At 38.5% G+C, this 144,179-nt stretch overlaps 8 protein-coding genes, 1 long non-coding RNA gene and 1 pseudogene across 11 annotated transcripts in view; 3 read left to right on the top strand and 7 right to left on the bottom strand.

Annotated features, from left to right (window-relative positions):
- Positions 1-594, bottom strand: part of LOC126608675 (uncharacterized) — a 3,314-nt gene extending 2,720 nt beyond the window's left edge. The window contains exon 1 of one of the 2 annotated variants that reach the window (XM_050276643.1): positions 161-594. In XM_050276643.1, the coding sequence (XP_050132600.1) occupies positions 161-443 (283 nt within the window). In that variant the 5' untranslated portion in view covers positions 444-594. The remainder of the gene's footprint in view (positions 1-160) is intronic. The other variant, XM_050276642.1, reaches the window with a different exon arrangement.
- A 6,784-nt stretch (positions 595-7,378) lies between these two features.
- LOC126607717 (adagio protein 1) lies at positions 7,379-13,974 on the bottom strand. The gene is made up of 2 exons (XM_050275434.1): positions 13,432-13,974; positions 7,379-9,857 (listed from the first exon to the last, which is right to left on the bottom strand). The coding sequence occupies exons 1-2, from the start codon at positions 13,689-13,691 to the stop codon at positions 8,246-8,248; spliced, it is 1,872 nt and encodes a 623-aa protein (XP_050131391.1). The 5' UTR covers positions 13,692-13,974; the 3' UTR covers positions 7,379-8,245.
- Positions 13,975-54,349: 40,375 nt separating this feature from the next.
- LOC126608413 (pentatricopeptide repeat-containing protein At2g18940, chloroplastic-like) lies at positions 54,350-57,404 on the bottom strand. The gene has a single exon (XM_050276286.1). It carries the CDS (start codon positions 57,123-57,125, stop codon positions 54,600-54,602), a length of 2,526 nt encoding a protein of 841 aa, XP_050132243.1. The 5' UTR covers positions 57,126-57,404; the 3' UTR covers positions 54,350-54,599.
- Positions 57,405-65,109: 7,705 nt separating this feature from the next.
- LOC126609255 (uncharacterized) lies at positions 65,110-66,217 on the bottom strand (annotated as a pseudogene).
- A 5,822-nt stretch (positions 66,218-72,039) lies between these two features.
- LOC126609004 (uncharacterized) lies at positions 72,040-81,655 on the bottom strand. The gene is made up of 3 exons (XM_050277021.1): positions 80,524-81,655; positions 77,825-80,421; positions 72,040-77,127 (listed from the first exon to the last, which is right to left on the bottom strand). Exons 1-3 carry the CDS (start codon positions 81,080-81,082, stop codon positions 77,083-77,085), a joined length of 3,201 nt encoding a protein of 1,066 aa, XP_050132978.1. The 5' UTR covers positions 81,083-81,655; the 3' UTR covers positions 72,040-77,082.
- Positions 81,656-86,873: 5,218 nt separating this feature from the next.
- Positions 86,874-93,444, top strand: LOC126607906 (homogentisate phytyltransferase 1, chloroplastic-like). 2 transcript variants are annotated; one of them, XM_050275613.1, is made up of 13 exons: positions 86,875-87,032; positions 87,845-87,892; positions 88,922-89,208; positions 89,390-89,473; positions 89,566-89,640; positions 89,996-90,079; positions 90,631-90,720; positions 90,946-91,047; positions 91,411-91,506; positions 91,639-91,710; positions 91,846-91,941; positions 92,547-92,651; positions 93,113-93,444. In XM_050275613.1, exons 1-13 carry the CDS (start codon positions 86,990-86,992, stop codon positions 93,152-93,154), a joined length of 1,224 nt encoding a protein of 407 aa, XP_050131570.1. In that variant the 5' UTR covers positions 86,875-86,989; the 3' UTR covers positions 93,155-93,444. The 2 variants fall into 2 exon arrangements, with proteins under 2 accessions (XP_050131568.1, XP_050131570.1); XM_050275611.1 differs by lacking the exon at positions 93,113-93,444 and having other exon boundaries at positions 86,874-87,032; positions 92,547-93,088.
- A 12,358-nt stretch (positions 93,445-105,802) lies between these two features.
- Positions 105,803-108,013, bottom strand: LOC126607907 (uncharacterized). Its single transcript, XR_007617729.1, has 3 exons — positions 107,823-108,013; positions 107,633-107,729; positions 105,803-106,152 (listed from the first exon to the last, which is right to left on the bottom strand). It is a non-coding gene; the product is annotated as an uncharacterized LOC126607907 (long non-coding RNA).
- Positions 108,014-110,387: 2,374 nt separating this feature from the next.
- LOC126608172 (lysine--tRNA ligase, cytoplasmic-like) lies at positions 110,388-117,143 on the top strand. Its single transcript, XM_050275990.1, has 17 exons — positions 110,388-110,563; positions 110,762-110,837; positions 111,375-111,443; positions 111,553-111,715; positions 111,806-111,908; positions 112,920-113,005; positions 113,883-114,001; positions 114,079-114,141; positions 114,654-114,779; positions 114,901-115,183; positions 115,284-115,380; positions 115,469-115,628; positions 116,052-116,195; positions 116,290-116,358; positions 116,440-116,583; positions 116,684-116,735; positions 116,858-117,143. The coding sequence occupies exons 1-17, from the start codon at positions 110,487-110,489 to the stop codon at positions 116,863-116,865; spliced, it is 1,839 nt and encodes a 612-aa protein (XP_050131947.1). The 5' UTR covers positions 110,388-110,486; the 3' UTR covers positions 116,866-117,143.
- Positions 117,144-118,477: 1,334 nt separating this feature from the next.
- LOC126608021 (probable pre-mRNA-splicing factor ATP-dependent RNA helicase DEAH5) lies at positions 118,478-122,530 on the top strand. The gene is made up of 2 exons (XM_050275766.1): positions 118,478-121,562; positions 122,113-122,530. Exon 1 carries the CDS (start codon positions 118,547-118,549, stop codon positions 121,412-121,414), a length of 2,868 nt encoding a protein of 955 aa, XP_050131723.1. The 5' UTR covers positions 118,478-118,546; the 3' UTR covers positions 121,415-121,562; positions 122,113-122,530.
- A 2,035-nt stretch (positions 122,531-124,565) lies between these two features.
- Positions 124,566-125,435, bottom strand: LOC126609254 (uncharacterized mitochondrial protein AtMg00810-like). The gene has a single exon (XM_050277221.1). It carries the CDS (start codon positions 125,433-125,435, stop codon positions 124,566-124,568), a length of 870 nt encoding a protein of 289 aa, XP_050133178.1.
- Between the last annotated feature and the right edge of the window lie 18,744 nt (positions 125,436-144,179).

Raw genomic sequence — 144,179 nt, 5'->3', positions numbered from 1 at the left:
AAAATATTAAAACATCAAATCTAATGGTAATTTAATCTTCCTAACAAATAAAAATTATTTACACCATTTACTCAACAATTCACAACAAAATTTCATCTGGGCTTTCTTTCATTTCATTAATTTCATGTCAAAATCATAAGTAAACAAAAACATGCATTACCCTTCTGCACTTTGGTGACAGCATTCTTAAAAATACCCAACACCGACCCATCGGCCGAGGAATCCGATGATACGGCAATGGGCTTCACCAATTGCTGAGGCGGCGGCTGAACCGGAGGCGGGGCCACCTTCTTGGGGGACTCAAAGACCGGCGCGGCCACCTTCCGGGGAGATTCAAAGACCGGTTCAGGCGGCTTAGGGGTGGAGGGCGGAGTCATGAACACAGTGTAGGGCCCAATCTTGCCGATCATTGGAGGGGGAGTGGAGTCCCTGTTGATGGCCATCTGGGTTGTGTTTGGTTTGGAGGAAAATGAGAGAGAAAGTGAGGGATCTTTGTGGGTTTTGGGTGAGGAGGGGAGTGGAGTTGCTTTAAGTGAGAGAGAGAGTGAAACTTGTGAGTAGGTGGATAGAAGAAGTAGTCCTGTCGACTGCACGCAAACCCAACTGGTCAGATCTCTGTCTTTGTGAGTTTGTTTATTTTTTTATTTTTTATTTTTTATTTTTTAATAATAGTAATTTTTCTAGAGATTTGGATCCTCTTCGGGACAATTGGTCGGGATCCTCTTGACCGGTGTCTGTAGACCGTTAGATTTTATCCAACGATTATAAACAAGAGACTTTCTAAAAGTTATAATAATTGTAGCCGTTGGATAAAAATTCAACGACCCACAAACACCGATCAGGAAGATCCCGACCAATTGCCTCGAAGAGGATCCAAATCTTTTTTCTAGTTGCTAGTTGGTGGTAGCTAGTATCGTAGTTGCGGAAGAATAATATTTGGCTACTCAAATGATGAGTGTGAGTTTTTATTCAAAAAATTTAGTTTCAAATTCATAAATCTTCATGTTTATAATGTAGTATAATATAGTTACCAAAAATGGTATGGACAGTAGGAGGAAAAATGAGACTATATTCTTCTAATTACAATGTTTATTTATAATCTTAGTTTTTTTTTTTTTTGGCCATAAGGTAAATTTTATTACCAATACACAACTGGATGCCTAAATTTACAGAAACCACATAACAAACCTCCAAGACACCAACAAAAGAAGAGCCCAACTCGAAAGTTGAGCCCAAAATAGAAAAATACACACATGAACCTAAATGACGTAAACTTTTTCCGCAGAAGCACACTTCGCCGACCACAAACCAGGCCCCTTACAAATGCCGAAGATCAATCCTAGCCATGCCCACAGGACGAAACCAGAAACAAATTGCATCATCCATAAACAATACCCCACTGATCGAGTCTGCAGCCACCAAGAGAAAGAAGCCAGTGGGAAAGAAACTCCCACAGGCAACAGTGCCAAAACCTACACACAAACGAAGGGTGGTGGTGTGACCACCCGAGCCGAAGCTCTACACATATTCCTTGAAAGCCATGAAACACAATAGTACGAAAAGGTTACAGATCCAAACGATTGCGGAATGAAGATCGGACGAAGCCAAACGGGAGAGAAAGAAAATGGGTTGAGTAAATGTATAGAGTGGAAAGATTATTGGGAGGATAAGAAAGGAGAGATCGAAAAAAGGAGACTTTCCGATCTGGGTCAAAGGCCAATTAAATCAGAAACGCAAAGAGGTGGATAACAGAAGAAAAGCGGGTCAGAATAACAAAGAATAGCAGACAAGAAGAAGAAAAAGAAAAGAGGTTGCCATCAACCCTAACCATTGCTAGCCCCGGCGGCTGATCGATTCACCAGAATTGGAAGCACTAACTCACAGAAAGTGAGAAGACCTCTCACATGTAGAGAAAGACTCTCACACAAAGAGAGAAAAAAATTATATGCTTAGGATTTATGCAAAATTGCTTAGAGACAACTTTTGGGCCACATTTCACTGAGGGACAACAACTTTTCCACATACCAAAACTATTCCTAAGAAAGCTTCCAAAAGCTTCTGGACAATGGTTATTGGTTAAGATGTTCCAACTTTTCCAACTCAACACCTAACAAAAGAAAAAGTAAATTCTACCGCAACAGTTTCTTTTTTGCAAAAACAATACTACCACTACTAAAAGTGGCATGTGTGGATAATTTTAAGTCTTTTTCACTAAAGCATTTTTGTCTTGAAGACAAACTCAATTAGACCTGGCAATTTCGGGTCAACACGATAACTAATCGGATCGTTATCAAGTTACATGATAAGAACCCGTTAATAACAAGTGTTTAACATGTTTACACAAGGGTGACACGCAAATAACACGTTTCGACACATTAAGAAAAAAAGTTATTTTGATGATTTTAATTTTTTTTAAACTACTAAAAAAACTTACTAAGAAATACAATAGTTATATTGTATATGTATATATTGTATATTAAATATTAAATATGTATTATTGTATTTTTATTCTATATAAATTTAAAATTTAAAATTTTAATTTATTTATTTATTTATTTATTTTTATAGTATGCTATAGGCAAAGAGTGAGACTAAAAAATTATAAAACACATTAAATATAAAAATATCAAGTAATTTAAAAATACCAAACACATTAAATAATTATAATAATTAATTTACAAGTGCAAAAAATGTGAGAAAAAATATGCAAATACTCGTGATCGCGCATACTCTACGCTTTGAGGATTGGCACATCATCGTTTTAGTTTATAAAACCACATAAACTCTCACGAATAGTATTTTTAAGGGAGTTCAAAATAAATAAAATTTGGTATTTTGCATATCCTTGAATATTTGGTATTTTGTAATACTTGAAAGACAAATGTTTTTTCTATGTTTTGAAGTAATTTTTATGTGACAATGTGGTATGCATATACTAATTTAGTATTATGTTTTCCATTTTTTGGGTCCAATTATGTTTTTCATTTTCATTATTTATTGATTTAAAACATATTTTCTTTAACAGGTAACGGATAGGGTCATATTACCTAATAATATTAATGGGTCGATTTTGTGTCGGGTCATATTACTCGTTTACTTTAACTGGTGTTACACGACACGACCCATTAAGATATCGGGTATGCCACGAAAACAACATGAACATGGAAAATATCTCTCTTGTAAACACTTTCTATGTAAACTCTTGTATATTAGTAAAGTTCAAGTGTACATATTCAAGCTTAAGTAAGTGCTCTCTCTTTTCTTTTTGTGTGTTTGAGCACTCTTTTATAGTTGAATGTTTGTTATACAAATGTTTGACATTAATCAGAGTACCTCGGAGTTCTTAATATATATGAGTTTAGCCCTTGCATGTGACAAATAACACGTATAAAAAATAAGGTAATTTAGCCAAAGATCAATAAAAATTTGACTATTTAACCATATATGAGTGACATATTTTTGTTGTGGACTTAATCAATGATATATTTTTATTAATTAGGTATAGGTCAATGATAAATGCTACATGGGCTTTAAGGTATTATCAATAGTTAGAATTTTACCCGTCTCTCCTTCTCTCTCATTTAAAAAAAAAAAATTGCAATTACATGCTACCCAACCTTTTTCTTCCACCCCACAACCAATCGCCAACTTGATCTATGAAATATGCAGTCAAGTCGTCCACATGCGCTCCTTCTTCCCCTGCAAGGACACCACATCGATCTCTCTCAACCTTCTCCCACTCCCAATCCAGCAACCTGTTCTTAGCAGAACTCGTCGACAATACCACACTACCACCACCCGCAAGAGAAAAAAGACTCAAAACCAGACCCAAAAAGCTCTAATTTCAATACACATGCCTATTTGCTGCCATCTTTCACCAACAAAGCCTTTTCGTTTAGCCCAAAACGGGTAAAGCCGTGATGAGGATCTGCAGGGTTGAATTTTATGGGTTTTGATATTTTCTTCTTTTGGGTTTGAAATCTTTTTGCATTTTGATTAATTTGATAGGTTCTATTTCCTTTTATTCTATGATATGAAGTTTATAGTTTTTTTTAAGAAGTAATTTTATGGGTCAAGAGAGACTCTATGAAATGTGGAAATGATGATGGGAAGAAGAAGAGAACCAAGAAATAGACGCTACAATACAGCGTCTAAATAGAAATGTAAAAACAGAACAAGAAACAAACATTGCATTACAGTGTTTGAATCAAAATGCAAAAGAGCAAAAAAAAAAAAAAAAAAAAAAAAAAACAGAACTAGGAAACGGACACTATATTGCAGGGTCTGAATCAAAATGTAAAAAAGAAAAAAGAAAAAATAGAACTGGGTAACAAACACTGCATTGTAGTTTTTGAATCAAAATGTAAAAAAGAAAAACAAAACAAGGAAACGGACACTGCATTTCAGTGTCTTAATCTAAACATAAAAATAAATAGTTGCTCGAAGAATGAAAACAGACATTGCGTTGCAATGTCTGATCCGTATTGACCTATTCCAAAATATGAAAAATATGAGAAAATGGGTGTCAGTTGAAGTAGGTGCCAGCTGTAATAGCAGATTCTATAATTTTTGTTTATTTTAAATGCATTTAAGTGTCACAATACATGATTAACCTATTTATAATTAACATAAATATTGTTGATCTATTGTCAATATGGTAACTTTGTATTGATTTTATCACTCTTAAATATTTAATGTGGTCAATTTATTTATTGACATGAAATTTACACATAATTTACCACATTAGATATACCGAATGTGGTTTAAAAATGTAATATTCCGAGTATTTTACATTTGATACTATTTCGTTTTTTAAACTAAAATATGAAGGAAAATGTTACGGCATACCACATTGTATCACATCTCTAATAAATATGAGATCTACTTGTATTGGTGTACTATACCTCTGTCAGAGAGGCACTACAATGTAGTTTACCAAGCTATGCTCTCTCTAGAAAGTAGGAGGAATGAGAGTGTGTATTATTCTCTTTATAATGCCTATTTATAGGCTTAGGGTTTACTTGGAGTTGGACACAGAGCAAGTCCCCCTACTTACATGCCAAAGTGGACAGCTACATAACTGACAATATTTACAACGCTTCCACATGAATGTCCACCGATCAATGGTAGTTGCATCATAAAAATCTTACTTGAAAACCTAATGAGATAAAACTAAAGAAAATGAAATATAGTACAACCATTTGTGAATTCTTGATAAGGGGTTGGACGCGATCAATAATGTCTCGCTAAAATCTCGCTAGGAAAAACCTAATGGGATAAAAGACTGGTTGAGAAAAAAAAAAAAAAAAAAAAGATGAAGAAGGAAGAGCGTGGTGCACTTATATCTGGAATAGCATATTGTCAAACACTCCTTGACGAAAATCTCCTTAGATGAATTGCTCCCCTGAAAGTAAACATTAATGCAATTGTCGTTATTATGTTGAGTTTGAAATAGTCAAAATCAATCTCCAAGGAATTAAAATTTAGTTTAACGTGTTCTTTGGAAGCACGAGAGTTTATTGGAAATGAAAGACAACAGCTCTTCACTTCCAAATCCAAGTCCCTCTCAATACACTGCTCCAAACTTCAACCAGTTATGCCTCTTGAAATTGAGTTTTGGATTATTTCCTTCAAACCAGTTATGTAAAATCGAGTCGTTCTTTAGAAACCGTTCGATGTCAATGAAAGATTCATTGGACTATGTTTAAGTGAGACATTTCAAAATTATGGGATTGGAAGCCATATATAAGGAACATGAAAATGTTGGATAGGAAAAATGTGCACCATGGAGCATTACAAGGGCATATAAAGAGGTATTTGCAAAGGACAACTTCTAAAGAGCTTGAAAATCTCTCATCCAAACATAGCCTTAGCCTTAGCCATAACTTTGATGTCATCATTCTGTTTGGGCCTAAAATACTAGATCTGGGCCGAAGGTGGATGGTTTGGGTTGATTCTCGGCCCAGTAGTGATTCCTTTGGTTAGATTATATTCATCCCATAAAAGAATTCGGTTGAGTCGTAATAGAACTAGGATTCTTAAGGGGTCAGATTGAGTAATGACTCGGCCGAGTCCTGATTAAATTGAAATTACCAAGGATCACAATAAGATTTGATAAGATTCAAATTATTCTAAGAATCGGGACTTGCGATTGGTCAAATAAGAAGTTAATTAAACACATAAAAGGACTAGGTTCATAATCCTAGTCCAGATCAAAGCGACCAAAACCATGTGCGGATTAGTGAAAGGATAATGTCGTGGATATTCTGAAAAGCATCGAAGAAGTATAGTTCTATCAGGAGTCTACTGTGGCATGCTTGGCCATCAAGAAACTCACCCTTAAAAATAGAAGTGGAGAAGAGGACCTCCAACTCAACACGCAAATGCTCTGCACAAAACCTCATTTTACGTGAATCTTTCTCACACTCTGAGAGATTACTGTTTATTCCAACTGCTCCATCAATAGCACTGTGTTGACAGCCGACAACATCTTCAATTTGGATTAATAACACTAGAGCTATAGAATTAGGCATTAGACAAGTATCTTCATTTTGGACTAACAACACTACTACATGTTCGGCTGGTTATCCATCCAAGTCTCTAACAGCTAGGAGTCTTTGACTCTCTCACTAAAAGAGGTGTTCTCATTAGCCTTGTCGGTGAAGTGAGATGCTACCAGGTTACGTAGTGTTCAGCACATTGAAAGCCAAACCTTTATTCAACTTTGCTATGACTAAAAACCTTGTCTTTAAGTTCTAGAACCCAAGGCCAAGACGTTTTCCTTCCTTGGCAGTAATCGCTCGAATACAGGAGTTAGCAACGCATTCGACACTACCACCACATTTACCTTACTTGCCGATCAAGCTCGAATGCGAGCTGGCATGCCGCATTCACCAAAAGGATGTAGTTAGCTCTTAATTACTCGGCATGCACGTCACGTAGGCTTGATAATTTTTAGGGTCAGCACGTTCAAGAACCAGAGACCATCTAGTACATAGGTAGTCCTTTAGAAATCACACCCTAAACCTAAAGATTAGTTCCAAGTCCCTGGATATTGGATGTTGTACCCCAAACATCGACTTTCGTATAACTTATCATAGGATCAGTTACATTTTGCAGCGTTATAATTTCCCAGTACTCGGATGGATCTACTGCTTCATGAAGAAGCCAAGATTATAGTTTTCCTTCCATACCATCAATGATCATCAAACATACACGAGTAACTTTGATGGTAAAATATGCGAAACATAAAGGCCCAAGGGGAAAAAGCAATCAAATGAAAGAAGATTATTCTAAAGGAATCAAATCGTCCTTGTCCTCTTCTATATTCTCTTCCCTTTTTAGCTCACAAAACACAAGTAGTGATATGCCAACTCAATGAAACAAACAGATGCCATATTCCTATTCCTTCCAATCAATCCTTTACCATTACACAAACCGAGCAAGTGTGTACAAACGAGAGCAACAGTTACACAGCCGCAGTCAAATTTACATAACAAATATATCTGGCCAAAGGTAAGGAGGAAAATGAAAGACAACACGGAATCAAAGAGAACTAAAGAGCAGATTCAGGGCAGCAAACCGAAGAAGCCACATTCCTTTGAGACTGAAAATTCTTGAATCTTGGTCACAAAACTTGATCTGCACCCAAAAATGGCACACCCTTGCTCTGCAGAGTTGAATGCTGACTTCTACAGAAAATCTGCCACACAATCTTATCTTGTATATCTTTTAAGCTGGATGACAAGTTTTAAACGAAAGAAGGATAGCTGAACAAGGATTCATTACATATAGAGGAGAGGACCAGCAATACGTTACTATAAACATAGCATCATTTTCACGTTTTGCTCAAATTACAGAACGTAAAATTAAAACACATAGGCATAATAAGACTAAGCCTACATATATAAAACCTACCTATCCACTATGTACTCCTAACCTGCCAAAGGAAGAATTATTCATTGTCCATACTGAAGGGCAGTCTCAAACAAACCTCACAAAAAACAAACATGGTTCAAGTCGCTCGTGAAATTATTGAAACTTCATCTCGAGCCAGGAGAATTCCATATAAGAAATGTGCACTATCACTAACACCCAAAACATGTCCCGACTAAAGTAACTTTTGTCAAGAGCTATTAGTGACTGAAGCAGCAATCTCTGCCTAGCTGATTCAGAATCAGAATGATCCCCAATCTTGCACTTGAAGGCTAATGTGGTTACAGCGTGTTCCCATATACACACTCAATCAGATTACAGAGTTTGCCAACGAAAGCTCATGGAGTTCACTTAACATCCACTCTTCTCCAGTTTGACCACCAAGGACAATTGCCCTTGTCCCTCCAACAACACAAGTACTATGTCCCCAGGCGAATCTTGGGGGCTGCCCAGGTACATTCAATATCCTCCATGTAGGTTTTTCATCTGTTGGATCCAAGAGATAAAGTTGTGATGCAGAGTGAAGACCAGCAACAGAACCACCAAAGATCAGTATTCTCCCACCTGGAAGGCTCACAGCTACGTGATCAAGTCTAGGAGGAGGAGCCATACCCCCTGGATTTCCAGAACCTGGCATTCCACTCCCCGTAACACACCTCCAACACGGTTCATCCTCACTCAGATCCATTGTGAACACATCGCTGGAACGAAAACGAAGTGGACCACTTTTGGCCAGGCCCCCAAACATCAAAATTTTTCTACCACCATATACGGACAGGGTGTGGCCCAATCTTGAAGGGGGCTTCCATGCTACTGGTATCTCTCTCCAGACAGGTTTCTCCATTGAGAGATCAAGCAAGAAAGTATCACTCAGGAGTACTCCAGAATCTGCACAACCACCTGAAACTATCAACTTGGTGCCATCAAGAGTGCAGGAACTGTGCCATGATCTTGGTAGCGGAGGAGCCAACCCAGATATTTCACGCCAAGTTGGAGGCTTTGCATCCAAATCCAGTACAAAAACATCATTCAGCAAGCCCTGCCTTCCACAGCCTCCAAATACCACCAAATGGGACCCATTCACACAAGATAGTGTATGGCCCCAACGACCAGGAGGAGGAGAGCTGACTTGGACATGCTGCCACTCTGGGTTACTGGCGTTTAGATCCAATACGAAGGTGTCATTCATCGGTTGCATATTAACCCCTTCACCACCAAAAAGGACAACACGATTTCCAACTGCACAAGCACTAAAATTACAGCGCGAGGGTTCAACAGAACCTCCAACAGTCACCTTTCTCCATGTCGCTGCTTCAAGAGTAGTCAGTTCCCGTGCCAACCTACCCCAACCAAGCCTCTTTGCACCAGGCACGGCCTCTAAAACCCGAGTTGTTTCACTACCCCATGCATTTTGGCAGACCATTCTCCAAAGGTCTTCATTCTTCGAAAGCTCATACAGCCGCCTACAGACTGAACCAATAGATGCAATGTCTCTAGGTGCCAATTTTGATAGAATCTTGAGAGCAAGTACCTCATCACTCAATTGCAACATCCCACAAACTCCACGACATATATTTCGCTCCCCCAGGAGGACAGAAGGACGGAAAGCAGAAAGACAAGAACGAAACCGATCAGAAGATTTCACAGACTCCTTGATTGAAGTGCCAGGCACTGGACCTAGATCAATTTCTGCCTCTGTGAAGAACTGAATCCCGATGACGTGGGTTATGATATCATCATCCCCATATATCGGTGTCAGGCGCAATCTATTCATCATTGGAGATCCATCCTTCCTAAAGTTTAATAACTCGCCTTGGAATTCAATACCCTCCTCCAGACATCTTTTAATTTCTGCAACTACTGCAGAGTCAACTAGTGGATGCCTTCTTTTTGCAAATGGCCCTCTATATTGCAAAAACCGGCTGTGAAAAAAGCACCAACATCAGAACAAAACAGAGAAGGGAACAGAAAGAAAGATGCATTATTTCTTTATGCTAACATCCAATTCCAACAAAAGAGAGCCCTCAAATAAAAAGAAACACAAAAACTATTTGATTTGTCTCCAACGTCCCAACATTAAAAAAAATTAAAAATAATAATAATAATAATAATATATATATATATACACACACTGTATTATATAGCAGCAAAATATCGAATTTTTATTAATGCTTTTCCTTGAATAAGGTCAATTTTAATCACAATAAAACCAAATGTCAAAGATGTAGCAAAGTTTATACTGACCTCCCCAACAAATCAGGAAATCTTATAGCAGTCCCCTTAAACTTTGTAATAATTTGCATGTAGCAGCTTTGCTATTGTAATTTTGACTCAATTACTGTCATTGTTAACTTAATCTCAATTTTCCAATACTATATATTGAAAAGGAACAATTTTATGAGATATATAAATAATAACAAAAGTTTAAAGCTGTCAAAAGTACTAAAAATTATGAAACTTCAATCTTTTGCTTCCCCTCAAGGTAGCTACTCAGATAATGAAATCAATCTTTTCTCCCATGGTTGAAACTTGGAGCACACACTCCATCTGATCCTTAAGGCCCATGATGGATCAAGACTAGGAATCACAAGGGCAAATAATGTTATTGTTGTCATGACACATGGCCAATCAATATTACTTATCCTAAGCTAAGGGCAAAAGCTAGGTGAGGTCATTGATACAGTGACCATAATTTCAATGATTCAACTCAGATTCAACTGAATGCTAGTTGCATCCAGTGCCTGTCATATGGCCATAATGTCACATGACATATGCGCATTGATTCAACTCAGGTCATTGATACAGTGCCCATAATGTCAACATATTCAACTCAGAATCTATTGAATGTTCTAGTAGTTGGTTTCTTGATTTTAGTTGTTCTTTTCACATATCCAAGTCTGGTTCACTGTAGATGGACAACCTTATAAAATAGCTAGTAGATAAACAATTATACATGTCTAGTACTACTAATTACAACAACAACAAAGCCGTATCCCACTAAGTGGGGTCGGATGTATGAATCCTACAATGCCCCTGCGCTCGTTTTTGTGCCAAGTCTTCCGTTAGATCCTAGTAAAGAGACCAAAATAGGAAAAATAAACACGCATTTAGCAATAAAACTTGAAACACCATCCTCAACAAATGCTACAAATAACCAAACAATAACCCTAGTACACAATTTTCCTTTATTACAAAATACACACACACACGTGTACATACATACATACATATAGTTCCCTTCCTAAGAGGGATCCCTTTCGATAAGAACCAAAAGGGATTCCATTGGAAGGACCACCCAGCAATGCGGCTCAATCATCCAAATTGAGTAATTTTTAGATCTCTTTATAAGTTTCCCATTTAAATTATTTTGCTGATTTTTTGCATGGATACTTCTTAAATGGAAATCCAAATTAGACACTTTGCATCATTGGACCGTAGTGTAAAATGGGACCCAAAAATACCATCCCTTTTACATCAGGTTTTTTATACTTGTAAGGGTCCAATACACACCAACCCATTCTTGATTATGATCCTGGTAGCTTCGTTACACTTAAATCTGATGATCAAAAATTCTAAGACTGGATTAGATCATTTCTTGAGCTTGTTCAATATCTTCATAACTCAGTTAAGCCACAAACACCAAGAATCTCACAAACAGAAACATTAGCAAATTTCAGAATGAAGATTCAAATAATTGTCTGTAAAGTATAAGAAAAACTAAAGAGTGTTGCTCTAAACGATTGCATCATAGTATTGGCTCGTGTAAGTCACAAATATAAGTGTTGACTACTAAGAAGCTGGGCATAAACAGCTCAGCTTCAGTGACTAACACCTTATGATATGTATAAGATTGCACTATTCTAAGGTATGTAAAATGAATAAAACCAATAAAAAAAGATCACATGGTTATGCAAATTGTTTTTTTGTAAAACAACTGTTTCTAGTATATCTACTTTGTTAAAACCCTGAGGGAAACTTTACTTCAAAACTTAAACTTTGGTGTAGAGTTTAAGTAATCCTTCCTACTGACACCATCTCTACGCTCAAACAGGTTTATCAAATGACAATTAATTCGAGGGAGAATATTGAGCACAAACATCTCGCCGATTGGAGGGGACATCATAATATTATACAAGAAGGCGGCGAACATTTAAGCTTTATCCTACTTTAAAGTCACCAATTATGGTACCTATAATTTCATAAGAGACTCATGCTCTTTCTTCTTTATTTGCTTCTAATCACGAAAAATCTAAACACTTTTGTGCGACCTTAGGCATTTAGCTACTCAACTAGATAGGACAATGATAGAAAAATAGATGGACCATATTAGGTACCATCTAGCATATGAATCTTAAAAAAATAACTTGATGCTTGCAATCAGATGTATTTATTTTATGACATTTACTCATGATGCTACAACCAGGAGACAAAACCATAAAAAACATGAACCACTTACATAAAATATTTCAACTATTAGGTAAAGCACCCAAAAAAATACCTACAATGTAATCTTTAATATTATGACTAATAGAAAGAAAATAAAAGCATTGATTTCAATAGTATTATAGATTTTAGCTAAACAAAGCTATGATACAACTCGTGTTAATGAACCTACTAATGGATTTCAAGCATTATAGTAGCAACTATCAAATTCACCAAGCTTATACCCCAGATTAGATGTGGAGAAGACTTTGTGTTAAAATAAATTTTAAAATACATAAATTCAAGGTATAAAACAAAATTTTGAAGATACAGAAGGCAATTAGAGTTTTCATTTGGGACATCCATAGAGTTTTGGCCCCCTTGAACACTGTAGAGATGTTCTAATTAGTGTGATTCATCAACTACAGTGGAGTTCTGTATCGAGTGTGGCTTGTTTTATTCCTTTTATGTAGTGTTTTCTAATTGGGATACCTAGAAGGACCACTTGTCCATCCCATTTTCCATTATTTTCTTCCTCAAAATTTTCACTTCTTAAAAAAAATTAAAATTAAAACTTTGATAAGAATAGAGCGATAGGATGACAAGGCAACACCCAAACCTATAGAAACCTTTCGCATCAAATTTCGTAGTAATTGTATCCTAATTTGCTTTGACAACTACAGAATGAGAAATTTGTATTGCTCCTACAAGAAGTAACACTCGACACAACATGCCTGAGCGTTCAAGACCACAAAGAATCAACAAAACAACCATTTGCAGCTCCAATTTGCTTAATTTTCATCCAATTCCCGAGCCCAAACAAAACCCTAGACAGCTCACAAACCCCAGCAGCCCAATACCAACCACAATCACCACAGAGAAAACAATTCAATCCAAAACACTCATTACGCAGCACCTCTAACAAAGCAAAATACAATTTCCCCACGGTTTCCGCAACCAAAATTAAACATTTCCAAAAAAACCCAATTCAATCCCCCACCGAAAACCAAACACGCAACCCTAAAACCCCCAATTCAAAACCCTAATATCAAAATCCGACGAAAGGAAACTGACCAATTGCGACCAAGAACCTCCTCGGCACGGTACCCCGAGACCAGTTCAAACACAGTGTTCACGTAGATGATAGGGTGGTCAGGGTCAAGAGCGTCCGTGACAACGAAACCACACGGGGCCGTTTGGAGCAAATTCTCGACTGGGAACGGAAGCGGACCAGGTCCGGGGCCCGAAACGTCATCGTCGTCGGGGAAAATCAAGCTCCCTTCCTCGTCCTCCTCCTCCTCGGTGCTCAGATCCGAATTGCTATCCCACTCCATTAATACTGCTTTCAATCGCCCGGAAGAATTTGAATCGTCGCGGTCCTCCTTGATCGAAGGCGAACGGAGGAGGTGGGAGGTGTGTGTAAAGGTTGAGAGATACTAGTGGTGGGAAGTGTTTGGGGAATTTAGCTAAAAGCCCAACGGGTGGTCGGCTAAACTTTTTAACTGCTTTGATCGTATTTTCGCACCCAAAATATTATACATAGTATAAATATGTGGAGTAAAAATGGAAACTCTGTGGACCGGCTGGAGTTCGCTGGGGAAAAATCTAAAGAGCCGGGTCGGGCTTTCCACCAGTGGGCGCCGTTTGATACGAATCAGAAGAAACGAGCAGACCAGCGTCTTAATACTCGCACGCGTGGTTAAGCAGACAACTGATAGGTACCATTCAACAGGTGCAAACATTGTTGATGTTTGTAAGTTGTAAACCCTTATAAGAGGTTGTTTGGGCCTTAAATAACAGTTTGGGTCGAGCAGACCAGTAATGATCATTTAAGCCAATATGGGCTTTCAGCCCAAGAAATTGTTGACTAGATCGAGTTCTCATGGAAGTGGATTGTGAAAGGATTAAGTTCAGATATGGCTTAGCTGAGTTCTAAGTAAAATAAAATTACCATGGATCAGGATGGCTTTGGTAGGGGTGGGCATAAAAATTGTGGAACCGCATAACCAAATCGAACTGCGACAAAGTAAACCTTAAAAAACTATGTTGACAAAAAAAATCAACGCAAGTACAAGAACCGAAAGAACCATTCATAACGGTTTCAGTGGCTTTCATGTTAGTAGAACCGAACCGAACTGTAAATATATATAATTAATTAAATTTAATAATTCTATACATGTATCACAGCCCATCCCGAGAATTAATTATCGTGGTTGTGAAAAGACGGATTTACCCTTGAGCGTTGGATGTGTCTGTGTTTGGGTTAAGGAATTGGGTTAATTAGTTCTATTCCTAACTAATTGGACCCAATTAGAACAAAAGGATTATACAAATGTGTTTGGTGTGTATTTTTGGACCACACACACATCCATACCCTTTTCTCTCTCTTCTCTCCCGTGCTACCTCTCTATCTCTCATACTTTCTCCCTCTCCCTCTCGGCATTGTGTACGGACAACACTAAAACCCATTCAAACTTTGTAGATTGAGGACATTGAAGGTACCATCGTGTTCCTTGCAAGCTCAGGAACACATCTAGACCATTTTCAGGCAAGGACAACTTTGTTTTCACGTTGAAACTGTAACCCCGATTTGGGGTACTGTTCATGCAAACGTTAAATCTTGTGTTTTTGGAAATTTCAAGCTCACAAAAAGCTTAAGGAGGTCCTCACGAGTCTCGGGGTACTTCGTTGGAAGGAAATGGACGTCGGAGGGCCGAGATCGAAGTTATCCTAGGTAAGCCGATCTATCGAGCTTTCCCTAGGAAAATGTAGCAGTTTTTAGGTCTTAAAACTACTATAATGTGATTGTAGATGTCCCTAGCTTCATTTTGGTACAAATTTCATGAAAAATGGTTCCGGCGTCTGGAGGTTGAAGGTGATGTGCGTGAGGCTGTGCCCTCCCTAGCGCGTGGGGGCGCGTGAGCCACAGAAAAATTTATCTAAGAATATCACGATGTTCGTGAGGTTATGTAGATCACTGTGGTATATTTGTTGATGCACAAAATCAGTAAGGACTTTGGTACAACAGAAAGTGTTAAGTTTGTGACCTTCGCTAGATTGCTCCGGTCACTAGTGTGGATAAGTAAGTAAATGGATAGGGACAAGGAAGCAAACACAAGATGTATGTGGTTCACCCAGATTGGCTACGTCCACGGAGTAGAGGAGTTCTCATTAATTGTGAAGGGTTACACAAGTACATAGGTTCAAGCTCTCTTTTAATGAGTACTAGTGAATGATGTAGTACAAATGACATTAGAAAATATTGTGAGAGAATGATCTTTATTTATAGAAGAGAATTTCTAGTTTCATTCTGACATTGACATGTGTCGTGTTGTGATTGGGTTCTGATGTTGACACGTGTCGTGTTGTGATTGGCTTCTGATGTTGACACATGTCGCGCTATGATTGGCTTCTGATGTTGACACGTGTCGCGCTGTGATTGGCCTCCTGGTTTGAGGGAAACTCTTCTGGGTCCTTGACGGTATAATGTTGACCGGTGCTCAGTAGTTTCAGGATTGGTCAAGTATGGTACAAACTGTGCTCCCCTAAACTCCCGAGTGAGGGAAGCTCCTCAGTTGGGGACTTGCAAGATCTAAGCCATTGAGTAATCACGAAACTTCTAAGTACCGAAGTGTGGTATCATTTTCACTTGCCTTATCTGTCTCATACATAAATGTGTCATCTTATCTGGAAGTAATTTTCCTCCATCCAGGGGTGGTACCTTTAGCCGATGAAGATGCATAAGGTAATGTATCAATTTCACTTGAAGCTTACTTGTAGTTTCGGGCTTGGTCAAGTGCGATACAAAACCCTATAGTAGAAGTCCCCCAAGTCGCCGAGCTAGGAGATTTACCGAAAAAGGTCACAGACAAGGTAAGCAATCAGACTTCCAAGCAAGCAACCTGGATCGGAGGTTCAACTTCGGCTTCCAGTTGATTGTTCTCATTCTCTTTGTGTCGTAAACAGCAACAAGGATAAGGAGAAGCAAATGGAGAAGAGATGATATGAGATACTTTTGCTCTTGAAGAAGTAACTTTCCACAGGCTTATTCTTGAACTGGGCTGGAGGGTTTTCTGGTTTCTTCCAGAGTATAAGGCCGACTCAAGAATTTGAGGGTCAAAACAAGTCCATCAAATTAAGAATGCTTTCGATCTTGATGATATGAGATACTTTGTTGTTGACGAAGTAGTGGATGAATCGGCATGTGTTCTGTTGCGCTTGTCTCCACATGCTTCCTTGTATCCTTCTCACTTGCCCTATCTGTTCCTCAAGCAGATGTGGTATCTTTTCTGGAAGCATAAGATGTTGAAGATGAGTACTTGAGAGCAATGCCAAGTAAGTAGTCAGGCAAGGGGTTCCAGGCAGTCAGTTCCTAACTAGAAGCTTGATTCCAAGTGCTGACTGATTGTTCTCTTTCTCCTTGTCTTGCATGTAAGAACAAGGGCAAAGGAAAAGATAGGGAAAAAGCATGATATGGGATACTTTTGCTTTTGACCTTGATGATATTAGATACTCTTGCTCTGGTGTGGCTAGTTTGCATAGGTATTATTGGGGGGAAGAAAGCTGAGTATTTCGAGAGGCTTCGTTAAGAGTGCCCTCTCAGATATGAGGAAGGGTTGAGCATTTCAGCAGGATGGATGTCGACATATATAGGAGTCTCCCTAACAACAAGTAGTAATGCTATTCCTTTACCATTCTTGGTTGTAGCAATGTAGTGGGAGCTGCAAGCTTCATGTGTTTTAACTTTGTCAGAGCACTTTGAAAAAGTGGTATGTGGTATCTAGAAAGCTGATGTTGCGTGTGAAGATTGCAGACAAGCTTTATCCAAGGAAATATGGCTCTCGAAGTTCAGAGACCGATGCCTCTTCGGTTTTCAAACAAGCAATCCGGTCGAGCATCTGGCTCTCGAGATTCGGAGAACGGTGCCTCTTCGATTTTTTATAAAGCAATCCTGTTGGGAGTCTGGCTCTTGAGATTCAAATAGCAGTACCTCTTCGATTTTTGAGAAAGTAATCTTGTTGGGAGTCTAGCTCTCGAGATTTGGAGGGCGGTGCCTCTTCGAATTTTGAGCAAGTAATAATGTTATTCATTTACTCTTCTTGGTCATAGCAATGTAGTGGAAGCTACAAGCCTCACATGTTTTAACTTTGTCATAACGCTTTGAAAAAGTGATCTGTGGTATCTGAAAAGCTGATGTTGCGTGTGAAGATTGCAGACAAGCTTTATCCAAGGAAATCTGGCTCTCGAAGTTCGGAGAGCGGTGCCTCTTCGATTTTCGAACAAGCAATCATGTCGGGGATCTGGCTCTCAAGATTCAGAGAATGGTGCCTCTTCGATTTTTGAGAAAGCAATCCTGTTGGGAGTCTGACTCTTGAGATTCGAAGAGCAGTGTCTTTTCGATTTTTGAGAAAGTAATCATGTTGGGAGTCTGGCTCTCGCGATTCAGAGAACGGTGCATCTTCGATTTTTGAGAAAGCAATCCTGTTGGGAGTGTTTTCTCGAATGTGAGTAAAGGTTAGGCATTTTTACGAGTCTGCCTTGCCACGGAGCACGGAGGTTGACACACATTGGGACTTTCTAGTTATCAAGCAGTGTTGCTGTTTTTTTACCCTTGTGGGTAATAGGGTAGCTGGGTCTTCAAAATTTATGTGTCTAAACTTTGTCAGAGATCTTTGGCAAAGTTATCTGTGGTACTCGATGAGCTAATATTGCGTGTGGAAAATGATGCCTCTTCGAAATCCGGAGAGTGGTGCCTCTTCGATTTTTGAACCAACGGCCCTGTTGCCTTTTCTTTTATAAGGGCACCAATTGTGTGCAAGAAGTACATTCAGAGAGTTATTGCTTGTAGGAATTTTCCCCTTACTTAAGAGATTTATTGCACCTCATTTATCCTTCATCATTTCTGAGAATGTCTGGCCCATCCGACCGTCGTTTTGACTTGAACTTTGGTGAATAGGCAGCCATGTCTTCTCAAGACAACATATGGCACCCATCCTTCTTATCCCCTACTGGTCCTCTTACCGTTGGGGACTCTGTGATGAAGAATGATATGACCGCTGCGGTGGTGGCTAGGAACCTTCTCACTCCCAAAGATAACAGACTACTTTCCAAACGGTCTGATAAGTTGGCTGTTAAGGATTTTATGGCTCTTAATGTTCAGTGTGCAGGTTTTGTGTCTAATATGGCCCAACGCCTATTTGCTCGAACCCGCCAAGTTGAATCATTGGCGGCTGAAGTGATAAGTCTTAAACAGGAGATCAGAGGGCTCAAGCATGAGAATAAACAGTTGCATAGGCTCGCACATGACTATGCTACAAACATGAAGAGGAAGCTCGACCAGCTGCAGGAATCTGATGGTCAGATTTTACTTGATCATCAGAGGTTTGTTGGTTTGTTCCGAAGGCATTTATTGCCTTCATCTTCTGGGGCTGTACCGCGTAATGAAGCTTCAAATGATCAACCTTCGGTGCCTCCTCCTTCTGGGGTTTTGCCTAGTACTGAGGCTCCGAATAATCACCCTCTGGTGCCTCCTCTTTCTGGGGCTCTGCCGACTGCTGAGACTTCTCCTTAGCAACCTTTGTGAAGGCTCCCTCTTGTTTGTTTATTTTGATTCATGTATATGTACATATTTGTAACTTATCGGAGATATCAATAAACAAGCTTTGCTTCATTTCAACGTATTGTGTTAAATACACCAAGGCATTCTTCACTAAGTTCTTTGAATTTTTCCTTTTGTTGAAACTTGTATGTTGAAGCTTTGTGAGTAAAGCATGTAGGTTGAGGTAGTGCTCCCTTAATTTCCCGAGTGAGGAAAACTTCTCATTTGGAGACTTGAAGAATCCAAGTCACTGAGTGGTCGTGAGACTTCCGAGTATCAAGGTGCAGTAACATATGGTAGGAGTCCCCCAAGTCTCCGGTCGAGGGAGTTGACGAATGAGGCATTTCATTTCTAAGTGGTAGCCCAAAACTCCTTCTTCATATATATTTGTTATGAAAGTTGTTAGGCCCAAAGAAGATGAGGCCTAGGCAATTTTTTTTTTTTCGAATTTTTTTTTTCGAATTTTTGAATTTTTGAATTTTTGAATTTTTGAATTTTTGAATTTTTGAATTTTTGAATTTTCGAATTTTAGAATTTTTGAATTTGGGAAAAAAAAAATTATATATATATATATATATTTTAAAGCTTTGGTGTTAAAGCTTTGTAGGTGAAGCTTTGAGGTTGAAGCTTTGTTGGGCACTATAAATTAATTTTGCTTCACACTATCTTGATCAAGATAGTGTGAAGCTTTTGTAGGTGAAGCTTTTGTGTTGAAGTGTTGTAGGTGAAGCTTTTGTAGGTGAAGCTTTTGTGGGTCAAGCTTTTGTGGGTGAAGCTTTTATGGGTCAAGCTTTTGTAGGTGAAGCTTTTGTGGGTCAAGCTTTTGTAGGTGAAGCTTTTGTGGGTCAAGCTTTTATGGGTCAAGCTTTTATGGGTGAAGCTTTTGTAGGTCAAGCTTTGTTGGGCACCATGAATTGATTTTGCTTCACACTATCTTGATCAAGATAGTGTGAAGCTTTTGTAGGTGAAGCTTTTGTGTTGAAGTTTTGTAGGTGAAGCTTTTGTGGGTGAAGTTTTGTGGGTCAAGCTTTTGTGGGTCAAGCTTTTGTAGGTGAAGCTTTTGTGGGTCAAGCTTTTATAGGTCAAGCTTTGGAGTTGAAGCTTTGTAAGTGAAGCTTTGGAGTTGAAGCTTTTGTTGGGTACTATGAATTGATTTTGCTTCACACTATCTTGATCAAGATAGTGTGAAGCTTTTGAGAATTTGTAGTTGTCCTTCATTGATGAAGCTTTTGTGTTGAAGCTTTTGTGGGTGAAGCTTTTGTGTTGAAGCTTTGTAAGTAAAGCTTTGGAGTTGAAGATTTTGTTGGGTACCATGAACTGATTTTGCTTCACACTATCTTGATCAAGATAGTGTGAAACTTTTGAGAATTTGTGGTTGAACTCCTTTGATGAAGCTTTTGTTGGTACCATAAATTGGTTTTGCTTCACATTGTCTTGATCAAGAGTGTGTAAAGCTTTTGAGAATTGTGGTTACCCTCCATTGATGAAGCTTTTGTTGGCATCATAAATGAAGGATGATTTTGTGAAAACATGTTCATTTGAATAACATCTATAGCATGCAATTAACAATTAAAAGGCGGAATCATGCTTGCATGCATTCAAAAACAAAACATTACCCATGAAATTCAAAGCCTAGTAGATTGGTGAACCAAGACTCAACTCAAAATCAAAGTGAGTGGAAATTTACCTTTGTAGATTCCTCTTTGCATAAGCAAAGGCTAATCACCCAAAGAGATGGCCTTCATTCCTTGCATCTAAAATCTATGGATTTGGATGGATGAAAAGGTTTCTCCAAGTTCCCAAAATTGAGAACCTCTAAGTCTCCACACCAAGGAGAGATTGGAGAAGAAATGAGTGACCTTGGAGTAGTGGGATTGCTAGATGCACCCTCTAAGGGGGCCGGCCTCCTAGAGAGAAAATGAGAGACATGTTCTCTCCAATTTTCTCCAAAAGAACCCTTAATGAATTTAGGCTATAAAGTCCTTTATATAGTCACTTCAAATAAGTGACCTAAAGAACCAAAAGGCCATTCTCTCTAACATGGCCGGCCATATAGGGAATTTGGGCTTTTGGGCCTTTGTGAATCTTTATTCATTAAATTGTCATACAACTTAAGTCAATGGGCTTGACGTTCGAAGCCCATTGGGCTTTAAGGTCCAAAACTATCCCGAGGTTTTTAACGAACTTATTCGTTTGATTAATTAACATATTAATTAATCTTTGCCATAAATAATTAAACCATTTAATTATTCTTACTCATCTCCATTGTTTCTTCAATCTTCACCTTACACGGTGTACGATCCATTAGGTTCCTTTTAGCGAGGCAGTGGGCGATTAAAACCATTTCACATCGATTGTGAATTGAAACTTACTTTCAATTCTCCCTTTAGTGATTATACACGTTTAGGGCTTCCACAAACCATGAGTGACACCTAGCAGCATATCATGGTTACCCAAGCTAATCAGAAGAGGTGGAGAACCTATTCAGTTTAGGATTACAAATGCAATACGGTCTTTCTCTAATACAATACTCTTGACCACATTGTTTGGTTTGATAGTTTATTTATTCATGTCTACTATCCAATGTGATTCGTGTGCTTATATGATTACCTTGAATGTGATTTGGAACGACTTCCTAAATCTCATTCATACTCTGGCTAGAGATTCCAAATCATATCATAGAGTATTCTCCCTCAAACGGTTTGAAGGTTAGAGATCCCTTGTTGCACATTCACTTGTCTCCATGGCTAAGTGGCTTAACCCCAACGATGCCGTGGACACCCTCCAAATGGAGTGACTTTGACATAATCAAAGATCAAGGACTTAACCACAAGACAACTGTGATGCCTCAGGTCAAAGGACTACTTTGCATTATCCCAACCATGAGTTCTCATGTGACATGAATATGAGAACTCTTCGTTGATCGTGTTCAGTGAACTCATTCTCTATTGAGCATCTACGTACTTGTCTTGATGTCACACACATCAATGACTCGAGATTAGTCACTCTCCCTGAGAGAAGACACATCACGTACTGATCTTAACGGACTGTCAATGCCCAATTGGCAATCCTATGATCAGGAACGTTTAGGATGTGTCCACGAAAGAATGGTCTCATGAATCTAACTTCTTTAGATTGCATTCTCCCAATCACATATTCATTGGACTTTATCGTTTAAGCATATAACATTTATATGAGACGGCTCAAACAATAATCTTTGCCCTTTATATTTAAACTAGATTAGTTTAACATGTGAAATGTCCGTAAAGTATCATCATATGATTGGTTTTAGGGCACATTTCCAACAATCTCCCACTTGCACTAGAGCCAATCAGCTTGGTCATCTGTTATGATACCTCTTCTGTAGTCATTTCATAAATGGCTGAGTAGTAGGCCTAGACAATGGATATCTATATGTTATCCATAGAAGCAACCTTGAGAATAACGACGTCACCATTATACATGATTCTCAATCATGTGGTTCAGTTTCTCATTTGAGTTCGGACCTTGATGAGACCTTGATTCCCTGGCTTGAGCTATCTCCCCATTAGTGTCATAGTGTCAGTACACTAGATACACTTTCTGGTTGGAACCGAATAGAGAGTTCATAAATGAACTTTCCCATCCAAACAACATTGTTGTAAGCTTTTATATGGTAATATATTTTGCATTCATAATGGAACACACTAAAGTCATTACTTTTAATGTTTCCATCCAAATATCTCTTTAGTCATAATAAAGAGATATCTGTTTATCTCTTCATTCATAATGAAGAAACATCCAATGATGGATTAGATTCACAATCTAATACATTTACTCTTCCATTACATTACTCTAATTCTTCCTCATTTCTTTGAGGAATCTATCCTTTAGTATTTCTTAAATACTTAAGGATTCACTTGACAGTTGCCATGGTTCTGATCCTGGGCTTTTACTGATATCGTCTTGTACCGTTCTAGGTACAACTCATATCAATGTTTTTCATACAATATGAAATACATAAATCACCTTTCTGCTTACGCATAAAGGATTCTATTTACGCATTATTTCTTTGGGAGTCAAAGGGTACGTTCCCTTTGAGAAGGGCAACTTGCTAGTCTCACTAGAATCGTCCTTCTAATTGAAGTTTATCATTATATGAGAAACTTCCTAGCATCTCTTGTCTAATCCAATTATATCCTAAAATCTATCATTATAGATTTACATCCCATGTATATAGACTATGTCTCCCATATACATTCTATCTTCATATAATGTTTTAAAGTCATAACTTTAACGAAGAAGTAATCTTTTCATTTCCAAAATTAATATATCATATATATTTAAATTTTAGGAACATGATTAACTCCCATATACATTCTATCTTCATATAATGTTTTAAAATCATAACTTTAACGAAGAAGTATTCTTTTCATTTCCAAAATTAATATATCATATATATTTAAATTTTAGGAACATGATTAACTCCCACTAACCTTTTGTAAACCTAGTAAACAAAAGATTCATTTACATCTTTATGAGAAATCAAACGATTTGATTCTTTTCTCATAAGATGCTTATAGCTCCCACTAGCTTGCTAAGATTCATGATGGTTGGATCTCTACAACTTATATGTCTTGTGATTTATAGTTTTAGACATATATTATCAAGACTATCTTAATAATGGTTTCGGAAACCCATATCATGTCCAAACATTGAATCACCATTTAGTTGTAGCTAGCTATCTTCGAATTAATTGAAACCAAGACTACGTCAAAAATGGTTTCTTCAAAGTCAACCATCCTTTTGATTGTAGTTACCTTAAGCTACCAATTAGCTTATGAAGGTTTCATTATTTCAGGTCAAATGGTACTTTACCATTTCCTTGAGTATATATCGTATATACATTCAATGTAGTCATAAGGATTTTTCATTCTTATTTCTTTCGAATTAAGAGGTGCAACTCTATGACATAGTCATAAAGTTCAAACCATTCAACTGAGACGGTTTATAAATCCTTCTTGACTACCTGGAGCTTTTGGTATAGGAACTAGGTTGTTATATTTGTTGATTATTATCTTGTCTCTCAAAGAACCCATTCTTTGAGTTCTATCTTTCGTCCATTTGCGTTTAGGCAAATCATATTGTAGAATTACAATGAACTACCCAACAAAACAACATCTGTTAGTTGGTATATAGAAGCGATATCCAAAAGTTAATTTAAGGATATCCCATAAGATTGTTATCAAACAAATATTGCTTATTAGCACACAACCCCAAATCTTAACATGCTTAAGATTTGTCTTTCTTTCCAACTACATCTTATGGAGTCATGAAAAATTTGGAAGATCTTCTAATTGACAATCATATTGTTTTTAGAAGTATATATCCTATATATGGGTAATAGATAACATCTAACGAACTAAATCTTATTCGAGTTCGTTCTTCTCCTTAATGGAGAAATTTATTATCTTATGATGCTTCTTTCCTTGATATGTTTCAAGGAAACTGTTCTAAAGTGTTACCTTATCTTGGATCAAATCTAAGGAGGTAAATACTTTAGACGTTTTACTCATCAACTTACATTACTTGAATTCTTTGAAACATTTTGCAAAGTATTCGGATTTGTGTTTATTCAAAATAAACTATAGTCCAACCGAGAGTGATCTTCGGTGAATGTCATACAACATGAGTAGTTTTATGTTGTGGACAAGTGCCACTAACATCTAAGTGAATTAACCTCAACAACTTTGTGATTCTTTCTTCTTTCCAAAAGAATAAAGATTCGAACATTTTGCCTCTATACAATTTTAACAAGAAGGTATTGGATCCGGATCAAACGATCCAAAGCACCCATCTATCACCAACTCGTAACTTATGTTTTAGAGGTATCACAACTTAGTTGGGATTAGTCACTACCTTGCAACCTTTATGGGTTTTAAGCATCATTTTATTCTAAACAGTTAGCACCACCATATTATCTCTACTATAGAGACAATCAATTAGATTACCATGATCCAATCATTGATTAATAAAGAACAATGTTTTGTCAAACAAAACATTCATCCATCTCTACTATAGTGACGGAATTAAATTCCTTAAAATTGGAATGTAAAGACAATATTTGGTTTTTCCAATTTCTTTCGTAATTCATATGAGGAAGTAAGTACTATCTGCCTTCGCAGAGATCTATATTTTATTCACGTTCCGAATGTGACGTACCTTTTCTTCTCTCATATATCTTCTACTTCTTATTAGTCACACTTTTACAACGATTGTAAAACATAGTTACTAATACGGAATCAAGCATTCAAGTAGAAGAACCAACTGTTTTGAACTATTCAAGAACAATTTACAACACCTTCGAAAGGTGTGTTCTTGACACTTGCAAGACAATTCTTGCAAATACCCCTTCCAATGTCCATCCTTTCATAAAGAAAGTTTGTTCCCTTGGAGTTATTTTTATCTTCTTCATTTGACTTCCACCTTTGACTACATTTAGTCATAGTCCCTAAACTCCCACTATCTCTCTTGAAACTTATTTCAATTGTGTTATACACATCAAACATTTTGGGGAGTATGTGTTTATTGTTCACCACACAGTTTACAATAAACTTAGTGAACCATTAGGATAGGGACATAAAGGTGAAGTCCTTGCCTAGTTTCCGTCTCGTTAAGTGGTTTATCACTTCAACACTCAATGATTCAAAATCATCATAAGTCCATGTTGATGGACTATTTTTGTCAACCAACCATTATGTTCTAAACATAATTACAAACTTTCAAGAGTTGTACAAGGCAACTCTCATTTCTTCATACAATTATTTGTAAGTGAAGAATCATGGCACATTAAGTGTCCATGCCTTTGTGCTTTCTTCTAAAGTTCCTTGTTCATGTAACAAAGAAACAAGCACTAATGTTTGCATTGATTAAGGGTTGTTCAAAGCAACTCTTATTTCTTCATACAACAAATTGTAATTGAAGAATTATGACATTAAAAGTGTTGTCCTCTTTATGATAGACTTTATCTAACATGTTCTTCCAATGATACATTATCAATAGGAAGATTATGAGGATGAGACTACTTAGGTACTTCTACAATGCATTTAAGACAATCTTTGGGATTGTTGTACCAAGTCCGGAAACTAAAGCATTCGGCTTTTATTTGTCAAGTGTTGGATAGCGTTTGCAAATATATTGGTAAACAAATACATAACGAATATAAATTGATTGATTTTAAGCCATTTGATCCGGGTCTTTAAATCAAATAGCACCACCCACTATTTTTGGCAAATTCCATATCCCTCATTGGAATTCGAGAGTTTTGGAGGAAACTCTTAGTAGGGTATGGGAGACTCACTACTACCAAGCCCACCTCAGAAGAAAATCATATTGGCTAGCGTTAATAATAATGAGAGAGTACGCTTACTCATTTGCATCTCTTGCAAATACCCATCTAGTTTGGCCTCTAGAGAATGATTCCTCAGAGGAATATCATATTGGCACATTGCACTTAGTTAAGTCATTCCCACCATGCTAGTTCAAGTAGGGGTTCAAGAATGGCCTCAGAAGAATATCATATTGATCACACTCGTTGCCTACCTTCACTTCATCATATGTGTATAGGCTTCTCCTGAATGTAAGCACATACTTTGCAACCCCAGAACTGGACGAATACGGTGTATGAGTCACAAACGATTGAAGCCTACCACGGTGGAAGGCCACGAAAGAGTGTTCAAAGCACTCTCACGCTTATCAACTTAATAATGGTTTGGTTGAGGGTTTTAGGTCTCATCACATATAAACATACATTTTAATCTTATTAAAACAATTTTGGTCCTATTACAACTATTGGTCCATATGATTGTTTTTAGTTGTATATAATACTCCCACTATGCTTATAAAACGGTTTTTAAAGCAAGAGTATATGATACTACTAACATAACCTTTGCATTCATTTGATGGACTATATAGTTGCCTTAGGGCCTTAGGATGACTATGAACCTTTGTTTAGATTCAACACGAGCCTTGTGTTGAATCTCGGTCTAGGGATGGTGATTGATTTTAGTTACGCGTTTAATCACATTAAGGCGTGTTGTCTTAGGGGCGTTGGACCCAACTACTTCATTTTCATGCATATCAAATAAAGCAAGAAAGAAGTACTTCAAAGTAAAGGTGAGCTTATGCTCATTACAACATTTGCATAAAACAAATTACTTTAAAGTAAAGAAGGGCTTATGCCCTTTTACAACATTTGATCAAATCAAATTAAAACCAAAATCTAATCTACACATTCCCATGGTTCAAACAAATTTGAAACAGCCTTTCACATAGCTCAATTATATTAGGCTTAGGTTCATAATCACCCTTTAATTAATTAACACTTTAACTAATTAAATTGAATGCAACATTTTCATTTGGTTTTTGTATCCATAAAATTGATTTAAATGGAGCTAAATGAAATGAAAATCCAATTCTCATTTAAAGAGACAAAACAATTTTGTTCTCAACCTAATTTGGGCCAAAATGCAATTACCACAACCTTTGGGCAATATTGCAAAAACATAAACTTTTGGGGTCACTTTGTAAGAACATAAAAGTCCACTACTTCATGTAATTACACTAGAACCCAAAATTTAAATAATGCAAAAACTTCATTAAAGGAGCAAAACAATTTATCCTTTAGCGTTTTTGGACCTAAATGTAAAAACGTAAACTTTTGGGTCAAAGTGCAAATACACAAAAGTATCAAAACTTTATGTAATTGCATAAAAGCCCCAAAAGTACTCCCACTTGAGGGAGGGCCGGTTTTGGAGAGCAAATGGAGTGATGTGTGTGTTGATTTGTGAGTTTTGACATAAAGCATGCAAGTGGTGCAAGTGGTGTGTGTGAAAGGGAATTAATCCTTTCACACCCACCATAATATCTCTTACATCTCTTACACCATTTAAACAAATATCTAAAACATTTAAACATTTGAAAAACATAAAACATAAACTTTATGAAATAAATCAAAACTTTGAATCAAAACACAAAACTTTTTGTTCTTGGCAAAAATGTCAAGAACAATGAAGAACATTCATGAAAAAATCAAAAAATTTCCATGAACATTTTTCACCCAAAACCATTCAAACTTTAGGGAAATAACATATAACCAAACTAGGGTACATAGGGGTTCCAAAAGTCACTTGAAAACACTTTTAACAAGTCAAACAAGAACCCAAAAAATCACCCTTTGGATTTGGCCGAAAATTCCCAAAAACATGGCACCAAATTTTAGCTCCAATATTCATGCTCATAAGAACTACATCTACAACATTTGAGATGGCAAATTTTCTAACAAAATTTACATTCAAAGAAACAAGAATAAAGCTTGTAACATATTACAACTTTTAAATCATAAACTATGAACTACAAAACCCAAAAGGATTCACCAACTACTAGACCTAGGCTCTGATACCACTTGAAGGATGATTTTGTGAAAACATGTTCATTTGAATAACATCTATAGCATGCAATTAACAATTAAAAGGCGGAATCATGCTTGCATGCATTCAAAAACAAAACATTACCCATGAAATTCAAAGCCTAGTAGATTGGTGAACCAAGACTCAACTCAAAATCAAAGTGAGTGGAAATTTACCTTTGTAGATTCCTCTTTGCATAAGCAAAGGCTAATCACCCAAAGAGAGGGCCTTCATTCCTTGCATCTAAAATCTATGGATTTGGATGGATGAAAAGGTTTCTCCAAGTTCCCAAAATTGAGAACCTCTAAGTCTCCACACCAAGGAGAGATTGGAGAAGAAATGAGTGACCTTGGAGTAGTGGGATTGCTAGATGCACCCTCCAAGGGGGCTGGCCTCCTAGAGAGAAAAGGAGAGACATGTTCTCTCCAATTTTCTCCAAAAGAACCCTTAATGAATTTAGGCTATAAAGTCATTTATATAGTCACTTCAAATAAGTGACCTAAAGAACCAAAAGGCCATTCTCTCTAACATGGCCGGCCATATAGGGAATTTGGGCTTTTGGGCATTTGTGAATCTTTATTCATTAAATTGTCATACAACTTAAGTCAATGGGCTTGACGTTCGAAGCCCATTGGGCTTTAAGGTCCAAAACTATCTCGAGGTCTTTAACGAACTTATTCGTTTGATTAATTAACATATTAATTAATCCTTGCCATAAATAATTAAACCATTTAATTATTCTTACTCGTCTCCATTGTTTCTTCAATCTTCACCTTACACGGTGTACGATCCATTAGGTTCCTTTTAGCGAGGCAGTGGGCGATTAAAACCATTTCACATCGATTGTGAATTGAAACTTACTTTCAATTCTCCCTTTAGTGATTATACACGTTTAGGGCTTCCACAAACCATGAGTGACACCTAGCAGCATATCATGGTTACCCAAGCTAATCAGAAGAGGTGGAGAACCTATTCAGTTTAGGATTACAAATGCAATACGGTCTTTCTCTAATACAATACTCTTGACCACATTGTTTGGTTTGATAGTTTATTTATTCATGTCTACTATCCAATGTGATTCGTGTGCTTATATGATTACCTTGAATGTGATTTGGAACGACTTCCTAAATCTCATTCATACTCTGGCCGGAGATTCCAAATCATATCATAGAGTATTCTCCCTCAAACGGTTTGAAGGTTAGAGATCCCTTGTTGCACATTCACTTGTCTCCATGGCTAAGTGGCTTAACCCCAACGATGCCGTGGACACCCTCCAAATGGAGTGACTTTGACATAATCAAAGATCAAGGACTTAACCACAAGACAATTGTGATGCCTCAGGTTAAAGGACTACTTTGCATTATCCCAACCATGAGTTCTCATGTGACATGAATATGAGAACTCTTCGTTGATCGTGTTCAGTGAACTCATTCTCTATTGAGCACCTACGTACTTGTCTTGATGTCACACACACCAATGACTCGAGATTAGTCACTCTCCCTGAGAGAAGACACAGCACGTACTGATCTTAACGGACTGTCAATGCCCAATTGTCAATCCTATGATCAGGAACGTTTAGGATGTGTCTACGAAAGAATGGTCTCATGAATCTAACTTCTTTAGATTGCATTCTCCCAATCACATATTCCTTGGACTTTATCATTTAAGCATATAACATTTATATGAGATGGCTCAAACAATAATCTTTGCCCTTTATATTTAAACTAGATTAGTTTAACATGTGAAATGTCCGTAAAGTATCATCATATGATTGGTTTTAGGGCACATTTCCAACAATAAATTGGTTTTGCTTCACACTGTCTTGATCAAGAGTGTGTGAAGCTTTGAGAATTGTGGTTGCCCTCCATTAATGAAGCTTTTGTTGGCACCATAAATTGGTTTTACTTCACACTGTCTTGATCAAGAGTGTGTGAAGCTTTTGAGAATTGTGGTTGCCCTTCATTGATGAAGCTTTTGTTGGCACCATAAATTGGTTTTGCTTCACACTGTCTTGATCAAGAGTGTGTGAAACTTTTGAGAATTGTGGTTGCCCTCCATTGATGAAGCTCTTGTTGGCACCATAAATTGATTTTGCTTCACACTGTCTTGATCAAGAGTGTGTGAAGCTTTTGAGAATTATGGTTGCCCTCCATTGACGAAGCTTTTGTTGGCACCATAAATTGATTTTGCTTCACACTGTCTTGATCAAGAGTGTGTGAAGCTTTTGAGAATTGTGGTTGCCCTCCTTTGATGAAGCTCTTATTGGCACCATAAATTGGTTTTGCTTCACACTGTCTTGATCAAGAGTGTGAAGCTTTTGAGAATTGTGGTTGCCCTCCATTGATGAAGCTCTTGTTGGCACCATAAATTGATTTTGCTTCACACTGTCTTGATTAAGAGTGTGTGAAGCTTTCTACGAGTTGTAGTGTTTGCATTGTTACAGTGGGGAAATGTTTGAAGCAGATGCAAGAGGGCTGAATAGCTTGATCTTCGTATGCCATGCATTGAAGTTGTTGTTGGCTTGCAATAAGGCTTTGTTGGTGACTATAACTCTTGTTGGGCATAAGTGCTCCCCTAGTTGAGTTGTCAAGCTTGAGGATTTTTGATTATTTGTGAATGCTAGGAGTTCACATGTACAAGTTGTACCACTCGTCTTCTAGTAGGTGGAATGAATGGTGAGTTTCTTTCATCACTTGGTTGGTGGTACGAAGGTGAGTTCCTTCATCACCTTTCATCACATTTCATCACCTGGTTGGTGGCACGAGGATGAGTTCCTTCTTCCCCTAGTTTGTGGCATGAATGGCAAGTTGCCAAATGATATTAGAGTACGAGTTGTACATTTCATCACCTGGTTGGTGGCATGAGGAAGAGTACAGGTTGTACATTTCATCACCTAGTCCGTGGCATGAGTGGCAAGTTGTCAAATGATATTAGAGTACGAGTTGTACATTTCATCACCTGGTTGGTGGCATGAAGATGAGTTCCTTCTTCACTTGGTTGGTGGCATGAATGGCAAGTTGCCAAATGATATTAGAGTACGGGTTATACATTTCATCACCTGATTGGTGGCATGAATGAGAGTACGGGTTGTACATGTCATCACCTGGTTGGTGGCATGAATGGCAAGTTGCCAAATGATATTAGAGTATAGGCTATACATTTCATCACCTGGTTTGTGGCATGAGTGGCAAGTTGCCAAATGATATTATAGTACGGGTTGTACATTTCATCACTTAGTTGGTGGCATGAATGAGAGTACGGGTTGTACATTTCATCACCTGGTTGGTGGCATGAAGATGAGTTCCTTCTTCACCTGGTTGGTGGCATGAAGGAAAGTATGGGTTGTACATTTCATCACCTGGTTAATGGCATGAAAATGAGTTCCTTCTTCACATTTCATCACCTGGTTGGTGAGAATAAGGGCAAGGTGTCTAGGCACATTGTAGCAAGTGTCGAATGACACAAAGTATGTTGAACATTTTCAAAGCACAGTTGGCTTATGTACGAATGTGTTGAAATGTATGATTAAACGAATATACTGTGAAGTTGTTCGTTTATTTGTATAGTCTTGTTGACATATACTTAGAATTTGTTTCATGTTGGAAGCATTCATGTTGAAGCTTTGAACCCAAGTGTTTCATTGCTAAGAATGTAAGAGGATTAGGACCGAGTTGTCTAAATCACCTCTTTATTGAATTCATGCCAAATAGTCTTCGTTACATAGGATGCCGAACGGCTAAAGCTTAACACTTGTAAAATGTGAGTTTACTTGTAATAGTACTTCAAGTGATCAGCGTTCCATGGATGGCCAATGGTCTTGCCATCGGAGCTTCTAAGCTTGTAGGAGCAGGGCGACTGATGCCAACAACTTCAAACGGTCCATCCCAGTTTGGACTAAGTGTTCCTTCACTCGGGACTCTGTTGCAGAGTAATCTTTTCTTCAATACCCAGTCCCCCACTTTGAAAGAACGAAGTTTGACTCCTGAGTCATAGTAGTTGGAGATGCGCTGCTTGTAGGCGACATTTCTCAAGTAAGTCTGGTTTCTGTGTTCCTCGACTAGATCTAAGTTGAGGGTAAGTTGTTTGTCATTTTCCCTTTGCACATAGTTCTGGACTCTGAACATTGCTTGCTCAAGCTCAACTGGGACAACTGCCTTTGTACCAAAAGCAAGTGAGAATGGGGTTTCTCCTGTTGATGTTCGATACGAAGTGCGGTATGACCAAAGAACTTGGGGTACAAATTCTGGCCAACAACCTTTAGCCTTGTCCAAGCGGGTTTTCAAAGTTCGCTTGATTATTTTATTGATGGCTTCAACTTGTCCATTAGACTGAGGATGAGCTGGGGAGGCAAAACATAAGTTGAGGTTGAACTTAGAGCAGAACATCCTGAACTTATTGTTGTCAAACTGTCGCCTGTTGTCAGTGACTATCGAATTGGGAATGTCGAATCTGCAAATGATGTTCATCCATACGAAGTCTTCTATTTTTACCTCAGTAATGGTTGCCAAAGGTTCTACTTCAGCCCACTTTGTGAAGTAGTCAACTGCAACAATTACATAGCAAACCTTGCCCTTCCCTGCAAGCATTGGGCCGATCAAATCAAGTCCCCATTGGGCGAAGGGCCAAGGGCTGATCATAGAAGTGAGCGGCTCGGAAGGGGAGTGAGGAATAGTTGTGTAGCGTTGACACTTATCACATAAGCAGGATATTCTGATGGCATCTTAGTGGAGTGTCGACCAGTAATATCCTTGGCAAAAAGCCTTGTGTGCTAGGGCGATCCAGCATGATCCCCGCAGACTCCTTCATGTATTTCCCGAATGACAGTTTTCGCCTCTGCGGGCGTAAGGCATCTTAGGTATGGTAGGTTAAAACCTCGCTTGTAGAGTTGGTCATCAATGATTAAGTAATGGGTAGCCTTGTATCGAATCTTCTTAGCTTGGACTTTGTCATTTGGAAGGGTGCCATGAGCAAGGAATTTATAAATCGGGGTAATTCAATTATCCCCCTATTGTAAGTTGCACACTTCCGCAGCCATGGTGTTTGGTGCTGCCAACAATTTGACCTGAATTTTTCTCCCAATCTTGTATTCCACCGCTGAGGCGAGGCGAGCCAAAGCATCTGCATGACTGTTTGCCGCTCGAGGAATTTGGGTGATCTGGTAGTGGAAGTGCTTAAGCAACAATTGTGTTTGTGCCAGATATGCAGCCATGGAGCTATCTTTAGCGTCAAAGTTATTGGTGACCTAGTAACCACCAATTGAGAGTCACTGAAGATATCAATTCGTTTAACCCCAAGGTGTTTGGACAAACATAGGCCTGCTAGGAAGGCTTCATATTCGGCCTCATTGTTCGACGCCTTGAATTTGAAACGAAGAGCATACTCCATCACCACTTTGTCAGAGGTCGTAAGGACTAGTCCTGCTCCACAACCCTGTTGGTTGAACGAGCCATCAACATATAGACTCCATGCTGAGGCTGTTGGTTCTATTTTTTGAGCTTCCGAGGGTAATGAAACCATTTTTTTAGGTGTAGAAACAATGTCAACAGGATATGTGAATTCGGCGATGAAGTCTGCCACTGCTTGGCCCTTCTCAGCTGGCTTTGGTTGGTAGGAGATGTCAAACTCACCCAATGTTATCGCCTATTTGATCATTTGCCCATAAGTGTCAGGACTTTGGAGTATCTGTCGAAGAGGATGATTGGTAAGCACGATGATGAAGTGTGCTTGGAAGTAAGGGCAAAGTTTTCGAGTAAACATGACCAATGCTAGAGCCAATTTCTCAATGTTAGAGTATCGTGTCTCCGCATCTTGTAAGGCCTTGCTAGCGTAGTAGACAGGTCGTTCGACATTACCATCATTTCGAATGAGAACAGAACTTACTGCTGAAGTCGATACCGACAAATAGATAATGAGAGTGTCACCAACCTTAGGTTTGGAGAGCAAATGGGCTTTACTCATGTAGTCGTTAAGGTTCTTGAATGCCTCAGCATATTCATCAATCCATGTAATGTACTTCTTACTTCCTTTAAGTGCTTTGAAGAAAATAGCACATCTGTCTGTGGCCTTCGAGATGAACTTAGTTAAGGCTGTCACCTTGCCAGTAAGGCTCTGGATGTCTTTTGAAGTTACCGGTTCCTTCGTATCGAGGATTGCTTGGATCTTCTCGGGATTAGCCTCAATGCCTCGTTGGCTTATCATGAAGCCTAAGAATTTGCCAGAGCCTACGCCAAAGTCACATTTGTTGGGGTTCAACCTCATTCGATACCTCTTCAGAATGGTGAAAGTTTCAGATAGGTTGGTGATATGTTGGTCAGCATGTTTGCTTTTGACTAGCATATCATCAACGTAAACTTCCATGCTCTTCCCAATTTGTTTGGCGAACATTGAATTGACTAGTCTCTGATAAGTTGCTCATGCATTCTTTAGGTCGAAGGGCATGACTTTATAGCAATATAGTCCCCTGTCAGTAGTGAAGGCTGTGTATTCTTAGTCCGGAGGGTTCATGAGGATTTGGTTGTATCCTGAGTAAGCATCCATGAAGCTCAGAAGTTCACACTCTGCCGTAGAGTCTATAAGTCTGTCTATGAAAAGAAGAAGAAAGCTATCATTCGGGCATCCTTTGTTTAGGTCGGTGTAATCGACACACATTCTCCATATGACCTTTTAGAGCATGAGACTTTCTTTGGTCAGATTCTTCTTAATAAGGACAACATTTCCTACCCACTTTGGATAATTGACTTCACGGACAAAGCCTATGCCTTTGAGTTTTTCAACTTCTGCCTTCATTGCCTCGTACCGTTTAGTGTCATAAGATCTTCGCTTCTGTCTCACTGGCTTGGTCTTGGGGTCAATACTTAAGCGATGACAGATGATATCAGGAGAGATGCCTAGCATGTCCTCGTATGACCAAGCGAAGACCTTAGTGTTCTCTTGCAAAAAAAAGATCAATGCCAATCGAATGGGTGGTGACAAGGTGGTGCCAATCTTCACCATGCGATCCGGATAATCTTTTAAGATAGAGACCTTCTCCAACTCTTCAACAGGTTGTGCTTGCTGGGTGAAAGAGTCATCTCGAGGATCATCGGGTTGACTGTTGCCACCATGAAGATCCAAGTTGGCTTTGTCTGGGCTGGTCTTTATGACTTGGTCATGTATAGAAACGGTTTCCTTGGGCACACGCATGTGTTGTTGCTTGACCGAAGTGTTGTAACATGATCGTGCACTAAATTGATCTCCTTTGATGTAACCATTGCCATAGGGGGTTGGAAATTTCATCAACAACATATGTGTGGATACCATGGCCTTGAGATCATTGATGCCTGTGCGTTCCAAGATGACATTGTATGCCGTTGGGCAATCAACCACCAGGAAGTTAGTGGTAATGGTAGTTGTGCAAAGGCCTGTACCAATGGTGAAAGGTAAGTGTATGCTCCCTAAAGGTTGCACGATATCACCGGAGAAGCTTATCAGAGGGGAAATCGAGCGATCGAGCAAGTGTTCAGCTACATTAAGTGCTCTGAAAGCTTCAACAAACATGATCTTGACCGAAGCCCCCGTGTCTACCAGGATTCGTCGTACTTCAAAGTTGGCTATGTGAGCTTCCACGATCAATGGGTCGTTGTGAGGGTAGATGATACCTCTTTCTTCTTCAGGGTAGAAACATATTGGATCCCAGTTAAGCTTTTGATACTTACCTCCCCTGATGTCTTCCACGTGAAACACTTTGTGGCCAGACCTTAAAGCTCGTTCATTATTTTTCATGGCCCTGTTAGAAGATTTAGATATGGGTGTGCCACCACTTATGGAATATATCACATTCACCTAACGTTGGTTACGGTTACCCCTTAGAGGGTGAAGGGAGAATTGATCAATTTTTCCTTCATGTGCCAAAGCTTCAACATGATCACGAAAGGGTGATACACTTCTCGCCATCATAGCTGTTATGTTTGTGGTAGCAGCAAAACGTGCCTGTGTTCTTCGTAGGCTTGTAATATGGGTGCCTCAACTTTGGCTTCAATATCAAGTATGCTATGCTGGGGTAAATGGCCACGCATGTGGCGTTCAAGGGTGTGTATGCCTCATACCTCAGGGTAGGAGTTGTCCTGACACTTGCTTGACCCACTGTGTTGACTGCCTGGGGTTGGGGATTATCATGGCGATACCTTTGGTTATCGCGGTAATGTCCCTTACTCCTTTTACTAAAATGAGACTGGTAAGGATGGAAATCTTTCATTTTGCCCTGAGATTGATATGTCTCTTGACTTGGCAAAGTATTAAGTAAGGCAGGGAGAGGCATCGCTGCCGTTTGGAAGGTCGATGTCTTCTCATTTGGTTGGATCTGGCTTCCACTCCCTACTTGCTGATAAGGGGTGGTTGTGAGGGGTTTCCCTTGATATGTCCTTGCCTCGACAGAAGCATGGTTGTAAGCTTGTGCCATCACTTCAGAGTAAGTCTTCCAAGTGTTGGCATTGATTATGTACTTGAAGAAACAGTCACGTAGGCCTGCCGTGAAGGCTTTGAGGGCAGTCTTGTCGTCTACCTCGGCACAACGGGAATACTCATGGTTGAAGCGGCCAGCATACATACGTAATAACTCGTCTAACTTCTGACAAATAGTGTACAAGTCATCTGCAGAATGCAAGCGATCGGTCTGGAAGATGTGTTGAGAGACAAACAATTTCCTTAGTTCCTCAAATGAGTCTAATGTCTCAGGTGGAAGACGGTAATACCAGTTTAGAGTTTCGCCAGAGAGGGTGGAGGGGAAGAGAAGACATCACTCTTCATCGGTGTGCATCCGATATGCCATGGTAGACTCAAAGAGGTTAAGGTGTTCAATTGGGTCCTCCCTTCTAGTATAGAGTTGTAAACCAAGATTTTGTTTTGTCTTCGCTTGAAGGGGGTGTCGAAGATCTTTCTTGTGAGAGGGCCAGGCCTGGGTTGGTTCCAGTCAGGTATGTCGGCCTGACGTTCGGCCTTCAACTTGTTTACTTTCTCAATGAGCTGTAGGACAAGGGGGTCTTGAGTGGAGTCATGTACCACTGGAATTCTCTTTCGTAAGCCTACATCGCCTCTTGGAAGTAGGAAAGTTTGAGCAAGGGCGTGTAATTTTTCCTTGGACTCGCCATACTAACTTTTAGGGTGAGTCTGTCAAAATACATCAGAGTCCCATGTACCTTCATGTTCTGCTGGGACCTGTCGTTCCTTCCCTAGATTAGCAGCTGGCCTGGGTCGTGGGAAGGGACCGAGTCTTTCAGAAACCCTTGGGTCATTGATCTTCAAGCATATGTGGAAGGGATTATCTCGACGTTGCTTTAGGAAGTCTCAGCAGTCACGATAAACGGCTTTCGATCCTTCCAACCCTTCTGCAAGGAGGTGTCTTCCTCCACTTCTCCTGCTTCGGGTCGAAGTAGCTGGGTTGAGAGAAGTCTCATGTTGATCAATGTTTTGATGATTAGCTCGCTCCTCTTCAGGGATACCCATGTCAAAGGAAGGTGACCCTCCGTGTTGGGGGGCATCCAGGTGATGATTGATGTCCACAGGGGTAATGAGCTCGCAGTTTAAGTACGCCTAGATTCGTGGAGCGTCTCAAAGAGCTTCTCATACTACTCCTGGAGGACCTCATTCTTCATTGCTATCTTGTTGTTCTGAGCTTCTAGCTCATCGACTTTAGCTTGAAGAGCAACCCTCTTTCCTTCCTTCTTTCGTTGCTTCGCACTAGGTGCAAGATGGGTGTCATTCTGTGTGATGTGGGTTCCTTTGCTCCCCATGTTGGAAAGGGATGCCTGGTCAAAAGAGAGTGTACGAATGGTGGAAACCAGCTTGACAAAGCTGAAAAGAATGGGAATAAGTGTCGTTCCCACAGATGGCGCCAAATGTTGATGCACAAAATCAGTAAAGACTTTGGTACAACAGAAAGTGTTAAGTTTGTGACCTTCACTAGATTGCTCCGGTCACTAGTGTCGATAAGTAAGTAAATGGATAGGAACAGGGAAGCAAACACAAGATGTACGTGGTTCACCCAGATTGGCTACGTCCACGGAGTAAAGGAGTTCTCATTAATTGTGAAGGGTTACACAAGTACATAGGTTCAAGCTCTCCTTTAGTGAGTACTAGTGAATGATGTAGTACAAATGACATTAGGAAATATTGTGAGAGAATGATCTCTATTTATAAAAGAGAGTTTCTAGTTTCGTTCTGACATTGACATGTGTCGTGTTGTGATTGGCTTTTGATGTTGACACGTGTCGCACTATGATTGGCTTCTGATGTCGACACGTGTCACGCTGTGATTGGCCTCCTAGTTGGAGGGAAACTCTTCTGGGTCCTTGACGGTATAACATTTACCGGTGCTCAGTAGTTTTGGGATTGGTCAAGTATGGTACAAACAATATTCATATACCCAAATTGAGCAATGTATGATAAGTTATTAGCTAGTTTTGCCTATATGCTTTAAAATAACGTTTTTATAGTTAATTCGCATATATGTGAGACTTATTTCGAGGACGAGCGTATCCACGGGAGACTTGGGGGTTACAACCCATCGACATACTGATGTGAAAAATAAGTTAACACACAAAATTAAACCCTTTTTTTATCAATTGTAGCAAAGTATGTAAGTAGGGATCATTCTAAACCGGGGATTAGGAGGGATTGCTAAACACTTGAAAACTGACCTAGAAATGTAAAAACAAAGTTTAAAACACTAGATTAGACTCAAAGAATGCAAAACTCACGTTTAAAATACTAAAATAAACCAATAACTCAAAACAGCAACTAAAAGACTCAAAACTGCCTTAAAAACACTTTCTGGGCAGTTTTGAACACAAAGCACCAATTTGGACGAATTTGGGTTTTAACTTGTACCAAAACACTTAAAAACATAAACCAACACACTTTCTAACTAATCTAGGACTTCAAAATAAATGGGGAATTGATTTGGACGAAAATGAACTAAATGGACAGATAGCAAGGAAAACAGATTGTAATAGAAACAGATTGTAACACAAAGTTATGAATAATCAATGGATGATGGAATGGCTAAGGGGTTCTTCTCCACACATGAAATATATGCAACCTAAATTAATTTTCAGTTATCAATTTAATAAGTTATGAATCTCGACACTCCAAGTTAATTAGGTCCGCTTAAATTAACCTTCAGATTTCCCTAGAATCATTGAATTGGATGAATATGCATCGCAAACAAATTATTCCCAACAAGTTCTTTATATGAACAGCATGATAAAGACACAAGTTAGAATCATTACGCTCTTTGGAAATCATAAGCATCGACAAGGCATTCGTAACTATGAAAAGCATGATACTCTTGCCAGGAATCTACTTAACACGATCGTGACTAGCGACCTTCACTACTTACGAATATAAATTCATAATGATTAGGTGAAACAAACTTATATCCTAGCATCAAATTCAAGCATGCAAATTAAGCGTGCACTCTCAACCAACATACAAGAATAAGTTCTAAATCAAACGGTTAAGCAAATTGTATTCACGACTTATACAACGATAACTGAAAGTAATCAACTTATTTCACATATATAATCATGGTTTTGAATCCACCCTTAGCCAAAACGAAATTAGCCAATCATACTTAAAGCAAAACAAAGATTACATGAATTAGACATTAAAATCCAAAGAAAGAAAACACCTAGAATGCTCCAACTTGGCAGCAAGTGCATCCAAGATTCCTCATTTCCCTTGCTTGTGGCAGATTGGTTTGTGGACAGGTTTTGGGTAGTTCTATGGTGAAGAAAGGTTTATGGTGAGTGTAGAGGAGTGTTTGATGGTGGAAGGGTGGTGGAGAACTTCGGCAAAGAGGGTGGAAGAAGGTGGAGTGGCTGTGATATTTTATGGGCACTAGAATGGTGTTTTTTGGGTGTTTTGCTGCCTAGGGTGAGTATGGACGAATTTCTGTGATGAATGGTGAATATGAGAGTGTGAACCCTTTGCCAAGGGGTGTAAACATGTATATATAGGCCCCAAAAACCCTAGAGAATCATATTGGGCAGTGGGGAAAATGCACAGCAATGAGGGTGAATTTGTGGTGTGCAATGGTCCAAGGATGAAAATGGAGCAATGATGCAAAGTATGGAGGGTAAAATGGAGTGGTATTTCAGCTAGGGAGCATGAATGATTGTGTTCATTGCATGGAAATGAAAAGGGGAGGTGAAATGTTTCAGAAATTAGTCAAAGGTGCAGCAACATGTGTTGCACACAGCATTGGATCCCAAATGTGGATGATGGAGCATCAATTGGTGCATGGAATGGTTGTGAAAGTTGTGTGAAATCTGATGGGTGAAGGGAACAAGAGGTATGCAGCAATTGAGTGTGATAATTGAGTGAATTAAGGCATGAAATCAGAAATATTTTAGGGGACAAGGATGATTAAGCATGCATGGGAATCCAAAGGGAATGCTATGTGGTTACACGGCAAGGAGTGGGTGTTCTTTTGTGGCTGAATTCTTGATCCTTTGTACATTAATTCTTCACATTCTTAGCCTCTTTAATTCTTCAATTTCGTCCAAACCTTGGTTCCAAATATGTGACATGCATTCCAAGCTCCATTTTGCTCCAAAATGCTCCAAAATGCATCTTCTTGCCTACTTTGTCCTTAAAATCTGAAAACACACGAAAATGACTTTAAACACTAAAATAACTAAAGAGACACGACATAAATGCACAAGAACAAGCCAACTAAGTCGCATAAATATGCTCCTATCACATACCAGTGAGTGTGCTTTTGTTTTCAGTATATACTTATATACTTGATATATTTCCCAAAAATGCATTTTTAAGGAAAGTATGCTTTGAAATAATATGTCAAATGCTTTTATATTCTAAATATGTATTTCATGGTTACATATATATAAATATGGTGTTGTGGAGGTACAGGTAAGTTCAGGTAAATTATATTTGGTTATATGAATCATAGATGATATGATATGTGACTAAATAATGTTGAGCTCATAAAACTGCACCTATGATGATTATGATTTAGCCAGAGATATGAAGTACAAGCCTGTTTATTTACGTTACCTCCTGCTTTATATGCTCATATTGGATCCAACTTAAGTGCACAGTCTTGTCGTACAGACCTTATTCATGGTTCCGACTCGTAGGTGACTAGCGATTTATCGCCCGGCTATTATAGATAATAGAATTGAGCATAATTATATTTCACCTAATCTTGTCGTACAGACCCTTTTTAGTGGTTCTGAATTTTGTGCAGTATATTTCCGTATAGGTTAGTGCAGTGACTCTAGCTAGATTGACTTTTGAGCTATGAATTCAGCCATACAGACTACCACAGGGGTTCCGATTAACATATCATATTTCTATAAAATCATTCTTACCTAGATTGTTTACTTTGTTATATTTTGGCATGGCATACATATGAATATGATTATGTGAAGCATGAATTGAATTGTTATGATTTCAGATATATATATATATATATATATATATATATATATATATATGTTTGTACCATACTTGACCAATCCCGAAACTACTGAGCACTGGTCAACGTTATACCGTCAAGGACCCAGAAGAGTTTCCCTCCAACCAGGCGGCCAATCACAGCGCGACACATGTCGACATTAGAAGCCAATCATAGCGCGACACGTGTCAACATCAGAAGCCAATCATAACACGACACGTGTCAATGTCAGAATGAAACTAGAAACTCTCTTCTATAAATAGAGATCATTCTATCACAATATTTCTTAATGTCATTTGTACTAAATCATTCACTAGTACTCACAAAAAAAGAGCTTGAACCTATATACTTGTGTAAACCCTTCACAATTATTGAGAACTCCTCTACTCCGTGGACGTAGCCAATCTGGGTGAACCACGTACATCTTGTGTTTGCTTCCATGTCTCTATCCATTTACATACTTATCCACACTAGTGACCAAAGCATTCTAGCGAAGGTCACAAACTTAAAACTTTCTATTGTACCAAAGTCCTCGCCGATTTTGTGCATCAACATTTGGCGTCGTCTGTGGGAACGACACTTATTCCCACTCTCTTCAGCTTTGTCAAACTGGTTTCCACCATTCGTACACTTTCTTTTGACCAAGCATCCCTCTCTAACATGGGGAGCGAAGAAGCCACAGCACACAGAATGACACATCCATCGCACCTGGTGCGAAGCAACGAAAAAATGAAGGAAAGAAGGTTGTTCTTCAAGCTAAAGTCGATGAGCTAGAAGCTCAGAACAACAAAATAGCAATGAAGAATGAGGTCCTCCAGGAGCAGTATAAGAAGCTCTTTGAGACGCTCCATGAAACTAGGCGTACTCAAACACGCGAGCTCGTTACCCTTGTTGACATCAACCATCATCTGGGTGCCCCCCAACACGGAGGGTCACTTTCCTTCGACATGGGTATCCCTGATGAGGAGCGAGCTAATCATTAAAACATTGATCAACATGAGACTTCTCTCAACCCAGCTGCTTCGACCCAAAGTAGGAGAAATAGAGGAAGACACTTTACCGAAGGAGTGGAAGGATCGAAAGCCGTCTTTCACGACTGTCGAGATTTTCTAAAGCAACGTCGAGACAATCCCATCCATGGAAGTTCGAAGATCAATGGCCCAAGGGTCTCTGAAAGACTCGGTCCCCTCCCATGTCCCAAGCCGGCTACCAATTTAGGGAAGGGGCAACAAGTTCTAGAGAAACACAAAGGTATAGGGGACTCAGAGATGTTCCGACAGATATACCTTGGAAGTCAGTACGGCGAGTCCAGGGAAAAATCACATGCTCTTTATCAAACCTTCATACTTCCAAGAGGAGATGGAGATTTACGAAAGAAAGCTCCAGTGGTACATGACTCCACTCATGACCCTCTTGTCCTACAACTTCTTAAGGAAATAAACAAGTTAAAGGCCGAACGACAAGCTGAGATACCTGATTGGAACCAACCTAGGCTTGACCCTCTTACAAGGAGGATCTTCGACACCCCCTTTAAGCAAAGACAAAGCAGAAGCTTGGCTTACAACTTTATACTAGAAAGGAGGACCCGATTGAACACTTTAACCTTTTTGAGTCCACCATGGCATACCGGATGCACATCGACGAAGAGCGATGTCTTCTCTTCCCCTCTACCCTCTCTGGCGGAACTCTAAATTGGTATTACCGTCTTCCATCTGAGACGGTAGACTCATTTGAGGAATTGAGGAAACTGTTTGTTTCTCAACACATTTTCCAGACCGATCGCTTGCACTCTGCGGATGACTTGTACACTATTCGCCAGAAGCCAGACGAGTCATTATGTATGTATGCTGGCCGTTTTAGCCATGAGTATTCATGTTGTGCTGAGGCAGACGACAAGACAGACCTCAAAGCCTTCACGGCAGGCCTACGTGACTGTTTCTTCAAGTACATGATCAATACCAACACTTGGAAAACTTACTCTAACGTGATGGCACAGGCTTACAACCATGCCTCCATTGAGGTAAGGACATATCAAGGGAAACCCCCCACAGCCACCTCTTATCAGCAAGTAGGGAGTGGAAGCCAGATCCAACCAAATGAGAAGACCTTGACCTTCCAAACGGTAGTGGTGCCTCCCCTTGCCTTACTTAATACTTTGCCAAGTCAACAGACATATCAATCTTAGGGCAAAAGAAAAGATTTCCATCCTCACCAGTCTCATTTTAGTAAAAAGAGTAAGGGACATTACCGCGATAACCAAGGGTATCGCCATGATAATCATCGACCCTAGGCAGTCAACACAGTGGGTCAAACACGTGTCAGGACAGCCCCTACCCCGAGGTATGAGGCATACATACCTTTGAACACCACATGCATGGCCATTTACCCCAGCATAGCACACTTGATACCGAAGCCAAAGCCGAGGCACCCGGATTACAAGCCCATGAAGAACACGGGCACGTTTTGCTGCTACCACGATCATAACGGCCATGACGGCCAGAAGTGTATCACCATTTGTGATCATATTGAAGCTTTGGCACGTGAAGGAAAAATTGATCAATTCCTCCTTCACCCTCCAAGGGGTAACCGTAATCAATGCCAAGTGAATATGATATATTCCATAAGTGGTGGCACACCCATATCTAAATCTTCCAACAGGGTCATGAAAAATAGTGAACGAGTTTTAAGGTCTGGCCACCAAGTGTTTCACGTGGAAGACATCAGGAGAGGTAAGTATCAAAAGTCTAACTAGGATCCAATATGTTTCTACCCTGAAGAAGAAAGAGATATCATCTACCCTCACAATGACCCATTGATCGTGGAAGCTCACATAGCCAACTTTGAAGTACGATGAATCCTGGTAGACACATGGGTTTCGATCAATATCATGTTTGCTGAAGCTTTCAGGGCACTTAATGTAGCTGAACACTTGCTCGATCACTCAATTTCTCCTCTGATAAGCTTCTCCGGTGATATTGTGCAACCTTTGGGGAGCACACACTTACCTTTCACCATTGGTACAGGCCCTTACACAACTACCATTACCACTAACTTCCTGGTGGTTGATTGCCCAACGACATACAATGTCATCTTGGGATGCACAGGTATCAATGATCTCAAGGACATGGTATCCACACATATGTTGTTGATGAAATTTCCAACCCCTTATGGCAATGGTTACATCAGAGGAGATCAACTTAGTGCACGATCATGTTACAACACTTCGGTCAAGCAACAACACCTGCATGTGCCCAAGGAAACCCTTTCTATACATGACCAAGTTATAAAGACCAGCCCAGACGAAGCCAACTTGGATCTTCACGGTGGCAACAGTCAACCCGACGATCTTCGAGATGACTCTTTCACCCAGTAAGCACAACTCGCTGAAGAGTTGGAGAAGGTCTCTATCTCAAAAGATTATCTGGATCGCATGGTAAAGATTGGCACCACCTTGTCACCACCCATTCGGTTGGCATTGATCTCTTTTTTGCAAGAGAACACTAAGGTCTTCGCCTGGTCATACGAGTACATGCCAAGCATCTCTCCCGATATCATCTGTCATCGCTTAAGTATTGACCCCAAGACCAAATCAGTGAGACAGAAGCGAAGATCTTATGACGCTGAATGGTATGAAGGCAGAAGTTGAAAAACTCAAAGGCATAGGCTTCGTCCGTGAAGTCAATTATCCAACATGGGTAGCAAATGTTGTCCTTGTTAAAAAGAATCCGACCAAGGAAAGTCTCCTGCTCCAAAAGGTCTTGTGGAGAATATGTGTCGATTACATCGACCTAAACAAATGATGCCTGAATGATAACTTTCCTCTTCCTCTCATAGACAAACTATAGACTCTACGGCAGGGTGTGAACTCCTGAGTTTCATGGATGCTTACTCAGGATACAACCAAATCCTTATGAACCCTCTGGACCAAGAACACACAGCCTTCACTACTGACAGGGGACTATATTGCTATAAAGTCATGCCTTTCGGCCTAAAGAATGCAAGAGTGACTTATCAGAGACTGGTCAATTCAATGTTCGCCGAACAGATTGGGAAGAGCATGGCAGTTTATGTTGATGATATGCTAGTTAAGAGCAAACATGTTGACCAACACATTACCAACCTATCTGAAACTTATACCATTCTGAAGAGGTATCGAATGAGGTTGAACCCCAACAAATGTGCCTTCGGCGTAGGCTCTGGCAAATTCTTAGGCTTCATGATAAGCCAACGAGGCATTGAGGCTAATCCCGAGAAGATCAATGCAATCCTCGACATGAAGGAACTGTAACTTCAAAAGACATCCAGAGCCTTATTGGCAATGTGGCAGCCTTAACTAGGCTCATCTCTAAGGCCACAGACAGATGTGCTCCTTTTTTCAAATCACTTAAGGGAAGTAAGAAGTACATGACATGGACTGATGAATATGCTGAGGCATTCAAGAACCTCAAAGAGTACATGAGTAAAGCCCATCTGCTCTCCAAACCTAAGGTTGGTGACACTCTCATTATCTATCTGTCGGTATCGGCTTCAGCAGTAAGTTCCGTTCTCATTCGAAATGATGGTAATGTCGAACGGCTTGTCTACTACGCTAGTAAGGCCTTATAAGATGCAGAGACACGATACTCCAACATTGAGAAATTTGCTTTAGCATTGGTCATGTCTGCTCGAAAACTTCTCCCTTACTTCCAAGCACACTTCATCATCGTGCTTACCAATCATCCTCTTCGACAGATACTCCAAAGTCCTGACACTTCTGGGCGAATAATCAAATGGACGATAGCATTGGGTGAGTTTGACATCTCTTACCAACCAAATCCAGTTGAGAAAGGCCAAGCAGTGGCAGACTTCATCGCCGACTTCATATATCATTTTGACATTGTTTCTATGCCTAAAGAAGTTGTTTCATTAACCTCGGAAGCTCAGAAAATAGAACCAACAGCCTCAGCATGGAGTTTATATGTTGATGGCTCGTCCAACCAACAGGGTTGTGGAGCAAGACTAGTCCTTACGACCCCTGACAAAGTGGCTATGGAGTATGCTCTTCGTTTCAAATTCAAGGCCTCGAACAATGAGGCTGAATATGAAGCCCTCCTAGCAGGCTTATGTTTGGCCAAACACCTTGGGGTTAAACGAATTGATATCTTCAGTGACTCCCAATTGGTGGTTAACCAGGTCACCAACAATTTTGACGCTAAGGATAACTCCATGGCAGCATATCTGGCACAAACACAATTGTTGCTCAAGCACTTCCACTACCAGATCATCCAAATTCCTCGAGCGGCAAACAGTCATGCAGATGTTTTGGCTCACCTCGCCTCAACGGTGGAAGACAAGATTGGGAGAAAAATTAAGGTCGAATTGTTGGCAGTACCAAGCACCATGGCTGCGGAAGTGTGCAACTTACAACAGGGGGATAGTTGGATTACCCCGATTTATAGATTCCTTACTCATGGCACCCTTCCAAATGACAAAGTCCAAGCTAAGCAGATTCGATACAAGGCTACTCGTTACTTGATCATTAATGACTAACTCTACAAGCGGGGTTTGAACCTACCATACCTAAGATGCCTTACGCCTGCAGAGGCGGAAACTGTCATTCGGGAAATACATGAAGGAGTCTGCGAAGATCTAGGGGAATATTTTGGGTTGTCGAATGATGTCATCCAATCCAATAAAACAAGGAAAATCTTAGAGTTAACTAGTGATGTCACGGTTAATTTAGAGTATTGTCGTTCATAATTCAATGAAGTAGTAACTGGAAATCGAGTTATTTGCATACATGTCATGTGTGGAGAAAACGCCTCTAGCTATCCCAGCCATCATCTTATTTCTCAAATTTGTATTACAATCTGTCTAGTTTTTCATACTTGTTTGTTTGTTTCAACTTCGTCCAAAACTCAATCCCCCTTTACTTTAGAGTGTCTAATTAGTTAGAATCTGTTTTAATTTGTGTTTTTAAATGTTTTGATTCAAGTAAAAGTCAATTTTCGTCCAAAGTCATTCCTAGTGTCTAGTTTAAGTTTATTTAGTTGTTTTTAAGCTGTTTTGAGTATTTTAAGTTTGCTTTGAGTCTTGTGAGTCTTGTTAAGTGTTTTTAGGTTTAGTTTTATGTTTTTGAGTCAGTTTAGAGGTTATTAAAAAGCCCTCCTAATCCCCGGTCCAGAACGATCCCTACATACACTTATACTACAGTTGTCAAAAGAGGGTTAAATTTGTGTGTTAAGTTAATTTTCGCATCAAGTCTCACGACCACTTAGTGACTTGGATTTTTCAAGTCTCCAACCGAGAAGTTTCCTCACTCGGGAAATTAAGGGAGCACTACCTCAACATACCTGCTTCACTCACAAAGCTTTAACATACAAGCTTCAACAAAAGAAAACATTCAAATACCTTAATAAAGAAGGCCTTGGTGTATTTAACACAATACGTTGAAATAAAGCAAAGCTTGTTTATTAATATCTCTGATAAGTTACAAATATGTACATATACATGAATCAAAATAAACAAACAAGAGGGAGCCTTCATAAAGGTTGCTTAGGAGAAGTCTCAGAAGTCGGTAAAGCCCCAGAAAGATGAGGCAACAGAGGGTGATTATTCGGAGCCTATTTACTAGGCAGAACCCCAGAAGGAGGAGGCACCGAAAATTAATCATTTGGAGCTTCAATACACAGTACAGCCCCAGAAGACGAAGGCAATAAATACCTTTGGAACAAACCCACAAACCTCTAATAATCAAGTAAAATTTGACCATCTGATTCCTGCAGCTAGTCGAGCTTCCTCTTCATGTTTGTAGCATAGTCATGTGTGAGTCTGTGCAACTGTTTATTCACATGCTTGAGCCATTTGATCTCCTGTTTGAGACTTATCACTTCAGCCACCAATGATTCAACTTGGCGGGTTCGAGCAAATAGGCGTTAGGCCATATTAGACACAGAACTTGCACACTAAACACTGAGAGCCAGAGAATCCTTAATAGCTAACTCATCAGACCGTTTGGAAAGTAGTCTGTTATCTTTAGGAGTGAGAAGGTTCTTGGCCACCACCGCAACGGTCATATCATTCTTTATCACAGAGTCCCAAATGGTAAGATGACCAGTAGGGGATAAGAAGGATGAGTGCCATATGTTGTCTTGAGAAGGCATGGCTGCCTCTTCACCAAAGTTCAAGTCAAAACGACGGTCGGATGGGCCAAACATTCTCAGAAATGATGAAAGAGAAATAAGGTGCAATAAATCTCTAAAGTAAGGGGAAAATTCCTACAAGCAATAACTCTCTGAATGTATTTCTTGCACACAATTGGTGCCCTTATAAAAGAAAAGGCAACAGCGCCGTTGGTTCAAAAATTGAAGAGGCATCACTCTCCAGATTCCAAAAAGCACCACTTTCCACACGCAACATCAGTTCCTCATGTACCACAGATAACTTTGCCAAAGATCTCTGACAAAGTTGAGACACATAAATTTTGAAGGTCCAGCTACCTTACTATTACCCACAAGGGTAAAGGAACAGCACCACTGCTTGATAACTAGAAAGTCCCTATGTGTGTCAACCTCCGTGCTCCGTGGCAAGGCAGACTGGCAAAAATGTCTAACCTTTACTCATATTCGAGAAAACACTCCTAACAAGATTGCTTGCTCAAAAATCGAAGAGGCACTGCTCTCCGAATCTCGAGAGCCAGACTCCCAACAGGATTACGTGCTTAAAAATCGAAGAGGCACGGCCTCTGAATCTCGAGAGCCAGACTCCCAACAGGATTACTTTCTCAAAAATCGAAGAGACACTGCTTTCCGAATCTCAAGAGTCAGACTCCCAACAAGATTGCTTTCTCAAAAATCGAAGAGGCACCGCTCTCCGAATCTCAAGAGTCAGACTCCCAACAGGATTGCTTTCTCAAAAATCGAAGAGGCACCATTCTCTGAATCTCGAGAGATAGATCCCCGATAGGATTGCTTGTTCGAAAACCGAAGAGGCACCGCTCTCCGAACTTCGAGAGCCAAATTTCCTTGGATAAAGCTTGTCTGCAACATCAGCTTTCCAGATACCACAGACCACTTTTTCAAAGTGCTCTGACAAAGTTAAAACACGTGAAGCTTGCAGCTCCCACTACATTGCTATGACCAAGAAGGGTAAAGGAATAACACTACTACTTGTTGTTAGGGAGACTCCTATATATGTCAACCTTCATCCCCCACAACCAGGCAGACCTGCAAATAAAAAAAATGCTCAACTTTTCTTCACATCCGAGAGAGCACTCTCAGCAGAATCTCTCGAAATACTCAATTTCTTTTCCTTCTGATAATACCTCTGTAAACAAGCCACACCAGAGCAAGAGTATCTCATATCATCAGGGTTAAAAGCAAGAGTGTCACATATCATGCTTTTTCCCTGTCTTTTCCTTTGACCTTGTTCTTACCTGCAAGACAAGAAGAATGAGAGCAATCAGTCAGCACTTGGAATTAAACTTCCAGTCAGAAACTGACTGCTTGGAACCCCTTGCCTGATTACTTACCTGGCATTGCTCTCGAGTACTCATCTTCAACATCTTATGCTTCCAGAGAATATACCACATCTGCCTGAGGAACAGATAGGGCAAGTGAAAATGATACAAGAAAGCATGTGGAGACAAGCATAACAGAACACGTGTCGATACATCCACTACTTTGTCAACAGCAAAAGTATCCCATATCATCAGGATTGAACATACTCTAGATTTAATGGACTTGTTTTGACCCTCAAATTCTTGAGTCGGCCTTATACTCTGGAGGAAACCAGAAAAACCATCCAGTCTAGTTCAAGAATAAGCCTGTGGAAAGTTACTTCTTCAAAAGTAAAAGTATCTCATATCATCTCTTCTCCATTTGCTTCTCCTTATCCTTATTGCTGTTTACTACACAAGGAGAAGGAGAACAATCAACCGGAAGCCAAAGTCGAACCTCCGATCCAGGTTGCTTGCTTGGAAGTCTAATTGCTTACCTTGTCTGTTACCTCCTTCGGCAAATCTCCTAACTCAACGACTTAGGGGACTCCTACTATAGGGTTTGTATCGCACTTGACCAAGCCCGAAACTATAAGTAAGCTTCAAGTGAAATTGATACATTACCTTGTGCATCTTCTTCGGTTAAAGATGCCACCTCTGGATAGAGGAAAAGTACTTCCAGAGAATATGTCACATCTACATATGAGATAGATAAGGCAAGTGAAAATGATACCATATTTCGGTACTTAGAAGTTTCGTGATGACTCAATGGCTTGGATCTTGCAAGTCCCCAACCGAGGAGCTTCCCTCACTCGGGAACTTAGGGGAGCACTGTTTGTACCATACTTGACCAATCTCGAAACTACTGAGCACCAGTCAACGTTATACCATCAAGGACCCAAAAGAGTTTCCCTCCAACCAGGCGGCCAATCACAGCGCGACATGTGTCGACATCAGAAGCTAATCATAGTGCGACACGTGTCAACATCAGAAGTCAATCATAACATGACACGTGTCAATGTCAGAATGAAACTAGAAACTCTCTTCTATAAATAGAGATCATTCTATCACAATATTTCCTAATGTCATTTGTACTAAATCATTCACTAGTACTCACAAAAGAAGAGCTTGAACCTATGTACTTGTGTAAACCCTTCACAATTAATGAGAACTCCTCTACTCCGTGGACGTAGCCAATCTGGGTGAACCACGTACATCTTGTGTTTGCTTCCCTGTCTCTATCCATTTACATACTTATCCACACTAGTGACCGGAGCAATCTAGCGAAGGTCACAAACTTAAAACTTTCTGTTGTACCAAAGTCCTCGCCGATTTTGTGCATTAACAATATATATATATATATATATATATATATGTTTATGCTTATATCTTGATTCTAGGAAAATTATACATGTTTTATAACGAGGGGTTAGTATATTGATAAACGAAATGATTTTGTAAAACATTTGTTTTGCCCACTCACGTTTTCTGTTTTGCTCCCCTCCAGGTTTTAAGTAAGCTTGCTGTTGGTGGCTTGAGGACGTCGGCAGTTCTGACTTATCTAAATAATAGTAAGACATTCCTGGTATTGTATAACTAGTACTTGTCCTACTGGACTGCATCTAGACTTTATGCTCTTATTAGGAGTGTTCACTATTGTAACTAACTCCTATCACTTTCTGTTTAGTAGTGCACTCTAGTAATTTGGTTTTCAATTATTCGTATATTTCTTATCTTTATCGCTTCCTCACTGTGCACATGGCTACGTCACTCTCACGTGATGGGCAGCATGCCTTGATCTTGGTCGGGGTGTGTCAACATGTGTCTTTAAATAAGAAGTAAAAACCAAACTGGTTTCACCTATTGCAACTACATGGGAGCATTTCTCAATTAGATCTTTCTCTCCACGGTTCACCTATTGAGATAAGGCACATATTTAAAAAGAGAAGGTCATTTTCTCTCCTAGATCTCCAAATTTGACATTCAAGTTTCGATTTCATTTTTTTTTTTTTTTTGATAGAATGATCTTAAGGTGTTTAATTACATCCTGCTTTTTTTCTCTCTTTTTCTAGACCTTTTTTTCAATCTCTTGATAAGTCCCTTTTGGCTTAAATTATTGTGCTCGAACTAACATTCTTACTGCATGGTAGATGTATTTGTATGTGTGGATGTATATTTGTATTATGGATGCATATGTACATTTGAATTGTGTTTCTTTTTCTGTTTGCTTGGTGTCAAGGACATTTGCATTTTGATTTAGGGTAAATTACACAAAACTATCTCAACTATTGAGTCATCCATAGTTTCATACCTCATCTTTAAAAAATTTCAATGTCCATACCTTATGTACGAATTTGTTGCAATGTTCTACCTCCGTTACGTTGTCTGCCAATTCCTTCGTTATATGCTAACATGGCTTATGCTGGGTCCCACATTCTCCACATATGGACTTGCACGTTGGTCTGCCAAGTAAATTTCCCACCAAAAATTTTCCACATCATTTTTTTTAAATAATTTTTTTGAAAAAAAAATAAATTTTAACACAATTTTTTCCCACCAAAAGTAGTCCACGTCATCTAAAAAAATATTTAAAAAATCATTTTTTAAAGGGTCCAATTTTAGAAGATAATACAACCTAAAAAAACCAAATTTTACATAAACACAAATCCCACATCAACACATGATGTAAGCTAGAGATGAACACAAATCCCACATAAATACTCATATAACCAAAAGATGAACCCAAAGTCCACTTCAAACAAAACATTTCCAAGACCAAAAGATGAACTATAATTCATATAGCATCCTTAATCCATCTAACATTTACAAAGATATGCATTAGACATCCTTAAATATCCCAAAATGCACAATGTACTGATTCAAAAAACCTACTAAAATGCACTAACAAAAATCGATACGGGATTCGAAATCCCACATGCCTTCGTTCAGTAATCCAGAACCGTACCGAAATATAAATTATATATATATATATATATGTATGTATTTAATTTTTAATTAGTTTTCAGGATTGTTGGATTAGTTGAGATTTAAATCTCAACCGTCCAATTCAGTCACATCTCTCTCAGTCTCTCATCATTTTCTCTGTCTCTCGTCATACTTATCTTGAACTCTCTCAACTCAATCTCATCACTCTACACCTTGACTCCGCCTCTCCCCAGCTTGAGCCAAGATCTACTACATCGTCTTTCCCTCTTCAAATGTTATAGTCTCTACGTCTTTCGTTCCGGAAATCCAACTCCATCTACTCAATGTGTGAAAGTCCAACCCTAAAAAAGGTAAAATCAAGCAAAACCTTATATCATTCATATGTCCATCTTTGGAATTCAAAGAACTTGAGTGTAACATCCCAAACTGTACCTGTCGTACCAAAAATCTGTCGTCTTTAGTCTTGACGAATTTGTACTTACAAAACAATAACACACTTGATCAAAGATCAAAGCTTCACACGCCCACGGGAGGGGGGGTTTGACCAACGGACCTCTAATGCTTAAGTTAGCTTTTTTCAAAAGAGTGAGTATTTAGGGCTTGTAGACGTAGCAGGAAATTTACCAAAATTTTGTGGAGATAGAGGCATGTATAGGAGGAGGTGGCTGGCCATGGGGTTAGTGTTTTGCCCTAAACCATTTAATGAGAGCAATCTTGTCTTTCTCAAGAAAAAATTCACTTGTATTTTGAATTTTTTGGCTTTTTTTTAGCTCAACAGTACAGAAATCCCGAAAAATTTTCAAGAATCCCAAAATTCAGAAAGACCAAAATTTCTGTTCGGTTTTGGTTTTCGGAAATCCGGTCTAAAAGGGATTGGTTGGGGATTTGAGTAGTGAGTTTCGTATGGGATCCTGACCCGAACCACCCCGACACCTTATCAACGGTATGACTCGTTTTCAATCAGTTGGAATTATACTCTTTCGTTGATCATTCATCGGTTTAACTCTTTCATTTGAATTTTTGGCACTACGAATTACGATGTTTATCGAATATGTATTGATAAGTAATGGTTTCAAACTCGGAAATAGGTCAATTTGGTATATATGTCTATTTACAAACGCTTGTTGTCACAACGAAAGCACCATTCCTTACATTAAGAAATTCACAACAATACCCAACAACAAAGTAACAAAGGTCTCTATAGGACAACCAAATAGCTGAATGTTACATTCTTTTACAATTACATTCGCTGGAAACCCTATATATGCAGGTGCTATTACAAAAAGAGCAAAAAGAAACCAACAGTGAACAGTCAATAATTCATGAATCCAAATTGCCCCGAATGCGAGAAGCAAGTCTTTGCACATATTGATCATCAATCGAACTATCAATCTCCTTAATCGTGGACAGAAAGTCTATGGCTTCTTTATATTTTCTCGCTTTACAATAACCATCCACCGCAATCTTGTAGCTCAGCTCATTCGGCCTGCAATTGTTCTGAGTCATATAGCTAATCACTTCATCTATTTCTGAGAACATTCCCTGCCCTGCATAGCCTGTGATGAAAGTATTGTAGGTGAAAATACACGGCCGAATTCCTCTAGTTGTCATCTCCGAGAGAATTCTTATGGCCTCCTGCATGTGCCCTTGCCTGCAAAACCCTTTGATGACTGTGTTATAAGAGACAAGGTCTGGTTTCCCACCAGAATTTTGTAGGGCCATGAGGATTTCTTCTGCTTTCCAGCACTCTCCCTTTCTGGCGTACATGTCCATCAAACTATTGTAAGTTACGAGATCTGGCTGAAGGCCGTTTTCACGAATCATGTACAACATGTCATTGGCCCGATCATACATGTTGTTTCTAGCAAAAATTGAAAGCATGGAGTTGAATACAACCAAGTCAGGTTTGTATCCGATGTTCTGCAATTGATGGAATGCCCTCTCCATGCTGTCCAGGGCTCTACACTTGAAATTTGCAAGAATAAGCGTTCTCAAAAGAATCCAGCTGGGAAAAATATAACCGCCATAAATTTCTCTCTCAATTCTCTCGATCCCCTTTACATTCCCTCCTTTAGCATAACAGTTGATCATCAATGAATACGAGGTTTCATTAGGCTTGAAGCCCTTATTTCTCATGTCTAGCATAGCAGCTTCTGCTGCTCTCCAGTCCCCTCGCCGTGCCAGAGCATTTAGAAGTGCATTGTAAGTTGTAACGCATGGAGTAAATCCTGCTTTGATCATCTCATCGTACATCTGTGCAGCATCTATTTCTGATCCACACCGTCCATATGCACTGATCAAGGTATTGAATGTGTCTCTGTCAGGCTCAAAACCACAATTCTTCATTTCTCGAAATACCTGGTTCACATACTTGTGCCTACCCTTATCACCACACATGGCAAGCATTGTGTTCCATGTAATACGGTTTGGGGCACAACCACTTGACTTCATTTCACAAAGTATCTTTATCATCTCCTCGGGCAGTGACTTCTTTCCCAGCAGTCCGAGAACAGCGTTGTATGTGCAAACATTAGGAACACAACCTGTTGCCTTCATACGGTTGAACAACCTTAGAGCCTCCTCCTCCTTTCCAGCTTTACCGTATGCATTTATCACAGTCGTGTATGTAACAGCATTTGGCATTGTTCCTTTTTGGGTCATCGTCTCTATGACAGATGCACCTTCCTCGGAGAATCCTGCCCTCACATAAGCTGCCACAAGCTCATTGTAAGTAACAGCATCAGGTGGGCAATTATTATCCTCCATTTCTTTTAATATGCTCAAGGCCTCTGTAAATACCCCTGCCTTGCCAAAAACTTGTAACAACGCATTATAAGTTACAGTTCCGGGTACATACCCTTGTGACTTTAATCCAATAAAGAACTCATTTGCTTCATTCAACAAACCCTCTCTTCCACAGGCAGATATCACCGTACTACAAGTAAACTCATCAAATTCAAATCCCTTGCTCCTCATCTCATCCAAGAGGCCTAAAATCTTATCCCAAGATCGACCCATCTTCCCATAAACATCAAGCATGACATTGTAAGTGACCAAAGTTGGTGAGATTCCAATTTCCACCATTTTGTCAAACAAGTCAATTGCACTTTCGTACTTACCAGTACGAGAGTGCGCATGAAGGATCGTCGTGTAAGCTCGGACATCCAGCGTGTATTCTTCTATGGGAATTACATCAAACAGCTTCGATGCAATCGTATGCTGCGACTCTCTCCCAAGAATTCTAACCATTAACTCAATCATCTGGCTATTTAATTTTAAATTTTCAGAGCTTACGTTGGACAGAATCCATTCAAACAACAAAAAGGCTCTTTCCCAATTGCCAGAAAGGTCTAATGCTTTCAACAAACTAATCAAATCAACTTCAAGTAACTCAAACTTCACAGAACCAAAGTAATAGTCCAAACCATGCAAAGGCTGCTCTACAATGGAATTGAACATCAACTTACCCTTTATAGTCAAAAAGTCGAGAACCCCATCTCCTGATTTCAGCAGCTCTCGATCGTCCTCGAAATTTGGGACTAAAACTGAAGTGGGTTTCTTCATTTGATGCTGTTTGGAGGTCGAATCCGCCGAAATTTGAAGAGAAAGGAGACTGCCATTGGTTTGGTGAAGTGGGTTTAAGGGTTTGAGCTTGTGGGGAGTGTTGGGCGGCGAGGAGAGGCTCAGGAGGTGCTGGAGGAGGGAGTCTATAGGAAACGGCGGAGCTGGCGACTGAGGAGGCGGTGGCAGCGTCGTTGAATTGAATTTCACAGGAGGGTTTGGCTGCGTTGGTCTGTTTGCTGGGATGGGATACACAGGTCGAGATGGAAAGAGAGTACCTTCCATTGTTTCAGAGAAATGGGATTTCTCGGTTTTGTTACAGTGGAGGAGACGAAGCTATATGGGTGAGGAGTTGGAGAAGGAACATAGGAGATTGGATTTGGTGGGAGCGAGAGATAAGGAGTGCATTTCTGTGTGGGTTTTGATACAAGAAAGAGATGTTTGTTTTTATGGAAGAGGGTGTTGGATTGGAAGATTGATTTTGTAGAACAGACACAGAGGGAGTGGGATGTGAGAGATGACTGGTCTCTATTCAAGATGATATTGGGGAAAAGATTGGGTTTCAAAAGGTTACTATATTCACATCCTAATATATCATTTTTAAGTTCTTTTTTAAGAAGTATGACCTTTGTATTTGGATAAAATTGGGCAAGATGAACTAATTCAACCACATAATATAAATTTGATCAAATTAACAACCAAAAATAAGCATCTCCAATATCAAGATTCAAATTCTAGATCCTCCGTGTGGAGCCAAAAATAATCAAAAGGCGACATGTGGATTTTTTTGGTAAAAATGACAAAATTACCCTCGAGGCACACCGGAATTCCTACGCGCGAGCAGTGGACAATCATCCATCAATCAAGTCAAAAGTGCCCAAAATATGTATTTATTTATAACTTATTTCATCCATCCTCATCAAATATTCTCCACAAGGTAACCCCCAAATCATTCTTTTTTATTATATTAATTAGCTAATTAATTGATTTATTATTCAATTAATTTGCTAATTAACCACAAATCATGAACTCACCCACAAAGCCATCCAAGTGGCCGGTCCATCTCCACCCAAGGGGGCTGGCCACACCCCTATATAAATACCCTCCTTCTCTCCAAAACTCAATTCCAATTCTCTTGCTAAATTCTCTAAATTATCCAAACATTTTTCCCTCAAAATTCTAACTTTGGCATCGAAGGTTCTTTGGCCAAAGTCACCCCCCCCCAAATCATCGTGGGCATGTGAGGCTCTTAGCCTTGACCTAAGATGTTGTTTGTTTTGTAGGTGCAATTTTGTCCAAGAACAAGGAAGAAAAAATTTGCATCTACAAATTGAGTCTTGATCAAACGCTCGTAGAAGACTTCCGCATTCAAGTACAATGGCAAGAGATTCGAAAACCTCGACGAACGGAAATTCCAACATTCAAGGATTAGGACTGCGACGATCTACAAGACTCAACATAGCGGTGAGTGGAGAGGCACCACCGTGGCAACCACCATGGTGGCCACCACAACAGCCACCTTTAGTAAAACCCACGACTCTAAGGCCACGGCCTAAGTCGTGCCTCTTCAACCTTCAAGGGCCCAAGCCCTAGTCGAGTTGGCCCGCATCGCCTAAACCCAATGAAAGCCCAATGTGTTGCCAAGTCGAGCCCAAGCCTCGCACTCGCATGCACCACATCCCAGGCAGCCCACTCCCATGGTCTAACCTGCTCCCATGGCCCAGCATACTCATGTGGCTTCCCAAGCAGCCCAATTCGGCCTAAGATTAGTTTAACCATCCCGGCTTTAAATTTCAGAACCTACGATCGAGCTGGGGGCATTTTCACCACATTTCTCCGCGGATTTGACATTTCCCAACTTAAATCTCACTCTCGAAGTCTACCACTCTTCCACTGCTTAAGGAGGCGCATTCCTTCCAAGCTCTTCCAATCCGAATGGCGAACAACACTTGTCTCGACAAGTCATAGAGTTGACGAGCGCCCTTGCATAACAAACAACCTTGGTGAATCAACTCTTGCTGCACACCGAGATCCAACGTGCCCCAGACGAGGTGTCTCGAAGTAGGACAAGGGTAGACGAGGAACCTCTCCAGTAGCGTCCCGACAAGCAGCCACTCGACCATCTACGAACAGAGTGTTCAAGCAGCGTACACTCCCGATTGGGCCCCCAAGATAGCATATACTCTTGTCTTAGCTCGCATAGGAGTATGCACTCTCGACTAAGCCCACGAACGAGTATACACTCACGGTTGGGACCACACTCCGATAATCAACATGAGCAGCCTTTTAACTAGGCCAAGTTTAACCGGCAACCTGCGAAGAATTCCCTTACCTGCTACGAACGAGTATACACTCACGGTTGGTTCATTCACTACTAGGCCAGCAAGGATCATCATCCACATCACATCGGATTAGGCAACACGACGGACGAAGATAAGCAGTCACTCAATCCGGCTCAAGTTCAACCGGCAACCTGCGAATAATTCCCTTACCTGCTACGAATTTAACTTATGCATTATAGCCTTGGCGTAGACGAGCTGAGTATGTAGAAGAAAAGCCTAGACCAGTAGGCTAAGATCGGGGGCAGCCGAGAGCTCCACTACCCCCAACAAAGGCAAATTCAGGAAGAGGTAGAAAGGTTCTTCAACGAACGATTATGTGATTTCCAATGCAACGAAGTGGCCGACGAAGCATTACGATGGGACATAACCAACATGAGCAGGTTACCCTTCAAGGATGAGATCGAGTATGCAGAGCCTCCACGTAAGTTTAGTATGTCACATTTCACATCTTTTAAAGGAGATGGAGATCCGGAGAGGCACTTGAAGCACTACCAAAGCATGATGGTCCTTTATTGGAACAACGATGCCCTTATGTGTAAAATATTCGCCGTCACTTTATAAGGCGAGGTAAAAGATTGGTTTCATACTTTGCCACCATGATCCATCTGAAGTTTTGATGATTTTTCCTTGGTTTTCACCAAAGAATACTTATCCTACCGCTCGATCAAGAAAAGTCTGACCACTTGTTCAACATGAAGAAGAACTCAAATGAGTCGCTCCGCGACTACGTAAAGAGGTTCAAAGCAGAGAAAGAGAAGATCGTCGGATGCGACAACTCGATAGCAAGTGCAGTCTTCCAAAAAGGACTCCCAGCAAACCACTCACTGTTCGGAGAAATGATTATGAAATAATATCTTACTCTAGCATACTTCTTTGCTCTGGCAGAGAAGCATACAATTTGGGACGAAGCTCGACAAGCAGACAAAGTGCCCGAGCAGCCTTGAAAAGAGTCGGCAGTGGCTCAAAAGAATGAGAATGGGAAGCAGTCCAACAAAAGCAGGCAGAAGGCCAAACGTAAAGACCGACCCACGACCAAATAAGGCTTGACGACTAAGAACCTCTAAGTTCTCAATTCTGATCCACCAAATCTTTCGCAACATTAAGAATGAGCCATGGTTCAAGTTGCCGAAACAATCAAAGGGAGATATTTCCAAATTAGATCACACCAAATAATACGCATTCCACTGAGGTCCTAGACACACAATCGACGATTGCTATACTTGGAAGAACTACCTAGAAAAGCTCGTGAAAGAAGGCAAGGTCGACAAATGCTTAAACAAGCTAGTTATGCATCCTAGAAGGAACGTAGATGATGATGAAGAGCCATCAACCAAGGCGATTCGAATCAATGGCATTTTCGCCGAATCCGAGCACTTGGGGGCCACCAACAACTCCAAAAAAGGAAGATCCAGCAAGTTTTACTAGTCTCACATGTCCAAACAACCGACACTCAACCTGGAACCATCATTGGCTTCATCGAGCAGGATGCAGAATGCGTCAATTATCCACACGACGACGTACTAGTAGTATCTGTCCAACTAGCCTATGCTATAGTTGACAGAATGATGGTCGACAATGGAAGTGTAGTCAATCTACTTCAACTCTCAGTCATTCAGAAGATGGGCCTGGAAAGCACAATTATACTCGAGCAGAGGTACTCACCGGGTTCAACAGGCACACCTCAACTACCATCGGCCACATCGCACTTGATGTGAAAACACCACCAGTTGTCTCAAAGTAGATGTTCACGATCGTAAGTGACCCATCTCCCTACAATGGGATTCTTGGGAAACCTTGGTTGATCAAGCTGAATGCCGTCACTTCTGTCAAGTATCAAAAGATTCGATTCCGCATCCCGAGAGGAAAAGCTGGAGAGATCAAGTCTGACCAGGCCACATCTCAACGATGCACTGTGCATGTATTAAAGGAGTCAAAGAAGAAAACCTTTACCCCGCAAAGGCTACCGAGGTCCAAAGGGACGAATAGGATACCAAATAGCAATTATAGCAAGCGAATCAAGAAGATGGCGCCCAAGCAAACAAGATAGGATGGAAACCCGAAGAGGACGCTGATGACATCATTCTTAATCCCTAGCAGCCGAAAAAGAAGGCTAGAATCGGCTCACGTCTAAGCCCAACTGAGAAGGAAGAACTCACAGCTTTTCTTAGGGAAAACTGTAACATTTTTGCATGGTCACCTTCCGACATGTTGATCCCAAGATAACTTGTCATAAGTTGCACGTCGGCCTTGCTGCCAAACTGGTGATCCAAAAGAGAAAACATTTCGCACTTGAGCGAGTAGCGATCATCGAAGTAGAAATTAACAAGCTACTGGAGGCTGGATTCATAGAAGAGGTAGCACACTCAGCATAGTTTGCCAACGTCGTGCTAGTCGTGAAGAAAGAGAATGGCAAATTGAGGGTTTACGTAGACTACACCAACCTCAACAAAGCATGCTCAAAAGATCTGTATCCACTTCCCCGAATCGATCTACTAGTAGATTCAACTTCTGGGAACCAACTGCTCAGCTTTTTGGACAAATAGTCATGTACGAGCCTGACAAGGAAAAAATCACGTTCGTGATCGAGCAAGGCACCTACTGTTACAAAGTCATGCCTTTTGGCCTCAAGAACACGAAAGCCACTTACCAGAGGTTAGTAAACATGATGTTCAAGAAGCAAATTGGGGTAACCATGGAAGTCTATGTCGATGACATCATGGTGAAGGGCAAGCAGCGGTCAGCCCACATCGACAACCTGGTGAAAACTTTTAGCATCCTTATAAAGTACAAGATGAAGCTCAACCCCATCAAATGCATATTTGGAGTATCTTCAGGCAGATTCTTAGGGTACCAAGTAACCTAACGAGGAATCGAAGCACATTCCAAGCAAATCCGAGCAATCCTAGAGATGAAATCTCTCATTACCTTGAAGGAGATCTAGAGCTTGACCGGACGAGTAGCCACCCTCAACCGCTTTTTCTCACAATCCACCGATCGATGCAAGCCCTTTTTCAAGGCCATCAAAAGGGCATAATGAGACAAATGGGATGAAAAGTTTGAAAGAGCTTTCCAAGACCTAAAGAAGTATCTTACATCACCTCATTTACTATCCAAGTTGAAGTAGCGGAAGACTTATATATCTACTTGGCAGTCTTCGAAGTAGCAGTGAGCTCTACCTTCATACGAGAAGAGTTGGGGGCCCAACTACCTGTATTCTACACTTCTAAAACTCTTCTCGATGTGGAAACTAAATACCTGAAGATCGAAAAATTAATTTTGGCGCTAGTTGTTGCAACTTGAAAGCTTAGACCATATTTTCAAGCTTATATAGTCATCGTCATGGCTCAATATCCTCTACAATCAATCCTACATGGTCCGGACACTTCTCAACGAGTGATGAAGTAGACTTTGGAACTTGGCCAATACGGTTTAGTTTTTTTACCCCACACAGCTATAAAGGCCCAAGCCTTGGTGGACTTTATATCAAAATTCACACATAGCCTAGGTGACGCAACAAAACGACCCAACAACACCCCAGAAACAGCCGAGCACACCTTAGTAGTGCCTGTTTCCCCTAACGAAGACTTCTTGCATTTGCATGTCGACGGCATGTCCAACTACAAAGGCTCGGGAGCAGGTGTGGTTCTTGTCATCCCAGACAGTTCAATGCTCGAGCAGGCGATCACTCTGGGCTTTAAAGCATTCAACAATGAAGCAGAGTACGAGGCCCTACTAGCAGGCCTTCAAATGGCTAAAGACTTGAGGGTGAAGAAGCTTGCAATTCATTTCGATTCCTAGCTAATCACTAGCCAGACTACTGGGGAGTACATGGAAAAACATCCAAGGATGGCACAATACCTAGAGAAGGTACGCAAACAACTTGAGGCATTTCAAATTTACACTCTCACTCAAGTTCCGTGGGCTAACAACGCCCATGTGGATCCATTAACCAGCCTAGGCATGGCCCTCGACCATCAACTCAAACACTCTATTCCGGTGGAATATCTAGACAAGCCAAACATAGAGGAGGAACCGACAACCGAAGTGTCACAAGTTAGTATAAATCCCAATTGGCAAAGTTCTATTATAGACTACCTAGTCAATGGCACACTCTTCACGGAAAGGTTGGAATCTAGAAAGCTCCAAATAAAGGCGGTACACTACTACATGTGGAACGGTATTCTCATCCGAAGATCTTACACTGGTCCACATCTCCGCTGCCTAGCGCCTTCCGATAACTTGAAGGTTCTAAGCTCAATCCACGAAGGCGTTTGTGGAAATCACTCCTGAGGCCGATCATTAGCACAGAAGGCTCTTAACGTAGGCTACTACTGGTCTACCATGCACCAAGATGCTAAGAAGTTAGTACAAAAGTACGATTACTACCAACGCTACAAGCTGGTACCAGCACTACCTACAACGAACTACATCCGCAAACGAGTCATTGGCCATTCATGCAATGGGAAATCAACTTGGTAGAACATTTGCCGTCTACTACTAGGGCAGAGGCATGATGATCATGGCAACATATTACTTCACCAAATGGATAGAAGCAGAGCCCATAACGACCACGACTCAAATGAACATAGAGTGCTTTATGTGAAGGAACATCATTTGCTGATTTGGCATCGCTCAGTCCATCGTCACCGACAACGGCTCGTAATTCGTGGGCAAAGATTTGGAAAAATTCTTCAAAAAGTATGGCATCAAGCAGCATATGTCCACGCCGAGATATCCTCAAGGAAATGGGCAAGCCAAAGCATCCAACAAGACGATCCCCGACTGCCTCAAGAAATCTTTCACTGACAAGAAGGGAAAATGACCAGACGAACTCCCCAAATGCCTATGGGCATATTGTACCACCAAAAGTAGAGTGTTGATGCTTGGCACGATAATGGGTCTTTTGGCCTAATGCGCGGGGAATTGGGCCCTAGAGACTGAGGGGGCACATTACGCAATACGCCCCATGGATGGCTACCTCGGAAACCTAAAGCTGCTACCGAGTACACTAAGGTAGCCTACAATTTCCAGAATACTACTTACGGCTTGCCCTTTGAGCAGTAAAGCCACGCTAGACTTATACAATTGCACATTCTTGTGAAAGGTTAAACAAGCTAGCATGCATATATGAAGCCTTATCAACTGCCGACATGCTATGTAGTCGATAAGCTTCACCACTGCAGAACAAGTCCTAAAGTGTTGTGATACTTGCTACGCAATCTACGAAATTACAGAAAGCCAAGGTTAACAGCCTAGTGGTTACGCGAACTTGTCTGCTTCTGTAAGTAAAGCATCTGGCTGCCAACCCTATGGTTAACAACTTTGCAAAGTTCTACACATTTACGACTGCGTAGGCTATGCAGGCCTGTTTGTTTATAGAAAAGCAGCACGCCCGCCACTGGCCTATAAAGTCTAAAGGTTAAGGCATGAACAAAACAAACGAAGATGGAGAAAAGCGAAAGAAACAAATTTATTAAATTTTCTAGCAAAATTGATAAACAACTAGCAAAAAGACTGAAGGGATTTAAGCAAAAGCAACAAAGAAAATCCTAAGGGCTACCTAGAAGACTACTCTTCAGTAGCTTGGACATCCCACGACTACTTGGTCGTAACACCTTCAGCAGTCGTGACGCCCTCAACAGCGACACCATCTGGCGTTTCACCCCTAATTGCCCTAGCCTGGGCACCAACCTCTCCGACTACTTCACCAGTAAAAGACTCAAAAGTGAAGGCGAGTAAGTCTTCCGGAGAAATAGAAAAGGTCTTGAAGTCTTTACCAGAAAACTCAAAGTCAGACGGCCGCCCAAAAAGATGATCTACATAACCTAGCTTGTAGAAGTTAGTTTGAATTTGAGTAAGCGAAGCCTCAAACCCAGCCTCGAACCATTCAACTGTTCATTCTCCTTAAGTAGACAAGCACGAACCAGCTATAGCTCATCCACTTCTTTCTTCAGATTGTCGTTGATCTTCAAAGCACCTTGAAGTTCAAACACTTGAGGTTCAAGTCGATCAATAACCTTCTTGAAGTGTATCACTTGGTTGTAAGCATCGATCAGTTCTTCATCCTTTGCATAAGCAGTGGAGTAGAATTCAGAGATGGCACACTCAAGATCTTGAATCTGAGGTATGTAACACTTGATCTCCTTATTTACACTTTCATACTTTACTTGGATCACGTCAAGCCTAATCTTTAAATCCACGATCTCTTGACGAGCGGTCTCAAGCTGCAAAGAAGTAGGGGGCGGAGATATTAGACCCCTTCAAAGCTGCACGCTTAGATTATAATTTCTTAACTTTCTAGACCAAGGAGTAAGCTTCGGCTGCCACAGTTCTTGCCACCTCCTTGGCAGCCTTGGTATCCTCTTGATCAAGAAGCATAGACTCGGTTGCCAGAAGTGCCATTTTCTGCATCATGGTCAGCAGAGCAGTCATTCTATACTTGGTCGTATGCTTCGCAAATGAACTTGGGCCAACAACTCTTTTGACACCATCAACAAACTTGGCATATATGTCCATGTCCTCAAGCAGATTTGGTTTCAAAAGTACTCAAATCTCAACAACTTCCTTAGAAACAGACTTGGTTGATTTCTCACAACTGCCTGCACGAGTAGTCACTTTCTTCTCAGCAAATGAGTCAGTCTTAGCAGCAGAGGGAACGAGTTTTGGCGCCACTTTAGCAGGCAGTGGCACCTTGTCACTCTTCATAATAGCAAGCCTCTCCAAAGGTGAACCAGACTTAGTCTCAGACGGACGCTTTGGCACACACTTCAGCACCGGAGGCAGGGAGGAACTTCTACGCTGGGCAATCTTATCAGCAATCGAACTAGTAACCTTCGGAATGGTAGGAACCACCGACACAGATCTAGCAGCCTCTTCTTTCTCGGCCTTAAAGGAAGTCAAGTCAATCACAAGGTTGGGAGTAGCTGGTGAACCCTCATGAGTAGCGGAAGAAGTTTTCGGCTTCTTCTCAGCATGCGTCTCTTGAGCAGGCAGGGAAGGCCTCTTTTTCCCACCTTCATTCGTTGCAGGTTCCATCATTGATAGGAGCATATTTATGCGACTTAGTTGGCTTGTTCTTAAGCATTTATGTTGTTTTTCTTTAGTTATTTTAGTGTTTAAAGTCATTTTCGTGCAATTTCAGGTTTAGAGACGAAGTATGCAAAGAAGTGCAAAATGGAGCATTTTAGAGCAAAATTGAGCTGGAATGGAGTGTATGCTAATGGAGCACAAGGAATGGACGAGTTTGAGGTCAAAGGAGCTTAAGAAATGAAGAAATGAAAGTGAAGAACAAAGAATTCAGATTTGGAAACCAAAGTTTCTAAAGTTGGAAGTTTCTATTCTTGGAGGTTTCCATTTTCGAGAGTTTCTATTCTTGGCTTTGGGCTTTTAGATGACCTAAACCCTAATTCCTTGTGGACCCTAACCCTAGCCGCACCTAGGCCTCTAGAATATCTGATTTCCTTGCCTTGCAAGGCATTCTAGAAGGCCCATCTCTAAACCCTAACCCTAGCCGCACCTTAGGCCTTATTCCCACTAAAAATCTGATTGTTTTAACCTAATTTCTGGTGGATTTGGGCTTCTAGAAACCCTAATCTGATTGCTAGGGTTTTGAAGTGCCTATATATACTCATTAAACCCTTTTGGCCGGAGATACCACCTCTCATACACAATCATTCACGCCAGAAATCTGCCCTTGCATTCTGCCGCACCTTCCCATCACCAAAATCCCAAAATTCTGCCCAAAAATCATCCCTAGCCGTACCCCCATCAACCCTAAACCTTTCCCTACCATTCCCCATCCATTCTACACCCTAAATACCACCCAAAACCTGTTCTAAACTTCTCTGCCGCAGCAAGGAGGAAAGGGAAATCATTGATGATCTTGCTGCCAAGTTGGAGCCTTCTAGGTGTTTTCTTTCTTTGGGTTTTAATTTCTAAATTTATGTATCTTTGCTTTGCGAGTATGAGGAACTAAACCCCCCCCTTGGCTAGGGGGGATTCGAAACCATGTTTATGCTTGCTATATGATTTGATTACTTCTAATTGCGTTTCATAAGTTGTGAATTCAATTTACTTATCTACAAGAATTAAAACTGATTTGTGTATGTTGGTTGAGGGTCGACACTTAATTTGCATGCATGAATTTGATGCTAGGATATAAGGAAATTTCACCTAATCGTTATGGACTTATATTCACAAGTAGTAAAGGTTGATGATCTCAATCGCGTTAAGTAAATTCTTGGCATAAGTTTCATGCAATCATAGTAACAAGTGCTTCGTCAATGCTTATGGTTTTCATAGAACTTAATGATTCTTGCTTGTATCTCTATTATGCAATCATGTAGGGGACTTGTGGGGAATGCTTTGGGTTGTCGTATGCAATCATCCAATTCAATAACGTTAGGAAAATCTGAAGGTTAATTTAAGCGGACCTAATTAACTTGGGGCGTTGAGAATTCATGGGTTATTGAAAAGCAATTGGAAATCGTTTTGAATGCAAGTATAACATGTGTGGAGATGAACCCCTTAGCTAGCTTTCTATCCATTCAATTCAATCAAATTCGCTTTAAAATCTGTTTTGATTTACAAGTTTATGTTTTGTTTTCAATTTCGTAAAAACCAAATCCCCCTTTGTTTTCAAGTGTCAAATTAGTTAGAGAGTGTGTTAGTTTGTGTTTTTAAGTGTTTTGAGTCAAGTTAAAATCTTGTTTAGAGTTCAAAACTGCCTAGAAAGTGGTTTTAAGGCAATTTTGAGTGTTTTTGTGTTATTTTGAGTCTTTTGGTTTGTTTTGGTGTTTTAAGTTATAGTTTTACATTCTTTGAGTCTAGTTTAGTGTTTTAAACTTTGTTTTTACGTTTTTGAGTCAGTTTTCAAGTGATTTAGCAATCCCTCCTAATCCCCGACCTAGAACGATCCCTACTTACATACTTACTACAATTGATAAAAAGAGGGTTAATTTGAGTGCTAGTTAATATCATATCAATCATAGTGATATGACAAGCCAACGCCTCAGCCTTGATTCGTTTTATCTCCCTTCTCGGGGGTAGCCTACATTTTTCCCTGCGAAGAAGACTAAGCAGCCAACGCCACTCACGATACTCGGAGAGGATACCTAGAGCAACATGCACTTTCTTCATGTCTGGAGAAGTTTTAGGAGTGGAGCTGAATTTTGAATCTACAAAAGCAGAAGAAGACAATCAGAAAATTAAAGAGCAGCTTAGCACAAATACAAAACAGCCGAGAGATTAAGCAGCTTACTTACCGAATATGAAGACCTGATGGAACACGCAGCTCGGGGGAAGAATCAAACTCCCATTCTCCACTTATCTCCAAAGTCTCCTTGACCCAGTCATGATCTCACTTGCTCGAGTAATAAAAAAGCCTATGGCGAAATCGCTGATGCCCAACTCCTTCAATGTGACCTATGTCAAAGAAGTATCAAAATTCGTTGATGGTTAGATTTAAGTCAAATAATTGGCTTAGATTGTGGAACCCCACCATCACATGGACCGCATTCGGAGAACACGGAGAATATTGGGTGAGGGCACATCTCATGGAGCAAAGCACTTCTTGAAAGAAACGCGACATAGGAAAAGTAAACCCCAACACAAAATAGTAGAGGTGGAACTTAATGGCTTTCCAAGCCCCATCACATAGCTCACTGTTACTACTGTCCTTAACACGCTTCACACACACTCCTGACGGAATGGCATGCCAATATGCCTCAAGGAAGTCTCTAAACAAGTCATCAGAGCTAATCTTGAAGTAAGCAGCCTTGAAGTAACTAACCTTGCTCAAAGACTTGCTTTAACGATATAATGGCAGCACACCATCATCATTCTTGTGGTTCAAGGAAGACATGCTTGAAGAAATTCTACAAAGATGCAAGAAAGATTCATTAGGTGGTTGCACACACACACACACATAAAAGGAGGAGCAGCTCTCGACCCAAACTTCAAGCAGGCCAAACCTTAAGCCTTCATTCTTTCCTCTTATACCAGGCACGGGCCCAAGCCCAGCCTTAAAAAAAAAAAAAAAAAAAAAAAGGCCACGGCCTAGACCGACCCACAGCCTATTCCTCTCCTCCCTCAAGCACGAGCCCAAGCCCAACTTATAAATAAATAAAAGGGAGGTCCGCACCTTACCTCCTGGCCCGTCACTAATGGTCCGAGCGCCAGGCCTAATCCCACGCCCTGCTCCTTGGCCCGAGCCAGCCATAAGCCACTAACTTTCAGCCCGAACCGAGTTACCCTAATGCCAAGGCTACCCCACAGTAGCCCTTGAAACCATGGCTTTTCAAGCCACTCTTTCACACTTCCTCTCGACCCCCGTTGAGCCAAGTTTCAAGCCCCGAGGCTCCCAAAAATTAAGAAGACAAGAAAATTAATTTTTTTCTTACCTATAAGCAACGAGAAGACGAAGCAAGTAACAAAAGACGATCATTTGCACGAGCAAGATGTAGAAGATTGCTAGAGGAGGGGGAACACATATCCTCTAAGCTTTCTCTCTCTTGTAGGGTAGAATAAATCGCTCTCCAAAGTTGATTTAATAATTCACTTAAGGTGAACTTAAATAAGCTTTGAGATAAATTTATTTCTCTTTCCTAAAATGATCTAATTTTTTATTAAAGAGGGAATCTACATTAAAATAGGAAACAATCATATGTTTTCCAAAGCAAGAAAATCTTTACACATGTTGCCCTTTTCTACGAGCAGTCCAATAGGTATGAGGGCATTTGTAGAGCAAAAAATAATCAAGAGGCAACACGTGGATTTTTGGGTTAAAAGGACAAAATTACCCTTGAGGCACACTAGAATTCCTACGCGCGAGCAATGGGTAATCATCTCTCAATTAAGTCAAAAGTGCCCAAAATAGGTATTTATTTATAACCTATTTCATTCATCCTCATCAAATCTTCTCCACAAGGCAACCCCCAAATCATTCCCTTTTATTATATTAATTAGCTAATTAATTGATTTATTATTCAATTAATTTGCTAATTAACCACAAATCATGAACTTCACCCACAAAGCCATCCAAGTGGGGCCGGTCCATCTCCACCCAAGGGGACTGGCCACACCCCTATATAAACACCCTCATTCTCTCCAAGACTCAATTCCAATTCTCTTGCTAAATTCTCTAAATTCTTACACTATTTTTGGATGAGGGAAATAAACTTGGAATTTCGATAAAAGTCAAAATTATAAATTGACATGCACCAATTCCCTTGTTTAGATTTATAACATAGAAATTTAGAATTTCCGCGTGGAAAAAAAAACTTGGAATTTGAGACGTCTAATTTCCAAGTTTAAATTCCATGTAAATAGATGTCATTTCTCAATTTCTATGATTGGGAGTTTAAAATTAACAAATTCCATTTTCAATTCCATTGTTCTTTTAAGTTAACCAAACAACAAAATTCATAAATTCTAGAAAATAAAATCCCTTTATTTCAATTTCCATCATTTTAAAATTTCTTAGTAATCTTAAATTTCTTCATCCAAATATAGTGTAAATTCTCCAAACATTTTCCCCTCAAAATTCTAACTTTGGCATCGGAGGTTCTTCGGCCAAAGCACACCCCCCCCCCAAAAAAAAATCATCGTGGGGTATTGTTTATTTTGTAGGTGCAAGTTTGTCCAAGAATAAACAGGAAGAAATTTGCATCCACACTCCGGTGCATGAGAGATAATTTGCCTCATCTAAACTCAAATATAAGATTTGGGTCCTAACTTTTCAGAAGAATGGAGATGCTCTAAAAGGTGGATTAAGATTTAGCAATGGACTTATGGTAGCTACCATTCACTTAAATAATTGACTAACATCGCACTTGCTATTCACAATCTATCCCCACTGTGACAATGAGTTATTTTATTTTTGATGTATAATTTAATTATTTAATGGATGAGATTAATTTAGAATAGTGATGCGAAATATATAAGCACACAAATTAAACCCTCTTTTTATCAAATGTAGTAAAGTATGTAAGTAGGGATCGTTCTAGGCCGGGGATTAGGAGGGATTGCTAAACACTTGAAAACTGACTTAAAAACATAAAAATAAAATTTAAAACACTAACTAGACTCAAAGAATGCAAAACTATACTTTAAAATACTTAAACAAACATAAAACTCAAAACAGCAACCTAATGACTCAAAACTACCTAAAAACCACTTTCTGGGCAGTTTTGAGAACCTAACAAGAACTTGGACGAAGTTGGATAAAAACTTGAATAAAAACACTTAGAAACACAAATCAAAACACTTTCTAACTAATCTAAGACTTCAAAATAAAGGGGGATTTGTTTTGGACGAAAATTGAAAACAAAACAGAAACTTTAAAACAAAACAGATTGTAAAACGTTTTTTTGGATGAAAAGGATGGATAAAAGGCTAGTTAGGAGGTTCTTCTCCACACATGACACACTTGCAAACAAAATGATTTTCAGTTGTTCTTTCAATAAATTATGAAACTCAACACCCCAAGTTAATTAGATACGCTTAAATTAACCTTCAAGTTCTCCTTAAGTTAATGAATTGGATGGAAAAGCGCATACAACAATTCAAAGCATTCCTCAAAGGTTCCTTACGTGATGAGCACAATAAAGATACAATCAAGAATCATGAAGCACAATGAGAACTATAAGTGTTGACGAGGCATTCGTTACTATGATGAGCATGAAACTAGTGCCAAGAATTCATTCAACGCGATCGTTTTCAAGCGACCTTCACTACTTGTGATTATAAGATTGTAACTATTAGGTGAAACTCCCTCATAATCTAGCATCATATTCATGCATGAAAACTAAGCGTGCACTCTCAATCAACATACACAAATAAGTTATCAATCAAGTAGATGAACGAATTGAATCCGCAACTTATGAAATAACAACTGAATGTAATCAAATCATATTGCAAGCATGTACATGGTTTCAAATCACCCCCCAACTAAGGGGGTTTAGTTCCTCATTCTTGCAATACAAAGATACATAAAATTAGACATTAAAATCAAAGGAAAGAAAACACCTAAAATGCTCCAACTTGGAAAGCAAGTGCATCAATGGATCTCCCTTCCTCCTTGTTGCGGCATGAAGCTTGTGGACAGATTTTTGGGTGGATTTATGGTGTAGAATGGATGGGGAATGATATGGAGGGGTTTAGGGTGAGTGTGGAAGAGTGTTTGATGGTTGGAAGGTGGTGGAAAACTAGGCAAAGAGGGTGGAAGAAGGTGGAGTGGTTGTTATGTTTTCTAGGCACTAGAATGGTGTTTTTGGGGTGTTTTGCTTCCTAGGGTGTGTAAGGACGAATTTCTGTGATAAAATGATGAATATGGGGGATTGTTCTTTGGCCAAGGGGTGTAAACATGTATTTATAGGCCCCAAAAACCTTAGAAAATAAGGTTAGGTTAAGGATGAAATGCATGGCAATTTGTGTGTGTGGTGTGCAATGGTCCAAGGGTGAAAATGAAGTAATGATGCAAAGTGTGAAGGGTAAAATGGAGTGGTGTTGTAGCTAGGGAGCATGAATGATTGTGTACATTGCATAGAGATGGAAAGGGAGGTGAAATGTGTCAACAAATGGGTCAAAGGTGCAACAACATGTGTTGCACATGGCATTGGATTCCAAATGTGAATGATGGAGCATCAATTGGTGCATGTAATGGATGTAAAGGTTGTCTAAAATCTAATGGGTGAAGGGAACAAGAGGTATCAAGCAATTGAGTGAAATAATTAAATGAATTAAAGCATGAAATCAGAAATTATGTAGGGGACAAGAGTGATCAAGCATGGCATGGAATCCAAAGGGAATTCTATGTGGTTTGCATGGCAAGGAATGCAAGTTGGGGTGACAGATTTTTTTGGGCTGTTTTCTTCATCTTTTGGACCATAATTCTTCATATTCTTGGCCTCTTTAGTTCTCAAATTCGTCCATCCACTTGGCCCATGCATTTGCTATCCATTCCAAGCCCGAAACATGCTCCAAAGGCCTCCAAAATGCATCTTCTTGCATACTTTGTACTTAGAGTCTTTCACTTTGCATGTGGGCTTCTTTGCATGTGTATGAGTTGTCATTATTTATCCTTGCAATTACACACACACACTTGCACACACATATGCCCAAAACGTCCATCCTCATGCATGCAATCCATTTGAGCCCAATATTGATCCAACATGCACCAAAATGCACTTTTCTTGCCAAGGTTGTTATTAAGACCTACAAACAAAAGAAAATGGCTTTAAACACTAAAATAACTAAAGAAACACAACGTAAACGCACAAGAACAAGCCAATTAAGTCGCATAAATATGCTCCTATCAAATTCCCCCACACTTAGCTTTTGCTAGTCCTCGAGCAAAACAAAGAAATAAAACGAAACAAAACAAATAAAACACAACCTAAACCTTCCAACATTTGCCTCAGGGATTTCCAATGCACATGACATGTTAAAAATCATTATCCCCACAGATTTGAGTCATCTTTACACTTAAGCACATACTTAATCATAGTCACCACTTACTAGTTCACAATTAATCAATTAAAACAATGTTTTTGATGTAGTAACATGCCTTAGAGAATTCACTCAATTCCTTACAAGATATGCACTCAATTTTCACTCAGATTTTCCAACTACACACCCTATACTAGTTATATGTGAGAAGATTGATGTAGATATGAAAACGAATGCTCACATATATGTATCACAAAGAAAGCAATTTCTGGAGTTAATAAGCATGTTTAGATATGATCTCATGAATGGAATGCTATTACTTAGACGCGAGAACCAGTGACACCATATGCTCATACCAAATTCAAACTCCACAAATTGAAACACATAACACTCAAGATTGAAGTCAAAGGTTGTAACGGGCTTGGGGTGTTGGCTAACAAATGAAGGATAGGGATAACAAACGTTCTTAAAGCAATAGCAAGAAAAGTAATGAAATGAAAACTTAGAATTCACTTAGATTGCAGTAATCAACTTTTAAACACGAAGGGAAGATTCAAGCAATATTTAGGGCCGAATTCAATGTTTTGGACCCTTTCTTCAATAAGCAACACTTTAAAACTCTTTTTCACATATTTTTCAACTCCTTTTCTCTTCACAGCTCTTCTTCTTTTCATTCTATTTTTCACGAATCTTTCTTTTCTACTCGTGCCTTATGAATGATTTTGGCATACACACACACAAGAATCACTTCCCCCACACTTGTTTTCTGCCATACATTAATCAAAAGGAATTCAATTTGACTCATACTTTACTATGCTTCAAGAACAAGGGTATGGATGGTCCTAAACTAGGCTAGGTAAGGATAATGTGGTTTAACAAAGAATGTAGGCTATCAAGGCTCAATGGGGTTAACTTAAACATATAACGATATGGGATACATGGCAGTTTGGCTTTGGTGGTGGTAACTACACAACTTCATCTTGAATATGTGTTATGCAAATCAATAGCATGCTTTGAATGAAATAGGCATGAGTTCTAGCATTTGGAACTAAATGATGAAACGCCTTCTAAGTAATAACCAAGCAAAGAATAATGAGATCATGCAACGACTTTAGAAAACAATAATGCACAGATTTTAACTCTCCAAATAAATATTTAGGCTCAATTCTCACAAGGTTGTAGCGTTAGTTTGAGTTCTTTCCTTCAAGCATGTTACAAAAAACTAATTTTTTTCTTTTATGATTACATGTGATTTCATAAGTTATAACCACAATCACGCATAAATAAAGAGTAAATCAAACTTTCATCCATGTTTATAACTCTCTTTAACAGTCATGCAATTACAAACTGAATCCTCATCATTGTGTTGGAAGGTACCCTAAGACACAAATAAGCGCACAAAAACAACTCTTTTTTTTTGGATTTTCAAAAACAATTTTTCAAATTTTTATGAATTTTTGGATTTTTATGTCAAAACACACTGAAACACTCCAAAACAGCTTAAAAATACTTAAAACAACAAGGAACAACACTAGAAGTAATGGGTGATAAATTTCTACGAATTTCATGCAAAACAATGGTTACTCCCCCCACACTTAAATCAAACATTGTCCTCAATGTTTCAAGCATATACTCACACCAAAAACAAGCAAATAACAAACGACAAATAAACATGACAAATATGGCAAAGTAAAAACCAGACAGAGTAGAGTTTAAGAACGCAAATCTGGTTTTGGAGATAGTTGATCTTGTTGACTTTCCACAGCTTTGAACTTGAACTGGATTGGAATTGTACGGCGAAGCTTTGCTGTTCATTTCCACGAAGTTTAATGTTAAAATCCTTTGCATATTTGTTAATGTTTCAAAATAGAAAGTCATAACCAAAAATAATTAAACAAGTAATAAAATAGACAATCAAACAGAATAAATGGGTTGCCTCCCTTAAAGCGCTTGCTTTAACGTCTTCCAGCCGGACGATGAACACCTTCACTTCTCCTTGGAACCCACGGCATGCAGTGGGATCTCCTCCACAACATGCTCCACAAAGTTCTCGTAGTATGGCTTCAAGCGATGTCCATTCACCTTGAATTCTTGCCCGGTTCTCAAGCTCTTAATTTGGACTGCACCATGTACAAAAAGATTAGTAACAACAAACGGGCCAACCCATTTGGAACGTAACTTACCAGGGAATAGACGAAGGCGGGAGTTGAACAACAACACTTTCTGCCCAATTTCGAAAGTCTTGCCTCGAAGCATCTTATCATGGAATGCCGTGGTCTTCTCTTTGTAAATTCTAGCATTCTCATAAGCTTCATGCCTTATCTCATCAAGTTCACTCAATTGAAGCTTTCGATGAATTCCAGCTTGGTCCACATTCAAATTGAAGGTCTTGATGGCCCAATGAGCTCTATGTTCTAATTCCACGGGAAGATGGCAAGGCTTGCCATACACAAGTCGAAAAGGAGACATACCAATGGGGGTCTTGTAAGCCGTTCGATACGCCCATAGTGCATCATCCAGCCGTAAGCTCCAATCTTTTCTATTTGGCCCAACGGTCTTCTCCAAAATCTGTTTGATCTCACGATTAGATACCTCGGTTTGGCCATTGGTTTGGGGGTGGTAAGGTGTGGAAACCTTATGCGTCACATGATACTTCTTGAGTAATGCCCCAATGGTACGGTTGCAAAAATGAGACCCTCCATCACTGATTAGCACCCTAGGCATCCCAAATCTAGAAAAGATATTAGTTTTCACAAAATCTGCCACAACTTTAGAATCGTTAGTTCGAGTGGCTTTCGCTTCCACCCACTTTGAAACATAATCAACGGCAAGTAATATGTAGGTGAAACCAAAAGATGAAGGAAAAGGACCCATAAAATCGATACCCCAAACATCAAAGATTTCAACAACAAAGATGGGTACCTGCGGCATTTGATCTTTTTGGCTAATATTACCTGTCCTTTGGCAGCGATCACATGTTAAACAGAAGGTTCTAGCATCTTTAAACAAAGTAGGCCAATAAAAACCACATTCAAGAACCTTAAAAGCTGTCCTTTGGGTGCCAAAGTGACCCCCACATGCATATGTGTGACAAAAACTTAAAATTGAGTGAAAATCTGATTCATGCACACATCTTCTTATAACCTGATCTGAACAATATTTCCACAAGTATGGGTCATCCCAAACATAAAATCTAGCATCCTTTTTAAGTTTATCACGTTGGAATTTGTTTAGGGTGCTAGGAACTTGTTTAGTCACCAAATAATTCACCAAATCCGCGTACCAAGGCTCACTTACCTGGATAGACATTAGTTGCTCATCGGGGAAGGTTTCAGAAATTGGCGATGCTTCCTCATGCACCATTCGACTTAGGTGGTCAGCCACCACATTCTCCACGCCCTTCTTATCCCGAATCTCAATGTCAAACTCTTGTAGAAGCAACATCCATCGAATTAGTCTAGGCTTGGCCTCCTTTTTTGTGAGTAAATACTTGAGAGCTGCATGATCAGTAAAAATAATAACTTTAGTACCAAGTAAGTATGATCGGAACTTATCTAATGCAAATACCACAGCAAGTAATTCTTTTTCAGTGGTGGAGTAATTTAATTGAGCATCATTTAGTGTCCTAGAGGCATAATAAATAACATGAGGTTGTTTGTTCTTTCGTTGCCCCAAAACAGCACCAATCGCATAATCCGAAGCATCGCACATCAACTCAAATGGAAGGCTCCAATCTGGAGGTGTGATAATGGGAGCCGAAGTAAGAGCTTCTTTTAATTGCTTGAATGCCATGGAGCATGCATCATCAAACTCGAAAGCCACCTCTTTTTGAAGCAATCGGCATAGTGGTTGTGAAATCTTGGAGAAATCCTTTATGAAACGCCTATAAAAACCTGCGTGACCAAGAAACGAACGAACCTCTCTAACCGAAGTTGGAGAGGGTAAGTGACGAACAAGGTCTACCTTAGATTTATCCACTTCAATGCCTTCTTCAGAAATAATATGTCCTAGAACAATACCTTGCTTAACCATGAAGTGACATTTTTCCCAATTAAGCACAAGATTCGTTTCAACACAACGTTTCAAAATTAAGGTCAGATTACTCAAGCAATGATCGAATGAATTACCAAACACGCTGAAATCATCCATGAATATCTCAATAATTTTCTCCACATAATCAGAAAAGATACTCACCATGCATCGTTGAAATGTCGCAGGGGCATTGCACAAACCAAATGGCATGCGCCTGTATGCAAAGGTGCCAAAGGGGCACGTGAACGTTGTCTTTTCTTGGTCCTCCGGAGCTATCACAATTTGGTTATATCCGGAATATCCATCAAGAAAGCAATAAAATTTATAACCGGCTAACCTTTCTAACATTTGATCCAGGAATGGCAACGGAAAGTGATCTTTCCTTGTCATGGCATTTAACTTCCTGTAATCAATACAAACACGCCAACCGGTCACCACACGAGTGGGTACAAGCTCTTGTTCTTCATTCTTCACCACCGTGATCCCGGACTTCTTTGGAACAACCTGCACGGGAGACACCCAACGACTATCAGAAATAGGGTATATAACACCACAGTCAAGCAATTTTATAACCTCCTTCTTTACTACTTCCAACATGGGTGGATTAAGGCGACGTTGAGCCTCCCGAGATGGCTTAGCTCCCTCCTCCAAAAGGATGCGATGCATGCACGTGGTGGGACTAATGCCTTTGATATCCGCCAAGGTCCATCCAATGGCAGATTTGTGCTCCTTTAACACCCTTATCAACTTGTCTTCTTCTTGGGCCGTGAGTGAGCTAGATATGATGACGGGTAGTGTTTGATCTTCTCCCAAGAAAACATACTTCAAGTGACTAGGTAATGGCTTCAACTCAAGTGTAGGTGGCTGCACAATGGATGGAAGTAACTTGTTAGCCAAAACCGAATCTAAAATTGAGAGTGAAGACTTACCAGAATGTGATGTCAATGACTCGAGGGCCGCGACCATTTCAAACACTTCACCACAAGGGGGCACGGCAATATGGTCAGATTCCATGCCGTGGGTTGCTTGGATTCCCCCACACTTGTTTCTTGCTCCTATGCCGTGTACTAAGGCTATTTCAAGTGCATCGTCGTTCATTCGATCCAAATGTACATGTGCCAAAGAATCAACAATGTCAATAGCGAAACAAGAATGGTCCTCCATTGGATATTTAATGGTTTCAGAAAGATTAAAACGAATAATGTCTCCATCAAACTCCATGGTTAATGTTCCCATAAACACATCTATTTTTGTTCTCGCTGTTTTCATGAATGGTCGGCCTAGCAAGATTGGCAATGATGGAGCATGGCTTGAATCCTCCATTTCTAAGACATAAAAATCTGCAGGAAAGATAAGATGATTGACCTGCACTAAAACATCCTCAAGGACTCCCTTGGGATAAGCGTTAGAACGATCGGCCAATTGAATTATCACGCCATCTTGTTTTAACTCACCAAGGTTCATTGATGCATAAATGGAATATGGCATAACATTAATAGAAGCACCTAAATCTAACATGCATTTTTCAAATCTAGTGTTTCCAATTACGCATGGGATAGTAAAGCTCCCTGGATCCTTACACTTTGGAGGTAACTTCCGTTGCAAAACCGCAGATACATTTTCACTTACCTTCACAACTTCTTTGTTTGAAATTCTTTTCCTAGTTGTGCATAATTCTTTTAAAAACTTTGCGTACCTGGGCACTTGCTTAATAGCATCAAGTAAAGGAATGTTCACTTGGACTTTTCGAAAGGTATCCAAAATGTCCTTTTCGCTTTCTTCTTTCTTCGATTGTGCAAATCTACGAGGGAAGGGAACATTGGGCAGATTAGTGTTCGAAATCACAACATTTGGAACATTCTTACCTGAGGTGGACGGATGGGATGTCTTAGATGGCTGCGGCATGGGTGATGGTACCCTTGCCGTGGGGTAGGTGTTCTCATCTTCCTTGAGTTGTATCTTCTCATCTTCCTTGTTTCTCACCTCTTTTCCACTTCGTAATGTGATAGCCTTTGCAGATTCGAAGCCACCCTTTGGATTGACCACCGTAGTGCTTGGTAACTTACCATTTTCACGGAATTGCCCCAAAAATTCGGCCATTTGTCCCATTTGCTTCTTCAGCTCATTAACCTCCTTTGCTTGGTTCTGCATTCCCTGCGCCATGGTGGTTAGTAACTGATATGTTTTATCATCATTCATAGACGTACCTGGGTTGGTTTGGGAAGATTGTGCCTGAGGAGGTGGTTGTGGTTCCATTGGCCTTGGAAAGAAACCCGGGGGTTGTCGGAATCCACTTTGTTGGCCATATTGTGGTGCATCTCTCCATCTGAAATTGGGGTGGTCACGCCATCCCGGGTTGTATGTATTGGAGAAAGGATCATTCCTTGGTTGGTTTTGATTCCCATAACCCACAGCATTGGCCGATTCCCATCCTCCATTCTCAATTAATTGAGGGCATTGATCAGATTGGTGTCCTTGAATGGAGCATACACCACAGATTGTAGTTCCTTGCGTTTTGGGGCCTTCAACCAACTGCGATAACATAGACGTAAGGTTAGCCATTTGGGATTGTAACTCAGAAATAGAACTTACCTCATTGACATGATGTGGCCGTGGGGTGTCTCTTTGCCCAACACCTTCATATTGTTGTGCATTGAGTGCTCGATTCGCAATGAGAGTTTTGGCATCCCTAGGTGTCTTATCCACTAGAGCTCCTCCCGCGGAAGCATCCAACATTTGCCGTTCAAGTGGTAAAAGACCTTCGTAAAAGTATTGAAGAAGTAACTCCTCCTTCATCTGATGCTGTGGACAAGAAGCAACAAGTGATTTAAATCGTTCATAATAAGATGGAAAAGATTCACCTTGGCTTTGCTGAATTCCACTTATTTTTTTACGAAGAAGAATGATACGAGAAGTTGGGAAAAACTTCTCCAGAAACGCCCTCTTCATACTCTCCCAAGATGTAACTGTACCGGGAGCCAACTCGTATAACCAATCCTTGGCTTTGTCCATTAAAGAGAATGGAAAAGCCTTCATCTTTAAAATACTTCCGTCAACGGTAATCGGAGTCATACTTGAGCACACCACTTCAAATTCCTTCAAATGTTTGTTCGGATCCTCCATGGAAAGCCCATGGAACTTTGGAATGTGGTGGAGCAAACTTGACTTTAACTCGAACTCTTCGGTTTTACCTTGAGCAGCCATGGGATATTGGATACACAATGGTGCGGCATTATCCAAACCCGAGGCGGCAAGCTCCTTGAGTGTACGGTTGTCCATGGCTATACCTTGCTCTTCTAATTCAGGCTCGGGACTAAGAGGATTAGACTCTTGCAATTTCTTTTTCCTTCTCAAAGTCCTCTCAAAATCACCGTCAAAGTCGGAGATATGCTCACGAACAGGTTGTGAGCTACGGGTCATAAACTAGTACCTAAAAACAAAGAAAACAAAACAAATCAGCAACTTAAACAGAAACTTAAACAAAATACAATAATTCGAAAGAAAACAATCCAAGAGATTAGCAAAGTTGCTAATCCCCGGCAACGGCGCCAAAATTTGATGCGAAATATATAAGCACACAAATTAAACCCTCTTTTTATCAAATGTAGTAAAGTATGTAAGTAGGGATCGTTCTAGGCCGGGGATTAGGAGGGATTGCTAAACACTTGAAAACTGACTTAAAAACATAAAAATAAAATTTAAAACACTAACTAGACTCAAAGAATGCAAAACTATACTTTAAAATACTTAAACAAACATAAAACTCAAAACAGCAACCTAATGACTCAAAACTACCTAAAAACCACTTTCTGGGCAGTTTTGAGAACCTAACAAGAACTTGGACGAAGTTGGATAAAAACTTGAATAAAAACACTTAGAAACACAAATCAAAACACTTTCTAACTAATCTAAGACTTCAAAATAAAGGGGGATTTGTTTTGGACGAAAATTGAAAACAAAACAGAAACTTTAAAACAAAACAGATTGTAAAACGTTTTTTTGGATGAAAAGGATGGATAAAAGGCTAGTTAGGAGGTTCTTCTCCACACATGACACACTTGCAAACAAAATGATTTTCAGTTGTTCTTTCAATAAATTATGAAACTCAACACCCCAAGTTAATTAGATACGCTTAAATTAACCTTCAAGTTCTCCTTAAGTTAATGAATTGGATGGAAAAGCGCATACAACAATTCAAAGCATTCCTCAAAGGTTCCTTACGTGATGAGCACAATAAAGATACAATCAAGAATCATGAAGCACAATGAGAACTATAAGTGTTGACGAGGCATTCGTTACTATGATGAGCATGAAACTAGTGCCAAGAATTCATTCAACGCGATCGTTTTCAAGCGACCTTCACTACTTGTGATTATAAGATTGTAACTATTAGGTGAAACTCCCTCATAATCTAGCATCATATTCATGCATGAAAACTAAGCGTGCACTCTCAATCAACATACACAAATAAGTTATCAATCAAGTAGATGAACGAATTGAATCCGCAACTTATGAAATAACAACTGAATGTAATCAAATCATATTGCAAGCATGTACATGGTTTCAAATCACCCCCCAACTAAGGGGGTTTAGTTCCTCATTCTTGCAATACAAAGATACATAAAATTAGACATTAAAATCAAAGGAAAGAAAACACCTAAAATGCTCCAACTTGGAAAGCAAGTGCATCAATGGATCTCCCTTCCTCCTTGTTGCGGCATGAAGCTTGTGGACAGATTTTTGGGTGGATTTATGGTGTAGAATGGATGGGGAATGATATGGAGGGGTTTAGGGTGAGTGTGGAAGAGTGTTTGATGGTTGGAAGGTGGTGGAAAACTAGGCAAAGAGGGTGGAAGAAGGTGGAGTGGTTGTTATGTTTTCTAGGCACTAGAATGGTGTTTTTGGGGTGTTTTGCTTCCTAGGGTGTGTAAGGACGAATTTCTGTGATAAAATGATGAATATGGGGGATTGTTCTTTGGCCAAGGGGTGTAAACATGTATTTATAGGCCCCAAAAACCTTAGAAAATAAGGTTAGGTTAAGGATGAAATGCATGGCAATTTGTGTGTGTGGTGTGCAATGGTCCAAGGGTGAAAATGAAGTAATGATGCAAAGTGTGAAGGGTAAAATGGAGTGGTGTTGTAGCTAGGGAGCATGAATGATTGTGTACATTGCATAGAGATGGAAAGGGAGGTGAAATGTGTCAACAAATGGGTCAAAGGTGCAACAACATGTGTTGCACATGGCATTGGATTCCAAATGTGAATGATGGAGCATCAATTGGTGCATGTAATGGATGTAAAGGTTGTCTAAAATCTAATGGGTGAAGGGAACAAGAGGTATCAAGCAATTGAGTGAAATAATTAAATGAATTAAAGCATGAAATCAGAAATTATGTAGGGGACAAGAGTGATCAAGCATGGCATGGAATCCAAAGGGAATTCTATGTGGTTTGCATGGCAAGGAATGCAAGTTGGGGTGACAGATTTTTTTGGGCTGTTTTCTTCATCTTTTGGACCATAATTCTTCATATTCTTGGCCTCTTTAGTTCTCAAATTCGTCCATCCACTTGGCCCATGCATTTGCTATCCATTCCAAGCCCGAAACATGCTCCAAAGGCCTCCAAAATGCATCTTCTTGCATACTTTGTACTTAGAGTCTTTCACTTTGCATGTGGGCTTCTTTGCATGTGTATGAGTTGTCATTATTTATCCTTGCAATTACACACACACACTTGCACACACATATGCCCAAAACGTCCATCCTCATGCATGCAATCCATTTGAGCCCAATATTGATCCAACATGCACCAAAATGCACTTTTCTTGCCAAGGTTGTTATTAAGACCTACAAACAAAAGAAAATGGCTTTAAACACTAAAATAACTAAAGAAACACAACGTAAACGCACAAGAACAAGCCAATTAAGTCGCATAAATATGCTCCTATCAAATAGATGATTATGATTATGCACATGTCTTTGTCCATAAAAAATATTAAATTTTCAAGTAGGTTTCCGTGGTCGACCTTCGACAGGAGATGTCAATTTTGTAAGCACAAACAATGTAGAAAATGAAATAAGAATGTAAAGAAATAAGGATATAAAAGATTGTATTGAGTTTTGGTGTGGGAAGTAATAAAAAAAAAAAACCTTACAATTTTTTGAAAAAAAAAATAAAAAAATCAAAGAAGGGGTTCGAAATTACGGATGGCAACGGATCAGTTTGGGGACGGAAATGTTATATTCATCCCCATGACCACGAAAATTAACCATATCCATAACCGCAAATTAACCATCGGGTATTATCCATAACTATACCCACCGGATAACGGATTTCCCATCGGTTAAAGGTTATATCCATCTTCATTAATACAAAAAATATATTCGCCCAATTAACGAATGATAATTTAGTAAATATTAATTTCGTTATTAAATATTTGATGTATAAAATGATTTAATTAATGGATCTTGTGGAACATAAAAATTAAAGCTAAACATTGATAATGTTTGTTAATATTTGATATCTCGCATAAATACTATTAAATTCTTATAAATTTTGATTCATATCAAAACTTTTGAACTTTGCCACAAAATAAAACTCACACAATGCAATTTTTGTACTATCAAGGTAATAGATTTGGTGAATAATAAAATACATATATATATATATATAAGTATAATTATATTATATATTATTCGGTTCGGATTCGGGTACGGATATGGATTGGGGACCCCTATAACCATATCCAAAACCATAACCGAATAATATTCACGGTTTTTCTCCATACCCAAAATATACCTGAATTTTCATACATAAATCTAATCCATTCGGGCGGTTATCCACGGTTATCGGGTTTAACAGTTAGAATTATTATTCCTATTCGAAATTTTATTATTTCTTATTATTATGATTTTTTTTCAATTTTTTTTAAAATCATTATTATGGAAAATAATAGTACCGTTGAATTAAAGTGTGATAATTTGAAGAGGCTTCTCAGATTTGCACACGTGTCCTGACAACCATTGTGGTAGGACTCAAGCAGCAGAATATGTCGTGCCACTCTTGGATCTCAGCTTGTGTGGCGCACGCGTCTGGTAAAAACGTCAATGCAAACGTTTGAGCTTGGACTTTAGAATCGATATGACACAAACCATCTCTAACCAAAGAAGGTAAATATAATCTCGTTCAAATTACATCTGCAAGAAATTATTTTTAAACAAACAATGTCACACTATAATCACATCATCTTCAACCAAAATAATTAAACATAATCTCTCAGTAATTTATTCCATTTTCTTTTAACAAACAATATTGTCTACATTAAGGGAGAGGGAGTGTGCTTAGCCTCATAATGGGTTAGCAATATTGTGGTTCAAATTTATCTTTGACGAGAATCGTACAAAAGATCATTCACTTACAAGTGGAGATAATGGCGAATCTACAGAGGGACCTGGGAGGTCCCAGGACCCCTCAACGACCCTAAATCGTTGCTAGAAATTTTTCAAGGACCCCTCGTACTCGAACACGAGGTCTGTGCAATGTGTTCTGTAATTTCTAGGTTTCGTGGTTTTGTTATTGCGAAGACGAAAAGAGGAAGAAGATGATTAAATGAGTCTCTCTCATCATTTCATTCCCACCTGACCACTCTCAAACTTTCCCATTTAATGTATTTTTTAATTGGTCCAATCACGTTTGGACAGCTAGCATCAAGTTGATCTTTCCAAAAAAGAAAATGGGCTGTTAGTCCCTAGGTGTATTTTTGCTAATTGGTGTGGTTGCCCTCTTTATGCATCCAGTGCCTCATTTTGCTTTCTACACCCACATATTTAACACACTTATTTGTCTTAAAATTCAATATAAATCAATATGATCTCTAAAAATATTATGTAAATTACTATGAACTTGTAATTATTTGAACTTTTATCTTATACCTTAAATTCACCAAAATACTAAAGGTATATAATAAATTTACTTAAATCCACCTAGTCCGCCTAGACCAAACCCGGAGAAGAAAGAAAATATGACCCTTTTTAAGAATTGGTATATATTTTGTGTTTGTTTTGTTAAATGTGTAGTTTAGAAATAAAAAATATGGAGAGATTTTTCAAGCTAAAGTCAATAGCACCATCTATTTGTTCATTGAGAAAGATGGTTGAGTGACAGCTTAGTTATTTATATTGAGAAATATCTTTTTTTATGTATTGGTAGTAAAGCTATCATAGAACATTTTCAAACTATGAAATCCTATCGTGGACGCTCAAATTAGGATTTTATAGCTTGTAATGTTGTTTTGCTTATGATTTTTAAATTAAATGTATTATATTTGACTTTTCAATGTTAATTTTGTTTATAAATTTTTTTACCTTTATTAATGGAACCCCCGAATTTAAAATCATGGATCTGCCACTGAGTGGAGATGAGTATCACTGAGCAACCCAGAATGGGTGGGGTATGTTTTGAGTTGATTTTGAATGAAACTTTATAAGGCTAACAACAACATTCAACCACCTACTAGTGACGTTAGAGTTTGCTAACCAAAGAAGCTAAATATAATCTTGTTCAAAATTACACCTACAAGAAATTATTTTTTAGCAAACAATGTAATGCTATAATCACATCATCTTCAACCAAAATAATTAAACATAATCTCTCAGTAATTTATTCCATTTTCTTTTCCATTTTCTTTTAACAAACAATACTGTCTACATTAAGGGGAGGGAGTATGCTTAGCCTCACAATGAGTTAGCAATAATATGATTCAAATTCATCTTTGACGAGAATGGTACGAAAGATCATTTACTTATAAGTGGAGATTAATATAGCAACCTAGAATGGGTGGGGTATGTTTTGAGTTGGATTTTGAATCAAACTTTATAAGGCTAACAACAACATTCAACTACCTACTAGCGCCGTCAGAGTTTGCTTTGTTGGTCCAGATATTTTTGGTAAGGTAATGAGCAGTTGAGTTTGCAAGGTTCGACCCTACAGCATGTCAGAAGCGAAGGTCCCAAGCATTTACGGGCTTCTGAATTGCAATTTGCACTGCACTGCACGTCAAATTGAACGTTGAAAGGCACTGGTACCCGCCTGGACAAATTGAAGGGCACATGGTCAAATTTAAGGACACTGGACCACTGGTACCCGCGTGGACAATGGACTCGCATGTCGCATCCATTTCATTGTTTATGGTATCAAATAACCTCACTGGTTACATTTTAATTACGTAACTCTCCCTCTCTCCCTCTCCTGAGTGCTTACTTAAGGGCAGTGAGTTTTCACAGTGGTCTCAGTTGAACTGAAGCATCGATTTCTTTGTTGGCTGAAGCACATGGACTCTGCGCTTGTTGGGTCCTTCTCCAAAGCATCTTTGGGTATTGTGATATCAGTTTTACAGAAAATATTCATTTCTTTCTCTGGCTTTCTCTTGTTCTTGATTTATTAAGGTCTCTGATTATTTCTTTATTTGTTTATTTCCTCTGAAATTAGTAACTGTTTCAGATGCTTCAAATGCTGGTTTTTTTTTTTTTTTTTTTTAATTTTTTTTTTTTAATTTTTTATTCTATTTTGTGGTATTGTAGGTACTTATTATCTGGGAAAATCTTTGTCTGTTCAAAGATTCCTTCTTTTTGGTCTTTAGAATCAGCAGACTGAAATAATTTACAATTATTCGGCTGGGTTTTCTTAAATTTAAAATTTTTCTTCTTTACTTTTTGTTGTTATTTCAAGATGTGACTAGGTTGAGTTGACTCTACCTTTGCTTGTACCATTTATGGAATTGAATTTGGTATTTTAGGGCGGATTTGATAACCATTTCGTTTAAACTTTTTAGTTTTTATTTTCTTTTTGCTAGAGATAGAGATGGTATATGAGCGAAATGAGGAATGGGGAAGGAAAAATGAAGGAGCTCATATGAAAACAGAAGCTCAAAAATAAAAAGAACTTAACAATTCTTTTCAGCTTTTGGTTTTTAGTTTTCACTTTTTCTTGTCATTTTCCTTCCTTCACCTTTTTTGGTTCCTCCTTTCTCCCACATTCTTTTATACTATCTATAGAACAAAAAGTGAAAACCAACAACAAAAAAAACGAAATGGTTATTAAACGGGCACTCATTGTTTAGTTGTGAGTTTATTCCTGCTAATTGGACTGCTTAATGTGAATTCTGATGCATTATAAAAATTCATAGGTGGGAACGTTTGGAGAAGGGATAATCTCCACAAGAACTGCTTTTCAGGTATGACTGGTCCCATCACGACGTCTGATTCTCCCTTTTGACTTTCGAGCAATAAAAATTTCGTATTGTGATTCCATGTATGCTGTATACAAACATATGCTGGATATGAGCATAGTATTTAATTTAAGCTTAGTGTGATTGCTGTTTAAATACTGATAGTACTATTTCAAGACATTATAGTCATCAATGTTTGTAGCTAACCATGCAGCGTTGCTGAATCTGCACATTGAGATCTGTAAGAGAGCTTTCTTTACTGTTTTATTCACTTTCCATTGTATGTGTTTGGGCTTCTTAGTCTTTATATCTTAGTTGGGATTACACATGGTGGAAGTTTTTAACAGCAAGGTAGTGATGGATGTTTTTATTCAAAGAATTAGCTCAAAGTGTACTGGCTTACATCTCAAGTTCCAAGATAACAACTCATTAGTTTAGGATTCTGATTTATAATGTGGATAAGAAGCGTACTGTAATTCACTGTGGGCCTACTGATTCATGTTTTCTTATATGAAAGAATTTTTGTCTCACAAAATCTATTAATCAGAATAACAAATACAACAACAACAAAGTCTTATCCCACTAAATGGGGTCGGCTATATGAATCCTAGAATGCCATTGCGCTCTATTTTGTGCCATGTCTTCCGTTAGATCCAACATCCAAGTAGTCCAAGCCTTTTCTTAAAGTCTCTGTCCAGGTCTTCCTAGGTCTTGCTCTACCCTTTTGGCCCTGAGCGTCTGTCTCGTAATCATATCTTCTAACCAGAGTGTCTGTAGGTCTTCTAACTGGAGCGTCTATAGGTCTCGTAATCACATCTTCTAACCGGAGCATCTGTTAATCAGAATATTGTGCATTATTTGATATGGCGCTTCACTTAGCAATGTATTGTGCAATCTACTCTTATTATTAGCTTATCCAAATTTAAGAAACGGTAAGACAGTAAGCTTCGAATTCTCATTTGACATTAAAACTGATGTATGATTTGCCTTTCTCAATATTGAAACTTACTGGAACCCGGATCTTTGTTGTTATAGGTTCATATGTAGCAGTCAGAGTTTCAAGGTGCAGAGCATGGGATATCCTAGAAAGTTACTGTGGTGTTGGATCTCAGCAACATCTTTTTCAGCGAAATACCGGAGGCACTAAGGAAAAGTCTACATTCTACAGGGGGCATGATAAAAAGTTCTTGGTGAATGCTACTGCAGGCAACCCTCTTGAATCTGAACCTGAAGCCTATAATCCGAAAAGCATATGGAACTCTATCAAAAATGCCATAGATGCTTTTTACAGGTTTTCAAGGCCGCACACAGTTATAGGCACAGTTAAGTTTGGGACAGAATCATCATCACCAATCTTGACATTGTCCAATTTAGCTTTTTGATATATAACTCCACTAATATGTGCTTGAGATTAGTTAGGATCATTACTGTTATTTTATTGTCCTTTCCTTTACTTTTTCAAATCGATTTAGAGAGACCTGACCTATTTTTTTCTCTAAACAGGCATTGAGCATAATTTCAGTTTCTCTCCTTGCAGTCAAGAATCTGTCAGATTTGTCTCCATTATTTTTCACGGGGGTGCTGGAGGTGATGCCTCTAATAGATGTTGATAATCTTAAACGATTACATGGGTACAGTTGTCATTGCTATTCTTACATGCTTCGTTTTTTTATTTTCAGGCTGTAGTTGCTGCTTTCTTTATGAATATTTACATTGTTGGGTTGAATCAGTTGTCTGACATCGATATAGACAAGGTAGGTTTTGTGAGTTTACTGGTAGAATTGCAATGATTGGGGAATAAGAATTGTAAATTATGTCGCCTTTTTGTTTCTTAAGGGGGCATTCCATTAGGATGGTTCTACATGTAGAATTCCAGGATAGGTTCTTTTATCTAGAGTTATCAAGCTGCCTACTAAGCCATTATTTCAAGCTTCCCTCACTACACTCACGGATGTTCAAACGTTACCAATTACCAAGTTGTGCTCAATTTATTAAGCGCCACTTTGGATTATTTGGCTTATATTCTTGGAAGTCATGAACAAAAAGATTATTTACTGGAGCATATGTGAATTGTCTAATTGTATACTTGTATTTTATGGTATGTTGCAGGTTAACAAGCCTTATCTTCCGTTGGCATCTGGGGAATATTCAGTTGGAACCGGCATCATGATTGTGACATCTTTTCTAATTATGGTATCAAAGGCAATGTTTGGATTAGAAAAAATTAAAACTAAAAACTGAAGACCATTTAAAACTGTTATTAGATTTTATTTTGAAAGCCACTATATTATCCTTCTTCCTTTATGCTTTGCATCTCTCGTCTTTCATCTTCTTCATCACCTGCTCTTTAATCACAAAGAAAATAAGATTACCAAATGGGCCCGTAATGTGATTCCCTAACTTTTGCTTGCAAACTGCCTCCTGTTCTTCACTAGAAATTTAGTTATTATGGTTAAAATTGTTAAGGATTCGAGTGCTCTCGATAGTGTTTTTATTTCTTATTCCTCTAACTATTTGTGTGGCCAGCATTGTCATTGTTTCCATGCAAGAAATAAACTTCATCGGATTTTTCAGACATCTGAATACTACCAAATTACTAGTACCTTAATATACATGCAAAATCAGAATTAAGACTAAGGAAACTGGATTGAATGTTCAATATTTACTTAGTGTATGGATTTATCATCAAGCGTAATCATATTGTGACTGAAAAACATTCTGACCGTAACCATTCTTTTCTACAGAGCTTTTGGCTTGGATGGGTTGTTGGTTCATGGCCATTGTTTTGGGCCCTTTTCGTCAGTTTTGTACTTGGAACTGCTTATTCAATCAATGTGAGTTGGCTTTTGCTCATGTGTAATCTTATTGACGTTCCTTAAATATCTATATGAGGAAAGCTTATGTCACTTGTGATAACCAATTTGATGAATGAAATTTAGTTTAAGAGTGTTTTTATTCCATAGTATATGGAAGGCTGGACTTTAGTATCTAAAATTTTTCCATGTAAATCTAGCGATTGTACTAAAGCATAAGTCAGAACCCGTCTTTTATAATCGCAGTTGCCACTATTGAGATGGAAGAGGTCTGCTGTGGTTGCTGCAATGTGTATCCTAGCTGTTCGGGCAGTGATAGTCCAACTTGCTTTTTTCCTGCACATGCAGGTTTGTTATTTTCTATTAGGAAATCAATTAATACCTTCCCATTGTTTCATTCTCTCAGAAAATACTTGATTTACACAATATGTTTTCCACATTGAGCGGCATTTGCTATTATAATTTCAACCTATAACATCATCGAAAGATATCTGTCACTTGAGCAATGGTTGCCAGTGTCCGATGAAATGCTTGTAGGACAAACATATCTGCGCGTGCACACACATAAGACGGTTGCAAGGGCAATTGTTTGGATAAAGTAGTTAGTATAATAATTGATTGCTCTCAAGAGATACTGTTAACGGATCATCTCTGTCATGTAGTTGGATGCGCTCTCAGTCGTTGAGTTCTAATTTATCTAATGATTTCCAGATGCATGTGTACAAAAGACCAGCTGCCTTCTCGAGGCCACTAATCTTTGCAACTGCATTTATGAGCTTCTTCTCAGTTGTTATAGCATTATTTAAGGTAAAACCTTTTCTTTTGTTCATTTCAAGTAGAACACGAGTAGATTTATGCATTTGCTATTATTTCACTTCGTGAAGTTATGATAAAAAAAAAAATGATGATCGATTTTATTCACACCGTGGAATCATGTAGGACATACCTGATATTGATGGAGATAAAATATTCGGCATCCGGTCTTTTACAGTACGCATGGGACAAAATCGGGTAGCCTTTTAAGTTTTAATACACGCATATATACAGTTTCACTGATATACATGTATTCGTACATCTGTAAAGTATTCGGACTTTTATGGTGGTAAGCGAGCATATATAGTTTTGATCCTAATTATCTTTGGGCAGGTCTTTTGGATTTGTATTTCGCTACTTGAAATGGCTTATGGTGTTGCCGTTTTATTGGGAGCATCATCGGGCTTCATGTTGAGCAAATGCGTCACGGTAATGTTTCAGTTTTCTAAATTTAAAGAGAACAGTAGTGAGCGTTACCAATCTTCACTTATTCTAGGTTACCGAATGGCACAATTTCTCCTTTCTCTATAATTTTTGAATTATACGCGTTTAACTCTGAAGAACGTATAAATGCAGTGGAAAGCATGAATTTAATGATTTATTTTCAGTTGGTACTTTTCTGCCTTCACATGCCGTTCGCTATTATGAAATAGTTGGTAATGTTGTGAAGTTTAGGTGTCCACGTAAAGGGTTCTTAAAATTCTACCGATCGCTCTTTAACTCTAAATTTCTGATTCTAACGCATTGCCTTCCTTTTCAAATGCAAACATATGAAGTGTTAAACTGTCATATGAGGCCACTTCAGTTTGTATTGTATGCATGTGAATTAGTTTTTCATGTGACATGAGAACAAGCGGTGCTCCTATATTCTCAAGAGAAGTTAATAATATTTTGGGGAACCTTAAGTGCGTTTTCATAATCCCATCTTTCTATTGAGTTTTTGTTCATCTATAACCTCTTTGTTCAGATACTGGAAACTGAAGAATGCGCCAAGAACGCAGATATTGATTTATTCTGTATTTGCATTGTTTTAGGTTTTGGGACATACAATTTTGGCTTTGGTACTGTGGAACAGAGCCAAATCTGTCGATCTCAACAGCAAAGCTGCAATCACATCCTTTTACATGTTTATATGGAAGGTAAATGCTTGCTACCGCTACTTGAATGCAATTGCAGTGGAATAGAGTATGTCAAAAACCAAAGGTGTCCCCAATTTCCCTCATCAGTTTTGCTGTTAACATCTTACAAACATTCCACACGCTAATTCAAGCCCTCATACTGCTGTTTCAAGTATTGCTTGTTGGATGCTTTATCTTTATCGAGGGCTCGAATTTTGTTCAGGCACAACAAATGCCTATATTCTTGGAGATGAGAAAATCCCTCAAAAACTCTAAGAACCATTGGTTTGTGCGGTCTGGAAGTTGGACTGCGTCTGGAGACTCCAACCTAAGACCGATTTCCAGCTTTACTTGTTTCAACGTGCCATTTGCTAGCGTTGATTTTATGGATTGTACACAACTTGTTTGTGATTTCATTTTGGTGTGTTTAAATTCCAATGTGGCATACTTTTTATTCATTTCTTTCTATTTTCTTCTTGCAGCTTTTCTACGCTGAGTATCTACTTATACCGCTTGTTAGATGACGATGCAACTTATGTCAAAGTAAAGGTTGCTTTCGGAATCTTAGGGGGTAACAATCGAACGCTGTTGCTGGGTTATTCAACGTACATTGTACTCTCCGATATTTCCTTGGTACATTATTTCACCGTCCCGGCCTGGATTCCGGGGAAAAGCTGGAAAGTTTGAGGCATAAGACCTTTGCATATCGATTGATATTGAAGTTTAAGCAAATATTATGAATATTTGGTTGAAATTGAAGTTTAAGCAAATATAATGAACATTGAAATCTCAATGAATCCGTTCGTTTATGAAATCTAATGTTGGAGTTCTAAACCTAATCTAAGTTCATGCACGTGTTCTTCATTCATTTTTGCATGATCACAAGTACATTGATTAATCACGATCATGTGGATTAGTTTAATATGATTAAACGGAATTCAATGTTCCACTAATTATGCATGTTTATATGATTTTTTATACTTGTGTCATCCCGTCACGCTTTTGCATATATGTACTAAAATAGTTCACAACCCAACAAGATAGAGTCAGACAACGAAGATCCTAACCATCGTAAAAAGTTGCCAAAGAACTGTAGCCCAATTAGAGAAATGTCATTTCAAGGTTCATTGTTTTTTGGAAACTTTAACGAAAAGCTCCCGGTACTGTTCACTTTAACGAAAAACCACATTTTAACACTAAAAAGTCAATCTTGGTACTATTCACTTTATCCTTTATTTTGTCCTTATCATTAAAACTCAAAGTTTTCAAGTCCTTTTCATTAGTTTTCCTTTGTTTTAATACATACAATATTGTTATGCCCCGACTCGGAGTTGGTGAAAAAATAAATAAATCTTGTGCCGAGTGCACCAGTAGAAATAAAATAAAATGAACATAACTCTTCCTTTTACAAGGTGTGCAGAAATATATAAAACCCTTAAATCTCCCGTCTAACACAACCTCAACCCGTCTACCCTTATATTTATCTTGTACCAAACTTGCAAGGTCTAAAATGTAAAAGGTGAGCGAAACCACAGCTCAATAGGGACAAAAGTGTTATCAAGGATAATTGTCAAGGTTAAACCAAGTGTCATGCAACACGTAACATGTGAGATCCTACATCAACCAACAGAGAGGGTGTGATGTGCCTTATATGTACATACTTCCCTCTTATAGCACGAGGCATTTTGGGAATTCACTGGCTTCGGATTCCATCGGAACTCCAAAGTCAAGCGAGTTCGGGCAAGAGCAATCCTAGGATGGGTGACCCATTGGAAAGTTCTCGTCTGAGTTACCAAAAACAAATTCGTGAGGAATTGTAAGCCCAAAGTTGAGACTGAGATGTGACAGAATGGTATCAGAGCCACTCTGCCGTTCGATGCAGATTGTAAGATCCCACATCGACTAACGGAGAAAGGGTGATGTGCCTTATATGTACATAGTTCCCTCCCTATAGCACGAGGCCTTTTGGGAACTCATTGGCTTCAGATTCCATCAGAACTCCAAAGTTAAGCTTCAGGCGAGAGCAATCCTAGGATGGGTGACCCACTAGGAAGTTCTCGTCTGAGTTCCCAGAAACAAATCCGTAAGGGAATGGTAAGCTCAAAGTGGACAATATCGTGCTACGGCGGAGTTGAGACTGGGATGTGACATAACAACAAATGAAGAGGAATACCACCATATTGTAGTACTAACCGACTATTTTTAAACTACATTAGTTTGAAAAGTTTCAAAAAAATTTAAGCATGCATATCAGGATAAGGGCTTACTTACGTACACTTAATTTGCTATTGTGTAGAGATCTCTATTGAATTAGCGCAATTGTGTTTTAGCTTTATCACATGACATCCAAGGGTGGAGTTAAGGATTTTTTCTTTGTGTGGGCTAACTGAAAATAGTACAATAAAATCATATGTTTATTTATTTTTTTCTTATATAAACTTATATAATAATCAATATAAAAGAACAATAATATAATATAAACTATTCTCAAAATCAAGGTTTTAAAAAATGCTAGATGCTAGTCGAGCAGCGGACTGGGGCCTAGAGCCTAGGCGCCCAGGAGGGAGTCTAGGCAGCATAGGCGGATTTAAGTAAATTTACTATATAATATGTAAATAAACATTGAATAATATGTTATTTCTTAAAAAGAAAAAAAATATATGTATGAAAATATGTAAAAATTTAGACTCTTTTTGTTAGTTTTGTATCATTTTGTAAGGCTATAAATAAAATGCAAGTTGGGCCTTGCATTCCTTGTTTTAACATTAAATAGAATTGTTAAGTCTATTATAGATGGGCATAATGGATCCTAACAAAAAACGCAAAGTCATCTAATCTATTTATTATCCTATTAGAATAAAAAAAAAAAAAACCAAATACACTTGTATTTAGCCATCCCGATTCCCAATCACTGATTCACTTTCAAAAAAAAAAAAAAAACCCTAAGCTGCTAAGCAAAAACGATTGCAGCCGTCTACTTATCACCATATCTGCAATTGCATATTCACACACACACACACACACACACACACACACACTCTCTCTCTCTCTCTCTCTCTCTCTCTCTCTCTCTCTCTCTCTCTCTCTCGTAGACCATCGTCACACCTAGAGTAGACGGTCAAACACATAGCGCCCAGGTTTTCAGTGTCTACCTACTTCTAGGTAAGCAATCGTATTTTCCCAGGCCACCCAGACCGTCCAACTTCCATCTAGCCTGCCCAACGACCATTTAACCCGCCTAGGCGTCTGACTTACGCCACCTAATAGCTTTGCCGATTTAGTAAATGATTTCGGGATAATCATGGCGGAGCACCGCTGTCTAGCGCCTAGGCCATGTTTTAGAACACTGCTCAAAATCATAACCCTAACCAATAAATTCAAGGACCATATAAATAATTAACCTACTAATTAAATCAAGAATAAGTAAATAATAAAGAGATTAAGAAAGTATCAAATGTGACATTTATTGGAAAATCACAACGGAAATTAAGAAATTGCGGAGATAATGATTTAATTGTGGATTTAAAGAAATTATTTTTCTTTTCTTGAGTAAGAAGCACAAAGGCTAAATTATATAGGGTAAATGATCTTTTTCCTTAAAGAATAGGATAAAGGGAGATTGGAGAGAGTGTTGTGATAATATGTGGATGGCCCACATGAATAGTTTGTTACTATTTATGCACAGTATTTTCATTATTCATTTGTGGAAAATTTGTAAAGTGAATAGTGCTCTCTTTTGTTTATATATTTGAAGAAGAGAAGAAGAGGTGTGCGATTTACGGAAGAGGAAGAGAGAAGAGAGAGAGAGAGAGAGAGGAAAGAAGAGGAAGAGAGGAAGAAGAGGAAAATGAGGAGGAGATTAAAGAGAGTTATCTTTGTACTCCTATTATTTCAGATTATAATGAAAACACCACTATTGCCCCGATGACGTACTCCAGTCACACTGACTGTAGAGGAACCTCGTAAATTTTGTGTCTTGTTTAATTTATTCCACTGCACCCACCGTCGATTTTACAACACGTTATCAGCACGAGAAGCTCTCATGTCGGTGGAAAGCACTACTTACCTCTCACATCTATCGGCTGGAATCTCACAGATAAGAAAATCTTTTCATTTCATTCTCATATCTCTAAATGACTAATTTTCTTAAAGTAAATATACATGTGTTTATATAAGTATTGTCATTATTATTGGCAGAAAATCCGACAGTCATATGAGCTTTGAAACTTCAACTTCCAGTGCTCATACATAAACCATTCCTTCATAAAAGTTGTCCCTTATCCTCTCTCCCATAACATACCAAAATTCCAGAACCATCCAACGGTTAAATCATTCTAGATCTTAGAAATAATACTACAGACTCAAAATCCGCAGAAAATTTGGCAGCCATGTAAATAGCCTTTGAATTCCAACTTCCTGACATCCAATTGAAATACTTTCTTCTTGAAAGTTGTTTGTCCACCTAGTACCTAGAACATATCCAAATTTCAGAAATTGTCAACGGTGCGATCGTCGTAGATGACTGAAACTTCAACTCAGCCTCCATTTCCGCAGAAAACTGGGCTGCCATCTTATGAGTACCAAACCTTCATTTTCAGAAGCTCAGCTCGAAATTGTTTCTTCATGAAAGTTGTTTGGTATCTTCTTATCCATATCATACTAAATTTTGAGTTAAATCTAATGGTTTGATCTTCTTATAAGTGGCAGACAACGAAAAGTGTTATTATTTTGGGTAGTTGGAAAGAAAGAAATATATATATATATATATATATTGAAAAAAAAGGGAGCAAATGGATGGTGTGTCGGTTGGACTATTTAAAGAAAACAAAAAGGTTTTGGAAGTGAGTTGCACCATTCTGAAAAGAAAAAAAATTGGAAAGGTGGATTTTTGGTGCATGATGTTGTCACAAAAGGAGAAAAGAACAAATATTATTGGATGGTACACGGCACCATGTGAATGAATAAGAAACGAAAATATATATTTATTTATGTGAATGGTGTTGGCTTAAAACACTTTCACAAGCTCTATTTATTTAAAGCAATTTATTTACAGTGGGTAGAATTATTACCCTTTGCTTTAAAGCTTTGATATTTATGTGCATGGTGTTGGTTTAAAGCCCATGTCACAAGTTCTATTTACTTTAAAGCAATTTATTTATCATGGACGGTTTTACCACCTACTGCTTTAAGTTTTGATTTATGTGAATGGTGCTGAATTAAAGCCCTTGTCACAAGCTTTATTTACTTAAATGCAATTTATTTACTATGGTTGGAATTACCGCCTATTGCTTTAATTTATTTATTGTACTTATCTTTTGTTACTATGAGTATATACAGGACCTGAAGTTCCTTGATCAGATCATAACCTGCAGTTTCTTGATCCTCATCATATAAAATGATTGGACCCGAAGTTCCATCATACAAAAGGATCTGGCATGAAGTCCCTTGATCCTGAAGATCAGGACATGAAGTTCCTAGATGAGTACCGTAAGTTTGAAGTGCCGCAGTGCCTTAACTTAATTGTAATAAAAGCCATAAGAGTCTCAGTTTACAGACTATTAAATAAGGACCAGAAGTTCCTTATGTCCATACTCAAAATGGTTTAGCAGAAGCCTTTATTAAGCGAATGAAATTGATTTCCCGCGCTCTGCTCATAAAAACGAAATTGCCAATTTTCTACATGGGGACATGTAAACTTTACATGATGCATTATTAATTCGGTTGAGACATGTTACCGACCATCAATACTTCTCAGTACAACTCGAGTTTGGAACCAACCAAACATTATACATTTACGAGTTTTTGGTTGTGTTGTCTATGTGCCTGTAAGACTGCCACAACGTACTGAAATGCGGCATCATTGCAAATTAGGCATTGATGTTGAACACCATCTATCATTCAATATTTGGAATTCTTGATTGGGGATATGTTTACCGCATGGTTTGCGGACTGTCATTTTGATAAGACAATTTTCCTGCCATTAGGGGGAGAAAATAATATCGTTCCAGAAGAACGATGAGAAAATATCATTCCAAAAGAATGATGAGAAAAGACCGTTCCAGAAGAACGAAGAGAATTTGTCTTATTTTGATTCACGAAGCAATCAATGAGAAAATGAAATATGAATAATTGAATGATGCAACGAAAGTGATGAAATCATATATACTTACTGCAAATGTGCCTACAAGAATTGATGTCTCTGTTGGATAAAATAATGAGACAGTAAATGATTTATCTGTTGCACGCCTGAAGCGTGGCAGATTTTTAGACTCAAAAGGTTCAGTTATTCGAAAGACGAATAATATGGCACTACTGAACTATTGCATTCCCGAAGCATAACTGTTGCATGCCAGAAGCATGACAGTCGCTGCATGGATACACGTCCCAGATAGGACAATCCACAGACATGGGAATGTTGATGTCTCATACATAGAGCATAGTAGACATATAGGTTCCAATGACTCAACTACCGGAAGTGGAGATTAAAATCCAAGAACTATAACGCTCAAGAGGAGGTTATGATCCACATTCTCTAAATTATGACTATCCTGGAAGAGATAGCGTCATGCCCTTGAAGAGGCAATGGATATCCAAAGAAATGAAAAGCTTTTATGCATGCGCATGCACATGAGAATATGGGATCACAGATTGATGATAACCAATGATAATTTTGGTTTTTACAAGTAGCTACTATATTCATCAATGAGCTGTGTTAATATTGAGTCACGTTCTTTTGTTCGTCGACAAAAGAAAAATTATTGGCCAAAATGGAGAAAGGCAATTCCATTACAATTTTGTAAGAACGTGGGCAAATGAACCTATATATATTTGAATACAATACAAATAGCCAAAAGATGTTGAACCAAGGAGGTTATATATGGGCATTTGTAATATAGTGTAATACACTTACATGATATGACACAAGGTTGTAAACGAGTTCATATGAATGGAGAATTATATACGAAGGGTTGTGAGTCGCCCACATTATATCTCCATAAGTAAATCCCTCAAGTATACATGGGAGCAAATTGCTCTGTATAAATTCCAAAGGAAAATGTGTCATGAAGTGTAGAAAACCCTTGAAGGATTCAAATTGCTTGAAGTAAGCCTCTGAAGGGTAAAACATAAAATATGTACTCAATACCAATGGATGATATAAATTGCCTTAGTGAGTACTATCATTATGATATTGTTGCAACATACTAAAATCTCTTGCAAGAGTCAATGACATTAAATTATAACTCTTGAAGAGTTGATGATATTAAATTGGGACTCCTGAAGAGTCTAAAAAAAATTATAAAGTGTTAAAGGAATTATTGTCTCGAGCTGCAGATCGAACAATCTACCAACACGAATCTTATCCATGATATTTATGATATTAAAAGAACCATATGGATTGAAGATTATGAGTTGAATACTCATATGATGAAGACACTAAGAATAATCATTTATCTTTGTGAGGGTAAAGATAAATTAATATTTGGTCCAGAAGTACCACATCTTAGTGAAGTATATGCTTTATTGTATTTGGCACAATACATTGAATGAAATAAAGCTTATTTATTAATATCTCCAAGAAATTACAGATATATACATACACATGAGTTAAAACAAACAAACAGGATGGAGCCTTCACAAAGGTTGCTCATGTGAAGCCTCAGTACTCGAAAGTACCCCAGAAGGGGGAGGCACTGGAGATTGATCATGTGGCACCCCAGTACTTAGCAAAACACCAGAAGGGGAAGGCATCAGTTGCTTTCGGAATCTAGCAACGAACCTCTGGTGATCACTTTGAATCCGACTTTCGGATTCCTGCAGTTGGACGAGCTTTCTTTTCATGCTCGTAGAGTAACTATTTGCAAGCACGTGTAACACTCTATTCTCGTGCTTGAGCCCTCTGATCTCTTGTTTAAGACTTGCCACCTCCGCCATCAATGATTCAACTTGGCGAGTTTGAGCAAGTAGGCGTTGGCCCATATTGGACACAGAGCCAGCACACTGAACGCTGAGAGCCAAGGAGTCTTGAACGGCCAACTCTTCAGACCGTTCTGAAAGGATCTTGTTATCCCTTGGAGTGAGAAGATTCCTAGCTACCACAGTAGCGGTTATGTTATTCTTCATCATAGAGTCCCTAACCGTAAGAGGACCATTAGAAGATAAGAAGGACGGGCGCCATATATTATCCTGACGCTGCTCGTCTGTATCACTCCTAAGACTCAAATCTAAGCAAATGTTAGATGGGCAAGTCATTTTTCAGAAATGATGAAGGAAAAACAGAGGTCAAATAAAATTTCAGAAGTGCAAGATAGAGGAAATTTCTACAGGCAGCAACTTTCTGAGCATACTCTTGAACACAATTGATGTCTCTATAAAAGAAGAGGCAGCAGAGCCATTTGTTCAAAGATCGAAGAGGCACCGCTCTCCGAATTTCAAAAGCCAGATTTTCCTGAATAAAGTTCGTTGGCATTTTTCAGACGTAATCCCAGCTTTTTCATATGTCGCGTGCAATTTTGTCAAAGATCTCTGACAAAGTTGAAAACGCGTAAATCTTACTGTTCTATTTACACCACAGTTGCTGACAAGAGTAAAAGCACAGCACCACACTTGCTATTGAGAAATCTCTATATATGTCGACCTCTGTTCTCCATAACAAGGCAGACCTGTAACACTGCAAGAATACCTAACTCTTCCTCATCTCCGAGAATGCATCTTCAACATAGCATCTCGAAATACTCAGTTTTCTTCCTCTCCGAGAATACCTCTTCAAACATGTCACACCAGAGCAAGATTATCACATATCTTCAGGGACCAGAGCAAGATTATCTCATATCATGCAATCTCCCTGTCCTTTCCTTTGTCATTGTTCTTACCTGCAAAGACAAGGATAAAGAAAGCAGTATGTCGGAACCTCCACTCAAACTCCAGGTAAGGAACAGACTGCCTGGAACCTTTCCTGATTACTTACCTAGTATTGCTCTCGAGTAGTCATCTTCAACTGTTGTTGGAGCTGGGTCTCCAGTCACCAAGAAGTGATGAACCATCCAAATGCAAGGGTTTGCATTCCACTTCTGCACCAGGGGACAAATCCTACAAGAGAAGATGCCACATATGCATGGGGGAAAAGCAATGAAAATACTACTTAAGCAAGGGGAGCAAGTAAGGAAAGTGAAAATGATGCATTGAAGCATGTGGAGACAAGTGCAATGAACATATGCTGATTCATCCCCAACTAAGCCGAATATCACTTGTCACGTGAAGCTCTTCATGGTCCAATTTCATTCAAGATCAAGCTTCGAAGGTCCTTAAAGAAATTACAAGTCCGATTCAAGATCAAGTGTCCACCACACTTGAATCAAATCTGCTCCAGATCAAAGGAGTAAATTCAGACCTTTGGATGCAAGTCTAGCAGAAAGTCCTCTAGCCCAGTTCAAGAAAAAGCCTGTGGAAAGTTAACAACAAGTAAAGCACCTCTTTCGGCAACTCTCCCCGCTAAGAGACTGAAGCAGAATGATCAGTGATCAGCCTAAATGATTTGAAATCAGGGGGAGATACTCATCAGGGGGAACATCCAAAACAGATCAAGATTTTAACGAATCAATCGAAGACTTATGGCCATCCAAGAGGGAGTGTTGTGATAATATGTGGATGGCCCACATGAATAATTTGTTACTATTTATGCACAGTATTTTCATTATTCATTTGTGGAAAATTTGTAAAGTGAATAGTGCTCTCTTTTGTTTATATATTTGAAGAAGAGAAGAAGAGGTGTGCGATTTACGGAAGAGGAAGAGAGAAGAGAGAGAGAGAGAGAGGAAAAAAGAGGAAGAGAGGAAGAAGAGGAAAATGAGGAGGAGATTAAAGAGAGTTATCTTTGTACTCCTATTATTTCAGATTATAATGAAAGCACCACTGTTGCCCCGAGGACGTACTCCAGTCACACTGACTGTAGAGGAACCTCGTAAATTTTGTGTCTTGTTTAATTTATTCCACTGCACCCACCGTCGATTTTACAACAGAGAGAACTAATTTATAATTTTTAGCATAAAACGTATTATTTATTACCTATCCTCTATAAAATATACATTAAATAATAATTTCTATTGAAATTGAGCAAGCTATAAGCATGAGTTTACAAAAAGAATAGTTCTATTCACAAACCCATTTTTACTTCGAATACAGCCTTATTAATTTTTTGTCAGTGATCATCTCCAACTCATTAGATTCGAACAACCGAAAATTGAGAGGGATGTGTGAAAAGTAAAAATAAGTGCATAGATAGCACTACCCTTATAGAAAACCTCCTTGGACTACATCCCACCTTAGCCTTGTGGGTGGCTACGCCATTGATGACATCGCGTTATTGACTTATAATGTTATGGCGGCATACCGGAGGAGGAATTCTTCTATTCATCGAGACGTATGCAACAATAAATTCAACTTATGGAGTCAATTTGAAGTGGGTGAAACATAATACAACCTAGCCTACATTTGGTGTGATTGTGCTGCAGAGGCCAGCACGTCTAGAAAGTCATACGTGAAATTTCTCCTATGTATTAATTTGTTAGTAACTTGCAAAAATGTTAAGAACCTAATAGTAATTTTGTAAACTAACAGATGACTTTAGGTAAACAAATACTAATGTAAACCACATCAAGTGACCCATTGGTGAGGGCGGACTGTGGCTCCTTAATAAACAAAAAAATGTGGGAGGTCCGGGGTTTGATGCTCCGAGTTGGTGAGTTTACTTGACTGTGATCACGAGTAGAGTGAAATTTCTAAAAGCCTCTTTGAGCTCAGAAATGGTGGATAATCGTGGCTTGCTACCAGTAGTTCCCCTTAAAAAAAAACAAATACTAACGTAACAATTTCCAAACAAAAATAAATAAATATAATGAGACTTAAAATTTTGGAAATAAAATTTGCATACAAAGTAATTCTTAAGAGGGAGGAAAGAAGAAAAGAGAAACATGGACATTCAAGTTCTAAAAGATAAGCGACAAAATCACCTTCCTACATGACTCGTGTTATTGGTTTAAAATGTTATAATAGGAGGAAATTTTATTTAAACCCATGTAAGATGAATTAAAAATATAACTAAAATGTATCAATAAACCCACCTACTATAATTAAACCATATATCACTCCTTGTTATCCTACGTGCATTTTAGCTAAAATCCTAGTAGCTCTTATAGAGAAAAATAAGTTTTTTTATCAATGGATGGTGATTTTGAAGTTTTAATTTCTCTAACTAAGGTATGACTCGATTTGTTGCCATGCTTGTTTGTCAATTTGTTACCGTGCTTGTTTGACAATTTGTTGTCGTGCTGGTTTGGTTGGTCTTATGGCTCTTCTTATACTTGCATCTGTAAGCACTTAGTTTTGCAGCTTCTAATGGTTGTAGCTTCTCATTAGAATTTACAATTAACTTCTTCAGCCATTTAAACGATCAATTAACTCATTGATTATAATCCAACAAATTGTAGAAACAAATTGATCAGAAAGTAAGGAAAAGATGAATTGCTTAATCCCAGATAATTAGTTCCAAAACTAGGAGTGCTTCAAATTTTTGAGAAAACAATTGATCAGGCAAACAATGACAACTTACATTAACAGTGGAGTTGTTCTTTTTCGAAAGAACAAAAATTTGCAGAGAGGAAAGTTGGTTTGATAAGAGAAGGTGATGGGGGTTATTTATTGTGGTGGTGTTGATAGCAACCCAAGTAACTGGTTTGGTTGAGAGAGAGAACCTGTGTCTTGGTTTGTAAAGAGAGCAAATATCTTGGTTTTGTAGCAAAAAAAACAGTAGCCATAGAAGATGCTAGGAGGAGGGGGGGCGCTAAGGATGCGTAATGTTTTTATTTTCGAGCTTCTTTGAAAAAATATTATTCAATTAGCGATTTTATTTATAATTGGGTGTAAAGATAACTTTACATTTTGAATTGGATTTAAGAAGGTAGTTTAGGTAATAAATTTGGGTTTAAAGAGATATTAATTCTTTAATAAAAAATAATATGGGTGTAGAGAGTAAGTTGGGTATAGAAAGATGTTACATGGGTTTAAATAAAATTTCCCATCTTTTATTCGCCTAGAAGTATCAGACAATAGACTCAACTTGTATGGTCAATTTTGGGCTAGGCGATAAAAGTCAAGAACCTAATAGTATTTTTGTAAACTAAAAAATGACTTTAGGTAAACAAGTAATACAATAATTACGCAAAAAAAAAAAAACAATAGTATAAGCAGAAGACCAAAATTTGCCAAAATAAAAACTTGCATAGGAAATAATTCATAGGCAATGTTCTAACAATCCGCCTAGGTGGTGGAAGATCGATGTGATTTAAGCCAATATGTGGAGAAAAATCGGGTAGGGGTTAGGAAGCTACCTAGGTGGGCAAGGCGGTTTGACACTCAGAGCATACAACTAATCAAGAATAGTATGAAAGGAATATTATAAAATAATGAGATTACAAAGAAAGTGGATCCTACACCGAGAGGGGAACTTGAAGCTACTGATACGAGTGTGCCTTAACGTCGAGATCGTACGCCTCGATTCTAAGTCTTAAAGGGGGCACAAAACAAAAGGGTGAGTGAACCAAAGTTTATAATAACAATACTAAGTAAAACCATTTTTCTTTTGAACATACTAACCCCCTATTTTGAAAACACATATATATAATACCACGTACTAGATTTTTCTGAAAACCCTAACGTGCCATGAAAACATCTAAAACGTGTATGTATAAAACAATGCTCAGTAATGATAACATAGTCGCCTAAAGGCAAATCCATAAAACCTTCGTAAATCCAAAATAATAAAGTACTCAACTAGGGGTATCATAGTTTCCCGAAGGCATAATCATCACTCGAGGGTGAAGCTGTACGACACTGGGTTACGCCAGTGAAAAAATATGGTAGGTCCCATCACTCGAAGGTGAAGTTGTACGACTCTGGGTTACGCCAGAGAAGAAACATAACATAACACACTGACATTAGTCGTGGCTAGTGAAGTTGTCTAACACTAGTTTCGCCAGTGAAGCTGGGAGTATGTCATAAATATCTCACTACTCATCAACTGTCCTATGGCCATAGACATATACATACCCAGGTTGTGTGTATGTGTTGTATGATTACCCACTAAGCAAGCACATAAAACATAAATCACATTTCTCATATCAAATCATCGGAGCTCAAAAGCTCAAAGCATCACATCATAAATCCATAGGAGCGTTCTAGCTCAAATTATTATCATAAACCATATTCACAAAGTCATAATAAAACATATTTGTAAATTCGTAATATTTCGTAAGCGTAAATCCAATAATTGATAACGTTTCATAAAACGTAAATTCAATAAATCATAAATAATGCATAAAATGTAAAATCATGAAATCATGTTTTCATATATGCAAGCCTAGCATTTAATAAAGAATCATGCAATTTAAGAAGGGGTCCACTCACAAATACTCCGTCGCCGAAGAGCCATTCAAACTAGGGAGGACGAGATCGCCACTAACAAACGCACCTAAGCACATAAAGGGAACAATTAGTAAAATCGTACTAAAATGATTGAATTTGGGAAAACGGAGTGCGGATTTGGAACCAGGAGTCGAATTATCCTAAGAGAGGTTTAGGGCAAATTTAGTAAAACGTCAACAGGAAAGTCAATGGTCAACTCAAAAAGTCAACCGAGACGCCAAGCCAGTCAACTATGTTAAAACTTCAAAGTTTCACTAAATAGATGTCAAAAATATACTTGAGGCATTGAAATTAACATATGAGGGTTTCCGAGAAAATTTCAAATTTCAAGGAATATTTTAGGAATATTCTAGGGAATATTCCAAGAAAATTTTGAGCCCATTTCGGAACTGGGTCAGGCTTGGGCCAAGTTTAGGCTTAGGCCTTTTTTTCCTCTTGGGTCGGGTTGACCCGTTTGGGCTTGCGGGTCGGCTGGACCTGTCACATCCCAGTTCGACTCCACCGTAGCACGATATTGTCACATTTGAGCTTACCATTCCCTCAGGTATTGTTTGGTATGCATACAGGACGAGACGGAAAAGGACAGGACGGGATGGAACGGAAAGGGAGCAAAGATGCCCTCGGATGGAAATAAGGAGGAAGGAGAAGGAGACGGAAAGGTTATAATTTTGTGTTCTATGGATGTGGAACAAGTCGTTCCAGGGGGTGAGGCGGAACGAAAATTCACCCAAAATTCATCATGTGGAACAGCGCGTTCCACCCGTTTTAGGCGCTCAAACATCGGACGGAACGCCTCATCCCACTTCGTTCCGTCCAGTCCCACGTACCAAACGGTACCTCACAGAGGTGTTTCTAGGAACTCACACGAGAACTTCCCAGTGGGTCACCTATCCTAGGAATGCTCTCGCCTAAACTAGCTTAACTTTAGAGTTCCGATGGAATCTGAAGCCAGTGAGTTCCCAAAAAGCCTCGTGCTATATGAATGTGGGCATGTACATATAAGGCACATCACCCCCACTCCGTTGGTTGATGTGGGATGTTACAATCCACCACCCTTAGGGGCCCGACGTTCTCGTTGGCACACTCGCACCGAACGGCAGAGTGGCTCTGATACCATTATGTCAAATCCCAGTTCGACTCCGCCGTAGCACGATATTGTCCGCTTTGGGCTTACCATTCCCTCACGGTTTTGTTTCTAGGAACTCAGATGAGAACTTCCCAGTGGGTCACCCATCCTAGGAGAACTCTTGCTCGAACTCGCTTAACTTCGGAGTTCCAATGGAACCCGAAACCAGTGAGTTCCCAAAAGGCCTTATGATATATGGAGGTGGGCATGTACATATAAGGCACATCATCCTGTCTCCGTTGGTCGATGTGAGATGTTACAGGACCCAACGAAGAAGAAGGCCGGATTGGGCCGAGTTTGGCCAAGAAACTTCACGAGCTTTGTTCAAGCTCGATTCTTAACCAAAATTGATGTTCAACCTATGGAAATGAAGCTTCGAGTGAGGAGAAGAGATTCGTACCAAAAAAAGGCTGGGTCGTGGCCGAAGTTGGCTAGAAATAGCATGCAAACACATGGGTCCTTCACCGGAAAATTGGGGAAGTTTTCCTGTGGTATTTCTGCATCCAAACAACACTAAAACTTCTTAAAAACATCTTAATTGTACTCCTAAGCACGATCTATGAAGATCTTGGGGGGTTTTGGGGACTTACCTTTGCTGGGGACGATGAGAACTCACCGGAGGAATTTTTGTGAATAGTGGCAGCGCCACTGTGGAGAGAGAGGGTGTCCAGTCCAGGGTTCTAAGTTCCTGACATAGGTGGTCAGGTGGGGTTTATGATGGTGCTCGCCAGAGTGACAACGATGTGGCGCTGGTGGTATGTTATGGTTCTCAGAGAGGGAGGGTGAGTGATAGGGTAATAAAGAATTGAGAAAGATTACAGGGACGAGAGAGATTAAGGGAAGAAGGATAAGATACACACGGCAAGGAGAGAGTGGAGAGTTTTGAGATGTGTGGGCTCCATAGCCAAAAATAAATTATTAAAATATTTAAAATAGCAAATCAGAAATATTAAAATAATAATATAAAAATATAAAATATAAAATAGTAATTTTCACAAAAGTATTTTTCGGATTCAAAGTTCCGTAAGATCTTCATCGTAACTTCAAATTCGATTCCGTCTATGCCTATGTGTTCGTACCTTTGAGTACCTCGAGGTTAGGGGTAAAATAATAGCTCATACGCGTCTTGAAATGCTAGTCAATGAAAGTCAACAATCTCGCCTAAGGGTATTTTCGTCCATTCACTCCTTTAAAATTAATAAAATCGTAAAATTAAGAACTAGTTGTTACATGTTTCCATTGTTTTTTTTTTTTTTCAATTAAGTTAAAGGGTGTTTTGGGTAACTTATTAAAAAAAAACCCGTATATGAATTAGTAAACTTTTGAATTTGGTTTTCTAGTTTTGGGTTTTTCTTATTTTTGCTGTATTAGATTGTGATGATGGCAATGTCACGATTGCTTAAGTTTTATGTTTTGACTTTTTCAAATTCTCAATACAAAAAGCTCCAACTCGCCATCTGACTAGCGTATAACATCTTTTCCAACCTTGATCGAAAGGTCCACCTAAAAAACAAAATATTCAAAAGTGAAACTTTGGACGGCAAGTTCGGAAAGAGAGAAGGAAAAATGAGTGCATCATTGACCCAATATAAAGGAAGGTATTGACACTAACCCATCACAGACCCGACCTTATCTCGACTAGGGATGGGCAAAATACCCAGGGTTATGGGTAACCATGGTTACCCACCCATTTAAACTTCACGGTTATGGTTATTGGTAACCGTTTAGATAAATAAACGGTTATGGGTATAACCGTTTACCCGCGAAATTTAAATGGGTAGTTATGAGTATTAACCGCGGTTATAAACGGATAACCGTTTACCCATTTATTTTATATATGTAATGTTTAATATTTTAAAAATAAAATTATATATATATGGGGCTGTTTGATATGGGATGGGAAGTTGTGTTATTAACCCAACAATCACATCTCTTCAATTTGAATGCTGCATCTTTTGATTGTTGCCGAAAAGACATGATTCATGGTCAACAAGTGTAATCCTTCTCCTAACAAATATGGCCTTTAGGTTATTGGTGCTCACTGCTCTCCATCAGGCATACTCGTTAAAATGTCTTTTGGATAATACTTTGTATATGTTCAAACAGACATGACCTCTAGAACTAATATGACTTCAAAAGTTATGTATTTGTAATTAACTTAATCATGTGCAATTCTCTTTATATATTGATAACATTGGAAGAAGAGAAAATCATTCAGAAATTTGTTGTATACATAATTTCTTTGCTCTCTCTTCTCTCTCTATCATGTTCATACAATTTCTTTGTAGTTATTTCTAAGGGAATACAATTCGGTTTTGCTAATCGAATATTCCATACTTTGTTGTATCCTGAAAGTGATTTGCCAAGAACCCTTTAGCAAACTCATTCGAGTGGGGGTAAATAACACTTTAAGGAAACGATTCAAGGCGTACCTCAAAGTCATTATTTAGATTATTCTCTATATTTTTACATAACTCTAACACGTAAAATTAACACAAACCATGTTCTTTATCGGACAAAACTTAAATCAATGCTATTGATATAGCTAATTATAATATAATGTAGCTCATTATATATATTATGTTAATACCTTACATTATGGGTTAAATAACACAAGAATACTGTCTTCTAAACAGTTTTCATAACCCAAGAATACTTAGCAAATATTATATTACCTTCATTGGTAACAGTTAAAAATATCGTTCGTAAACTATTATTTCAATTATTAGAATGATATAAGGGCTTCAAAAATTAAAATACTGAAATGTATGATGAATGTACCTATAACGGTGTTTAATTGTCAAAAAAGAGAAAATTATGACAATTTTTTTTTTAATTTTCAAGTTGTTAAAAAACATGTAAACGGGTGAAAAGGAATAATGGTAAAAAAAGAAGATAAACGGGTTAAAAATGATAAATAGGTATTAAGCAGTTGTAGTTAAATGAGTATGCAAATATGGATATGGTTAACCATTTATAAAAGATTATGGGTATGTATATAACCGTTTAGACAATTAACCAACGGGTAAATGATTATGTAGGCATGAACATAAGCGATTATAGATAAATAACCGTGGTTACCACCACCGTAAACATTGCCTATCCTAATCCCGACCCGACCGGCCTATAACGGATTCAAATGTTTTAATACCCATTTGCAAACCCTAGCTAGCTTCCACATCCATTGCCACACAAAAACCCCAGAAAAGCCTCCTCTCACTCAACGCTCCCCGCTCTAGTACTGAATCGCTACAATGGCAGGCACACCCGAAAAAACGGCGAAAGCGGTCGCAGATTTGACATTGGAATCGGAAGGAGCTATGAGCAAAAAGTACGTCCCGATTAACCCCTGTTTGGTTCCTGGGAAAATAAAAGATTGCGTGTGAACCGATTAAAGATATCCAATTCCGGCCATGTTTATTTTTTTATTTTGTTTTTAGTCCAAATGGTTTTGTGTTTTAGCTGCGAAAGCTGTTAATTTTTATTTCTTGGTTTTGATTGTGTTGAATTTTTTGTGGGGTGCTTACAGTGCACGGAAGAAGGAGTTGAAGAACAAGCAAAGGGAAGAAGAAAGGCGCCGGAAAGAGGAGGAGAAGGCCAAGCAGGTACCTATTGTCTTACAATGCTGTTATTTCTTTCTTTGGTTATAGAGTGATGGCGGGTTCCGTCACGTATGTTGATAGATAATGGGCGTGAACATCATAATCGGTTTTCTTATCCGAATTTGACCAAGTATTTTATCTAGTTTTACGCAAGTAGTGTTTTTTGCGGTTATTCAGTATGTTTTGGTTATTAATTTGTTTCATAAAATCAATTTTTGACCCTGGAAATGAGTTGATACGCAAAGTCATGATACAGCATAATGTTTTTTTTCACTTTTTTCACGAATTTGTATTAATGCTATGCTAATCAATCTGATACATTTGTTGCCTATATAAGTTTTGGTTTCTCATTAACCCAAATATATTTGGTGTTTTGTTGATACATAAAATCAATATGTTTAGTGTGAATTGGTACTAAATTGTCACCTGAAATCTGAATACACTTGAATGATAGTGTGTAATTGCTTATTGTCTAGGAGATTGCTTACCGTATTTGATTATGGAATCTTTATATGAAATAAATTTGATAATATCTTGCAGGCTGCTGCCGTGGCAAGCTCGCAAGTTAAGAAAGATGTAGCAACTGAAGATGACGAAATGGATCCAACGGTACTTTCTAATTTGTGTTGTAATATAGTTTTTCCATCTAAATCTTTGGTGCGAATTCAAATCTTACCTAATTATGACCTGAGCATCGTGACTATTTGTTCTTTTGCAGCAATACTATGAAAACAGACTGAAGTATCTTGCTACCCAGAAGGTAGATAAAAATCCATATCCTCACAAATTCTCTTGTTCAATCACCGTGCGCGAATGTGTAGAGAAGTATGCAGGCTTAAGCGATGGGGAGCATCTTGAGGATATCAGTGTTTCATTGGCTGGTATATAAATTTATGGGCTAATATTTATATGGTATCATCTGTCACTTTCATTTTAGTTTGGCTGATTTGAATAATTTACTCCTATGCAAGGGCGAATCATGAGTAAAAGATCGTCTAGCTCAAAACTTTTCTTTTATGACTTACATGGTGGAGGACCTGATGGTGAGAAGGTCCAAGTGATGGCTGATTTAAGGTATAAAACTGTTCTAGCTCCTATTCTTTGTGCATTTCTAACAGTTCTTTTCCTCTTTTTGTTGAAGTGTGGTTTACCAATTGGGAAATATGCTCTCTTAGTTGGAGGCCAGTGTGTTTTTTAATTCTCTTTGTTAGAACTCAGAAGGACTAAAAACTACAAACTATCTGATGCTGTTCAATAACTAATTGATTAATTAGCAACAGGATGAATGTTCTTTTTAAGACAATATTATGTGAGATTAAACTTAATGAAAAATAAAGAATTTCAATGCAGAAGGATGAATGTCAATTTTAAGACAGTTTTATGTTTGTGTTATTGTCCAATTAAACTCTTTTAGTTACGACCACATTGAATATTCACTTTCTTCTTATTCTTCTCTCTTTTTTCCCCAGTATCTTGTTTTGTAGTCCTGTAAGAAATGAAAGAAATGGTAAACTTGTTTCAGCTTTGTCATTACTATATGGAAAATTTAACTTGGCTACAAAAAGTGATGGTTTGTTGATTATGCTCTATCAAGTGTTGTTGGACATTTTGTAGTTTGGTCAATAAAGGACTTATGTGGCTTACTATCTTCATCTCTAATTCTGCGTTTCTTTTCATGTGTTAAATGAATATAATACATCAAAATGTAGTAGCTAGGACAATGTAATCAGCCACTTTTTCTGCCATTGCATTTAATGTCAAATACTTATTTTTGTGTGCAAATAATAGCCCCTGATTCTATCCATCCATTCTCTTCTAGTTGTCTTCCATCTAATTTCCCAATTCCATGAAATTGAAATTCTGTGATCACATGATATAGTGAAATTAGTCTTGCATAAATTAGAAATCTGATTATTGTCTTAAAGGATTGCTGGATCGCTTCCCATGGAAATTCTGGATTTATCCCTGCTTAGGTAGATGCAAGCTTTTTGCTTCTCATTAGATGTGGTTGAGTTATATTAGTACATCCCCTTTCTTGGGTTTATTTAGTTTGTCAATTTTACAAGGACTTCGTTTTTCATGCAGAAAATCAGAGCTGGATGAATCTGAATTTTCTAAGTTCCATTCTAGTGTTAAGCGTGGTGATATTGTTGGTATTACTGGGTTTCCAGGTTTGTATTAGCTGTTCATTTACCCTTTACATGTTAGTTATGGTTATTTATTTTTGAATGATATGATTATATATATTTATATATATATATATATAAAATGCGAGCCCTTGAGCCGAGTTCAAATCCTCTCCCCATAGATTATAATAGTTAAGAATTTCCTTTTTTTTTTCAGAAGAAAAACAAATTGCTGAATTGGTATTCACTGTGTGGCCAATCAGTGGAAGGATTTAGTTGCTTTATGTTTTGTAGATTATTGATCAATTCGATAAGCCACTCCATGTTTGTGTGTTTTGAGAACGTTTATTTGGTTAAAAAATGATAAGGGAGAAGGTTCAAAAGCTACAATGAAAGAGAAAAAAAATTACAAGGTTGCTGGGTTCCTAGTCTTCGCATTTTTGCCATATTATATTGCATATTTTCTTTAATCTCATACTCATAAGCCAGAGTTACAAGATTCTTTGTGCTTGCACTCATTGTGAATTTGCTATTTGTCTGACTGGTTGTGGATCTAATGAAAATTTCATGCAAAACAACTTTCAAGTTATCTCACTCTTTAATGTTATAAAAAGTTTGGCTTTCCTGCTCTCCAGTCTAGTTGACTGAAGCTTTAATTTTAGGGTCCCGAAAATTCATTTTGTCAGTATAGGCCGGTCATGTGCATGACATCGTTCTGAGCTTTCTGCCATTATCAACTTAGAACATCTGCTTTTGTACTTTTGTGGTTTCTCTCTAATTCAATGGGGCCTTGTGATGTAACATGTCCTTAGGCATCTAATGATGCATGCTCTGCTGGATTTTGCTTTGTTTCGGATTATGATCGGTTAGTTGTTCTGAATTATACAGTTTTCTGTTTTGTTTCTCTTTTTTCATCTCACAGGAAAGACTAAGAGGGGGGAGTTGAGCATTTTCCCAAGATCATTTATAGTGTTATCACATTGTCTTCATATGATGCCAAGGCAGAAACCTGGTCCTGCTTCTGATAGTGCTAATGTGAAGGTGAGCAATGATTGTATCTTGACTTTGTTTATGCTACCTGGGCTCTTTTCATGACACCACTACGTACACTTCTGCAGAAAACTGATCGATGGGTCCCAGGAAGTCCCAGGAATCCTGAAGCATACATTTTAAAAGACCAGGTATCGATTGAAAAAATACTTTTACAATTATTTTTTGCTAAGCTTTGAACACACTAAGATTAAAGTTTTGGGTCGGAATTACTAATGATTTATATCTATCTAAAACATGCGTTCTTGTTTTTGCATTATTGATTTCTGTTTATAAATCTTATGCTACAGCAACTTGATGTATTTTTTTTATAAACTCAGGAAAGTATATTTCTGGTCCTTTTGGTATTGACCTTTGTTTTGAAAGTTTAATCATGTATACATACTTAGTTTTTTGAAGTGTTGGAGATAACTACCAAATCAACTTTGTACCCCCATTTCTCTATTAGGTTTTTGTTTGTTGACTCTATTGTCTTGTTCCACCCTTTTTCCTCGTTTCTGTTTTGTTTGATCAATTTTTGAGTTGGTTATGACTATTTTTTTTTTAAATGTAAATAGTCATATGACGTTATTCCCTTTATATTCTCAAGATTTTATGTGGTTCATTTTCTATTGTTTTACATGATAATTGTCTTTCTTGGTAGGAAACTCGCTATCGTCAACGTTATTTGGATCTAATATTGACTAATGAGGTTCGACAAATATTCAAGACCAGATTTAAGGTCATTCAATATATTAGAAGGTTCCTGGACAATCTGGACTTCTTAGAGGTTAGTCTTTCTTCAGGTTGCCTTTTGTATTCACTGCGTCTCCATGTTCGTTTGTTGGTAGTCTCTTACGTTTTGGTGTCTTTTCTATCTGTCATTTGCTTCTACATTCTCCCACCCTCAGGTCGAAACTCCTATGATGAATATGATTGCTGGTGGAGCGGCTGCCCGTCCTTTTGTGACTTATCACAATGAACTTGACATGAAGCTTTTCATGCGCATTGCACCTGAACTCTATCTTAAACAGCTAGTTGTTGGTGGCCTGGATCGTGTTTATGAGATTGGAAAACAATTTAGAAATGAGGGCATTGATTTGACTCATAATCCTGAGTTCACTACCTGTGAATTCTATATGGCTTATGCAGACTACAATGACTTGATGACACTGACTGAGGAAATGTTGAGTGGTATGGCTCAAATGATGCATGTCTTGAAGATAGATTACCTTATCCCTTTCCCTGTTGAGAGTACTTGGATTTGTTTGCTAATATATTAAGTCTAAAATAGGGATGGTCAAGGAACTAACTGGTGGATATAAAATCCAGTATCATTCGAATGGGCTCGACAAAGATCCAATTGAGATTGACTTTACTCCTCCTTTCAGGTCTGTAAACTGTATTTTGGTCATGCATGTTACAGCTTAAACATGTGTTAAAAAACTTATCTGGTGGTTTGAACTGTTACTGCTGCAGAAGGATCGACATGGTTGAGGAATTAAATAAGATTGCAGGTCTCAACATAAATCCAGAGAATCTCTCCAGTGCAGAAGCTAACCAATATCTTAAGGATGCGTGCAAGAAATTTGATATCAAATGTTCCCCTCCTGAAACAACAACTCGTTTGTTGGACAAGGTAACTCATTTTCTTCTTCCTCCCATATATTCTTTAAAATCAAGTACATGAATCAGGATACCACCTCTGGTTTTATGTGATGGCAGGGACTGGCATTGTAATCAATGCGATGTTATGCTTTTCTCAAATTTCTAGTGTTGATGACAATTTTCAGTTATAATACTTTCTGATATGACATTTTTTTGTTCATAACAATTCCCATGAATCTTGCGTCATTGCATCTGTCCTGCTCTGGGGTTTGTTTGCATTTGTCAGTTATTGCTTGGCGAATTATCAAAAGGTCTTAAAGATGTCTATATTTTCTTTCCATTTGTCAGTTAAGAAAAAACCTAGTAATTTGCTTGGAATCTTAATGTGTGATGGGTATGGAAAATGACTTGATCATCAGTTTTTACTTTTTTGGTTCATTTTCTATTTTTGCAGCTTGTGGGGCACTTTTTGGAAGAGACGTGTGTAAATCCCGCGTTCATCATTAACCATCCTGAGATAATGAGTCCTTTAGCAAAGTGGCATCGATCGAAACCTGGGCTGACTGAACGTTTTGAATTGTTTGTCAACAAGCATGAAGTATGCTTACCAACTTGAAGATTTGAATGATTTCTTTGTTGACTACCTTTTTCTTTGTCATTAAACTTGTTAACGATTTTCATTTGCTTTCCAGCTTGCCAATGCATACACAGAATTGAATGATCCTGTGGTACAACGCCAACGATTTGCTGATCAACTCAAGGTATCACTTAATTGTTTAGTTATGGTATCTTACTGAAAACTGTTTGGAAAGTTTTCTAATGATATATGGTTTTGAGTTCAGGACCGACAATCAGGTGATGATGAAGCAATGGCTCTGGACGAAACATTTTGCAGAGCTCTTGAGTATGGGTTACCTCCAACTGGTGGTTGGGGTTTGGGCGTTGACCGGCTCTGTATGTGGTTAACTGATTCACAGAATATTAAGGTTTGTGTGTGTGTTGTCTCTCTCTCTCTCTCTCTCTCTCTCATCTTGTATTTGTTAAGTGTGAGCAGTTTCTCACAGTGTATTGTTTGTGGTTGGACAGGAAGTTCTACTCTTCCCGGCTATGAAACCACAGGATGAGCCTTCTGCTAAAGGTGCTAACTTCTTTTGAAATAACTTTCCTCGAATAAATTTATAAAACCTTCTTGTGTATTGTTTGTGCGTTTTGTGTAAGCACATTTGGATCTCTAACTGTTGTTCTTTTGACATTGTTCAGCCATTTAGGCGCCTGAGATTATTGGGACGCATCAATCGATTTTTGTAGCATTCATCGGACTCGAAGCGGTCGTCTTATCAATGGCCTGGTGTACCTTTTTGGTTTGATTTTTTACTGTCATATCTGAAGTGTTTTTGGGTAGATCTATAATTGTCCGACTATTCATTAGTAAATGCGACTAATGTTTATCCGAAGTTCTAAATTTGTATTGCTCCGTTGTGTTAGTTTCTTTTGAATGACTATTTGTTACGACTTGAAAGAAAAAAGTTGCTCTCTTGTCTCGTCATGTACAATAGTTTCATCGATCACATTTGCCCCGTATGGTTTTTTTCTCTTACCATCATCCGTTGGTTTGGTTCCTTCATTTGCCATCATTATTTCATGAGAGTTTTAACGAAACACTTCCGGTACTGTTCATTTTTAACGAAAAAACACATTTTTACCTTTTCCTGGTATTATTCACTACACTTTTATTTGTCATTTTTCATTAAAACTAAAGTTTTTTTGGATTTTTCGGTAGTTTTCTTTTATTTCATAGGTAAAGTCTGTCAAGGATAACGAATTCGTAGTAAAAATTTGGGCGATACGGTCTAGTCTTTAACCCTACATCTCCCACATCCTCATTATCTCTCACATCTTAATAATGAGGGTAAACTGCTTATTTCCCCTCCAAAATTTTTAATTGGAAAATCAAGGACATAAACTATTTTTTTTTGTTGATTTTTCCCTGCCATTATTTTTCATAAATTTCATCTAAATTAACGTTAAATGACTCTTTTAAGGAAAAAATGGTCACTTCGCTAGACTTTCAAACATAAAAGCTATAAAATAACATAGATTTTGCATAGGTCGACATTTTAGAAATATAGAGTTTTCAATTATTTTAAAGAACAAAACGATTGAATTGCCCTCACATGTTGTGCACATGCTTCTATTTAACATAAATTTGGATGGAATGAATAAAAAATTAACAGTAGGGGGAAATCGGTTAAAAAAAAATAGTTTGAGTCCTTAATTATCCAATTGAAAAGTTTGGAGGGGAAATCAAAAGCTAATTTACTTCAAGGGATCTATGAGGAGTTTACTCTAATAATGAAATATCATTTGACAAAAAATAAAAAATAACATAAAATATCGTAGTGTATGCACATAAAACATAAAATGAGAATCGACAAGCACATCAATTTTTTTTTTTGTTTTTACACAGTTTTATTTTTAATTTTTTTTGAGAAAAAAATACACAATTTTATTTAATTATGTTGGATGTTTGTGTTTGATTTATTCAGTTTGGTAGGAGAAAAATACAAGGAAAACTAATGAAAAATGTTTGAAAGCTTTGATTTTTAACTATAAGGATAAAATAAAGGGTAAAATGAATAGTATCATGATTGACTTTTTAATGTAAAAATATGAATTTTGGTTAAAATGAACATTGAAAGTTTTTCGTTAAAGTTCTGTATCAAATCAAGGTATCATTAGGGTGATACACCGTGTAGCACAACCGACCTCTTATGCAAGTAGGATTTTTGTCCGAACCAATCTTATAATAATTTAACTTTGTTTTTACTTGATTAGCAAGAAAATAAGAATATTCCTAATCCTAGAAGGAAAAGATAAATTAGTCAGCACCAAGCGGCCGCCTTGGTTTCCTTTCCTTTGAGAGAGAGAGAGAGAGAGAGAGAGCGAGACATGGAAGGAGGGTCAGCGTTCAACAAGCTCGAATACCTTTCGCTTGTCTCCAACATTTGTTCTGAACTCGAAGCTAACCTCGGCATATCCGACAGAGTCTTGGCCGAGTTCATAGCCGAGACAGGTCGCAACTCAGACGTTGTCGACGACTTCCAGGCAACCTTAAAACAAAAGGGTGCGGACATGCCGGAATATCTCAGCCGTTCCTTGTTGAAGATCATCCACGCTATTCTTCCTCCAAAGGGAAACCCCTCTCACTCTCACTCTCACAAGAACCCTGCCGCCATTGAGGAAGGAGTTGAAAGGATTCAGAGGAGCAAGAGGCAGAGGGATGACGATGACGATGACGATGTTAGGACCGGGTACCGATGTAGAAGGAGGTATTCGGATTCGGAAGAGGATGAGCAGGAGAGATGGGAGATGAAGCAGCTGATTGCCTCCGGTGTTTCGGGTGCTGCAATGCGTGATGGACACGAATTGCAATTTCGAGAAGAGGGTTTTGGGGAAGAAGAGCATGAGACCGAGTTTGATGAGGAGCAATTAGCACTTTTGCAAGGGCAGAGTGGATACTCGATTGATATGTCACCGGTTAGGATTGTGCCGAATCCCAACGGGTCATTGAGTCGTGCAGCAGCTCTTCGATCAGCGCTGCAAAAGGAGAGTAGAGAAATAACAAGAGTGGAAGAGAACATGAGGCTCAATGCAGCTCCAAAGGATTTGAATCGCGCTTGGGAAGACCCTATGCCGGGAAGGGGTGAGAGGCATTTTGCACAAGAGCTTCAGGGTGCTACTGCTGCTCGCTTTTCGGGTTATGACAGGCCCGAGTGGAACAAGAGTGCTTACGAAGGAGCCCTGGATCTTGGGCAGAGTTCAAGCCTTTCTCTTTGCGAACAGCGCCAGAGCTTACCAGTTTACAGGTTGAAGAAAGAACTGATTCAGGCTGTGAAAGAACATCGGCTTCTTGTTGTCATTGGTGAGACTGGTTCGGGTAAAACTACGCAGATAACTCAATATCTTGCTGAAGCAGGTTACACCACAAGGGGAAAAATCGGTTGCACTCAACCGCGAAGAGTTGCAGCCACGTCTGTGGCCAAGAGAGTTGCTGAGGAATTTGGTTGTCGATTAGGGGAGGAAGTTGGGTACTCTATACGATTTGATGATTGCACTGGACCGGATACTGTGATCAAGTACATGACCGATGGGATGCTTTTAAGGGAAATTTTGAGTGATAAAAACCTGTCTCAGTACTCCGTGATCATCCTTGATGAAGCTCATGAAAGAACAGTCTCCACTGACGTTCTTTTCGGATTGCTGAAGCAACTTGTTGAAAGGCGACCTGATCTTCGCTTGATTGTTACTTCTGCCACATTGGATGCAGTGAAGTTTTCAGATTATTTCTTTCATTGTCAGATATTTACGATTCCTGGTAGAACTTATCCGGTAGAATTAATGTACTCGAAACAGCCAGAAAGTGATTACTTGGATGCAGCTATATTGACTGTTTTGCAACTTCACTTGACTAAACCCGAAGGTGACATACTTGTGTTCCTGACGGGTGAGGAGGAGATTGAATTTGCTTGTCAGTCTCTGTATGAAAGGATGAAAGTACTCGGTAGAGAAGCTCCGGAATTGATTATTCTACCAGCTTATGGTGCCCAACCGAGTGCAGAGCAATCGAAGATATTCAAGCCTGCTCCTTCAGGGAAGAGAAAAGTGGTTGTTGCTACCAATATTGCTGAAGCCTCTTTGACCATTGATGGGATATACTACGTAATTGATCCGGGATTTGCAAAGCAAAATGTATTTAACCCAAAGCTTGGGATTGATTTACTGGTTGTAACTCCAATTTCTCAAGCATCAGCCAAACAACGAGCTGGGCGCGCTGGGCGGACAGGAGCTGGGGAATGTTACCGCCTTTACACTGAGAGCGCTTTTCACAATGAGATGTCTCCTACCACAGTTCCAGAAATCCTAAGAACAAATCTTGTGCATACTACACTTATGATGAAAGCAATGGGGATACACGACCTCAAATCTTTTGATTTTATGGATCCACCGTCATCCCAAGCGCTCGAGTCTGCCATGAAACAGCTGCAAAGTCTAGGAGCTTTGGATGAGGAGGGGTTACTGACCAAATTGGGTAGAAGAATGGCAGTGTTGCCTCTGGATCCACCTTTATCGAAAATGCTGCTTGCCAGTGCGAACCTTGGATGCAGTGATGAGATTGTGACAATCATTGCCATGCTTCAGGCCGGAAATATCTTCTACAGGCCTAGAGCAAAACAAAGCCAAGCAGATCAAAAGAAGGCCAAGTTTTTCCAGCCTGAGGGAGACCATCTGACTTTGCTCACTGTTTACGAGGCTTGGAAAGCCAAGGATTTTTCTAAACCCTGGTGTTCTGAGAACTTTTTACAGTTTCGGTCATTGAGCAGGGCAAGGGATATCAGGAAACAGCTTCTTACTGTCATGGGCAAGTATGAATTAGAGGTTGTAAGTGCAGGAAGAAATGTCGTAATGGTCAGAAAGGCAATAATTGCTGGATGCTTCTTCAGAGTAGCAAGAAAGGATCCAAAGGAGGGTTATAGAACCTTAGTCGATAATCAGCAAGTTTATATCCACCCAAGCAGCGTTCTTTTCCAGAGTCAACCAGCTTGGGTCATCTACAATGAGCTCGTGATGACCGCGAAGGAGTACATGCGTGAGGTCAGTGCCATAGAACCCAAGTGGCTGATGGAGCAGGTTCCAAGATTCTTTAAGGCGGCAAATCCTACAAAGATGAGCAACGGCAAACGTCAAGAACGTACTGAACCACTGTATGACAGATATCATGAGCCCAACTCATGGCACCTGAGCAGAAGGCATGCTTGATTATGTATAGATAAGAAATTTTACAGCTCTTGTGTGCAGCCACCTCGTGTAGATATATTTCACCACCTCATGCAGATATATATTCCTGCCAAAATTGTGCCTTCGGGGTTGTATGCTACAATATTTACTTTCCACGGATTATACACATGTATGATTTGCTTACTTGTCCTTCATTTATCAATCTAGTTTACTTATCTCTTTCTGTCTTGTTGTGGAACTAGTTGACTTATCGGATCTTGCTGAACTTTAAAGCTGAATCACAGTTTGTTGCGTTGATATGTAAGTACATTATGGTTGTTGCTGGTTTGCAGAAGTTGGCTGCATTGAGGTTGAGATGTGTTTTGATGTTTAACCGGATTTTCTGCTACAGCGTTATTTGCATTTATGTTGGATTTTGGTTTTAGTATTAATGATTTTTCAGACGGACATCTTGGAAGTGATACAATTCTACTGGATCAAAAAACTTGTATATGATTTGCTTTATACATCTGAGTACAAGCTTCTAGTTGTGCTAATCTGCTTCTGTTATTGCCAATTTGAATGAATGTTTGAACAAGTCTGTCTTAAGTGGAAAATTGATTCTTAGCTCTGATAATAATCTTGCCTCGACTTTCGGATTAATGTTCCTTGATTGCTCTGATTTATAAAGATTATCAATTTTTACAGTGATTAACATTTCTCTGTTTATGTTTGAAGAGAACTAGTGCACGATCATCATTCGTTTGTGGAGTGCCAGCAACATTTCTCACTTCATGTTTTTACGGAACAAGTGCACGATCATCTTTCGTTCGTGGAGTGCCAGAAAGGACTGTCTGCAGTGACTCTCCGACTGCCAACTGCAGGTTTTATATATTTAACTCTGCACGTATCAAATTGTCAATGAGTGAGGCTGCTACTTCTACTTGTGCAGTCGCTCTCTCTTGACGAAGTTCAGTCTCCATCTCCATACGTTACGATGCGTTTACTCATGTAATAGGTTTTACAGACGCAGTTAAACAACATAATATTTTCATTTTGTTTTGTAGCCATCTTATGTTGCTAATCATGAGACTCTAGAAGGTAAAATGGGGGTTATAAAATACTCTGGGGATCTACCTGGGTCTTACTATTGACTAATATTTCATCCAGTTTTATATATCTCATCTTATTTATCTCAAGCCTGATTCACGAGGTGTAAGTCATAAATCAAAGATGAAGTGATAAATAATTGAATACATGTAATAATTTGCACTTGATTATCTCTCACATGACGTAAGATGCGTGATGTGAGTTAAAGATAAGAAGTGATGATTAACCTGTTACAAGAAGAATTTAGCGCTTGATCTGGTGCACAAAATGTTCTAAAAGACGATAGGCGCTAGTCAAGCGGTGGATTGTGGCCTAGCGCCTAGGCGGTACCTATGTGGATACGGGCGTTTCTAAGGTGCGGACCTAAATCGGATGGAGGAGATGAGCCGAGTGTATCTGTGGAACCGGGTGTTTGAGTGTATCTCAATACCCGTAAAGTTCATGGGTAAAACCTGGGAAAATTTCTGGGAAAGCCTGAGGAAGTGGAAGGGAGCTGGAGGTGCATTAGGGGAAGAGGAAGGGAGTTGGCCTGAGGAAGTCGAATTCAGTCATTTTTGTAGTCAATTTTGGGGTATGAGCTAAAATTGGTAGTTAATTCTAGTGTATGTGCAAATTGATGTAGAACTATCTTCTGTCTAATTGCATGCTTGCAGGTGGTCTTGGCCTGTCTGGTGTTGTGTCAGTATTGTTCACAGGAATGGTAAGTGGACGAATATTGCATCCTGTATGTTTGCTGTGATGAGACTTCGGTCACAGTCTTATTTTATTAGTCTTTCAATTTCTTTACATTTTTTGTTTCATTTTCCATCTTGTCCATTTTGTATAAATCGCTGTATTTTGGTATGGAAACTCTTAATCAGTTTGCCGAATGATTTTCTGCAGGGCAGCTAATGTTTTTTTTCTTCTTGTGCGTATTTGGTCTACTTGGTTCGACTTGGATCTGCACAGAGACTATATTCACAGCAACCACTGTCATAGTGGTTCTCAGACTTCTGACGGTACACAAACTGATCCCTGTCATCAATTTCGAATCTTCTTCAAATGTCTGGTGAATATTGAGGACATGTTTCCTCTAATAGATGTCTGTAGAGAAATACGTCGTCTTGAATACGTCGTCTTGCCCTTTGTTAAAATACTAGTCATGAATTGAATCTGATTTCTGCACTTTGTCAATATATTGCATCCCAAATGCCCTTGAACTGTTCCGAGGATACCAACAAGTATTTTGCTCAATTAAAAAGCTCGTAACGATATTATCTGGTCTTTTCTGTTTCACCATATCCATGCTCTTGCACCTCCACTGAAAGTTGTTTATCTGAAATGGCTCCATTTCAGAAAGGAGCAAAAGTTTTGTTCGGAACAAGGGGTTTCTCGGCTTTCCAAAATCCAACATAGTAGTTGGATGGCTGCATTCAACAAGAATGAACTTATACTAGTGACATTTTCCCCCAATGTTGTGAGATTTGGAATGTGTTAGAGTTTTGGTTTCAATATTTGTTGTATATTTCATTATGAATGTTACAAGAGAGTGAAGGCAACTCTTATAGAGAGCCAAAGAAAGCTACAATAGATTGTAAGATAACTACACAAACACAATCCCTAAAATCTGCCCTAACAAGTGGAAAAGCAAAAACCAAATTACAAGTAAAGAAGCTTTTACAAGCAACTAAGAAAGGTTGATGTAAGGTGAATGACAAGCTATGGAAAGTGACTTTAGCCTATGACTTAGCTAAAGTGAGGATGACAATTCATACATACAACCCATCCATACAAACCGGTTTCAATACACCCCCTCAAGCTGGATCAAGGGGATTGATTGATCCAAGCTTGCACAACAAACGCTGAAACTGAGTAGAGTCTAGTGCTTTTGTAAATAAATCAGCAAGTTGATCGTGGCTGCGTGTGAACACGGTGTCTATCACCTTGGATTGAACTTGAGCACGAATATAATGGCAGTCAACTTTAATATGTTTGGTCCTTTCATGGAATATTGGATTGGAGGCAATGTGCATGGTAGCTTGGTTATCACAATACAAGGACATAGGTGCCATGCTTGTGAATCTGAGCTCGGAAAGAAGACCTTTCAACCATATGAGTTCATAGGCTGTTGTTGCCATAGCCTATACTCAGCTTCGACACTAGATCGAGCAATAACAGTTTGTTTCTTGATTTTCCAAGTGACAAGGTTCCCTCCAACAAATGTGCAAAAACCTATTGTGGATTTTCGATCAAGGACATTTCCAACCCAGCTAGCATCTGTGTAGGCCAAGATGTGATTTGATCCATTGTTCTTCATAATTATCCCCTTTCCTACTGAGCCCTTGAGATATCGAAGTATTCTCTTGATGATTTCCCAGTGAACTAGAGTAGGAGAGTGCATGAACTGACTGGCTATGCTAACTGAATATGAGATATCTGGCCTAGTAATGGTGAGATAAATAAGTTTCCCAACCATTCGTTGATAAACACTAGGGTCCGAGAGAGGTTCACCTTTTTCATGCCACTGAAGTTTGCTAGCTAGGGGTGTCCGAGTTGGTTTACATTCCATTATGTTAGCTTCATCTAGAAGATCGAGAACATACTTTCTTTGATTCAAGAACAATCCCTTTGAAGAGGTAGCCACCTCAATTCCAAGAAAGTATTTCAAAGGCCCCAAGTCTTTAATGGCAAATTTTTGGTGAAGTGACTGCTTAAGCGTTTTGATTTCACTTATATTGTCACCTGTAATAATTAGATCGTCAACATATATAAGCACAACCAATTTGCCAGCAATACTACTTCGAACAAACAAAGAAGAGTTAGCATGACTCCTTTTGAACCCTGCAGCTTCAAGGACTGAACTAAGCTTCGAATACCAAGCTTGAGGGGACTGTTTGAGACCATATATGGATTTGTGAAGTCTGCAGACCTTGTTGGGTTCATTTTCTCTTGGATGACGAGGAGACAACTTCATGTACACTTCTTCTTCAAGATCCCCATGAAGAAATGCATTCTTCACATCCATTTGGAATAAGGGCCATGCATTATTGACTGCCACAGACAACAATACCCTCACTGTGTTCATTTTGGCAACATGAGCAAAGGTCTCCTTATAGTCAATGCCATAGGTTTGAGTAAAGCCTTGAGCTATTAACCGAGCCTTGTGTCTTTCAATGCTTCCATTAGAGTTGAATTTGGTCTTATATATCCACTTACTTCCTACGACCTTCTTGCCATTTGGAAGATCCACCACACTCCATGTTTGATTGTCATTCAGAGCTTGAAGCTCTTTAGTCGTAGCATCTTGCCACTCAGGCATGCCCGTGGCTTCATGAAAATTCATTGGTTCGAAAGTGTGGGACAATTTGTTAAGGAAAGAAGTATGAGAAGATGAGAATCTGTTATAAGAAATGGCTGCAAAGATAGGATGCCTTACAGTGTAAGTAACATACTCTTGTAACCTCACTAGTGGATGTTTATCTCGTGTAGGATTTCTTCTTGGTGCACTTATAGCTTGTTGATTTGGTTAAGCTTCTGATGGTTCAGAGGAGCTTGGCACTGCATCAATTGCACTCTCAGTGAGTTGAGAATTATCAGTGCTGATATGAGCATGAGTGACTTCATGAATTTCTGTTGGAATAGGCAGTGGAAATAGGTCCATTCTTCCATATTAGCATTAGTCTCCAACCCTTTGTGGAAATAAGGTGAATATTCATCAAATCGCACATCTCTAGAGACTGCCAGCTTCCCCGTGTTAATGTTGTACACTTTATAACCCTTTTGAGAACTGGCGTATCCCATAAACACACATTTGACAGCTCGAGGTCGAGTTTGTCACGATGGAGAGCTTGAATGTGCACATAACAAGTACAACCAAAAGTGACAAGCTTATAGGCCTGCCGTTCACGACTTCAAAAGGAGATTTAGTATTCAACACCCGAGTTGGCAGTCTATTAATGATGTATGTGGCAGTGAGTAGAGCTTGAGACCAAAATTTCTTAGGAACATTCATTTGGATCATAAGTGATCGAGTTTTCTCCAATAAGTCTCGATTCTTTCTCTTTGTTACACCATTTTGTTGTGGTGTACCAACACAGCTAGTTTGATGCAAAAGGAAGTCTAGTGGTGTACCAAATATCAGAGTGAACAAGCTCAAAAAGTTTACTAGTTCTAGAATTAGAGGAAACAAAAGGAAGTCTAGTGGCTTTTGACATTTGACAAGTTTCACACTCCAGTGTGTTTTTACAAAAAAAGGGAAACAACTTGGTCATCACATGTTCTGAGGGATGGGCAAGGCGTTGATGCCACAGTTGGTGTTCCTGAACTTGACTTAAGTTGTGTTGACCCTAAAAACTACCAAGCCTACGTGGCGCGCAGGCTGAGTAATCTATAAGCTAACTATGTCCTTTGGTTGAATGCGGGGCGTGCCAACTCATCGGTCGAGCTCGGCCGAGGAGTAAATTTGTTGATTTGCGTTGGGTGCGCGGTTGACTTATGCGTCTTGCGATTGCGGCCGAGGAAGGAACATGTATCGGCCTCTTGGGTCATCGAACCTGAAAACAAGGCTACTATTCTTATGAAGTTCACAAATCGTCGTCGTCGGATTCGGTCACAGGGATGGTATTCGTTAGAATAAACTCACGCCGAATTGACACCAAAGTGTAAGGGCACAAATACTCGAAGCAGATATGAGTCTTAATAGTGAACGTGGTTCGGCCGTTTGACTGCCGAACTCTAAATCCCACTTGAGAGTATCCAATCATAAAATAACTCGGCGTGCAATGCGCCGAGCTCAGTAAGCTGTAACACCTCACTTCGCCGAGAAGGCCAATGAGATAACCTCAATCAATAAGGATTCGGAAACCCTTTTCGACCGAGACTTGGATAGGTAACCAACCGTCCTCACCGCAATGCTGTTGATGCCAACGGAAGATGCTACGAGATCGGCTGATTCTACGGCGACAGAGCTATCTATGCCGACTGAAGATATCACCGGTTGCTTTCATAGTGCTGTTGATGCCAACGGAAGATGTGTCAGCGAAAAGAGAAAATAAAAATCTCAAGTTGTTGAGAGAGTTTGCGCATGGCAGTTTTGTGTTGAATTAAAGGCCCTTTGAATGGTGCACGACCTCTTGTATTTATAGTAGCTGTATATCTTTTGCTTGGCATGGCCAGATAATTTTGCAGAGTTCCACTGCAACTCTAATTCGTGGAATTGAAATTGATCCACATTAGAAACCAAGGCACATCCCTCAAATTGATCCGTGATATTTTTCCTTGACTTTTCAAACCTAATAAAAGTTAGGCTTTATCATATCTCATAAAAAGCCTAGCCCACCTAGACTTCTTATCATCAAAGCTCCATCAATAGCTTTTAAACCTATCTGACAACATCCATCACCATGCAAAAAGGCCTAGTCTACCTAGGTTCCTTATCCCATCATTATCCAAGACCATGACTTTAAAATCCTCAAATCCCCAAGCTTTTCAATCTGCACGTTCATTGCCAGACATCCAAATTAATTTGAACTGTACCTCTTACTTGAGGATATAATCTGCATCCTATCCATCCCGTTTAAGAATATGCCAAGATAATTCATATTAAAAGATAATTATGATAAAAATCATAATATTATCCTTTAACAAAAATATCTTCACTTTTCCATCCGACGGTTGAGAACTATGCTTACTTAACGGCCTTGATTACACAGGCCGATGGTGTATATATGAGGGCTCAATGTGCTCGTTGCCCCCTATTTTCTTAAGTATCAGTCAAGGGGCCGAATGGTTAAGAAAATAATTTATTTTATATACATATTTTTAGCAAACGAAAAGAAAAGTGGCTGAACCATAGTCAGGAGGAGGCCAACGATGCTTTATTCCAAGTTGAGATCTTGTAATAACAAAATTTTCAAATTGAATTCGCTCTCGACCGAATAAAGAATTTTCTCCAAATATATTTGACTCGGCGAAATATTTTTCATTTTTGGCTGCCGAATGTGTTGAACAATTATTATGCCCCCCATGCATAACAATTTCATCAATTTCGGCGTTTAACTCAAACAACTTAGCCGAACAGGATTTCCCCATATCAGCTTTATCACCAATAATCATGTCAATTAGCGTAGTCTCGACGTCTAAGACCATGTCTCCAATTACCATATCAATCGATGTGGTTTTATGGTCTGAAGACGTGTATCGGTCTTGTTCGTCATTGGAACACTCATCTGACGAATCATTTTCCAAGTTGATTTGTGACTCAGAGATTTGAACTTTTTCTTCTAGGCCTACCACACTTTCAGTCTCGACCGAAAACATAGGTGGTCTTTGTTCTTCGGCCAAATTAACAATTTTCTTAGGCCGGATATTGGTTGTGGCCGAAGTGGAAATTTGCCCCCCGGCCTCTTGCCTTTCAGAAATTCTTCCCAATCTCTCAAGAAGTTATTTTTGCTTCTTCAATAGGCGATGACACTCATCCCTTGAAGCCTGATCGAGATAGATCATGTAAACTTCGTAGTTTTAGCACGGGTCCCACTGGGCGTGCCAAAATGTTGACCGTAAAAACTACCAAGCCTACGTGGCGCGCAGGCCAAATAATCTATAAGCTAACTACGTCATTCGGTTGAATGTGGGGCGTTCCAACTCGTCGGCTGAGCTCGGTCGAGGAGTAAATTTGTTGATTTGCGTTGGGTGCGCAGCTGACTTCTGCGTCTTGCGATTGCGGCCAAGGAAGGAACACGTCTCGGCCTCTTGGGTCCTCGAACCTGAAGACAAGGCTACTATTCTTACGAAGTTCACAAATCGTCGTCGTCGGATTCGGTCACAGGGATGGTATTCGTCAGAATAAACTCACGCCGAATTGACACCAAAGTGTAAGGGCACAAATACTCGAAGCGGATATGAGTCTTAATAGTGAACATGGTTCGGCCATCTGACTGCCGAACTCTAAATCCCACTTGAGAGTATCCAATCATAAAATAACTCGGCGTGCAATGTGCCGAGCTCAGTATGCTGTAACACCTCACTTCGCTGAGAAGGCCAATGAGATGACCTTAATCAATAAGGATTCGGAAACCCTTTTCGACCGAGACTTGGATAGGTAACCAACCGTCCTCGCCGTAGTGCTGTTGATGCCAACGGAAGATGCTGCGAGATCGGCTGATTCTACGGCGACAGAGCTATCTATGCCGACTGAAGATATCACCGGTTGCTTTCACAGTACTGTTGATGCCAACAGAAGATATGTCAGCGAAAAGAGAAAATAAAAATCTCAAGTTGTTGAGAAAGTTTGCGCAGGGCAGTTGTGTGTTGAATTGGAGGCCCTTTGAATGGTGCACGACCTCTTGTATTTATAGTAGTTGTATATCTTTTGCTTGGCATGGCCATATAATTTTGCAGAGTTCCACTGCAACTTTAATTCGTGGAATTGAAATTGATCCACATCAGAAACCAAGGCATATCCCTCAAATTGATTCGTGATATTTTTCCTTGACTTTTCAAACCTAATAAAAGTTAGGCTTTGTCATATCTCATAAAAAGCCTAGCCCACCTAGACTTCTTATCATCAAAACTCCATCAATAGCTTTTAAACCTATCTGACAACATCCATCACCATGTAAAAAGGCCTAGTCTACCTAGGTTCCTTATCCCATTATTATCCAAGACCATGACTTTAAAATCCTCAAATCCCCAAGCTTTTCAATCTGCACGTTCATTGCCAGACATCCAAATTAATTTGAAATGTACCTCTTACTTGAGGATATAATCTGCATCCTATCCATCCCATTTAAGAATATGCCAAGATAATTCATATTAAAAGATAATTATGATAAAAACCATAATATTATCCTTTAACAAAAATATCTTCACTTTTCCATCTGACGGTTGAGAACTATGCTTACTCAACGGCCTTGATTACACGAGCCGATGGTGTAAATTTGGGTCCAAACAAGTTGGCACTGAGTTTTTTGACAAAATTGGACTCCTTTGAGAGATAGTAGAGTTCATTCAAGAAGAACCCTTCACCAATCTTCTTTTGAGTAACTCGGTCCTGAAACACAACATTGTAAGGGGAAAATATGGCAAGACAATCTAAGGTTTATGTGATTTTTCCTATTGACAAGAGCTGAAAAGGAAAAGAAGGTACATAGAGAGCAGTGGAATCAGTATGCTCACTTAGCAATCTAATCTTTCCTTTCCCTAGAATAGGTTCCCCTTTCCCATTTGCAACAGATACATGAATTGGATCAATTGTTCTTTGAAAATCGTGGATACTAGAGGGTTTATTAGTTATATGATCAGTAGCACTAGAGTCAATAATCCAAAAATCATATGTAACATTTGCATTAAGAGTAGTGGAAATGGCATTGATAATACCTGGAATATTTCCTTTCGATGTGTTCTCTGAGTTAGCCAAGAATCTAGCAAATTTCCCTAGCATTGCAGTAGGGTTTTCAGGTGTCATTTCATCAGGTTTAGTGCTTCCTTGCTTCTTTTGAAGAAAAGCAGCAAACTCGTTGATCAAAGACACAAGATTTGTTAAGAAATTGGCCATCCCATCAGTTGAGGAACAAGTTGAATGAAATGCTTTTGGAGTGACTCCACCCTTCCCATCTTTGATCATCCTGCCTTCCCTATCAAATTTAGGCTTTAACTCCGGATGAAGAATCCAACATTTTTCTCTCAAATGTCCTTTCATGTTGCAATAAGAACATTTCCAGTCTGCTTTCTTGCCAAGCACCCTATCACTAATTGCTTTTTGATTTGTTGTGAAAACCCTAACTTCAGAGTTGGATTTGGGCTCAACGATCATCACTCTTCGTCGAGCTTCCTCTCTCTGGACTGCATGACACACACTGGTAAAGGAGGGCAGCTCTTGAGTCATTAACAAGTGACTACATAGGTCTTCATACTCCGTTCCCAAGCTTGCTAAGAGTTGAAACACCTTGTCTTCATCAGCCCTCTTCAGTAGCACAGCGGAATCAGTCGTGTGTGGACGATACATATCGAGTTCATTCCACATGGATTTCATACTTCCAAGGTGTTGAACAAATGAGTGATCACCTTGTTTTAAACTAGCCACACTCTTCTTCAGTTGAAAGATACGAACTGAGTTGTTTTGGCTGCCATACATGTCTTTGACAGACTCCTATAGGAGAAGGGAAGACTCTAAGTAGCTGAAAAGCTCAGACAGTTTTGGCTCCATGGAGTTAAGTATCTAGGATATGACCAGCTGATCAGTAGCATGCCATGCATCGTAAGTTGATGAAGTGGATTTTGGGGGCTCAGAGCTTCTATTGATAAACCCTAGCTTCGATCTTCCTCCTAGAGCAAGTGACACAGCTCTTGACCCAGGAAGGTAGTTGAACTCGTTCAGTAGCACCGCGCAGAGTCGTTGATTTGGTTTGTTCTCAACCCCTTGGGTTAAGTTTGGGGAGGAGGACGAGGCACTGTCGGCATTAGACACATTTTCTTCTGCCATCTCTATCGATGATGAGCAAATGAAGAAGTAAAAAAATGAACAGAGTCAGGACCCTATGGTTCCTGCTCTGATACCATGTTGAGTTTTGGTTTTAATATTTGTTGTATATTTCATTATGAATGTTACAAGAGAGTGAAGACAACTCTTATAGAGAGCCAAAAGAAAGCTACAATAGATTGTAGGATAACTACACAAACACAATCCCTAAAATCTGCCCTAACAAGTGGAAAAGCAAAAACAAAATTACAAGTAAAGAAAGCTTTTACAAGCAACTAAGAAATGTTGATGTAAGGTGAATGACAAGCTATGGAAAGTGACTGGTGAATGACAAGCTACTGGTGAATGACAAGCTATGGAAAGTGACTTTAGCCTATGACTTAGCTAAAGTGAGGATGACAACTCATACATACAACCCATCCATACAAACGGGTTTCAATAAAATGTGTTGGTTGTTATAGGAGTGATGAATTGAGGCTATACAGCTTGGTTTTGTAGTGGTTTATGTTATATTGATACGGGTTATGAAATTTAAGGCTAAATATTATTTGTTATGAAAGTTTGTGAACACTAAAGATATACGCACTAATTTAAACAATAGACCAAGTTAGCATTTGTAAATGGTACTAATGACTGACTTTATAGATAAGTTTAATTTGGATGATCATAACATGTCACAAGTCTCACAAGTCATCATAATAAAATACCAATTTTGGATGATAAATTGTAACATCATTAGGTACTTGGTGTTATGTTACATAATATTGTATAAGTTTCATGAGCATTTGCATATTATTTTTTTTTTCACATTTTTCACAATTATAAATTAATAATTATGAACTTTTTTAATATAATTTGATTTTCCTACATAATACCAATGCATGATAAAAAATTCATTATAATTAATTTACAAGTGTGAAAAATGTGAATAAATATGCAAACACACGTGATTGCATCCTCTATACTTTGACGATTGCTTCATCGTTGTTTGGATTTTACAACCCTCCAAACCCTCTTGAGTAGTATTTTAGGGGAGTCATTATTTAATAAAAATTCATACTAATTAACGTAAAAATGGAAAAAAAATATGCAAACCTTTAGGACCACACATTCTACCCTTTAGCGATGGTTAGATCGTCATTTGTATTTTTGAAACCTTCAAACCCTCTTGAATAGTGTTTTTTCAGTGACTTAAAAAATTATTAATAATTAATTTACAAGTGTGAAATATAGGAAGAAAAAAATAATATAGAAACACTTGATGACATGGCCTACAACTTTCGTGAAGGAGTCAACTTCAAAACTTGATACTATAATCCATGAACCTTAATGACAAACTCTAATCGTCTGATTGTCGTTTACATTTACCCTTTAATTTTTCATTACTGGAAACAGTTTTTTGGAGCTTCTTTTTAAAAAGATGATCTTGTAATGGATTGAAAAAGATGAATGGTTTCAATCTTTGACATCAGGTTTCGATTTTTATGGTTCCTGCAAATATTGTTCGATGTTTATAAACTCTCTAACCACTATGGAACATCGAGCAACATTTGTACTAACCTTAAAAATCGAAACATGATGTCAATGATCCAAACCGTTCATCCTTTTCAACCCATTATATAATCATGTTTTCAAAAAAGAAACTCCTAAAATCGGTTTTTGGTGATGAAAAATTAAAGCATAGACGTAAATGAAAATCAAGATGGTTAGAACTTGTCAATGAGGTTTATGGACTATGGTGTCAAGTTCTGGAGTTGGAAAGGGATCGGGATAAGCAGAGCGAAAAAGGAAAGAGAGGGGAACAGAGAGAGAGGAGAGGCAAAGACATTTGTGGACAAAGTGGGCCGGTAAATAAATGCACAGAAGAGAAACTCGGTTTCACTTGAGATTATATCTAATGGATTATATTGGTCCGTACGCAAAGATCGCATATAGTAGTCCGCACCTTAGAAATTGCCATGCGGATATAAATTGGGCTTCCATGTTAGGCTTGGGCCCAGACAATTTCTTTTGCATTCTTTTTGTACTGTCATGTTTATTTTGTTGATTATTTGATGGGCATGGGTATGTATGAATCAGTGACTTGAGTTTTACATACCCTTTTTGACTTTTTGACTCCTCTCTTTATTTTCAATTTTCGAATTAAATAAAATCAAATGAAAATAATATACAAGATTAAATATGGGTGTATGAAGACTACAAAAAAGTGTGCAAAGCAATTTCAGATAGACAAACATGTTTTTGACAACGTTTAACATGAAATATAAAGGTCTTTTGAATAGACTTGGTAATTTCTACACGACCCGTTAACACGACACATAAACGATACAAAAATAACAAGTTTTGGGACAATACGATAACTGATTGGGTTGTTATCAGGACACACGATAAGAATAGGTTTACACGAAGGTGACACGCAAGTAACCCGATTCGACACGTTAAGAAAAAGTTATTTTGGTGATTTTAATTTTCTAAACTACTAAAAAACTTACTATAAAATACAATAGCTATAGTGTATATGTATATATTGTATATTAAATCTGTATTATTATTCTATATAAATTTAAAAAATTTAAGTTTTATTTCTTTATTTTTTATAATATACTATAGGCAAAGAGTGAGATTAAAAAAATTATAAAACACTTTATGTAACTGATGAGTAGATTTTATATTATATATTTTACCCTAATCTTAGTATATTTTGGTTAATATATTGGAAGAATTTTGATACTTTGAATTGTATTTTCAATATAGGACTTTCGACTTCCTCTGGAGCAAAACAGGACCAAATGGACGAATTTTGGAGTAATTCCAATTGGAGGACGTTCGTGAGTCACTTAGCTTGATCGTATCAAAATTTGGGATTTTTTCACCAAGCGGTTATTTTCTGGCGATGAAATAAAGAAGCAGTGCACAGTGCTGGAAAATGACGTTTTTGGGCTTAAATGACGTTTTTGGAGCCCAAGATGACCTCGGATGGGTTTGTGGCCTTCTGGAAAAGTGTTCAGAATATTCCAAACATTAAATCCAGCTATATTGGGCCAGTTTTGGAGCAGCTTATGGGCCAAAACGTGGTTGTTCAGATTTTAGATGAATTTTGCTATTTTTATTTAGGGTTTTTATTAATTTTAGTTTGCTAGGGTTTGTGTGGAGGCTTAGCAAATATATTGCTTGGCTGTCTACAGTTTTAGAGAACGCTTTATTTTATGCAATATTGGAGACAGAGAGAAGTGCTAGGGTTTTGAAGATTTTCTACTTGAAGGTGTTTTCAATCATTTTCTTAATAATATTTTCTATGATTTCAATTATAAATATGCAGAATTAATTTCTTTTGCTAGGGCGAAGCCTTGAGCCTTAGCATGAATATGTGATTTTTATTTAATTGCTTATGATTGATTGCATGCGTACTTTGAATTGTTAATCACCGGGATAAAAACTATCTAATTGTTTTAATGCCTGATCACCATTGGGATTTTTAGAAAAGTAATTTGATGCAATTTTGGTCGGAAGGTTCCCTGAAATTGACGCTGGCTTCTTGTGATTAATAATTGTAATTTCTCTTAGGATGAATATCACGTCTTAAGGATTGCATGGTTTTTCAAAAGATTTTCATAAAGCATAATGAGTCTTTCATGTTTAGATTTGATCCGAACGTCCGGACGGGTTGCATGTTAGATATACGTTCTATGTTGGAGGTTCCAAGTAGAATATGAATTAGGAAAATCTAACCTTCAAAGTGGCATGTGTAGATTATAAGTAATTGGTAAAAATTCGTAGGATTGCTAGGTGATGGTGGAACCCTAGTGCTTTCTTAATTTGATTTCTCTTAAAACTGTTTTCTTTTCTCTCTAGTTTTAATATTGCAGATTGTCTTATCATTAATAGTTAAATTCGTTTTTAATTTAAGTAGATTATAAAATCAATCATCTAAATTTCTACTTTACAATCATTAATTGGAATCTGATTTGTTTCGAATTATTTAATAATCCCTGTGGAGAATGACCTTGCGAGATCCGTTTATACTACAATAACCTTGTGATTCTAGCAAGTAAAATAGGAGGTTTTTATCGCATTCACATAAGCAGTAAAAATCCTATCAGTAACATCCCACGTCACCCAAGGGAGTGGATCCTGTAAGCCTTATATGTATATTCCTATCTCTACTTAGCATGAGGCCTTTTGGGAGTTCATTGACTGTGGGTTCCATCGGAACTCCGAAGTTAAGCGAGTAGCGTGCGAGAGCACTCCCATGATGGGTGACCCACTAGGAAGTTCTCGTGTGAGTTCCTAGAAACAAAACCGTGAGGGCGTGGTCGGGGCCTAAAACGGACAATATCGTGCTACGGTGGAGTCAAGCCTAGGATGTGATGGGGGTTCGGGCCGGGATGTGACACTTTAAAATGAAAATAGCAAGTAATTAAAAAAAAAAATACCAAACACAATACAAAATTATAATAATTAATTTACGGTGGAGTCAAGCTTGGGATGTGATGGGGGCCCGGGCTGGGATGTGACACTTTAAAATGAAAATAGCAAGTAATTAAAAAAAAAAAATACCAAACACAATACAAAATTATAATAATTAATTTACAAATGCAAAAAATGTGAAAAAAATATGCAAAATGCTCGTGATCACATCCTCTAGCTTGGAGTCTTGGTACATCATTGTTTGAATTTTTAAAACCATACAAACCCCTCATGAATAGTAATTTTTAAGGGAGTTCAAAATAAATAAAATTCATAATCATTAGTGTAGCAGTCTGAAAAATGTGAAAGCATATATAAACATGTAAGGTTCCTCAACCTTGAAACGCAACTCCCTTTGAACATTTAGTATTTTGTAGTAATGTACTAATGTTTTTTCATTAGGCTCTTATTTTGGAGTATGTAATGCTTGAAAGATAAATGTTTTTTTTTCTTTTCATTTTCATTATTTATTCATTTAAAATATATTTTCTTTAATAAGTAATGGGTCGGCTCATATTACCTGATAATATTAACGGGTCGAGTCATATTACCTGTTTACTTTAACGGGTGTTACACGACATGGCTCGTTAAGATATCGGGTATATCACGAAAACGACACGAACATGAAAAATATGACACAAATGCCAGTTCTAGTTTTGAGTTAGAAAAGTACCTAGAAGTGCTTTCTAAAAGCTTATTTTTCAAAGCACTTCAAGTGTTTTCTTAAGAAACACATGAATTTTTATTGAGATTTCCTACATACTTCTAATAGAAAGACTTTTAATAAAAACGCTTGTAAACAAAAATGCTTTATAGAAAAGCATTCCCAAGTACCATTCATCTAAAAGCAAAGGTATAGTCAAAATGTCATAAAGGATAATCTTTGAGGGTTAAAAGAAGTATAATCAACTTTTAAAACTTTAAATTTGATATTCCATATATACAACAACTGGGAGTAAACATTAATAAATTTAACAAATTTTGAATTACAATTTATTAACTTCTTTGTAATTCCAATCTTCAATGTTCCTTTTCCTATTTGAAGATAAGTTTATTTTCACTTTTTTGGTTTTTTTGAGGGACGATGGTAGATTCAATATTCAAAAGCCATTACAAAAGATCCTTACAAAAGCCATTTAAGGCACCGAGCTTTCCTCAACAAGTAAATCAATGATTAAACTTGGAGGAGATCATACCATTCACACACTTGACTACACGAAAGACCAAATCTTGTAAGTCTATGGGTGACAACATTAGCTTGTCAGTGGGTATGGGTAAAAGTAGCCTTAGAGATTTTTAGAAGTAACGCCTTGATATCTTCCACAATTTGTCCAACTGAAGACAAATTAATAAAGGAATCTCTCGTCGCTTGCACAATTTGAAGCAAATCACTAACAAATTGATTTTTTTGAAAACCTTTATTAACCGCCCAAATCAAGCCTTCTCTGGCTGCTATAACTTCTGCTTGAAAGGGGGAGAAGGCATCCTTAAAACAGCTACACTTCACCATTACAAAGTTACCAATATCGCCCCGAACCATAATTCCAAACCCAGCCACCCTCCGATCATTGTTCCATGAGCCATCAATATTCATCTTGATATATCTGGTAGTGAGGATAACAATTTGGAAGGTGTTAGCAACCGAGATCTACCCCTAGATTGCACAACATTAGTAAAGACAAACTCATGCCATAGATGAATAGCCCTAGTAGACCATAATTTTTCATTTCTTGATCCTCACAAAGCCCAACAAATCCTTAGGAATGGGTTGAAGTCGACATGAGAGATCTTTTCAGCGATAACCTCAATTCAAGCCACAGAGGAAAAATGATTAAGGTTCCTCAGCACAACCCTTAAGTGAGAAGTCATCCACGCACATTTTGCATATGGGCAATCCTGTTGGAAATGTGCCCTAAAACCAATCATATGATGATACTTTACGGACATTTCAAATGTTAAACTAATCTAGTTAAACATATAAAGGGCAAAGATTATTGTTTGAGCCGTCTCATATAAATGTTATATGCTTAAACGATAAAGTCCAAGGAATATGTGATTGGGAGAATGCAATCTAATGAAGTTAGATTAATGAGACCATTCTTTCGTAGACACATCCTAAATGTTCCTGATCATAGGATTACCAATTGGGCATTGACAGTCCGTTAAGATCAGTACGTACTGTGTCTTCTCTCAGGGAGAGTGACTAGTCTCGAGTCATTGGTGTGTGTGACATCAAGACAAGTACGTAGGTACTCAATAAGAGAATGAGTTCACTGAACGTGATCAACGAAGAGTTCTTATATTCCATGTCACATGAGAACTCATGGTTGGGATAATGCAAAGTAGTCATTTGACCTGAGGCATCATAGTTGTCTTGTGGTTAAGTCCTTAATCTTTGATTATGTCTAATTCACCCCCTAGGGGTGTCACGGCATCGTTGGGGTTAAGCCACTTAGCTATGGAGACAAGTAAATGCGCAACAAGGGATCTCTAACCTTCAAACAGTTGAGGGAGAATACTCTATGATATGATTTGGAATCTCTGGCCAGAGTATGAATGAGATTGGGGAATGCGTTCCAAATCACATTCAAGGAAATCATATAAGCAAACGATTCACATTGGATAGTAGACATGAGTAAATAAACTATCATACCAAACAATGTGGTCAAGAGTATTAGATTAGAGAAGGACCGTATTGCATTTGTAATCCCGAACTGAATAGGTTCTCTAACCTCTTCTGATTAGCTTGGGTAACCATGACATGCTGCTAGGCGTCAACCATGGTTTGTGGAAGCCCTATACGTGTATAACCACTAAAGGGAGAATTGAAAATTGTTTCAATTCACAATCGATGTAAAATTGTTTTAATCGCCCACTGCCTCGCTAAAAGGAACCTAATGGATCGCACACCATAAAAGGTAGAGATTGAAGATTAAACGGAAATGAGTAAGAATGATTAAATGGTTTAATCATTTATTTATGGCAAGGATTAATTAATATGTTAATTAATCAAACGAATTAGTTCGTTAAAGACTTCGGGATAGTTTTGGACCTTAAGGCCCAATGGGCTTCGAACGTCAAGCCCATTAACTTAAGTTGTATGACAATTTAATGAATAAAGATTCATTAAAGCCCAAAAGCCCATAAATCCCTAAATGGCCGGCCATATTAGATGAATTAGGGTTTTGGTTGTTTAGGTTACTTAAAGAAGTGACTATATAAATGACTTTATAGCCAAAATTCATTAAGGAAAAATTAAGGGTTTATTTTGGGGGAAAATTAGTGAGAATTGTCTCTCCATTTTCTCTCTAAAGAGGCCAACACCTTGGAGGGTACATCTAGCAATCCTACTACTCCAAGGTCACTCATTTCTTCTACAATCTAACCTTGGTGAAGAGACTTAGAGGTTCTCAATTTTGGGAACTTGGAGAACCTATTCTTCCATCCAAATCCATGGATCTAAGAAGCAAGGAATGAAGGCCCTATCTCTTTGGGTGATTAGCCTTTGCTTATGCAAAGAGGAATCTACAAAGGTAATAATTTCAACTCACTTTGTTTTGAGTTGATTATTGGTTCACCAATCTACTAGGCTTTGAATTTCATGGTAATGTTTTGTTTTTGAGTGCATGCAAGCATGATTCCGCCTTTAATTGTTAATTGCATGCTATATGATGTTGCTCAAATGAACATGTTTTCCAAAATAATTCCTTCAAGTGGTATCAGAGCCTAGGTCTAGTAGTTGGTGAATCCTTTTGGGTTTTGTAGTTCATAAGTTTATGATTTAAAAGTTGTAATTGTTACAAGCTTTATTCTTGCTTCTTTGAATGTAAATTTTGTTTGAAAATTTGCCATCTCAAATGTTGTAGATGTAGTTCATATGAGGATGAATATTGGAGCTAAAATTTGGTGCCATGATTTTGGGGATTTTCGGCCAAATCCAAAGGGTGATTTTTTGGGTTCATGTTTGTCTTGTTAAAATGGTTTTAAGGTGACTTTTGGAACCCCTAAGTACCCTAGGATGTTAGCCTCATTTTGAATGATAAAAATTTGAGTTTTATTGCATGAAAACATTCATGGAGCTCTTATGGGTTTTCATGGATGTTCTTCATATGTTCTTGATGTTCTTGCCAAGAACACAAAGGTTTGTGTTTTGATTCAAAGTTTTGATTTATTTCATAAAGTTTATGATATATGTTTTTCAAATGATTTATCATGTATTTAAAGTGTTAAATATTTGTATAAATGATGATGGAAACATCAATCATCAAAACATATATTATTTTTATGAAAGTATTTAAAGTGTTAAATATTTGTATAAATGATGAAAGAAATATCAATCATCAAAACATATATTATTTTTATGAAAGGTGAAAGCACTACTTGATTGTTTTTGACAAAACTAATAAATCAAAACACCCACCACTCCTTTTTATCCCTAAAAACCGGCCACCCTAATAAAATAGGGTATTTTTGGGGCTTTTATGCAATTATATAAAGTTTTGATACTTTTGTGTATTTGTACTTTGACCCGAAAGTTTACGTTTTGACGTTAAGGCCTAAAAACGCTAAAGGACAAATTGTTTTGCTCCTTTAATGAAGTTTTTGAATTTATTTAAATTTTGGGTTCTAGTTGTATTTACATGAAGTAGTGACTTTTGTGTTTTTACAAAGTGACCCCAAAAGTTTATGTTTTCGCAATATGGCCCAAAAAGTTGTGGTTATTGCATGATGGCCCAAATAGGATGAGAACAAAATTGTTTTGTCTCTTTAAATGAGAATTGGATTTTCATTTTGTTTAGCTCCACTTAAATCAATTTTATGGATACAAAAACCAAATGAAAATGTTGCATTCAATTAATTAGTTAAAACGTTAATTAATTAAAGGATGATTATGAACCTAAGCCTAATATAATTGAGCTATGTGAAAGGCGTTTCAAATTTGTTTGAACCATGGGAATGTGTAGATTAGATTTTGGTTGTAATTTGATTTGATCAAATGTTGTAAAAGGGCATAAGTCCTTCTTTACTTTAAGGTAATTTGTTTTATGCAAATGTTGTAATGAGCATAAGCTCATCCTTTACTTTGAAGTATTTCTTTCTTGCTTTATTTGATATGCATGAAAATGAAGTAATTGGGTCCAACGCCCCTAAGACAACACGCCTTAATGTGATTAAACGCGTAACTAAAATCAATCTCCATCCCTAGACCGAGATTCAACACAAGGCTCGTGTTGAATCTAAACAAAGGTTCATAGTCATCCTAAGGCCCTAAGGCAACTATATAGTCCATTAAATGAATGCAAACCTTATGTTAGTAGTAACATATACTCTTGCTTTAAAAACCGTTTTAAAAGCATAGTGGGAGTATTATGTACAACTAAAACAATCATATGGACCAATAGTTGTAATAGGACCAAAATTGTTTTAATAGAGATTAAAATGTATATTGATATGTGATGAGACCTAAAACCCTCAACCAACCCAATATTAAGTTGAAAGCGTGAGAGTGCTTTGAACACTCTTTCATGGCCTTCCACCGTGGTAGGCTCCAATCGTTTATGACTTGTACACCGCCTTCACCCTATAATGGGGAAGTACAAAGTGCATGCTTATACTCAGGAGGAGTCTATACGCATATGATGAGGTGAGTGTAGGCAACGAGTTTAGCCAACATGATATAATTCTGAGGCTATGCTTGAACCCCTACATGAACTAAGCATGGTGGGAATGACTTAACTAAGTGCAATGGAGCCAACATGATATAATTCTGAGGCAATCATTCTCTAGAGGCCAAATAAGATGGGTACTTGCATTAGTTGCAAATGAGTAAGCGTACTCTCTCATTATCATTAACGCTAGCCAACATGATATAATTCTGAGGTGGGCTTGGTAATAGTGAGCCTCCCATAACCTACTAAGAGTTTCATCCAAAACTCTCGAATTCCAATGAGGGATATGGAATTTGCCAAAAATAGTGGGTGATGCTATTTGATTTGAAGACCCGAATCAAATGGCTTAAAATCAATCAATTTATATTCGTTATGTATTTGTTTACCAATATATTTGCAAACGCTATCCAACACTTGACAAATAAAAGCCGAACGTTTAGTTTACGGACTTGGTACTACAAAACCATAGATTGTCTTTAATGGCTTGTAAATGTACCTAAGTAGTCTCATCCTCACAATCTTCCTATTGATAATGTATCATTAGAAGAATATGTTAGAAAAAGGTCTATCATAAAGAGGACAACACTTTTAATGTCATAATTCTTCAATTACAAATTGTTGTATGAAGAAATAAGAGTTGCTTTGAACAACCCTTAATCAATGCAAACACTTAGTGCTTGTTTCTTTGTTACATGAACAAGGAACTTGAGAAGAAAGCACAAAGGCTTGGACACTTAATGTGCCATGATTCTTCACTTCCAAATGTTGTATGAAGAAATGAGAGTTGCCTTGTACAACTCTTGAAAGTTTGTAATTATGTTTAGAACATAATGGTTGGTTGACAAAAATAGTCCATTAACATGGACTTATGATGATTTTGAATCATTGAGTGTTGAAGTGTTAAACCACTTAACGAGACGGAAACTAGGCAAGGACTTTACCTTTGTTTCCCTATCCTAATGGTTCACTAAGTTTATGGTAAACTATGTAGTGAACAATAACCACATACTCTCCAAATTGTTTGATGTGTATAACACAATTGAAAAAGGTTTCAAGAGAGATAGTGGGAGTTTAGGGACCATGACTAATGTAGTCAAAGGTGAAAGTCAAATAAAGAAGATAAATAACTCCAAGGGAACAAACTTTCTTTATGAAAGGATGGACATTGGAAGGGGTATTTGCAAGAAATGTCTTGCAAGTGTCAAGAACACACCTTTCGAAGGTGTTGTAAATTGTTCTTGAATAGTTCAAAACAGTTGGTTCTTCTACTTGAATGTATGATTCCGTATTAGTAACTATGTTTTACAAATCGTTGTAAAAGTGTGACTAATAAGAAGTAGAAGATATATGAGAGAAGAAAAGGTACTTCACATACGGAACATGAATAAGATATAGATCTCTGCGAAAGCAGATAGTACTTACTTCCTCATATGAACTACCAAAGAAATTGGATTATAGTAATCTAATTGATTGTCTCTATAGTAGAGATGATATGGTAGTGTTAACTGTTTAGAATATATGATGCTTAAAACCCAAAAGGTTGCAAGGTAGTGACTAATCCCAACTAAATTGTGATACCTCTAAAACATAAGTTACGAGTTGGTGAAACAAGGATGCTTTGGATCGTTAGATCCGGATCCAATACCTTCTTGTTAAAATTGTATAGAGGCGAAATGTTCGAATCTTTATTCTTTTGGAAAGAAGAAAGAATCACAAAAGTTGTTGAGGTTAATTCACTTAGATGTTAGTGGCACTTGTCCTCAACATAATACTACTCATGTTATATGACATTCACCGAAGATCACTCTCGGTTGGACTATAGTTTATTTTGAATAAACACAAGTCCGAATACTTTGCAAAAAGTTTCAAAGAATTCAAGAAATGTAAATAGATGAGTAAGATATCTAAAGTATTTACCTCTTTAGATTTGATCCAAGGAAAGGTAACACTTTAGATGAGTTTCCTTGAAAGATATCAAGGAAAATAGCATCATAAGATAATGTATTTCTCCATTAGGAGAAGAACGAACTTGAATAAGATTTAGTTCGTTAAATGTTATCTATTACCCATATATATAGGATATATACTTCTAAAACAATATGAT

This window comes from Malus sylvestris, chromosome 16 (assembly GCF_916048215.2).
Source record: "Malus sylvestris chromosome 16, drMalSylv7.2, whole genome shotgun sequence".
Classification (NCBI taxonomy): Eukaryota; Viridiplantae; Streptophyta; class Magnoliopsida; order Rosales; family Rosaceae; genus Malus; species Malus sylvestris.
The sequence above is the reverse complement of the archived record's forward strand: the minus strand, read 5'-3'. Positions and strand labels throughout refer to the sequence as shown.

Bases quoted from the DNA above. Each gene is read 5' to 3' on its own strand.
- LOC126607717 (XM_050275434.1), bottom strand. From the start codon at position 13,691: ATGGAGTGGGATAGCAATTCGGATCTGAGCACCGAGGAGGAGGAGGAC. The intron at 9,858-13,431 runs GTCAGTTTCCTT...CTTTTTTCACAG, and splicing joins GAGGTTCTTGGTCGCAATTG to CCGGTTTTTGCAATATAGAG.
- LOC126608413 (XM_050276286.1), bottom strand. From the start codon at position 57,125: ATGGAAGGTACTCTCTTTCCATCTCGACCTGTGTATCCCATCCCAGCA.
- LOC126609004 (XM_050277021.1), bottom strand. From the start codon at position 81,082: ATGACCCGTAGCTCACAACCTGTTCGTGAGCATATCTCCGACTTTGAC. The intron at 80,422-80,523 runs GTGAATCTTTTC...ACTTTTACGAAG, and splicing joins TGGAATTCAGCAAAGCCAAG to GTCTTTTACCACTTGAACGG. The intron at 77,128-77,824 runs GTGAGTATCTTT...CTGATCATGCAG, and splicing joins CGACATTTCAACGATGCATG to CTCTCAAGTATTTACTCACA.
- LOC126607906 (XM_050275611.1), top strand. From the start codon at position 86,990: ATGGACTCTGCGCTTGTTGGGTCCTTCTCCAAAGCATCTTTGG. The intron at 87,033-87,844 runs GTATTGTGATAT...AAAAATTCATAG, and splicing joins CTTCTCCAAAGCATCTTTGG to GTGGGAACGTTTGGAGAAGG. The intron at 91,048-91,410 runs GTTTGTTATTTT...AATGATTTCCAG, and splicing joins CTTTTTTCCTGCACATGCAG to ATGCATGTGTACAAAAGACC.
- LOC126608172 (XM_050275990.1), top strand. From the start codon at position 110,487: ATGGCAGGCACACCCGAAAAAACGGCGAAAGCGGTCGCAGATTTGACA. The intron at 111,444-111,552 runs GTACTTTCTAAT...GTTCTTTTGCAG, and splicing joins ATGACGAAATGGATCCAACG to CAATACTATGAAAACAGACT. The intron at 114,142-114,653 runs GTATCGATTGAA...CTTTCTTGGTAG, and splicing joins CATACATTTTAAAAGACCAG to GAAACTCGCTATCGTCAACG.
- LOC126608021 (XM_050275766.1), top strand. From the start codon at position 118,547: ATGGAAGGAGGGTCAGCGTTCAACAAGCTCGAATACCTTTCGCTTGTC.
- LOC126609254 (XM_050277221.1), bottom strand. From the start codon at position 125,435: ATGAAGTTGTCTCCTCGTCATCCAAGAGAAAATGAACCCAACAAGGTC.